At 41.7% G+C, this 129,229-nt stretch overlaps 5 protein-coding genes across 12 annotated transcripts in view; 2 read left to right on the top strand and 3 right to left on the bottom strand.

The window, feature by feature from the left end:
* Positions 1-25,582, top strand: part of mmp15 (matrix metallopeptidase 15) — a 27,788-nt gene extending 2,206 nt beyond the window's left edge. The window contains exons 2-10 of one of the 2 annotated variants that reach the window (XM_062961990.1): positions 7,203-7,351; positions 10,028-10,150; positions 10,697-10,986; positions 13,046-13,207; positions 15,305-15,513; positions 16,223-16,361; positions 19,375-19,525; positions 20,728-20,843; positions 22,526-25,581. In XM_062961990.1, the coding sequence (XP_062818060.1) occupies positions 7,203-7,351; positions 10,028-10,150; positions 10,697-10,986; positions 13,046-13,207; positions 15,305-15,513; positions 16,223-16,361; positions 19,375-19,525; positions 20,728-20,843; positions 22,526-23,031 (1,845 nt within the window). In that variant the 3' untranslated portion in view covers positions 23,032-25,581. Of the gene's footprint in view, positions 1-7,202; positions 7,352-7,375; positions 7,473-10,027; positions 10,151-10,696; positions 10,987-13,045; positions 13,208-15,304; positions 15,514-16,222; positions 16,362-19,374; positions 19,526-20,727; positions 20,844-22,525 lie in introns of those variants that run through there. The other variant, XM_062961991.1, reaches the window with a different exon arrangement.
* Positions 25,583-49,425: 23,843 nt separating this feature from the next.
* Positions 49,426-55,716, bottom strand: cfap20 (cilia and flagella associated protein 20). Its single transcript, XM_062961558.1, has 6 exons — positions 55,509-55,716; positions 53,724-53,803; positions 52,445-52,556; positions 52,000-52,188; positions 50,238-50,348; positions 49,426-49,843 (listed from the first exon to the last, which is right to left on the bottom strand). The coding sequence occupies exons 1-6, from the start codon at positions 55,590-55,592 to the stop codon at positions 49,838-49,840; spliced, it is 582 nt and encodes a 193-aa protein (XP_062817628.1). The 5' UTR covers positions 55,593-55,716; the 3' UTR covers positions 49,426-49,837.
* Positions 55,717-63,806: 8,090 nt separating this feature from the next.
* Positions 63,807-91,358, bottom strand: csnk2a2 (casein kinase 2 alpha 2). Of its 3 annotated transcripts, none has more exons than XM_062961556.1 (12): positions 90,905-91,358; positions 82,870-82,981; positions 78,524-78,625; positions 77,367-77,417; positions 75,460-75,519; positions 74,879-74,962; positions 73,767-73,877; positions 71,951-72,052; positions 70,016-70,116; positions 67,343-67,491; positions 66,939-67,060; positions 63,807-64,206 (listed from the first exon to the last, which is right to left on the bottom strand). In XM_062961556.1, the coding sequence occupies exons 1-11, from the start codon at positions 91,006-91,008 to the stop codon at positions 66,978-66,980; spliced, it is 1,059 nt and encodes a 352-aa protein (XP_062817626.1). In that variant the 5' UTR covers positions 91,009-91,358; the 3' UTR covers positions 63,807-64,206; positions 66,939-66,977. The 3 variants fall into 3 exon arrangements, with proteins under 3 accessions (XP_062817626.1, XP_062817627.1, XP_062817624.1); XM_062961557.1 differs by having other exon boundaries at positions 63,807-64,207; positions 66,943-67,060; XM_062961554.1 differs by lacking the exon at positions 63,807-64,206 and having other exon boundaries at positions 65,608-67,060.
* A 1,881-nt stretch (positions 91,359-93,239) lies between these two features.
* cfap263 (cilia and flagella associated protein 263) lies at positions 93,240-119,557 on the top strand. 2 transcript variants are annotated; one of them, XM_062961619.1, is made up of 9 exons: positions 93,240-93,583; positions 100,241-100,367; positions 101,777-101,938; positions 104,318-104,473; positions 106,298-106,378; positions 107,889-108,044; positions 112,392-112,499; positions 115,427-115,582; positions 118,077-119,557. In XM_062961619.1, exons 1-9 carry the CDS (start codon positions 93,408-93,410, stop codon positions 118,194-118,196), a joined length of 1,242 nt encoding a protein of 413 aa, XP_062817689.1. In that variant the 5' UTR covers positions 93,240-93,407; the 3' UTR covers positions 118,197-119,557. The 2 variants fall into 2 exon arrangements, with proteins under 2 accessions (XP_062817689.1, XP_062817688.1); XM_062961618.1 differs by having other exon boundaries at positions 101,771-101,938.
* A 1,140-nt stretch (positions 119,558-120,697) lies between these two features.
* On the bottom strand, positions 120,698-127,601 carry prss54 (serine protease 54). 4 transcript variants are annotated; one of them, XM_062961615.1, is made up of 6 exons: positions 127,371-127,593; positions 125,249-125,324; positions 122,843-123,020; positions 121,847-122,097; positions 121,645-121,760; positions 120,698-121,268 (listed from the first exon to the last, which is right to left on the bottom strand). In XM_062961615.1, the coding sequence occupies exons 1-6, from the start codon at positions 127,467-127,469 to the stop codon at positions 120,777-120,779; spliced, it is 1,212 nt and encodes a 403-aa protein (XP_062817685.1). In that variant the 5' UTR covers positions 127,470-127,593; the 3' UTR covers positions 120,698-120,776. The 4 variants fall into 4 exon arrangements, with proteins under 4 accessions (XP_062817685.1, XP_062817684.1, XP_062817683.1 ...); XM_062961614.1 differs by lacking the exon at positions 125,249-125,324 and having other exon boundaries at positions 127,371-127,601; XM_062961613.1 differs by lacking the exons at positions 125,249-125,324; positions 127,371-127,593 and having other exon boundaries at positions 122,843-123,360.
* Between the last annotated feature and the right edge of the window lie 1,628 nt (positions 127,602-129,229).

Here is a 129,229-nt window from a genome sequence, read left to right as displayed (position 1 = left end):
GGGGTCCCCAAACTTTTTAAACAGGGGGCCAGTTCACGATCCTTTGGACAGTTGGAGGGCCGGACTACAGTTGGCCACCGAGCAATAATAATTAATAATAATTAATAATAATAATAATGAGGATTGGAAGAGACCCCTTGAGCCATTGAGTCCAATCCCCTTCTGCCTTAGTGCACAAAAGGAACAAGCAAAGCACCCCTGACAGATGGCCTCGCAGCCTCAATGTTAATAAATAATAATAATAATAATAATAATAATAATAATAATAATAATAATAATAATAATAATAATAATAGACCCTTGGGCCATTGAGTCCAATCCCCTTCTGCCTTTGTGCACTGAAAAAACAAGCAAAGCACCCCTGACGGATGGCCTCCCAGCCTCAATGTCAATAATAATAATAATAATAATAATAACAACAACAACAACAACTGCAAAAGGCCACCCTACTGGGATCTGTGCGCATCATCCGAAAATACATCACACAGTCCTAGACACTTGGGAAGGGTTCGACTTGTGATTTTGTGAAACGAAATCCAACATATCTTATCTTGTTTGCTGTGTCATACAATAATAATAATAATAGACCCTTGGGCCATTGAGTCCAACCCCCTTCTGCCTTTGTGCACTGAAAAAACAAGCAAAGCACCCCTGACGGATGGTCTCCCAGCCTCAATGTTAATAATAATAATAATAATAATAATAATAATAATAATAATAATAATAATAACAACAACAACAACAACAATAACAATAGACCCTTGGGCCATTGAGTCCAATCCCCTTCTGCCTTTGTGCACCGAATGCACAAGCAAAGCACTCCTGACAGATGGCCTCCCAGCCTCAATATTAATATTAATATTAATAATAAGGGTTGTAAGAGAAGAAGAGACCCCTTGGGTCATTTAGCCCAACCCCCTTCTGCCCTTGTGCCGTGGGGGCCGGATAAATGGCTTCGATGGGCCGCACCCGGCCCCCGGGCCTTAGTTTGGGGACCCCTGATCTAGACGCTTGGGAAGTGTTTGACTTGTGATTCTGTGATACGAAATCCAGCATATCTATCTTGTTTGCTGTGTCATATAATAATAATAATAATAATAATAATAATAATAATAATAATAATAATGCATCACACAGTCCTAGACACTTGGGAAGTGTTCGACTTGTGGTTTTGTGATAAGAAATCCAGAATATCTATCTTGTTTGCTGTGTCATAATATAATAATAATAATAATAATAATAATAATAATAATAATAATAATAATACTAATATACATCACACAGTCCTAGACGCTTGGGAAGTATTCGACTTGTGATTCTGTGATACGAAATCCAGCAGATCTATCTTGTTTGCTGTGTCATAATATAATAATAATAATAATAATAATAATAATAATAATAATAATAATAATAATAATAATATACATCACACAATCCTAAACACTTGGAAAGTGTTCGACTTGTGATTCTGTGATACGAAATCCAGCATATCTATCTTGTTTGCTGTGTCATACAATGTCGTTCTGTCAATAATAATAATAATAATAATAATATACATCACACAGTTCTAAACACTTGGGAAGTATTCGACTTGTGATTCTATGATATGACATCTAGCATATCTATCTTGTTTGCTGTGTCATAATATAATAATAATAATAATAATAATAATAATAATAATAATAATAATAATATACATCACACAATCCTAAACGCTTGGAAAGTGTTTGACTTGTGATTCTGTGATACGAAATCCAGCATATCTATCTTGTTTGCTGTGTCATAATATAATAATAATAATAATAATAATAATAATAATAATAATAATAATAATAATATACATCACACAATCCTAAACACTTGGGAAGTGTTCGACTTGTGATTCTGTGATACGAAATCCAGCATATCTATCTTGTTTGCTGTGTCATAATATAATAATAATAATAATAATAATAATAATAATAATAATAATAATAATAATAATAATATACATCACACAGTCCTAGACGCTTGGGGAGTGTTCGACTTGTGATTCTGTGATACGAAATCCAGCATATCTATCTTGTTTGCTGTGTCATAATATAATAATAATAATAATAATAATAATAATAATAATAATAATAATATACATCACACAATCCTAAACACTTGGGGAGTGTTCGACTTGTGATTCTGTGATACGAAATCCAGCATATCTATCTTGTTTGCTGTGTCATAAAATAATAATAATAATAATAATAATAATAATAATAATAATAATAATAATATACATCACACAGTCCTAGACGCTTGGAATAATAATAATAATAATAATAATAATAATAATAATAATAATAATAATATACATCACACAATCCTAAACACTTGGGAAGTGTTCGACTTGTGATTTTGTGATACGAAATCAAGCATGTCTATCTTGTTTGCTGTGTCATAATAAAATAATAATAATAATAATAATAATAATAATAATAATAATAATAATAATACATCACAGTCCTAGACACTTGGGAAGTGTTTGACTTGTGGTTTTGTGATACGAAATCCAGCATATCTATCTTGTTTGCTGTGTCATACAATGTTGTTGTGTCAATAATAATAATAATAATAATAATAATAATAATAATAATAATTCTCCCATTCCACTGCTATGCTGACCCCGAAGGAGCCAGTTGCTCCCGTTTCTCATAGAGCAAGATTGCAATAAGAGTTCCTTCTGAGACTTAGGATTCCCATCAGACGAGAGCACAAAAGTAACTTCTGGCATTGAATGCGCACTTGTTCCTGAATGGGCGCTTGCTCTGAAAGGACTCCTCTGTTTGCGTTTATCTCCGTTTCCCTGGGAAATGACGCCCAAAAGAAGTCCAGCTGCTGTCCTTCCGCAGACAAGTGTCCATTCACTTGAATGGACACTGTTGGCTGCAGACTTCAGAACAGGGGTCCCCAAACTGAGGCCCGGGGGCCGGATGCGGCCCATCGAAGCTATTTATCCGTCCCCCACAGCACAAGGGCAGAAGGGGGTTGGGCTAAATGACCCAAGGGGTCTCTTCTTCTCTTACAACCATCATCATCATCATCATTATTATTATTTTATTATGACACAGCAAACAAGATAGATATGCTTCTCTTACAACCATTATTATTATTATTATTATTATTATTATTATTATTATTATTATTATTATTATTATTATTATTATTATTATTATCATTGAGACTGGGTGGCCATCTGTCAGGGGTGCTTTGCTTGTGCTTTTGTTGCACAAAGGCAAAAGGGAGGTTTGGTCTAAATGGCCCAAGGGGTCTCTTCCAACCCTCTTTGTTATTATTATTATTATTATTTTATTGTATGACACAGCAAACAAGATAGATATGCTGGATTTCGTTTCGCAAAACCACAAGTCGAACACTTCCCAAGTGTCTAGGACTGTGTGATGTATTTTCAGATGATGTGTGCAGATCCCAGCAGGGTGGCCTTTTGCAGTTGGCAGATCGTAATTTTGTCAATGTCTATTGTTTCCAAATGCCGGCTGAGATCTTTTGGCACGGCACCCAATGTGCCCATCACCACCGGGACCACCTGCACTGGTTTCTGCCAGAGTCTTTGAAGTTCAATCTTGAGGTCCTGAGAGCGGCTGAGTTTTTCCTGTTGTTTTTCGTCAATGCGACTGTCACCTGGGATGGCGACATCAATGATCCAAACCTTTTTCTTTTGCACAACTGTGATGTCTGGTGTGTTGTGTTCCAGAACTTTGTCAGTCTGGATTCGGAAGTCCCACAGTATCTTTGCGTGCTCATTTCCCAATACTTTTGCAGTTTGTGATCCCACCAGTTCTTTACTGCTGGGAGGTGGTACTTGAGGCATAGGTTCCAATGAATCATTTGGGCCACATAGTTGTGCCTCTGTTTGTAGTCTGTCTGTGCAATTTTCTTACAGCAGCTGAGGATATGATCAATGGTTTCATCTGTTTCCTTGCACAGTCTGCACTTTGGGTCATCAGCTGATTTTTCGATCTTGGCCTTGATTGCATTTGTTCTGATGGCTTGCTCCTGGGCTGCTAGGATCAGGATAATTATTATTATTATCATTGAGACTGGGTGGCCATCTGTCAGGGGTGCTTTGCTTGTGCTTTTGTTGCACAAAGGCAAAAGGGAGGTTTGGTCTAAATGGCCCAAGGGGTCTCTTCCAACCCTCTTTATTATTTTATTATGACACAGCAAACGAGATATATATGCTGGATTTCGTATTACAAAACCACAAGTCGAACACTTCCCAAGTGTCTAGGACTGTGTGATGTATTTTCTGATGATGTGTGCAGATCCCAGCAGGGTGGCCTTTTGCAGTTGGCAGATCGTGATTTTGTCAATGTCTATTGTTTCCAAATGCTGGCTGAGATCTTTTGGCACGGCACCCAGTGTGCCCATCACCACCGGGACCACCTGCACTGGTTTCTGCCGGAGTCTTTGAAGTTCAATCTTGAGGTCCTGATAGCGGCTGAGTTATAATAATAATAATAATAACATTTAGGCTGGATGGCCATCTGTCAGGGGTGCTTTGCTTGTGCTTTTGGTGCACAAAGGCAAAAGGGAGGTTTGGTCTAAATGGCCCAAGGGGTCTCTTCCAACCCTCTTTATTATTAAAAGATCTCAGCCGGCATTTGGAAACAATAGACATTGACAAAATCACGATCTGCCAGCTGCAAAAGGCCACCCTGCTGGGATCTGCACGCATCATCTGAAAATACATCACACAGTCCTAGACACTTGGGAAGTGTTCGACTTGGGATTTTGTGATATGAAATCCAGCATCTCTATCTTGTTTGCTGTGTCATAATAAAATAATAATAACATTGAGGCTGGATGGCCATCTGTCAGGGGTGCTTTGGTTGTGCTTTTGGTGCACAGAGGCAGAAGGGGGTTGGACTAAATGGCCCAAAGGGTCTCTTCCAACCCTCTTTGTTGTTGTTGTTATTATTATTATTATTATTATTATTATTATTATTATTATTGTTATTAACATTGAGGCTGGGTGGCCATCTGTCAGGGATGCTTTGCTTGTGCTTTGGGTTGGACTCAATGGCTCAAAGAGTCTCTTCCAACCCTCTTTATTTATTTATTACTAGCTTTGCCCGGCCACGCGTTGCTGTGGCTTATGGGAATCCTTTGTTGGCCAGGTGGAATAGAGGTGAATAGCCTTGCAGTCTCAAAGCCTGGCCGTTTTCTGGAGTAGCTGGAGCTTTTTGTTGTATGAACGTAGAGGCATGGATGAGGGGTTGTGCTGCCAAGTTTAGTGTTTCTGGGATGTGTAGTTTTGTTGTTTTGTCCTAGGCCGAAATGTCATTACCCTTTTATACATATAGATTATTGATTTACTAGCTGTGCCCAGCCACGCGTTGCTGTGGCATTGTCTGGTGGTGTTGGTGAGAAATTGTTGAGTTAGTGGTGGTATTGAATGTGTGTTGTATGGTTGTCTTTATGTTTAGTATGCACACTGAAGTGGATTATACGGCAGTGTGGAGTCAAGATAATCCAGTTCAAAGCAGATAATATAAGATTCTAAATAAGTTATATAGCTGTGTGGAAGAGCCTTGAGTCTACACTGCCATATAATCCAGTTAAAATCTGATAACCTGTGGAAGAGGCCTAAATGAGGCCTAACTGTGCCTGTCCCCTGGGCTGAGGAGGTTGCTAGGAGACCAAGTGGGCGGAACTTAGCCTTCTAACTGGCAGCAATTGGATAAAAACAATTATTCCTCTCCCTCTAATTAAGAATTTATTTTTCTTTTCTTTTTGTTGTATCAACCTAGAGGCATGGATGAGGGGTTGTGATGTCAATTTTCGAGGTTGTGGGGTGTTTACTTTTGTTGTTTTGTCCGCTGCCGTGATGCCATCACTCTTTTATATATATAGATTATTTGTTATTACTATTGTTATTACTTATTATTGCTCGCTGGCCAACTCTTGTCCGGCCCTCCAACGGTCTGAAGGATCGTGAACTGACCCCCTGTTTTAAAAGTTTGGGGACCCCTGCTTCAGAACATCCGCCCAAATGACCGCTCTGGCCTTCCTTCCTTTTATCTCTGTGTTCACGCGGCCTGCCCTTGCTTTATTGTTTTTTTGATTTCTTGATGTTCTGTTTATTATTATTTACTAGCTGTGCCCGGCCACGCGTTGCTGTGTCTGAGTCTGGTGGTGTTGGTCAGTCTACATTAGGTTGTATTGATGCTGTGACCTCCACCCTTCTTTATACTCACATTAGTAGTAGTATTTGAAGTCTGTTACCTTGTTCAATTTTTCAGTTTTGTGGGTCCGGATTGTGTTTTGTGGTGTGATTGTGTTGTTACAATCGGGAGGCAAGGCTTTTGCGTTGTTTTGCTAAGTTTCGTATTTCTGGGGCGTTTAATTGTGTTGTTATAGTCATGATGCATTGTTGTGAATTTTGTGGGTCTGGATTGTGGTTTTGTGGTGTGATTGTGTTGTTAAAACTGGGAGGCAAGGCTTTTGCGTTGTGTGGTCAAGTTTTGTATTTCTGGGGCATTTAGTTGTGTGCCAAGTTTCAAATTTCTGGGGCGTTTAGTTGTGTTGTTATAGTCACAATGCTTTGTTGTGAGTTTTGTGCATCCGGATTGTGGTTTTGTGGTGTGGTTGTGTTGTTACAACCAGGAGGCAAGGCTTTGCGTTGTGTTGTCAAGTTTTGTATTTCTGGGGCATTTAGTTGTGTTGTTATAGTCACGATGTATTGTTGTGAGTTTTATGGGTCCGGATTGTGGTTTTGTGGTGTGGTTGTGTTGTTACAACCGGGAGGCAAGGCTTTTGTGTTGTGTTGCCAAGTTTTGTATTTCTAGGGCGTTTAGTTGTGTTGTTATAGTCATGATGTGTTGTTGTGAGTTTTGTGGGTCCGGATTGTGGTTTTGTGGTGTGGTTGTGTTGTTGTAACCGGAAGGCAAGGCTTTTGCATTGTGTTGCTAAGTTTCGTATTTGTGGGATGTTTAGTTTTGTTGTTATAGTCACTGCGCCTTTTATATATATAGATTGTATTTTAAATGGTGCTATGATATGTTGTTTTTATATTTTATTATGTTGTATTGCTCTGGGCATGGCCCCATGTTAGCCGCCCCGAGTCCCCAGTGGGAAGATGGTGGCGGGGTATAAATAAAGTTTTATTATTATTATTATTATTATTATTATTCTTCCTCTCCCGGCAGGCCTGGCTGCGCTTCTACGGCTACCTCCCTCCGTCCAGCCCGCAGATGTCCACTCTGCGCTCGGCCCAGACCCTCTCGGCCGCCATCTCCGAAATGCAAGGCTTTTACGGCATCCCCGTGACCGGCCTCCTGGACCACGAGACCGCCGCGTAAGTGCTTTTCGCAAGAAGGTTCGCAGGACGAGTTCAGTTCAAAGCCAGCGGACCTGACGGGATCCCCGTTGACATTTTTCAAGACTTTGTGGCTGGAGGAGAAAGGCTTGTTTCACATGTGTGTGCTTGTTGACTTCAATCTGACTCCAGTCATCTATATATTGCATTATTTGAGGCATCAGTAGGTTAAATGTTTTTGAATATTGATATAAAACTGTAATTTAAGATAATAATAAAACTTTAATAAGATAAGACTGTCCAACTCTGAATACCTATATACTCAAGTACAGTAGAGTCTCGCTTATCCAGCACTCGCTTATCCAACGTTCTGGATTATCCAACGCATTTTCGTAGTCAATGTTTTATTTTATTATTTATTTATTACAATTTTTATATCCCGCCCTTCTCACCCAACAGGGGACTCAGGGCGGCTTACATAAAACACATATATTAAAATTGTATAAAAATAAATCAGTTAAAAATTATTATTAACTTACATCAGTATTCATAAAACACATTATAAAATACTAGCTTTGCCCGGCCACGCGTTGCTGTGGCTTATGGGAATCCTTTGTTGGCCAGGTGGAATAGCAGTGAATAGCCTTGCAGTGTCAAAGCCTGGCCGTTTTCTGGAGTAGCTGGAGCTGTTTGTTGTATGAACGTAGAGGCATGGATGAGGGGTTGTGCTGCCAAGTTTAGTGTTTCTGGGATGTGTAGTTTTGTTGTTTTGTCCTAGGCCGAAATTTCATTACCCTTTTATATATATAGACAGATAGGCGTGTTCAATACATCATGATATTTTGGTGCTAAATTCGTAAATACAGTAATTATTACATAGCATTACTGCGTATTGAACTACTTTTTCTGTCCAAATTTGTTGTATAACATGATGTTTTGGTGCTTAATTTGTAAAATCATAACCTAATTTGATGTTTAATAGGCTTTTCCTTAATCCCTCCTTATTATCCAACATATTTGCTTATCCACCATTCTGCCGGCCCATTTATGTTGGATAAGTGAGACTCTACTGTATATAAAAATTGTATAAAAATAAATCAGTTAAAAATTATTATTAACTTACATCAGTATTCATAAAACACATTATAAAATACAGATAGGCGTGTTCAATACATCGTGATATTTTTGTATTTTGGTAAATACAATAATTACTACATAGCATTATTGCATATTGAACTACTTTTTCTGTCCAAATTGTTGTCTAACATGTTGTTTTGGTGCTTAATTTGTAAAATCATAACCTAATTTGATGTTTAATAGGCTTTTCCTTAAACCCTCCTTATTATCCAACATTCTGCCGGTCCATTTATGTTGGATAAGTGAGACTCTACTGTATATAAAAATTGTATAAAAATAAATCAGTTAAAAATTATTATTAACTTACATCAGTATTCATAAAACACATTATAAAATACAGATAGGCGTGTTCAATACATCGTGATATTTTTGTATTTTGGTAAATACAATAATTACTACATAGCATTACTGCGCATTGAACTACTTTTTCTGTCCAAATTGTTGTCTAACATGTTGTTTTGGTGCTTAATTTGTAAAATCATAACCTAATTTGATGTTTAATAAGCTTCTCCTTAATCCCTCCTTATTATCCAACATTCTGCCGGCCCATTTATGTTGGATAAGTGAGACTCTACTGTATATAAAAATTGTATAAAAATAAATCAGTTAAAAATTATTATTAACTTACATCAGTATTCATAAAACACATTATAAAATACAGATAGGCGTGTTCAATACATCGTGATATTTTTGTATTTTGGTAAATACAATAATTACTACATAGCATTACTGCGCATTGAACTACTTTTTCTGTCCAAATTGTTGTCTAACATGTTGTTTTGGTGCTTAATTTGTAAAATCATAACCTAATTTGATGTTTAATAAGCTTCTCCTTAATCCCTCCTTATTATCCAACATTCTGCCGGCCCATTTATGTTGGATAAGTGAGACTCTACTGTATATAAAAATTTAATATTTGTTTTCCCATGAAGTAAACAACAAATCCACTGAACCAAATCACACCAAATTTGGCCACAAAAGACATAGTCATCCAAAATATGTATTTCAATTAAAAAAAAACCCTAGAAAAATAGTCCAAATTACAGAGGATGAGGAAGAGCCTTTCTCCCCCTAACTGCCAGTCAGAAAGGTAGGCTCTGCTGCCTTTAGGCCCCGCCCCCTTTGTATCCTAGCAACTCCCTCTGCCAAAATGGCACCCAGGGTATAGGCAGAGTGCACTTAGGCCTGATCCGCACTACCTAGAAAATACAGATTATCTGATTTGAACTGGATTATGTGGCAGTGTAGGCAGCTATATTACCTATTTATAATCTTACATTATCTGCTTTGAACTATAAAACCCATGTTTTAGAACAATCTAGTGTGGCACTTTGCTTTTTCCAATTGGACCCTCCCGATTGTATAATAATAATAATAATAATAATAATAATAATAATAATAATAATAATAATAATAATAATTATTATTATTATTATTATTATTATTATTATTTTATTCTTGTACCCCGCCTCTATCTCCCCGCAGGGACTCAGGGCGGCTTACAAATCCAAAACAAGTATACATACATAAACCATCAAAAAACATTATTCTGCATATTCTCTTGCGTTCCCTTCTCAGGTGGATGAAACGGCCCCGTTGTGGCGTCCCGGACAAGATCGGTGCCGGAGTCAAAGCCAACATGCGGCGGAAGCGGTATGCGCTGACCGGGCGGAGGTGGACACAGAGCCAGCTGACCTTCAGGTGTGTCCAACGTGCAGAGGATTTAGACCAGGCACGGGCCAACTTTCACCTTGGAGAGTGAAGAGAGCGCTGACTGGAAACAGTCGGGAAGGAAATGCTTGCCATAAGGCAAAAGGGGCATTGTAGTTGGGTGAAGCTCTCCTCCAACTGAGGCTTCCTAGGATCTCATTCTCCCTTTTTCGCACCCACTGACAAGCCTAGTTGTGTGTCTTCAAGTCATTTCAGACTCAAGGTGACCCTAAGTCTAAAGTTTAGGGTGGAGGCTGTGTAAAGGATGTTGGCGGGCCTCATCCGGACCACGGGCCATAGTTGGGGGACACTCTCTTCTTATTGAATCTTGTTATCCCAACCTGCCTTCAAGGTGTTTCAGACTCAGAATGACCCTAAGTCTAAAGTTTAGGGCCAGGGCTGCCTAAAGGGCCTTGGCGGGACATAGTCGGCCCGCGGGCCATAGTTGGGGGACACTCTCCTCCCATTGAGGCTTCCTAGGATCGCATTCTCCCAAGCTGCCTCTCCATAATTCCATCCCTTTCCCCCGTTGTCCAGCATCCAGAACCACACGGAGAAGCTGGGCCGCTCCGCGTCGCAGGAGGCCATCCGGCGGGCCTTCCGGGTGTGGGAGGAGGCCACCCCGCTGTCCTTCCGGGAGGTGTCCTTCTCGGGGACGGAGGCGGACCTGGTGGTGCTCTTCGCCTCCGGCTTCCACGGCGACAGCTCCCCCTTTGACGGGGCGGGGGGCTTCCTGGCCCACGCCTTCTTCCCGGGGCCCGGCATGGGTGGCGACGCCCACTTCGACCTGGACGAGCCCTGGACCCTCGAGAACGTCGATGGCGCCGGTAAGGGTCCGATGGCGGAGAACCACGTCTCTGTTTTACTCATGGACTTTACTCAGAGTTTTGCATTAAGCACCCTCTGCACATAGCAATTGATGTCTTGGTTTTAATAATTGTCATGTTATGTTGTTTTATAACTACCCGTATATATTTTATTTATTTATTTATTTACAGTATTTATATTCCGCCCTTCTTTCTCACCGCGAAGGGGACTCAGGGCGGATCACATTATACAGACATAGGGCAAACATTCAATGCCCATAAACACATCGAACCAAGACAGAGACAGACGCAGAGGCAATTTAACCTTCTCCTGAGGGGATGTTTGATTCTGGCCACAGGGGGGAGCATCTGCTTCATCATCCACTCTGATGGCACTTCCTCATTCCAATGTCGTAAATTAGTTAAATTTGCCTCCCCACTTTTATAAGTGGTACCTTATTTCCTACTTGATAGATGCAACTATCTTTCGGGTTGCTAGGTCAGCAATGAGCAGGGGCTATTTTTTATTTTTAATTGACGGGTGCTCACCCCGCCACGGGCTGGCCTCATGGTCAGAGTGATTTATTGCAGCAGCTGCTCACCAGCCTGCGCCACAGCCCTGCCCCGGGCTTATACTCGAGTATAAGCTGACCCGAATATAAGCCGAGGCACCTAATTTTACCACAAAAAAACTGGGAAAACATTGACTCAAGTATAAGCTGAGAGTTGTAAATTTCAGAAATAAAAATAGATACCAATAAAATTACATTAATTGAGGCATCAGTAGGTTAAATGTTTACATAAAGCTCAAATTTAAGATAAGCCTGTCCAACTCTGATTAAATCATTATTCTAACCATCGTCAATGTAAATGTGCTGACATATCCTTCCAATAATAATAAATAAAATTAAATATATATTAAATAAATGCAGTGATAATAATAATAGAGTAGAATAATAAATGTAATAGTAACTGTAATAAGAGAGTAAAATAATACATGTAATAATTTTAATATACAGTAGAGTCTCACTTATCCAACGTAAACAGGCAGGCAGAACATTGGATAAGCGAATATGTTGGATAATAAGGAGAGATTAAGGAGAAGCCTATTAAACACCAAACTAGGTTATGATTTTACAAATTAAGCACCAAAACATCATGTTATACAACAAATTTGACAGAGAAAGTAGTTCAATATGCAGTAAGGTTATGTTGTAATTACTGTATTTACAAATTTAGCACCAAAATATCATGATATATTGAAAACATTGACTACAAAAATGCGTTGGATAATCCAGAATGTTGGATAAGCGAGTGTTGGATAAGTGAGACTCTACTGTAGTAAAATAATAAATGTAATAATAACAATAATAAATACAGGAAAATAATACATGTACCCTGTTTCCCCTAAAATAAGACATCCCCAGAAAATAAGACCTAGTAGAGGTTTTGCTGAATTGCTAAATATAAGGCCTCCCCCGAAAGTAAGACCTAGAAAAGTTTTTGTTTGGAAGCATGCCTGCCGAACAAAACACCAGAGCATGCAGGATCGGTAAATGTACGTACCATAGATTGTTGTACACAGAAATAATATTAGTAGCAAGAAGTTCTTGATAGGATTCACAGTTTGTCTGGTTATGTTGGTTTGTGATGGCAACTACTGTACAGTATATAATAAATGTTCATTTTTTTGTTCAACAATAAATGTGAATTCTTCTTCATGGAAAAATAAGACATCCCCTGAAAATAAGACCTAGAGCATCTTTGGGAGCAAAAATTAATATAAGGCACTGTCTTATTTTCGGGGAAACACGGTAATAATAAATAGAGTAAAATAATAAATGTAATAATAATATCAAAGTGAAATAATAATTGTATTATTAATAATAAAAAATAGAGTAAAATAAATGTAATAATTCCAATAATAATAGAGAAAAATAATAAATATTCTCGAGTATAAGCTGACCCAAATATAAGCTGTAGCACGTTTTGCTAGAGCTTTCCAATCCACAACTCATCATCGAAAGGCACCATCCAAGCCCTCCCGAGAGATGGCCAGAGTGTTCCTCTTTGTCCGCAGGGAACAACCTCTTCCTGGTGGCGGTGCATGAGCTGGGCCATTCCCTGGGCCTGGAGCACTCCAGCCACCCCAGCGCCATCATGGCCCCCTTCTACCAGTGGATGGACACACAGGCCTTCCGCCTCCCGGACGACGACCTCCGCGGCATCCAGCAACTCTACGGTCAGTGGCAAAGTTAGGCCACCCTTCACTTCCCTTACACGGTGCCATTAGAGCCCTTGGGTGGCCCGTTGGCTGCCGGGACACTTTATACTTAGAGCTTTGTGAGATTTCTGTTTTTCTCCGTCTAGGTCACTCTGTCGGCAAAGCAAACTGTAAATCCCAGAAGAAGTGGGAGGCTCAAGGTTCAAGGGGCAGGTGGAGGACTTTACGTATAAGCCGGGGTTGGCAAATACATTGCATGAGGCCGCATTATTATTAGTACAGTAGAGTCTCACTTATCCAAGCTAAATGGGCCGGCAGAAGCTTGGATAAGTGAATATCTTGGATAACAAGGAGGGATTAAGGAAAAGCCTATTAAACATCAAATTAGGTTATGATTTTACAAATTAAGCACCAAAACTTCATGTTGTACAACAAATTTGACAGAAAAAGTAGTTCAATATGCAGTCATGTTATGCTGTAATTACTGTATTTACAAATTTAGCACCAAAATATCACGATATATTGAAAACATTGACTACAAAAATGGCTTGGATTATCCAGAGACTTGGATAAGCGAGGCTTGGATAAGTGAGACTCTACTGTATTATTAGTGACACAACAACATTGTATGACACAGTAAACAATAATAATAATAATAATAATAATAATAATAATAATAATAATAATAACTTTATTTTTATTTTATAAGTACCACCTCCCTGCAGTAAAGAACTGGTGGGATCACAAACCTGCAAAGGTTGTGGAAAATGAACATGCAAAGATACTGTGGGACTTCCGAATCCAGACTGACAAAGTTCTGGAACACAACACACCAGACATCACAGTTGTGGAAAAGAAAAAGGTTTGGATCATGGATGTTGCCATCCCAGGTGACAGTCGCATTGATGAAAAACAACAGGAAAAACTCAGCCGCTCTCAGGACCTCAAGGTTGAACTTCAAAGACTCTGGCAGAAACCAGTGCAGGTGGTCCCGGTGGTGATGGGCACATTGGGTGCCATGCCAAAAGATCTCAGCCGGCATTTGGAAACAATAGACATTGACAAAATCACCATCTGCCAACTGCAAAAGGCCACCCTACTGGGATCTGCACACATCATCAGAAAATACATCACACAGTCCTAGACACTTGGGAAGTGTTCGACTTGTGGTTTTGCGAAACGAAATCCAGCATATCTATCTTGTTTGCTGTGCCATACAACGTCGTTGTGTTGATAATAATAATAATAATAACAACAACTTTATTTTTATACCCCGCCCCATCTCCCCGAAGGGACTTGGGGCGGCTTACATGGGGCCTGGCCCGATAAAACAAACAAATAACAGTAACAAAGCAATAAAACAATTATTCCAGTAAAAAACATCAACATCAATAAAAACAATCATTAAAATCAACAAGCAGGATACAGTGTTAAAAACAGGAGACTAATTCGTAGATCCCAGGCAAAGTGCAGAGTGTTACGAAATGGGAAAAGGAAATTTCACAGTTGAATGGACAAACAAGATAGATATGCTGGATTTTGTATCACAAAATCACAAGTCGAACACTTCCCAACTGTCTAGGACTGTGTGATATTATTATTATTATTATTATTATTATTATTATTATTATTATTATTATTGTATGACACAGCAAACAAGATAGACATGCTGGATTTCGTATCACAAAATCACAAGTCGAACACTTCCCAAGTGTCTAGGACTGTCTGATGTATTTTCGGATGATGCGTGCAGATCCCAGTCGGGTGGCCTTTTGCAGTTGGCAGATCGTGATTTTATCAATGTCTATTGTTTCCAAATGCCGGCTGAGATCTTTTGGCACGGCACCCAGTGTGCCCATCACCACCGGGACCACCTGCACTGGTTTCTGCCAGAGACTTTGAAGTTCAATCTTGAGGTCCTGAGAGCGGCTGAGTTTTTCCTGTTGTTTTTCGTCAATGCGACTCTCACCTGGGATGGCAACATCCATGATCCAAACCTTTGACTCAATATATGTCACTTAGAACTTGGGGTGTATAAGCGGTGTCTAAGTCCTTGCAAATGAAGGGGTCCCCGCTGTTGTGTATTTTGCGACCGTTTCTTTCCCCCTCTCTTAGGGGTCCCGGGGGGGCAGCCCCACCCCACGAAGGCGCTGCCCACGGCGGGGGTCCCGGACAAGCCCGCCCCGCGCCCCCCCCCTCGCCCTCCCCCCGGCCGGCCTGACCGACCCCCCAGACCGGGCAGCCCCGACCAGACCGAACCCAACATCTGCGACGGGGACTTTGACACGGTGACCGTCCTGCGAGGAGAAATGTTCGTCTTCAAGGTATTACGACCTGCCTTCTCCCGCCTCCGTCCTCTCTGTTTCCTACCGGCTGTTAGGAATTGTGGGAGTTGAAGTCCAAAACACCCGGACGGCCCAAGTTTGCCCGTGCCTGGTATAAATGTAGTAAATAAAATCAATATTTTTTTCTAGAATAATATTTATTTATTTATTTATTGGAGCCCCCAGATGACGTAGTGGACTAAGTGACTTGAAGGTTGGGCTGCTGACCTGAAAGCTGCCAGGTTCGAATCCCACCTGGGGAGAGTGTGGATGAGCTCCCTCTATCAGCTCCAGCTCCATGCGGGGACATGAGAGAAGCCTCCCACAAGGATGGTAAAAACATCAAAACATCCGGGCGTCCCCTGGGCAACGTCCTTGGAGACGGCCAATTCTCTCACTCCAGAAGCAACTCCGGTTGCTCCTGACACGAAAAAAAAAATAAATTTATTTATTTACAGCATTTATATTCCGCCCTTCTTTCTCACCCCGAAGGGGACTCAGGGCGGATCACATTGCACATATTAGGCAAACATTCAATGCCTTTTAACACAGAACAAAGACAACAACATAGCTCCGAGCGGGCCTCGAACTTATGACCTCCTGGTCAGTGATTCATTACAGTTAATTGCACTGGCTTGCTCTCCCGTCTGCGCCACAGCCCCGGAATATAAAACTCTTTCCTCCCTCTCCCTTGGTTCCCTCCTTGCAGGGCCGGTGGTTCTGGCGCGTCCGCCACAACCGGGTCCTGGACAACTACCCGATGCCGGTGGGCTACTTCTGGAGGGGCCTCCCTGGGAACATTGACGCCGCTTACGAGAGGCAGGACGGCCGCTTCGCCTTCTTCAAAGGTGGGCCCTGTTGCACCCCAGCGAGGGTCCGCCTTGCTCTCCACACACACCACTGAGACAGACTTGATATAAACCGTTTATTGATAAAAAGGTAGCAAAAAGTAAGGCAAAAAAGCAATAAGGAAATGCAAAAATCCAAATAGAAATCAAGGTCCCAGAAACAGTAAGTACAATCCTTAAACGGCAAGGCTTAAATACATAAATAATTAATACAAATTTATTTTTATATCCCGCCCCATCTCCCCGAAGGGACTCGGGGCGGCTCACAACAGGGACAAGCCCGAACAACAACAACATATTTAACATAAACTTAAAACATTCCAACAATACACAAAATAAAATAATGGATAAATACATTAAAATCCAAGCAGATAAAATCAAGAGTAATTAAAAGCAATCCAGTGGGGACAGGTTTCATAAAGTGCTGTATCATGGGAATAAGTAGCAGTGATAAAGTGCCATACGCTTTTAAAACAGAAAGAAGCATTCTAATAACAGCTCTATTGGGCCTGTTCATTTAAACGCGCTCTGGAACAACCATGTTTTCAATTCAAGGCTTAGAACAGAAACATGAATGCGGGAATATTTTCCCCAAGACATCTAGACTAAACTTAAACAAAGACTCGAGGCTTGAAAACAGGAACGAAGCAGGAGATCTTGCTCTGAAAGCAAAGTTGCTCGATCTGAAATGTGTCTCCACATTTCCCCTTATTTACCCATTCTTACAAGACATGAAGGCATTCCTTTGACCTTGGGTTCCCAGCCTTTTGGCAACAATCCTTAGCGAACGTCTAGGGAGTCGGATTCTCAGAAGCAGCCTTGCTTCCCTGTCTAATTGGACTTCCTCATCATCACTTTCGGAACCACCTGGCTGTTGTTGTTTCCCTGCCCTCCTCCCGTTCTGAGAGCTGTGAAGAATCACGCTGATCTGAAACCTCTGTTATCTCATCTCGGCCTGCTAGCTCATCTTGGCTTCCTGCCTTTCCTGCAGCTCAGATAGTCTAACATTTTCAGCTTCAAACTGTGAAAACCCAAATCCCCCGTCATCATCAGACTGAACCCCGACAGGCACAGTTGTGAGGCTGCCTTGGGAAACGGCGGAACTCCCCGCCACAAGGTGCAAGTATTGCAGTGGCCGGAAGGGATGGCTTCCCAAAGAGAAGACGGGAAATAAATCCATAAGAAAAAATGGGCTCCCAATTTTTTTGAACTAACAAGTGTCCACTAATGGAATAATAACAATGTATTAAATATCATTAAACATTGTATTACAGTAGAGTCTCACTTATCCAATGTAAACAGGCCGGCAGAACGTTGGATAAGCGAATATGTTGGATAATAAGGAGAGATTAAGAAAAAGTCTATTGAACATCAAATTATGTTATTATTTTACAAATTAAGCACCAAAACATCATGTTATACAACAAATTTGACAGAAAAAGTAGTTCAATACGCAGTAATGCTATGTTGTAATTACTGTATTTACAAATTTAGCACCAAAATATCACGATATATTGAAAACATTGACTACAAAAATGTGTTGGATAATCCAGAACGTTGGATAAGTGAGACTCTACTGTATATGTAATAAATGAATCTAAATTTCAAATAAATGGTTACAAATGACAATCAAACTGTTACATTCACAGTATGATAAATAGCAGTTACATTCACAATGGAATAAACTCTATGTTCCCAATAGGTTCCATGGTATCTATGAAAGACTTTACTGTTCATTGAGTACATTCTTGAATTGTTTGAACTAAATAACAAAAGTAAGTACAGTAGAGCCTCACTTATCCAAGCCTCGCTTATCCAAGCTTCTGGATTATCCAAGCCATTTTTGTAGTCAATGTTTTCAATACATCGTGATATTTTGGTGCTAAATTCGTAAATACAGTAATTACTACATAACATTAATGTGTAATGAACTACTTTTTCTGTCCAATTTGTTGTCTAACATGATGTTTTGGTGCTTAATTTGTAAAATCATAACCTAATTTGATGTTTAATAAGCTTCTCCTTAATCCCTCCTTATTATCCAAGATATTCGCTTATCCAAGCTTCTGCCGGCCCGTTTGGCTTGGATAAGTGAGACTCTACTGTAGTATGTATTCATAGTTGTTAATTTTATGAAGCCAGAAAACACTTTGTACAATTGTATCAATGTTACCCAATACTTGCAGACCACCAGACGAAGACTATAGGTAGTCGAAACCGGTTGTGGATCAGGGGTCTGCTCTTCTTTGAGGAAGAAACAAGAAAATAAACGAGAAAGTTTCTTCCATTGTCAATGTAACTACAGTAGAGTCTCACTTATCCAACACTCGCTTATCCAACGTTCTGGATTATCCAATGCATTTTTGTAGTCAATGTTTTCAATATATCGTGATATTTGGGTGCTAAATTCATAAATACAGTAATTACTACACAGTATTACTGCATATTGAACTACTTTTTCTGCCAAATTTGTTGTCAAACATGATATTTTGGTGCTTAATTTGTAAAATCTTAATGTAATTTGATGTTTAATAGGCTTTTCCTTGATGCCTCCTTATTATCCAACATATTCACTTATCCAACATTCTGCTGGCCCGTTTATGTTGGATAAGTGAGACTCTACTGTACTATTCATCATACTGTGAATGCAACAGTTTGATTGTCATTTGTAACCATTTATTTGAAATTTATATTCATTTATTGTATATAATACAATGTTTAATGACGGGAAATAAATCTATCCAGGACGGTCCTAGATATTCATTTTTCAGGCCTAAAATATTTTTAAGGTCCTAAAAATCAGGCTGCGCATTAAATCACTGAAGAGCAAACCTGCAGAGCCTCCCTTGTTTGTAACTCGGGGACTGCCTGTATGTAAAACGAATATATATAAAGATGCATACATAGTAATATATATCATAGCTTTGGATAGCCATGGGAAGGGTATATATATGTGTGTGTGTGTGGGGCCTGTGTGCCTGACTCGTGTGGGTGTCTCTCTCCCGGGGGGCAGGGGACCAGTTCTGGCTCTTCCGCGAGGCCAACCTGGAGCCGGGCTTCCCGCAGCCGCTGTCCAGCTACGGATCGGGCCTCCCGTACGACAGGGTGGACGCGGCCGTCTGGTGGGAACCGACCGGACACACCTTCTTCTTCCGCGGAGACAGGTGAGAAAGGGAAGAAGTGAAGAAGGGAGGAAGGAAGGAAGGAAGCAAAATGAAAGAAGGGGGGAAGGAAGGAGGGAAAAAAGAAGGAAGGGAACAAGGGAGGATGGGAGAAGGAAAGAAGGAAGGAAGGAAGGAAGGAAAAGGGAAGAAGGAGGAAAGGAGGAAAAAGAAGGAAGGAAGGAAGGAAGGAAGGAAGGAAGGAAGGAAGGAAGGAAGGAAGGAAGGAAGGAAGGAAAGAAAGATGGAAAAAGGAAGAAGGAGGAAAAAGAAGGAAGGAAGGAAAGAAGGAAGGAAGGAAAAGGGAAGAAGGAGGAAAGGAGGAAAAAGAAGGAAGGAAGGAAGGAAGGGAAGATGGGAGAAAGGCAGAAGGAAGGAAGGAAGGAAAAGGGAAGAAGGAGGAAAGGAGGAAAAAGAAGGAAGGAAGGAAGGAAGGAAGGAAGGAAGGAAGGAAGGAAGGAAGGAAGGAAGGAAGGAAGGAAGGAAGGAAGGAAAGATGGAAAAAGGAAGAAGGAGGAAAAAGAAGGAAGGAAGGAAAGAAGGAAGGAAGGAAAAGGGAAGAAGGAGGAAAGGAGGAAAAAGAAGGAAGGAAGGAAGGAAGGAAGGAAGGAAGGAAGGAAGGAAGGAAGGAAAAGGGAAGAAGGAGGAAAAAGAAGGAAGGAAGGAAGGAAGGAAGGAAGGAACGAAGGAAGGAAGGAAGGAAAAGGGAAGAAGGAGGAAAAAGAAGGAAGGAAGGAAGGGAAGATGGGAGAAAGGCAGAAGGAAGGAAGGAGGCAAAAAGAAGGAAGGGAGGAAGAAAGGAAGGGAGGGAGGGAAGATGGGAGAAGGGAAGAAGGAAGAAAGGCAAAAAGAACGGAAGGAGGGAAAGAAAGGAAGAAGGAAGGGAAGGAAGGAAGGGAAGATGGAAAAGGGAAAAAGGAAGAAAGGAGGGGAAAAGAAGGAAGGATGGAAAAAGAAAGGGAAGAAGGAAGGAAAAGAGGAATGAGGGAAGGAAGAAGGAAGGAATGAAAAATGGAAAAGGAAAGAAGGAAGGAAGGAGGAAAAAGAAGGAAGGAAGGAAGGAAGGAAGAGAAGATGGCAGAAGGGAAGAAGGAAGAAAGGGAAGAAGTAAGGAAAGAAAGAAGGAAGAGAAGAAGGAATGAAGGAAGGGAAGAAGGAAAGAAGTGGAGTCCGATCAAGAGGTCTGTGCTGTTATCTTGGTGCAGGTACTGGCGCTTCAACGAGGAGAGCTATGCGACCGACCAGGGCTACCCGAGGAAGATTGGCGTGTGGGCAGGGGTCCCTCCCACCCCAAAGGGGGTCTTCCTGAGCCCAGATGCAGGTACGGCCCTGGAAAAATGTTCTGTTCCTGGTTTGAAAGTGTTATTTCTGTTTAATTATGCGGTCTTTGTAAATAGTTGCTCTACTCCAGAAACTTGGTTTTTGTGCCACAAACTCAGCTGAATTTGTTGAGATTCAATGATGAGATTATTCATTGGAAAACTAGAGTGAATTGTGCTATAGCAGGATGTCCCATAAAAACCTGACCTGTCACAGGACGAGAGATTTGATGGGTTTCAAAGTGAAGAGTCTGTCAGTTTTAGGAGAGAATTGCAGGCAGATGAGGCCGATGTTTTGGATTCCAAAGGGGAAAGTGAAAGATCCATGTCCCTTGGGAAACGGCCTTTGACTGATGAGAAGTTTTCATGAGAAGCTAGATTAGGCTCGAGAACAGAGGGAGTGAAAAATAGACTAATTAGACGCTCTGAGAGATTCCGTGAGAAGACCTGGAAGCCCAGGTGCATTCGACATGATCTCATGGCTACTTGGTCGGGCTTAAATTAAGGAGTGCTGGCTTCAGGCCTTTCAGAGGAGACAATGTTGACATAGGAGTGGCAGTTCATGATTCAAGTATTCTTAAGTTTCCTGGTCCATGTCTATATTTCCTTGAAATATTTTGTGTCTATATTTCATGTCTATATTACCTTGGAAAAGTCTTGCTTTATAGATTTCTGTTTGAAATACAGTAGAGTCTCACTTATCCAACATAAATGGGCCGGTAGAACGTTGGGTAAGTGAAAATGTTGGATAATAAGGAAGGATTAAGGAAGATCCTATTAAACATCAAATTACATTATGATTTTACAAATTAAGCACCAAAACATCATTTTTTACAACAAACTGACAGGAAAAGCAGTTCAATACAGAGTAACGTTACGTAGTAATTACTGTCTTTACAAATTTAGCACCAAAACATCGCAATGTATTGAAAACATGGACTAAAAAAAATTGGCTACTAACACATTAACTACAAATAAAGATAGAATTGCATAAGATGAACTTACAGGTACAACACTGTCAAAAATTAAATCCATAAAAAGTTTAATTCTTGCTGCCTAGAAAAACAGCTATGGACCCGGGCAGGAGGCAAACTGTGTTGGATAATCCAGAACGTTGGATAAGCGAATGTTGGATAAGCGAGACTGTACTGTACTGCTATGGATTTTGGTCTTCTTGATTTTATGTACTTTGGCATTTTTTGGATTACTGCTATTTTGTATTCCCTATTCCGCTGATCTCTTTTTGAATAGCTTTTCCCCCTTTTTCTCTGCTTTCTTCAATAAACATTTTTAGTTAGAACTACTCCTCTCCGGTGTGGTGCTGATTGAAAAGGTGTTCTCCGACGTAGCTAGTTAGTTCCCAATAATCAAAACATATTCTAAGTTAAAAACCACAAAGTTATAGACCTTTTCAGCCCGAGGCTGTGGCGCAGATGGGAGAGCAAACCAGCTGCAATTAACCGCAATGAATCACTCTGACTAGGAGGTCATGAGTTCGAGGCCCGCTCGGAGCCTGTGTTTGTCTTGTCTTTGTTCTATGATAAAAGGCATTGAATGTTTGCCTATATGTGTAATGTGATCGGCCCTGAGTCCCCTTCGGGGTGAGAAAGAAGGGCGGAATATAAATGCTGTGAATAAATAAATAAATAAATTTTCTGTGTTTTCCCTATTTGTTTTTGTCCAGCCTACACTTATTTCTACAAGGGCCGGATGTACTGGAAGTTCAACAACGAGCGGCTGAAGACGGAGCCCGGCTTCCCCAAGTCCATCCTGCGGGACTTCATGGGCTGCCGGACGGAGGAGGAGGAGGAGGAGGATGTCGACCCCGGACGGAGGCGGCCCGACTTCGCCCGGCCCCCTTTCAACCCAAACGGGCCGGATCTGGACAAGGAAGGAGACGAGGAGGAAGAGCGAGTGGATGCTCGCCCCGGGGTCAAGGAGGACAACGACGTCACAGCGGGGGATTACAACGATGGTGTGGACGGGGGGCGGCCGCGTGGCCCCAACGATGTGGACATTGTGTTGCACATCAACGACTATCCCTGGAGCCTGAGTGCCGTCATGGCCGCCGTGTTGTTGCTGCTGCTGCTCTGCGTCCTGGGCCTGGTTTACGTTATGCTGCGGATGCAGCGCAAGGGACCGCCGCGCATGTTCCTCTACTGCAAGCGCTCCCTGCAAGACTGGGTCTGAATGGACAACGTTTTTTTTGCGGCGAGTCGAACAAGGAGGAGGTCGTTGTACGACTCCGGCCGACACGTATTTCGGTGCCCCACGATGTTAGGACAAATGTGGATCCTCCGGGTGTTTTGTACTTCAACTCCCACAGTTGGAAGTTTGCTAGAACCTGTTCCTTTGACAACCGATTTGTCCAAAAATGGCACCGTTTTATCCTTATCGGCTCTACTTTTTGAGAAACAGAACTTATATGCCATATCCAACAGACACTAGAGCTGATTAGATCTCTCCAATGCAATTTTGATGAGAAGTTTTCCCGAGAAGCTAGATTAGGCTTGAGAACAGAGGGAGTGAAAAATAGACTAATTCACAAGAATCACAAGATTCAAAAGAATGACAAGAACTTGGCCTCAAAACCAAGACACAGCCTCATTTTACCTACTTCTCATCTTTCTCAATTGCCTTTCTAAGACCCCTGCTGTGCTCTGTTTTGTTTAATAGAGACTGGCAGAATGAGTTTTAGAACAGGCCTGGGCCAACTTCAGCCCTCCGGGTGTTTTGGACTTCAACTCCCACAGTTGGAAGTTTGCTAGAACCTGTTCCTTTGACAACCGATTTGTCCAAAAATTGCACCGTTTCATCCTTGTCGGCTCTACTTTTTTGAGAGACAGAACATATATGCCATGTCCAGCAGACACTAGAGCTGATTTGATCTCTCCAATACAATTTTGATGAGAAGTTTTTCCCGAGAAGCTAGATTAGGCTTGAGAACAGAGGGAGTGAAAAATAGACTAATTCACAAGAATCACAGGATTCAAAAGAATCACAAGAACTTGGCCTTTTACCTACTTCTCATCTTTCTCAATTGCCTGTCTAGGACCCCTGTTGTGCTCTGTTTTGTCTAATAGAGACTGGCAGAATGAGTTTTAGAACAGGCCTGGTCCAATTTCGGCCCTCCGGGTGTTTTGGACTTCAACTCCCACAATTCCTAACAGCCTACCGGCTGTTAGGAATTGTGGGAGTTGAAGTCCAAAACACCCGGAGGGCCGAAGTTGGACCAGGCCTGTGTTAGAGCCTGTTTCTGGGTCACTTGAACCACTGCAGATTCCAGAAACGGCACCGGTTTTCTCTTATCGGCTACCGTTTTTGAGATACACAACTTATATGCCAGATCCAGTCGCTCATAGAAAACCAGGAGAACCTTATCTTAAGACACGAGAGCTGATGTGATTTCTCCAATGCAAAGAATCACAAGAACTTGGCCTAAAACCAAGACACCACGGAAAATAATAATGGTTGAGCTGCATGATGTACTACACAAGCTTTCCAGCAATGCAGCATCACTCGCAACGGGTTCGTGGAAGTAAATATTGTGTAGTTACTACAGCTCGACAGCTGCATGATGTGCTGCGGAAGCTTTCCAGCAATGCAGAATCACTCGTAAAGGGTTCGTGGAAGTCAATCTGTATCGACTATTTACTACAGCTCAACTGAAATCTCTTCTCCTGCCTCTCCCGCTGCCTGTATCCCGATGCTGGGAGGATTGCGGAAGATGAGTTTGTGCCTCTCTTTTTCTGCCTTTGTGCCTCGGCCGAGTTGGCGTCCTCAAAGAAGGTCCGACATGTCACGGGATGCTGGTCGTGAATGATGTATAGTTTCCGAATCACGACCTCCTTGAACCACTGTGCTCTGTATGGCGAGTGTCCCAGAAGCAAGCAAAGTACATCAGAATCCTTTCACAGCAAAAACTTGCTTCAGCCCGTCTATCAGCAGAGTCCAACTGCAAGCCTCTGACCTTATCTCCACACTAGTAAACTCCTAGATTCAGGTTTTCATCCAAAATATCCAGAGACTTTAATCTTCAGCTTTGCAATATACAAGGGTTGAATGAAAAGTAATGCCTCCACCTTCATAAGTCCTCAAGAGATGGCAGTCCTGGTCTGTGGCAGACTCTCCTCTACAGTTAGTTCCATTTGGCAGGAAGCCTTAACATTGAACTATTGTGTTGTTGAAGTGCGAAGTATGGAACCCTGCACAGACAGGGAAGCCTTAGCATTGAACGGTTGTGTTGTTAAAGTGCGAAGTAGGGAACCCTGTGCAGACAGGGAAGCCTTAGCATTGAATGGTTGTGTTGTTAAAGTGCGAAGTAGGGAACCCTGTGCAGACAGGGAAGCCTTAGCATTGAATGGTTGTGTTGTTAAAGTGCGAAGTATGGAACCCTGCGCAGACAGGGAAGCCTTAGCATTGAATGGTTGTGTTGTTAAAGTGCGAAGTATGGAACCCTGCGCAGACAGGGAAGCCTTAGCATTGAATGGTTGTGTTGTTAAAGTGCGAAGTATGGAACCCTGCGCAGACAGGGAAGCCTTAGCATTGAATGGTTGTGTTGTTAAAGTGCGAAGTAGGGAACCCTGCGCAGACAGGGAAGCCTTAGCATTGAATGGTTGTGTTGTTAAAGTGCGAAGTAGGGAACCCTGCGCAGACAGGGAAGCCTTAGCATTGAACGGTTGTGTTGTTGAAGTGTGAAGTATGGAACCCTGCGCAGACAGGGAAGACTTAGCATTGAACGGTTGTGTTGTTGAAGTGTGAAGTATGGAACCCTGCGCAGACAGGGAAGCCTTAGCATTGAACGGTTGTGTTGTTAAAGTGTGAAGTATGGAACCCTGCGCAGACAGGGAAGCCTTAGCATCGAATGATTGTGTTGTTAAAGTGTGAAGTATGGAACCCTGCGCAGACAGGGAAGCCTTAGCATCGAATGATTGTGTTGTTAAAGTGCGAAGTATGGAACCCTGCGCAGACAGGGAAGCCTTAGCATCGAATGATTGTGTTGTTAAAGAGCGAAGTATGGAACCCTGCACAACATGCAACTTAAGCAACGTGCAGTCATTGAACTCTTGACAGCAGAAGATGTCACCTCAAAGGAGAAATGTGTCACCTTCATTCGTGTAACGTGAGAAGAGTTCCTGGCAAATTTCAAGTCTGTGTGCTTTCATTTCAGGCGTCAGCATCCTGGTACCCATCGTGCACAAATCTTCCAATAGCCAAGCAAAGCAACAATGTGACCCACACATACCTGTGAAATGCCGATTATGCTTGAAATTTCTCTCTGAGTGATACGATGATCGTCCTGAATCAATCTGTCAACCTTTGCTTGTGAAACTCAGTGGTTGCTGTCACGGGACGTCCAACTCTTTGTTTGTCACACAAGTCAGACGTTCGCACCTTAACATCTTGAAACTTACTCGCCCAATGACAGGACTCACATCAACACAATCCCCATAAAAATCTGGCATTCTCTGATGAATCTCCTTTGGGGGTCACACCTTCTGCGGTCAAGAATTCAATGGCTTCATGTTGCTTAAGTTTCATTGACCAACCGTCTGCGCAGGGTTCCATACTTTGCACTTTAACACAACCGTTCAATGCTAAGGCTTCCCCGTCTGTGCAGGGTTCCATACTTTGCACTTTAACAACACAACCGTTCAATGCTAAGGCTTCCCCGTCTGCGCAGGGTTCCATACTTTGCACTTTAACAACACAACCGTTCAATGCTAAGGCTTCCCCGTCTGTGCAGGGTTCCATACTTTGCACTTTAACAACACAACCGTTCAATGCTAAGGCTTCCCCGTCTGCGCAGGGTTCCATACTTTGCACTTTAACACAACTGTTCAATGCTAAGGCTTCCCCGTCTGTGCAGGGTTCCATACTTTGCACTTTAACAACACAACCATTCAATGCTAAGGCTTCCCGCCAAATGGAACTATAGAGGAGAGTCTACTGAACAAGCCGGGACCTGCCGCAGACCAGGACTGCCATCTGTTGCGGAGTTACGAAGGTGGAGGCATTACTTTTCATTCAACCCTCGTATACAAATGTACAATCAGGATACGCCGATCTACTTTTCAGCTTGTCATTGCAAACAGTCAGAGTAATCAAATAGTCACGTATATAACATAGGCAGATGCTCACACTGAGTCACACAGGAGAGAGGAAGATGGATTCGTTCGTCCTCCTTATATCAGGAGTAAGGGACACTGGCTGATGCGACCCCTTTGCAAGAATCCTCACGTGGTTATGACGATACCTTCTTAGGTATTGCATAAGGACATTCAAAGCCATTTCTATCAAACACGGCATCCCTCTTTAGCATTGACAATAGCAACCACGTGCCGCCTTGCCTTCAAACCACTCGCTTGTCCGCTTCCTCTTGTGCGATCCATGCCTTCCCTTCTCTTCCTCTTTTGCTACTGAGGTTCAACCCTGTGGATTTTCCCTTCGCCGAGGATCTAGTACCCACTTTGGGTGATCTAGAACCACGATAGTGAATTGCGGACCGGGAGGGATCCACCGAGCGTGTCCCTTCCAAACAAACAAGACTGAAAAAGTTACTCTTTTCTCACTGTTTAACGTTCTCCAAAGCAAGACCAGATGCCCATCAAAGACATAGCCGCAGTGTTCTGAGCTTGTTTCCAACCACTTTGTGCACTTATCCCAGCAAATTGCAACAGGGATGAGCCTGGCATCCCTAAAAAAAAACAAACCTCGACTACTGTTTTCGGAGGTCTTCCCTATCTCCATCCCTATAGCTTTGTTGTTTGCAAAGCCAAAGTCGTGCAACTGTTTTATTTTCTACTGTAATGACTCATTGTGTACTACTGTTAGAATCATGGAGGAGACGGAGAAAGAATGGGGCGCCTGGGCTTCTCTGCCCCGTTTTAGACCCTTTCCTTTTTCTCTCTGCATCCTGCCGCTCTTCCCAAAGCAGATTTCCATCCCGTAGCACCCTGGGTATTATGGGATGGGTCACTTGATATCCTTCGAAATATCTCAGCCATGGCTTCCCATTGTCCGGGATCGGAGATGTTACTGCAATGTGAGGGTTCTTCAAAATGTTTCTGCACTTTGTAAAAAGACTTCCATGTGTTAGGAATACATCATATTTCTACTTAGCCATTTATCCTTAGTGATGCATTGATACAAATCAGCTGTCATGGGGAAGCAGACCTCTCTCAGACTCAGCTAAGTGTCCCAGAATAACTATTGTTATTAATATTAATATTATTAACACCCATTGGCACACATCAGATGTCACAAGGAAGCAGACCTCTCTCAAACTCAGTTTAAGGTCCCAGAATAACTATTGTTATTAATATTAATATTATTCTTAACACCCATTGGGACACATCAGATGTCACAGGGAAGCAGACCTCTCTCAGACTCAGCTTAGGGCCCCAGAATACTATTGTTACTACTATTATTATTATTATTATTAACAACCATTGGCACACATCAGATGTCATGTGGAAGCAGATCTCTCTCAGGCTCAGCTTAGGGTCCCAGAGTAACTATTCTTATTAATATTATTATTAACACCCATTGGCACACATCAGATGTCATGCGGAAGCAGACCTCTCTCAAACTCAGTTTAAGGTCCCAGAATAACTATTGTTATTAATATTAATATTATTATTAACACCCATTGGTATACATCAGCTGTCATGGGGAAACAGACTCTCTCAGGTTCAGCTTAGGGCCCCAGAATACTATTGTTACTACTATTATTATTATTATTAACAACCATTGACATACATTAGATGTCATGGGGAAGCAGACCTCTCTCAGGCTCAGCTTAGGGTCCCGGAACAACTATTGTTATTAATATTAATATTAACACCTATTGGCACACATCAGCTGTCACGGGGAAGCAGACCTCTCTCAGACTCAGCTTAGGGTCCCAGAATAACTATTGTTATTAATATTATTAACACCCATTGGCATAGATCAGATGTCACGGGGAAGCAGACCTCTCTCAGGCTCAGCTTAGGGTCCCACAATAACCATTATTATTAATAATATTAACATCCAATGGTACATATCAGCTGTCATGGGTAAGCAGACCTCTCTCAGGCTCAGCTTAGGGTCCCAGAGTAACTGTTGTTGTTATTATTATTAATGTCCATTGGTACATATCAGCTGTGATGGGAAAGCAGCCCTCTGTCAGTAGCTGCTTATTGTTATGTGGCCAAAACGAAAGCAAACACAGTGACTGGGTGGCTTTCGTTTTCGTGTCGCCTCTCGTTTCCTACGAAAATTTCATCATTCGTTTAGTGTAGATGAACAGTCGACACAAAATGAATGCACGAAGGAAACATATACTGGACACTCTCAGACATGACCAATGCCTACTCCCACCCTCACTGGTTGCAATGTGCGGAAACATTTTGAACATCCCTTTGGAAAAGTTTTGCTCAAACGGCATCAGTTTGGACATCCATGCCTTGGATCTGGAGGGATGCCCTGCCTTTGCCTTCTTCTCCTGATGGGCTTCCAACCTGCTTTTGCTCCCCTAAATGAAGACCCGCAATGTTCTCAGCCTCTCAGATCCTTTGGAAGGAAAGGAAAAGCCAGGTTTCCCTTTCTGCAGATACTGCAAATAATAATAATAATAATGAAGACTAAATCCGCTCCTCGTAGTTAGGGATGTATCTTGCTCTCCGGCAGTGCCTTTCCTTTGCTGTTTCGGCCAACGCATCTGCTAATGAAAAGGCTGGAAGCCCATTCATCTTCCGACACTCGGAGCTGCTCAATACTGTAAATCAGTCCCAGGCTGCCAATAAAACACTGCGTTTTGTGCTGACTCCGAACCTTTCAAAGCCTGGACCTCATTTCCCCCTTCGGTGCATTAAAAAAAATTAAAACAATAATGATCAGAGAGCGTCTGCTTTTAAATTGTGTGCTTTTAGCAAATGAGAATTTCCTGTCTGCGAGGCTCTGGAGTTCCTGATATATACTTGCCAGTGCATTGAATGCCGAGCTGAATGTATTGTTTGGATGCATGCCTGGGATAGCATTGGGAATTAAAAGGGGGGGGGCACCCCAAAGGCCATCTAGTCCATCCCTCTGCAAATGCAGGAGTCTGCCACTAAAATAATAACCTCTAAATCAGTGACCCAAAAAGAGGGACCTGGCGAGCTTGCGAGAAGCAAAATAAAGATTTCCCTATCCCAAATAAAAGGCTCACCAAGTTTGAAGCAGAGGTCACTGAGGTTTATTCTGGTCCAGCTGGAGCAGGATGAATGCCTTTCGAGCTCTCAAACCAGACCTGGCTATTGATTCATTGATTGATACAAGTCTCTTGAATGAGATTCTGGCACATGCATGCCAGCCCATTGTGAAAAGAGCAGAAGCAGCGGAGATCTTGATGGGATTATGAATGATTCAAGGTCCAAGGATTATATGGCTTTGTCTGGTCGACTGTGGCTTATCCTTATCTCCTCGCAGAGGGAAATAAGCCCTTATGTTGAATGATTAAAATATCCAAATGTTTTCCCACTTCCTAGATAGCCGTCTTCATCCTCTGAGGTCTGGGAAGGAAGTCCATTGTTTCTTCTTCAGAGGGTGATCATGGCAATCCATATTAGTAAGACATAGCCTAAGGCATCCTGATGGTGCCTAGGTCAGGATGATGTGCTGGTCAAAAGTTCACATCAGGGTCACAGTGCCTCGTTTATAAGCAGTAAGATATCATAAGAAATAATAAGGTAAAGGTAAAGGTTTCCCCTGACATTAAGTCCAGTCATGACCAACTCTGAAGGTTGGTGCTCATCTCCATTTCTAAGCCGAAGAGCTGGCATTGTCCATAGACATCTCCAGGTCATGTGGCTGGCATGACTGCATGGAGCGCCGTCACCTTCCCCCCGGAGCAGTACCTATTGATCTACTCCCATTTGCATGTTTTCAAACTGCTAGGTTGGCAGGAGCTGGGGCTAACAGCGGGCACTCATTCCATTCCCAGGATTTGAACCTGGCACCTTTTGGTCTGCTTTAACACACTGTGGCACCAGTGACCCCTAAGAAATAATAAAAAATAATAAAAAAATAATAAAATTGATAGGAGACACATGTCGGGTCCGCTATGGGGGAAAAACACGAGATCCAGCATCCCCATGTGTTGGGAGACAGACGCAGTCAGTTCTATGAAGTGTTCAAAAGGGCTCCGATCTCCTTTTCTGTTTCTCATAGGGGGGAAAAGAGGGAATCCCAAAGGTTCCCCATCAGCCCAGGCAGGCAAGAAGGCTTGCTGGGGTTCCCCTTGAACTGGGAGGTAGCGCAAGGGATACATGGCGTTCATGCAGGGAAAGGGAAAAGGGATCCCTGATACCTAAAAGTTCATAGGAAGGGGAAATGGATGACAAGGGAAAGATTATAAAGCATAATATTTTTCTTGGCTAACCTTTAGCCTAGATATGTAAATGTTTCTCAGCTCAAAAGGGAGTCCCTTTTGTTTGTGAGTCATTGACTGAGATGGGAAACAATTAGAAGATACGTTAATTCTTTGGTCCAGGTGTGGCCCCGATGGAAAAAGTCAAATAACTTTTGTGACATGGTTTCCAGTAATAAATTTGTTACCTTCTGCTATAAATATGAAATATAGGACATAAAGCCTTGATTACACACTATCTAACATGGGATAGGTCCTTCTTGTTGTTGTTGCCTTTGCAAATTGACCAAGACTTAACCCTTAGTATCCAGACTGATGTCCTTGTCCTTAGCAAAACTATAAGTTACTATCTTTTATTTGGGGGGGGGTCACCCTCAACTACAATACCAACTCTATGAGTGTGGTTGAGTCTTCCACCCATCCTCTGAGTATTGTGTCTGGTCCCATAATAAATCTCCCAAGCCAATGGAATGAGTGGCCAGCGGCTTCTTTTCAATCTGTCTCTCTTTGCTGCATCCGGTAACTTGAAGTAAGAGGAAATGGACTTTCCAGCGGCAAGGCTTTCGGCTCCTGCTCCGGCTTCCTGCCCTGGGAACAGCAATGGGAAAGTGTCAGAAAGCGTGCAAACCTTTTGTGCAAAACCATGCGAGAACCGGAGCCCTGTTTGGTTTAGAAAATTAAATGTCGGCTTTGAGCGAAGGATACTGCCAAACACGTCCAGTTCTTTTGGAGACGTGAGGGATGGTTAGACTTGAGCGGCATCCAGATGAGTTTGGGGAAAGGATAAAGCTTGCTTCCTTCCTTCCTTCCTTCCTTCCTTCCTTCCTTCCTTCCTTCCTTCCTTCCTTCCTTCCTTCCTTCGGTGGCCTACTTAATCAAGACTATGATTCAGCTGGAATTAAATAAAAAAGCAGCCTTTCAAAGTAAGGACCACACAATTAAACAGGAATAACATTTTCAAACCAGGAACAGAACATTTTTTTCACATGTTGTTGCCTAGTGGAATAAAAACAACATGCTGCCTGGGCAGCCATCAGTTGGGGTTCCCTTTAAGGCTCTGACGGTCCTGTTCCTTGCAAACTCGGTCTCTTGTCTTTTATTTATTTATTTATTTACATCATTTATATTCCGCCCTTCTTTCTCACCCCGAAGGGGACTCAGGGCGGATCACATTACACATATTAGGCAAACATTCAATGCCTTTTTAACACAGGACAAAGACAAACAAACATAGCTCCGAGCGGGCCTCGAACTTATGACCTCCTGGTCAGTGACTCATTGCTCTCCCGTCTGCGCCACAGCCCCGGGTCTTTCCACAATGTGGGCTTTTGGAAGCCAATCCGCCCATGCAGCCGCATTCCTTGCAAGTCCTTCCCCATCGCAATGTGCTGAAAAGATAGAAAAACCAAGTGGGTTTGTCTCAATGGGTCGGAGGCAGCCTCCCCTCCTTCCTTCTGCATCCCGTTCTCTCTGTTTTGAGCTTTTCCTTCTTTTCCTCTTGGCCCTTGCTTGTTCTCAAGGGGGGAAATATTATCACAAGAAGAGCATTCTGCATTGCCGTCCGGGGCAAAGGATGTATTTGGGATGCAGATGTGAGGAAAAGAGAGCAAATGAAGGGCACGGTCCCTCCAAATGAGACGTATAGTATTGAGAGAATGAGGCACTGACAAGGTTCACTGACAAAGTTCCTGTACCGTTCACGGGTTCATTGACACGGTCCCTAGACTATTTGTGGGTTGATCGACAAGGGTCCTGTACCTTTCATGGGTTGATAGACAAGGTCCTTGGACCATTCATGGGTTCATCAACAAGGTCCCTGTACCTTTGATGGGTTCGTTGACAAGGTTCCTATACCTTTGATGGGTTTTTCAACAAAGTTCCTGTACCTTTCATGGGTTCTTCAACAAAGTTCCTGTCCCTTTGATGGGTTCATTGACAAGGTTCCTGTACCTTTCACAGGTTCATCAACAAGGTCCCTGTACTTTTCATGCTTTCCTAGAGAAAGTTCCTATACTTTTAATAGTTTCCTATAGAAGGTTCCTACACCTTTCATGGTTTCCTTGAGAAGATTCCTACACCTTTCATGGTTTCCTTGAGAAGATTCATACACCTTTCATGGGTTCCTTGAGAAGATTCCTACACCTTTCATGGTTTCCTTGAGAAGATTCCTACACCTTTCATGGATTCCTTGAGAAGATTCCTACACCTTTCATGGTTTCCTTGAGAAGATTCCTACACCTTTCATGGGTTCCTTGAGAAGATTCCTACACCTTTCATGGGTTCCTTGAGAAGACTCCTACACCTTTCATGGTTTCCTTGAGAAGGTTCCTACACCTTTCATGGGTTCCTTGAGAAGACTCCTACACCTTTCATGGCTGCATCGAAGCAGGAATGTCAGCAAATGCTGTTTGTCCTTCTGTCATACCTGTTGAAATCTTCTACAGAACAAATGCTCCATATTTTCCTATCTTTCCTTAGCCTCATGCGGCCTGGCTTTTGCAAAAAGCATCATCCTCTTGTCTCCCTAAGGAAGAGGTCACCAAGCATTGATCCTTTCAGATCCCAGGACAGTCATCAATGATGGCCAGGATGCTAACCAGGACTGTCAACCTCATCTACTTGCAGGATAATATAGAGCCATAACTAAGCTTCGAGTTGTTGCGGGCAACATCTGGTTGGTCATCAAACAAGGTTATTTTTTTCAGGGATCTTCTCGACTTTCCTCCAGCAAAACTTTGCCGGGTGCAAGAGATGCGTCAGATCTAAAATCCAGCTGTGGAATCAGCTCTGGATCCAGAGGTTGAAATGTAGAGCTTACAGGGGTTTTGCCCAAGGACATAACAATGAGAATTGCAATAAGGACAAGCACAGAGCGTTCTGACAATGACACACACTGTCTCCTTCCCCTCCAAACGGGACAGTTTTCCTCGTCCATCAGGACTGAAATATTATCTATAGACACTCCCCAAAATGAATGCTGATGACTTGTCTGCAGTCGTCTGGAACAGAGGGTTGTCAGTCTGGAAAATTCTCCAAATGTGAAGACAGTGGGATGGATGTATTTGCAAGAGAAAAACAAGTTACATGGTGAATGCTAGGAGCCTCAGAAGAAGGTCCTATATTAAATGTTTTAAATATTTGAAGATTTGTGTACAGCTCCTGTAAATGAAAAGCCCTTTAACCTTGATAAACAACAACAACATTATTATTTTTATACCCCACCGTCATCTCCCCAAAGGGACTCACGCCGGCTTACATATGGGACAGAAAATCCAACAGACATAGAAGCAAACAATCCATTAAAACAAAACCATCACTAAAATAAAATAAGAATATAGGTATATATTATCTGTTATTGCTATTGTGTTATTGTTATGCATTTTTTTTAATTTTGTGTGTTTGCACTATTGAATGCTTTTGTGATCCGCCCTGAGTCCCTTAGGGGAGATGGTGGCGGGGTATTAAGTTTATTATTATTATTATTATTATTATTATTATTATTATTATTATTATTATTATTATTATTTTATTATGACACAGAAAACAAGATAGACATGCTGGATTTCATATCACAAAATCACAAGTCGAGCACTTCCCAAGTGTCTAGGACTGTGTGATGTATTTTCGGATGATGCGCGCAGATCCCAGCAGAGTGGCCTTTTGCAGTTGGCAGATCGTAATTTTGTCAATGTCTATTGACAATTATTATTATTATTATTATTATTATTATTATTATTATTATTATTATTATCATTATTATTAACATTGAGGCTTGGTGGCCATCTGTCAGGGGTGCTTTGTCTTTGCTTTCGGTGCACAAAGACAGAAGGGGATTGGACTAAATGGCTCAAGGGGTCTCTTCCAACCCTCATAATAATAATAATAATAATAATAATAATAATAATAATAATAATAATAATAATAATAATAGTTGTTGTTGTTGTTGTTGTTGTTGTTGTTTTATTATTATTATTATATTGTATGACACAGCAAACAAGATAGCTATGCTGGATTTCGTATCACAAAATCACAAGTCAAACACTTCCCAACTGTCTAGGACTGTGTGATGTATTTTTGGATGATGCATGCAGATCCCAGTCGGGTGGCCTTTTGCAGTTGGCAGAACGTGATTTTGTCGATGTCTGTTGTTTCCAAATGCCGGCTGAGATCTCTTGGCACGGCACCCAGTGTGCCCATCACCACCGGGGCCACCTGTACTGGTTTCTGCCAGAGTCTTTGAAGTTCAATCTTGAGGTCCTGAGATCGGCTGAGTTTTTCCTGTTGTTTTTCGTCAATGCGACTGTCACCTGGGATGGCGACATCCATGATCGCCATCCCAGTGATCAATAATGATAATAATCTATCTTCGTTTTTCCATACCAAAGGTATGCATGCCAGCCAATTTGTAGATTGAACCCTTCCAGAGTTAGAATTTTTTCTCTTTTTAAAGTCATCCAATCTTTTGCCCATAGTAACGCACATGTTTCATAGAACGATTTTAGGTCCGGCATGCCCAGACCTCCTCTTCTTGTCTCATCAATTACATTTGTGTATTTGATTCTAACTTTTTTACCTTGCCAGATGAATTTGGTCAAGTCTCTTTCCCATTTTTTAAATATAGCCATGTTTCTAATCATTGGTAAGTTTTGGAACAGATACAGCATTTTTGGTAATATACTCATTTTAATTGCCGATATTCTGCCTAATAATGATACATTTAAATTCTTCCAATTTTCTAGTTGTCTTCTTATTTCTGACCATTTCGCCTCGTCGTTATTTTTGAGTAATTGGGCATTTTTAGAAGAGATAGTGATTCCTAAATAGTTGATTTTGCTTGAGATCTGCAGCCCAGAGATTACTTTAAGCCTCTCTTGGTCTTTCTTAGTTATATTTTTTTGTCAGCCTTTTCGATTTATTTTTATTTATTTTGAAACCTGCTACCGTACCGAATTCCTCTATGGTGTTAAGCCATTTTTTAGTATTTTCTATTGGATTTTCTATGATGCAGATCAAGTCGTTGCTTTGGATCCCTTTCTTAGAGAGATAAATATTTATTTTTTTTATAATTTTTATTAAGATTTTATTAACATAAAAAGAGTGAGAACAATAATAAATAAAGGAAAGATAGTGAAAAGGAAGGGGATCATGGGATTGTGAGAGAGGAAAAAAAAAGAAAAAAAAAAGAACACAGTACTTCCCGTCTTTTCTTTGGGGTAATGAAAAATTTCGTATTTGTTATCACTGTAAGTCCTCTCCGACATTATGATTTGAAAAAAAAGTTCTTCTTGTTCTATATAGATTGTTAGTGGTGACCAATTGATTTGCCATGATGGGTCTTCATATAGTATGTCAATGTGTCCATATTCTTTATGTCCATGATTTTTAATATCCATTCTTCTTTAGTTGGTATGTCTCTTGATTTCCATTTTTTTGCATAAACTATTCTGGCTGCGGTTACAAAGTAATTAAATAGAATCTCTTGATTTCTGTTGAGATTCGTATCAATCATTCCTAATAAAAAGTATTCTGGTCTTAGTTGGATATTGACTTTAATGATTTTTTGTATCACTTCATGTATTTTTTTCCAATAATCTTTTGCCAATTTGCATCCCCACCACATATGGAAGAATGTGCCTGTCTGTTTCTCACATTTCCAGCAGTGATCCTTTACATTTTTATAGCACTTTGCCAGTTTTTGAGGAGTCATATACCATGGGTACATCATTTTGTACCAATTTTCCTTGAGATCGTATGAATTGGTGTATTTCAATTTATGGTTCCACATTTTCTCCCATTCTTCCATGTTTATTGGATGTCTCACATAGGATGCCCATTTTATCATGCAGTCCTTGACTTGTTCTGTTTCTGTAGTCCATTGTAGCAATATTTTATAGCTTTTAGTTATTTCTTTTCTCTCATTAAGTCTGATTTTATCCCATAAGGTATCTTTTTCTGCAAACCCATTTTTTTTTTTATCTCTGTTGTAATACTCTTGGATCTGTCTATATTGAAACCACGAGACCTTTTGGAATCTATTTCTTCTTTCTTCTTGAGTTCTCAATATAAATTCCCCATTCTGTTTTTTCAAGACATCTTTATATGCTGGCCATTCTTCCCATCTTAATTCTGTTTTAGAGAGATAAATATTAAAGCAGGATAGAAAGAGTGAGTCAGTTGCTGGAGCTCTCTCTCTTTCTTGGTTTCAGCTGTGGCTTCCTTGAAACTGCTGCCCAAATTAGATTTGGCTGCCCAGCCTCCGGGAAGGCAGGCACAGATCTGCCTGCGCGGACCCCCATGAAGGGGGCACTGAAGGGCCACAGGGACCCCCTCTCTCAACCCTGGCACATGTGAGCGGGGAAAAGAGGCCAGTGTGAATGTTGTAATGGGAAGGCCATTTAATGCTAATCAAGGGAATTACAACATTCACACTGGCTTCCAACAGACAAGCGTTCTTTTCCCCACCCACAGATATATAAACCTTCCTTGCTTAGTTTCTCCATACCTCACAACTTCTGAGGATGCCTGCCATAGATGTGGGCAAAACGTCAGGAGAGAATACTTCAGGAACATGGACATATATATTCCTCACAACCTCTGAGGATGCCTGCCATAGATGTGGGCAAAACGTCAGGAGAGAATACTTCAGGAACATGGACATATATATTCCTCACAACCTCTGAGGATGCCTGCCATAGATGTGGGCGAAACGTCAGGAGAGAATGCTTCTGGAACATGGACATATATATTCCTCACAACCTCTGAGGATGCCTGCCATAGATGTGGGCAAAACGTCAGGAGAAAATACTTCAGGAACATGGACATATATATTCCTCACAACCTCTGAGGATGCCTGCCATAGATGTGGGCAAAACGTCAGGAGAGAATACTTCAGGAACATGGACATATATATTCCTCACAACCTCTGAGGATGCCTGCCATAGATGTGGGCGAAACGTCAGGAGAGAATGCTTCTGGAACATGGACATATATATTCCTCACAACCTCTGAGGATGCCTGCCATAGATGTGGGCGAAACGTCAGGAGAGAATACTTCAGGAACATGGACATATATATTCCTCACAACCTCTGAGGATGCCTGCCATAGATGTGGGCGAAACGTCAGGAGAGAATACTTCAGGAACATGGACATATATTCCTCACAACCTCTGAGGATGCCTGCCATAGATGTGGGCGAAACGTCAGGAGAGAATGCTTCTGGAACATGGACATATATATTCCTCACAACCTCTGAGGATGCCTGCCATAGATGTGGGCAAAACGTCAGGAGAGAATACTTCAGGAACATGGACATATATATTCCTCACAACCTCTGAGGATGCCTGCCATAGATGTGGGCAAAACGTCAGGAGAGAATACTTCAGGAACATGGACATATATTCCTCACAACCTCTGAGGATGCCTGCCATAGATGTGGGCGAAACGTCAGGAGAGAATGCTTCTGGAACATGGACATATATATTCCTCACAACCTCTGAGGATGCCTGCCATAGATGTGGGCAAAACGTCAGGAGAGAATGCTTCTGGAACATGGACATATATATTCCTCACAACCTCTGAGGATGCCTGCCATAGATGTGGGCGAAACGTCAGGAGAGAATACTTCAGGAACATGGACATATATATTCCTCACAACCTCTGAGGATGCCTGCCATAGATGTGGGCAAAACGTCAGGAGAGAATACTTCAGGAACATGGACATATATATTCCTCACAACCTCTGAGGATGCCTGCCATAGATGTGGGCGAAACGTCAGGAGAGAATGCTTCTGGAACATGGACATATATATTCCTCACAACCTCTGAGGATGCCTGCCATAGATGTGGGCAAAACGTCAGGAGAGAATACTTCAGGAACATGGACATATATATTCCTCACAACCTCTGAGGATGCCTGCCATAGATGTGGGCAAAACGTCAGGAGAGAATACTTCAGGAACATGGACATATATATTCCTCACAACCTCTGAGGATGCCTGCCATAGATGTGGGCAAAACGTCAGGAGAGAATACTTCAGGAACATGGACATATATTCCTCACAACCTCTGAGGATGCCTGCCATAGATGTGGGCAAAACGTCAGGAGAGAATACTTCAGGAACATGGACATATATATTCCTCACAACCTCTGAGGATGCCTGCCATAGATGTGGGCGAAACGTCAGGAGAGAATACTTCAGGAACATGGACATATATTCCTCACAACCTCTGAGGATGCCTGCCATAGATGTGGGCAAAACGTCAGGAGAGAATACTTCAGGAACATGGACATATATATTCCTCACAACCTCTGAGGATGCCTGCCATAGATGTGGGCAAAATGTCAGGAGAGAATACTTCAGGAACATGGACATATATTCCTCACAACCTCTGAGGATGCCTGCCATAGATGTGGGCAAAACGTCAGGAGAGAATACTTCAGGAACATGGACATATATATTCCTCACAACCTCTGAGGATGCCTGCCATAGATGTGGGCAAAACGTCAGGAGAGAATACTTCAGGAACATGGACATATATTCCTCACAACCTCTGAGGATGCCTGCCATAGATGTGGGCAAAACGTCAGGAGAGAATACTTCAGGAACATGGACATATATTCCTCACAACCTCTGAGGATGCCTGCCATAGATGTGGGCAAAACGTCAGGAGAGAATACTTCAGGAACATGGACATATATATTCCTCACAACCTCTGAGGATGCCTGCCATAGATGTGGGCAAAACGTCAGGAGAGAATACTTCAGGAACATGGACATATATATTCCTCACAACCTCTGAGGATGCCTGCCATAGATGTGGGCAAAACGTCAGGAGAGAATACTTCAGGAACATGGACATATATATTCCTCACAACCTCTGAGGATGCCTGCCATAGATGTGGGCAAAATGTCAGGAGAGAATACTTCAGGAACATGGACATATATTCCTCACAACCTCTGAGGATGCCTGCCATAGATGTGGGCAAAACGTCAGGAGAGAATACTTCAGGAACATGGACATATATATTCCTCACAACCTCTGAGGATGCCTGCCATAGATGTGGGCAAAACGTCAGGAGAGAATACTTCAGGAACATGGACATATATTCCTCACAACCTCTGAGGATGCCTGCCATAGATGTGGGCAAAACGTCAGGAGAGAATACTTCAGGAACATGGACATATATATTCCTCACAACCTCTGAGGATGCCTGCCATAGATGTGGGCAAAACGTCAGGAGAGAATACTTCAGGAACATGGACATATATATTCCTCACAACCTCTGAGGATGCCTGCCATAGATGTGGGCAAAACGTCAGGAGAGAATACTTCAGGAACATGGACATATATTCCTCACAACCTCTGAGGATGCCTGCCATAGATGTGGGCAAAACGTCAGGAGAGAATACTTCAGGAACATGGACATATATATTCCTCACAACCTCTGAGGATGCCTGCCATAGATGTGGGCAAAACGTCAGGAGAGAATACTTCAGGAACATGGACATATATTCCTCACAACCTCTGAGGATGCCTGCCATAGATGTGGGCAAAACGTCAGGAGAGAATGCTTCTGGAACATGGACATATATATTCCTCACAACCTCTGAGGATGCCTGCCATAGATGTGGGCGAAACGTCAGGAGAGAATACTTCAGGAACATGGACATATATTCCTCACAACCTCTGAGGATGCCTGCCATAGATGTGGGCAAAACGTCAGGAGAGAATACTTCAGGAACATGGACATATATATTCCTCACAACCTCTGAGGATGCCTGCCATAGATGTGGGCGAAACGTCAGGAGAGAATACTTCAGGAACATGGACATATATTCCTCACAACCTCTGAGGATGCCTGCCATAGATGTGGGCAAAACGTCAGGAGAGAATACTTCAGGAACATGGACATATATATTCCTCACAACCTCTGAGGATGCCTGCCATAGATGTGGGCGAAACGTCAGGAGAGAATACTTCAGGAACATGGACATATATTCCTCACAACCTCTGAGGATGCCTGCCATAGATGTGGGCAAAACGTCAGGAGAGAATACTTCAGGAACATGGACATATATATTCCTCACAACCTCTGAGGATGCCTGCCATAGATGTGGGCGAAACGTCAGGAGAGAATACTTCAGGAACATGGACATATATTCCTCACAACCTCTGAGGATGCCTGCCATAGATGTGGGCAAAACGTCAGGAGAGAATACTTCAGGAACATGGACATATATATTCCTCACAACCTCTGAGGATGCCTGCCATAGATGTGGGCAAAACGTCAGGAGAGAATACTTCAGGAACATGGACATATATATTCCTCACAACCTCTGAGGATGCCTGCCATAGATGTGGGCAAAACGTCAGGAGAGAGTGCTTCTGGAACATGGCCATACAGCCCGGAAAACATACAACCCTCGGATCCCAGCCATGAAATCCTTTGACAGGTGCCAGGAAAAACAGACATTTACCTACTATGCCCAACATTGAGAAAACCTCCAGAGTGCCTTCCGAGAGAGAGCAGCACGGGCCGCAGTTACAGCAAAAGCAGCATTGATTTCCAGGCCATCCATTTAGAGATGAAACCCCGAGGGGAATCAATTGCTTGCCATTTACCGCGATTACTTCCCGACTTCTCGGTATGTAAGTGTGCCTGGCCAAACAAGATCAGTGTTTGAAAAGAACACCCCCCACTGTGGTTGTATCTTAAACTGGAAGCTTATTGCAACAGTTTGCCATAACCATTTGTATCAGTCAGGCCACGTAGGAAAAGCCTCAGGTTTTAACTGGATATCCCCCCTCCAAAACTTTCTGTATATCTCTTGGCACGATTACATGTCCAACAAATGTGGTAGAACTTAAGTGTTCATGTGGCTTGCCCTGGTTTTTATTGCTTTTTCTGAATTTTGGATTTTAATGTATGTTATTATTTATTGTATTGTTAAATTGTGTTATGATATGTTGTTTTATATTTTGTCATATTGTATGGTTTTGGGCATGGCCCCATGTAAGCCGCCCCGAGTCCCCGTTGGGGAGATGGTGGCGGGGTATAAATAAAGTTTTATTATTGACACAACGACGTTGTATGACACAGCAAACAAGATAGATATGCTGGATTTCGTTTCACAAAATCACAAGTCGAACACTTCCCAAGTGTCTAGGAGTCTATATTATTATTATTATTATTATTATTATTATTATTATTATTATTATTATTATTATTATTATTGTATGACACAGCAAACAAAATAGATATGCTGGATTTCGTATCACAAAATCACAAGTCGAACACTTCCCAAGCATTTAGGACTGTGTGATGTATTTTCGGATGATGCTGCAGATCCCAGTCGGGTGGCCTTTTGCAGTTGGCAGATCGTAATTTTGTCAATGTCTATTGTTTCCAAATGCCGGCTGAGATCTTTTGGCACGGCACCCAGTGTGCCCATCACCACCGGGACCACCTGCACTGGTTTATGCCAGAGTCTTTGAAGTTCAATCTTGAGGTCTTGGTAGCGGCTGAGTTTTTCCTGTTTTTTTCATCAATGTGACTGTCACCTGGGATGGCAACATCAATGATCCAAACCTTGTTCTTTTCCACAACTGTGATGTCTGGTGTGTTGTGTTCCAGAACTTTGTCAGTCTGGATTCGGAAGTCCCACAGTATCTTTGCGTGCTCATTTTCCAAGACTTTTGCAGGTTTGTGATCCCACCAGTTCTTTGCTGCTGGCAGGTGGTACTTGAGGCATAGGTTCCAATGAATCATTTGGGCCACATAGTTGTGCCTCTGTTTGTAGTCTGTCTGTGCGATTTTCTTACAGCAGCTGAGGATATGATCAATGGTTTCGTCGGTTTCCTTGCACAGTCTGCATTTTGGGTCATCAGCTGATTTTTCAATCTTGGCCTGAATTGCCTTTGTTCTGATGTCTTGCTCCTGGGCTGCAAGGATCAGGCCTTCTGTCTCCTTCTTCAGGCTCCTATTTGTGAGCCAGAGCCAGGTCTTCTATTATTATTATCATTATTATTATCATTATTATTATTATTAATTCCCTTTGTCCTGATGGCTTGCTCCTGGGCTCAAGGATCAGGCCTTCTGTCTCCTTCTTCAGGGTCCCATTCGTGAGCCAGAGCCAGGTCTTTTATTATTATTATTATTATTATTATTATTATTATTATTATTATTATTAATAATTGCCTTTGTCCTGATGTCTTGCTCCTGGGCTGCAAGGATCAGGCCTTCTGTCTCCTTCTTCAGGGTCCCATTCGTGAGCCAGAGCCAGGTCTTCTATTATTATTATTATTATTATTATTATTATTATTATTATTATTATTATTAATTGCATTTGTCCTGATGTCTTGCTCCTGGGCTGCAAGGATCAGGCCTTCTGTCTCCTTCTTCAGGGTCCCATTCGTGAGCCAGAGCCAGGTCTTCTATTATTATTATTATTATTATTATTATTATTATTATTATTAATTGCATTTGTCCTGATGTCTTGCTCCTGGGCTGCAAGGATCAGGCCTTCTGTCTCCTTCTTCAGGGTCCCATTCGTGAGCCAGAGCCAGGTCTTCTATTATTATTATTATTATTATTATTATTATTATTATTATTATTATTATTATTAATTGCATTTGTCCTGATGTCTTGCTCCTGGGCTGCAAGGATCAGGCCTTCTGTCTCCTTCTTCAGGGTCCCATTCGTGAGCCAGAGCCAGGTCTTCTATTATTATTATTATTATTATTATTATTATTATTATTATTATTATTATTATCAATTGCCTTTGTCCTGATGGCTTGCTCCTGGGCTGCAAGGATCAGGCCTTCTGTCTCCTTCTTCAGGGTCCCATTCGTGAGCCAGAGCCAGGTCTTCTATTATTATTATTATTATTATTATTATTATTATTATTATTATTATTATTATTAATTGCATTTGTCCTGATGTCTTGCTCCTGGGCTGCAAGGATCAGGCCTTCTGTCTCCTTCTTCAGGGTCCCATTCGTGAGCCAGAGCCAGGTCTTCTATTATTATTATTATTATTATTATTATTATTATTATTATTATTATTAATTGCCTTTGTCCTGATGTCTTGCTCCTGGGCTGCAAGGATCAGGCCTTCTGTCTCCTTCTTCAGGGTCCCATTCGTGAGCCAGAGCCAGGTCTTCTATTATTATTATTATTATTATTATTATTATTATTATTATTATTATTAATTGCCTTTGTCCTGATGTCTTGCTCCTGGGCTGCAAGGATCAGGCCTTCTGTCTCCTTCTTCAGGGTCCCATTCGTGAGCCAGAGCCAGGTCTTCTATTATTATTATTATTATTATTATTATTATTATTATTATTATTATTATTAATTGCCTTTGTCCTGATGTCTTGCTCCTGGGCTGCAAGGATCAGGCCTTCTGTCTCCTTCTTCAGGGTCCCATTCGTGAGCCAGAGCCAGGTCTTCTATTATTATTATTATTATTATTATTATTAATTGCCTTTGTCCTGATGTCTTGCTCCTGGGCTGCAAGGATCAGGCCTTCTGTCTCCTTCTTCAGGGTCCCATTCGTGAGCCAGAGCCAGGTCTTTTATTATTATTATTATTATTATTATTATTAATTGCCTTTGTCCTGATGTCTTGCTCCTGGGCTGCAAGGATCAGGCCTTCTGTCTCCTTCTTCAGGGTCCCATTCGTGAGCCAGAGCCAGGTCTTCTATTATTATTATTATTATTATTATTATTAATTGCCTTTGTCCTGATGTCTTGCTCCTGGGCTGCAAGGATCAGGCCTTCTGTCTCCTTCTTCAGGGTCCCATTCGTGAGCCAGAGCCAGGTCTTCTATTATTATTATTATTATTATTATTATTATTATTATTATTATTATTATTAATTGCCTTTGTCCTGATGTCTTGCTCCTGGGCTGCAAGGATCAGGCCTTCTGTCTCCTTCTTCAGGGTCCCATTCGTGAGCCAGAGCCAGGTCTTCTATTATTATTATTATTATTATTATTATTAATTGCCTTTGTCCTGATGTCTTGCTCCTGGGCTGCAAGGATCAGGCCTTCTGTCTCCTTCTTCAGGGTCCCATTCGTGAGCCAGAGCCAGGTCTTCTCCTTCTCAGCTTTTCCTTCAATTTTGTCAAGGAACTTTCCATGCAATGTTTTGTGGCGCCAGCTGTCAGCTCTAGTTTGTAGTGCGGCTTTCTTGTACTGGTTTTTTGTCTGCTGTGCTTTATTTATTTATTTATTATTATTATTATTATTATTATTATTATTATTATTATTATTATTATTATTATTATTATTATTATTATAGAACCATGACCCCGCTCGCTGTTTATACTCTGGCCCAGTTCTCAAGCAGGCTCGTACAGGTTCTGTAAGACAATACTCAGGCTATGAGAGTCTCCATAACAAAATCCTGGCAACAGTGAACGGCATGGGTGAAATCGGCCTCTTGCCCTCCAACCCGGCCCTCTTTCCTTGCTTTCGCTGCCTTGGACACAGAGCGAAACCTGGCAGCTGCGGCGGTCAAGTCACCACACCAGAGGCTTTTCTGCCCTGGATTTAGAAGGGAAGAGGATCCCAGCCTGTCTGTCTTTCTTCCTCCCTCCTTCTCTGCAAGTGCATAATATCTCTCTCTGTGCAGCAGCAAAGAAAGGCGCCTTTGTGCCCCTTGCAAAAGAGCCCTGGGTCACCGGACTCTCCCTTGCTTTTTTGGGATGGAAAACGGAGCGCAGAGCTTGGCCAGCCATCTGGGGCGGGAAGGAGAAGGGAAAGGGTGCCGGGGTCCGAGGGGAGATGCGTGCGAGTCGCAGGGGACAATCGGGGTCTTGTCCCACCCGAAGGCACCTCCTTCATGGCCCTTACAAAGAGAATCATACTGGGTGTTTAAGTTACAAATTGAGCACCCCCGAGGTCTTAATGAACATAATTCATATAATTACTTCATATGAATCTGTACTTGGTATTTCTTACCACACTATAAATTCCAACCAAACTGGGAGAACCACCAGCGCCATCTAGTGTTGATCAACACATCTATATATATAAAAGGGTAATGAAATTTCGGCCTAGGACAAAACAACAAAACTACACATCCCAGAAACACTAAACTTGGCAGCACAACCCCTCATCCATGCCTCTACGTTCATACAACAAAAAGAAAAGAAAAATAAAGTCCTAATTAGAGGGAGAGGAATAATTGTTTTTATCCAATTGCTGCCAGTTAGAAGGCTAAGCTTCGCCCACTTGGTCTCCTAGCAACCCACTCACCCAGGGGACAGGCAGAGTTAGGCCTCACTTAGGCCTATTCCACACTGCCTATAAAATACAGATTATCTGATTTTAACTGGATTAGATGGCAGTGTACACTCAAGGCCCTTCCACACAGCTATATAACCCATTTATAATCTTATATTATCTGCTTTAACTGGATTATCTGGACGCCACACCTTTACCCTTTACCTTAACTACCACCAATTCCTCAATACTTTATTTCCATACCACCATACTTCGCCACAGCAACGCGTGGCCGGGCACAGCTAGTATATTAATATACTCAGTAACCCCATATTGCTTTAAATGAATAATGGCTACCTGAAATCATCCCACCTGATGACAAAACTTCCCATTGTATTGTGAGGTTACCAAATAACAGTTTATACTCGCTATAAGAATCAACCAAGAGCCAGCAGAGTATCAACACTGTGAGTATATAAATAAGATACTATCTTAATTGAAACTTAAAAATCTTAAATTATGTTATAGCCACTGTTTGTTCCTTTTATTTAGACCCACTCTAGAAAAAAGGAGAAGACATAAAAACACAACTAGAAAGAGGAGCATAAAGGGTATACATATGAATGTACTATTGTAAGTCTCTATGTCAAATTTATAATGACATTTATGTGGATATGTTATATGTTTTTGGTTAATTCATTATAATGTTCCCAGATTAATTCACTTGAAGAAGACCTATCGAAACTGGTCGTGATCTACTGTGACCTACTTGCTCTTCAGCACAATGAACTGATTGAATAAGTGAACAATTATATATAGAACATATATTGTTCAGCTACAGTCATTTTTGATGTATGGATTATGTTTATTACAATTGTGAATTCTGAACATATTGTATTTTATTCTATGTGAGTTTTTATGTTATACCTGTTGACTGAACATTGCTAAAGCAATTACTACATTTGTGGGTATCTATTACTTTTGTCCTAGACAAGCAGGACATTCAACGGCAGGCAGGCAGGCAGGCCCTGCCCATTCCCTGCTCAGAATATAATCTGCAGAATCTGTTCAACCAGCTGCCTCTGAGACAGACATTACACTACATAGCATATTTTTTTGTTCCTGGGTTATCAATATTTCCTAATTGGTTCTATCATAAAAACATGGGAAAATTTATTCTACTGCAAAAACTTTGTTCCTGCAGGAGACGCACCATCCTGCAGCTTAATGTGCTTAAGTTTTTTCAATGAATATCTCAAACAATCCAATGTAGTAGAATGTTCAGCTTCCAACGGATGTCCCCGTATCTTTTCTGGGTCCCTTCAATCCGCATTATCCAAACCTTTCTGGACGCTGTGAGACTATGTCCTGGGACTTGTGTCTCCATGTGAAAACTCTCCTTAAGATACCCGGTGGCGTAGTGGGTTCAAGCCTTGTGACTTGAAGGTTGGGTTGCTGCCCTGAAGGTTTGAATCCAACCCGGGGAGAGGTGGATGAGCTCCCTCTATCAGCTCCAGCTCCATGTGGAGACATGAGAGAAGCCTCCCACAAGGATGGTAAAAACACCAAAACATCCAGGCGTCCCCTGGGCAGCGTCCTTGCAGATAGCCAATCTCTCAAGTCGCTTCTGACATGAAAAAAAACCTCACTTTCGGACTCATAGGAGCCATTCCATCATTGGGGCTGAAAGCTGTGTATTTTCACCCCAGCCCTTTGCAGAAAGAGTGCTGGAAGAGCCCCACCTGGCGGCAGCTTCACCCACTGTGGCTCCCCTTAATTCCAGCTCATTCCCAAGCAGCCCTAGCCAATGCCTTCCCCGGGGGTACTTTGACTGTTCTTTTCCTGCATGGCATCACTGGGTTGGACTATACGGCCCATGTGGTCTCTTCCAACTCTATTATTCTATGAAAGAGAGGCCTCTACCAGTTGGGCTTCTCCTTGCTTTGGGCCGACAGCCACGTCACCCATCCCTTGATCTAGAGCAGGGGTCCTCAAACTTTTTAAGCCGAGGGCCGGTCCACAATCTTTCAGACTGTTGAGGGGCCGAATTATCATTTGAGAAAAATACAAACAAATTCCGATGCACATTGCATATGTCTTATTTGTAGTGCACCACCAACAACAACAACAAAAGAACAATACAATATTTAAAAATAAAAACAATTTTAACGAACATACATTTATCAGGATTTCAATGGGAAGTGTGGGCCTGCTTCTGGCCAATGAGATAGTCAAGTTAATTAGGGTTGTTGTTGTTGTGTGCCTTCAAGTCATTTCAGACTTTGGGTGAGCCCAAGTCTAAAATGTATGTATGTATGTATGTATTTATTTATTATTTACTGCATTTATTTACTACATTTGTATCACACCCTTCTCACCCCAAAGGGGACTCAGAGTGGCTTACAAATTATATGTACATACAATATATTATATTATTAGCATAGCACAACAATAGCATTATATATTACTATATTGAACTATACCACTATACTGTAATATTATTAGTAATATTATATGTAATATAGAATATATAATTAATATTATTATATGGTATTATTATTAGTGTTATATTGTATTACATTATAATATTATTATCAACATTATATGTATATACAATATATTATATTATAAAACTGAGGGCGGGGGCCAGGTAAATGACCTCGGAGGGCCGCATCCGGCCCCCGGGCCTTAGTTTGGGGGCCCCTGATCTAGAGTGAAGCTTTGGGCGGAACTGGTCCTCCCTGCACAAAGCTCCAGGTGGGAAAAGCATTAAGAAGTGCGATTCCGAATGGAAGTCAGTGCCAAACCTTAAAGGGACAAGAGTGTGGCTCTTGGATGCTGTACTACAATGCAGCAGCTCAACTTTTTTCATGGTCATCGTGGGAAAACTACACAAGGGCCCTTGCAGCACAGCTGGAAATACCATTCATGTGACAACATCAGGAGGAGCAATCAAGACCAGCCTTACAAAGAAAATCAAATATTTAATAGCAGCGTCCAGGAGGGAAGTAGTCCACATTTGTTGGAGCATACATCAAAACAGGGAGGGGGGGGGGGAGAAGGATGCGGAAGGAAACTTCTGGTGCCTGCAACTGCTCCAAACAATCATCCAAGCCAGAAAAGCCTCCCATTCCGTCTGGGGCGGTTCGGAAACCTTAACCTTGATCCCAGGTCTCTTGCCTAAACGTTGGCCTGCGTCCGGTCCCAGCAGTACAGATACCAATATTTTTATTATTATTATTATTAAATAAAAGTTACCCTATGGAAATCAGCATCTATATTGTGTTAATTCTCTGTTTTAAAAAAATACAACCCTCACACTCTTCCATCCATCTTCTCAATGCGTCTCTCGGGAGGCCTTCCTGGAGCGGTGGCATCATTGCTGTGTGGGGAGAGAGGCGGACAAAGACGTTCACTGCAAATGAGACCGCATTTCTAACCCTTATTTAAACCAACAGAAATATATACATTACAACATCTCTCTCAAGTAGACTGCGCAGATGGAAAAGGAGGCATGGGCCAACTTTGGCCCTCCAGGTGTTTTGAAATTCAACTACAGTAGAGTCTCACTTATCCAAGCTTCACTTATCCAATGTTGTGTATTATCCAAGACAGTCTGCTTTTTAGTAGTCAATGTCAAGAGAGAATGCTTCTGGACTGTGGCCAGACAGCCCAGAAAACTCACAGCAACCCATTTCTGATATGGGTGGGACAAGATCACATAGCCCTCCCTTCGAGGCAAATGAAGCTCCCAGATTGCCAACCCTTGGACTCACCTTGGCCTTGTTCTGGACTGGAATGTACAGCTTGAACTCCGCCGGCAGCTCATCCTCAGAGTAGAGCCTGTCAGAGAAGTAAATTCTGCGGATGCGACAGTTCGCATGGATCTGGGATGGGTAAAAAAAAGGAAGCGTGTTGGACGAGCCCCTGTGAATCCTGTTTCGAAATGCTCCAGCAACTCCCGACCCACAACAGTTAAATTCTAGCAGGCGGTTCACTGAGAAGCAGACTCAGCCAGGCAAAAGAGTTGCTTGGGTGATCTATCAGGCATGGCTTCCCAAGCAAGCTCCTTCTCCATGATGGACAGGAACACCAACATTCAGGCAAGAACCGTGTCCCAACTGATCAGGAGCACAAGCAGGGCTTTTATGCAGTCACAAAACTCCCGTTCTTGCGGAAGTGGCTCTGTTAGTTCCAGTTGAGAAACCAGGTATGCAAAAGCACCGTTGTTGATGTGGTCTTCTACTCAAACAACAAAACATGCAGAGACTTTGGTTCTTTCCCATATACGCATGAAGGCTTTTTTTTCTGTTGTTGCAACAGTATACAAAGTATACACGAAATATATACTTTGCTTCTTCTTCCTCACTACTCACAGCAGCAATTCTCCAACACACTCTCCAACCACCATGCAACCCTCATCAAACTTACTCAGTATAACGCCAACCTATCTACTATTCCCATTGCATTACCCATGGCACCCTAAGGACTGTGGCTTAACCCTTTGACAGGTAGTTAAGCCAGAGGTATCAACTCTGCTATCAGAAAATGCCAGATAATTTCCAAATCCTGACAGGACAGACCGACCAGGAACATGTCCTAGTAACCCCACTGTTTTAAATTATTGATTGTATGTACTTATGTAAGTCACCCCAAGTTTCTCCAGGGAGATAGAGGCGGAGTACAAAAATAAAGTTGTTGTTGTTGTTGTTGTTATTATTATTATTATTATTATTATTCTGCCTCTTATTCACTTTGTGTGCTTCACTGCCACAATTTTGTGCTTCTACCATTTGGAAATTGATCTTTCTTTTTCAATTGTTTATACATCACCATTTATTACTTATAAAGCACGTTTTCCTATTTAGAAATATGTAACAAAAAAATGGGAGGAGCATTCGGGGGGGGGGCCGGAACAGACTGATAGCATTTCAATGGGAGAAGAGTGTTTTAAGAGTTCAATCATGGAACAAATTAAACTCTTAAGTCAAGGCACCCCTGTAGTTTAATCTGGAGAAAAACACTATGGGGTGGGTACAATTGCAAAAGCAGAGCGCCACACCAGACTAATCTGCAACATAGGATTTATAGTTGACCTCCACACATGCAATCCAAACTTCTCCCTCCTTCCCGTGTGAATGTTCACTTCGTCAACTCTATCCTTCAATTTAGAGTCTCTGTTTCTCTCTGTTCGAAACCATCCTGTTTCTTTCAAAACGATCTTTCAGCGCTTCCTCCTTCCCGTCTCTTTCAGATCATTCTGATCTTTTTTTCACCTCTTCCACACAATGCTATCTCTTCCCAAATTCCTTCAGTCCTTTGCACTCCCTCCTCCCCTCTCTTTAACCCAAACTCAACACTTTCTTCTTCTAAAATTCACTTTTAAAATCTCAACTTCCTTCAGCAGCAAGCAAGAATCACGTGCACATCAGCATCCCGCCCCACCCATTCGGCTCTTTAATCCCTCCCGGCCTGCAGAGCTCCCTTGAAAAGTCTTCTTAGGGTTTTTTGTCCCCACAGCCGCCCTCTCCTCCTCACCTGTACCCGCAGTGTCTCAATGTAGTTGGTCCCGTAGGCCCGGCGTGTGAAGTCCGACAGGTTGAACTGAATCTGGTTCCAGCCGTCGTCCAGGCGCATGGGCATGGTGCAGATGAAGGGCTTGACGCGTGTGGTGCTTTGGTAGTTGCTGGCGCGGAAGCGCCGCCGGACATTTTTGTCATCTAGCACCTGGAGTTGAAATGTGCCATCAAGAGGACAAAAATGATAGTCATAGCGACACATAACAAACTTTGTTCATGCATTATTAACAGACTATTTTGATTTTTAAGATTCTTTAGGTAATAATTAGAATTAGATAAATATTGAAAAGAAAGAATCTGACAAGAATAACTGACAAGCAGGCCCTTCAAGCATGAAAGTTAAGACACAATGGCAACCAATTCTCCACACAACCTTGTATAACAGTCCCACTCTAGGTACGTACCTGTACTTCAAAGGTAAAGTATTTCTTTAAGTTCTTGATTATCATCACCAGAAAGGGCAGCTTAATTCCCAATGTCTTCTTCGGGTCAGCAGGACACGTAATGTATGTGGTACTGGGGGAGGAAAGAAACATATGCAATACAGGCAGTCTCCAAGTAACAAAAAAGAAAGGTTCTTAAATTGAATTCATACGTAAGTCAAAATAGGGGCATTTTGTAAGTGTCACTCCAGCCAAATATATACACATATTTCCTCTAGTCTAATGTGCCACTGAATGTAATGCGCACCTCCATTTTCAAAACCCTGTAACCCAAAAAAGTATTTGCTGCTGAATGTAATGTGCAGCAGGAAAACATGCACTCTTTGTAATATGGCCATTACAGTTGCTGCCTGCTTAGAATTCCTTTTTTAAAAAACAAGTGTTAGAGCGCAAAAGTTTCCAGAAATGGAAAAGAAACCTTGAGTGAATCTATGCACTGATCTATGGCAATTAAATTGCAGATAATATCCTTTACATAGGAGCTCCAGGTGCTCCTGAAGCAGCTTCCTCTATTGCTTTGGTTCAGCACTAAGATTTCCAAATTATGCAAATCTAATCTGCACCCAAATAATGGCAAGGTGATTTAGTCAAACAAGGTGGGTGCTAGATTCTAGTAAATACACTACATTCTTAATAATAATAATAATAATAATAATAATAATAACAACAACAACAACAACAACAACTTTATTTATATTCCGCCACCATCTTCCAGAGGGACTCGGGACGGCTCACAGAACATTCAAGGTGTGACATACAAAATAGGTACTGCTTAAGCAGGGAGATATTTTAATGGCACCGTAAGAAAATAACAGAAAAATGTCAGTGATTAAAAAAGGAGGAAGTCTGTGAACAGGGCTCTTCGACATGGAGGATGGAGTGACAGTACCCCCTGCGGTTGGAATTGAGCACAACCTCCAGGATGCTAAACATGGGAAAGGCTATCTGTACTGTTGTCTGTCCTGTCTGTGTATAAAGGCATTGAATGTTTGCCATATATGTGTTCTGAGTCCCCTTCGTGGTGAGAAGGGTAGGATATAAATACTGTAAATAAAATAAATAAATTTCTCCCCCGGCGGTCAGATTTCTCTCACTTCCTGTTGTCTCAGCCCTGTTCTTAACAAGGAGTCGTATGTAAGTCAGGTGTTTGTAACTCAGGCACAGCCTGTACTACATTCAGGCCAAGAAGTGCAATTCTCAAAGGGCCTTTTCGGAAGTCCCACCAGTGGTCTTTGCGTACCTGACATTGGTTCCTTCAATCTCCAGCACCAGTGACTGAATGTCGTTATCTGTGATTCTCTTGATGTGTCCATTCCGCACCTGGAAAAGTACAGGACAGAGAAAAAGAAAAATACATCCCATCATTCCTAATACTCCTGCCCAAAGAATGATGGGTTGGTTGCCCTTTTTCTCCCTGCTTTGGAAGAACTTTATCATTCCCATTGCTTCAAGAAAGCTCAGAATATTCTTAATAATAATAATAATAATAATAATAATAATAACAACATGATAGTAATAATAATATGAAAGATAGTAATAATGAGAACTATAATAACAGTAATCATAACATTGAATGATAACAATGTAAAAATATGATAATATGAATGATTACTGTTACTGTTTTACTGAATGTGTTTTGGGGCAATGGAATTTTGCCAACTGTTGTAAGCCGCCCTGAGTCCCTGCGGGTGAGAAGAGTGGGGTAAAAATGATGTAAATAAATCAATAGGCCATTTGTTTGCCTCCTCCATCTACTTTTCCTGCCTTGAAACCACACAGAAGCTGTGGTGTTCTAGGAGGGTCTGGGCAGTTTTTATAAAATCAGGGTAATATAGTAGACTATAATAATAATAATAATTGTAATTATCATAATAATAGTAACAATAATTAATAATAATATAAGATAGTAATGATATGAATGACAGTAATAATGAAAATGAATGATAATAATAATACAATAGTAATAATATGAACATAATGATAGTAATGACAAGAATGGTAGAGTATAATAATATAATGATAATTGTAATGATGATAATAAGTGTAATAATTAATAATAATACAAAATAATGATATAAATGATAGTAATAATGAAAATGAATTATAATAATATGATAATAATAATAATATGAACATAATGATAGTAATGGCAAGAATGGTAGACTATAATAATATAATGATAATTGTAATGATGATAATAATTGTAATAATTAATAATGATAATAATACAAAATAATGATATAAATGATAGTAATAATGAAAACGAATTATAATAATATGATAGTAATAATGATGATATGAACATAATGATAGTAATGGCAAGAATGGTAGACTATAATAATATAATGATAATTGTAATGATGATAATAATGCTAATAATAATAATGATAATAATATAAAATATTTGAGTTGAGTCCCCTTCGGGGTGAGAAGGGTGGCATATAAATGTAGCTAATAAATAAATAAATAAAATAATGATATGAATGATAATGAAAATAAATGATATAATAATAATGTACAAAATTACAAATCCATATCCCTCTGAAATACCGATTACAGAATTTCCACAACTATCCTAGCAAATAGATTTAAACACTTTAAATTTTATAATTCTTGGTTTAATAGAGTCTAATTAGAGTTTTAATTGATGTGGTACTGTTTTATTGTTTATTAATATGTCTTTTCTTTTATTGAATGTATTTTGGGCAATGTAATTTGCCAACTGTTGTAAGCCGCCCTGAGTCCCGCCGGGTGAGAAGGGCGGGATAAAAATGACGTAAATAATAATAAATGATGTAAATAATAATGATATGAACATAATGATAATGACAAGGATGATAGTAATAATGATAACTATAATATAATGATGATAATGATAATAACACTCGTATTTAATCGCCCCTACTTTACCTTTAAGACATAGGCCTTCTGTCAGTCAATGAATGGTAACCCTAGCAACAGCAGCCTCCTCCCTCCCGCCCGCCCCCTGTGAGGCCTAGCGAGGCCTGCGCCTTCCTTTCCTGACCTTCTTGTCCCAGATTTGCAGCGGCTTGCTCCCGATGGAGTAGAGGACGGAGAGGAAGCCGCTCTGGAAGGTGTTCTTGAACATCCCTCCCGCCGGGCGCGGGGCGAGCAGCTCCGCCGGGCGAGAGAGGCTCTACTGCACTGAGCGCCCGCTCCACTCTGCGCCGCCTCAGCCCTCCCAGCGCGGAAGGACACCTCTCAGTCGCGAGCGGCGCTTTGACTGCGCTAGGCGATGAGATCACTCCGCCAGGCGCCCGCGGACAGGCTAGCCACGCCCCCCTTCCGTCGCCATGGAGAGGACTACTTTTCCTTACGGCGGGACTCGTTTTTTTCCGCCTCGGCTGCCTCTTGCGGTGTGTTGTAGCAGGCCCATGCGCGTTGCCCTAGCGACGGGAGGGCGGGGCGTGAGAAGAGGCCTCGTGTTTGGCAGGCGGAGCGGCCAATAGAGGGCTACGCAGGCGCCTGAGGGTGGGACTCATTTGTCCCTTTGGATACACAGCCCAGTCTTATTGGGAAAACCTCAATTAATCCAAGACTGGGTTCATAGGTGAGAATTTGGGATTTCTAGTTTTTTGAGATTTTGATATACTGTCTATCTATCTATACACACACACATCTATATATACACACACCCCTACATCATATATATATATATATATATATATATATATATATATATATACACACACACACACACCTATATATATATATACACACACCCCTACATCATATATATATACACACCTCTATATACACACACACCCCCTACATCTCATATATATATATATACGCACACCTATATATATATATACACACACCCCTACATCATATATATATACACACCTCTATATACACACACACACCCCTACATCTCATATATATATATATATATATATATATATGCACACCTATATATATATACACACACCCCTACATCATATATATATACACACCTCTATATATACACACACACCCCTACATCTCATATATATATATATATATATATATGCACACCTATATATATATACACACACCCCTACATCATATATATATACACACCTCTATATACACACACACCCCCTACATCTCATATATATATATATACGCACACCTATATATATATACACACACACCCCTACATCATATATATATACACACCTCTATATACACACACACACCCCTACATCTCATATATATATATATATATATATATATATATGCACACCTATATATATATACACACACCCCTACATCATATATATATACACACCTCTATATATACACACACACCCCTACATCTCATATATATATATATATATATATATATATATATATATATGCACACCTATATATATATACACACACCCCTACATCATATATATATATATATATATATACACACACCCCTACATCATATATATATATACACACCTCTATATACACACACACACCCCTACATCTCATATATATATATATATATATATGCACACCTATATATATATACACACACCCCTACATCATATATACACACCTCTATATATACACACACACCCCTACATCTCATATATATATATATATGCACACCTATATATATATACACACACCCCTACATCATATATATATACACACCTCTATATATACACACACACCCCTACATCTCATATATATATATATATATATATATATATATATATATATATGCACACCTATATATATATACACACACCCCTACATCATATATATATATATACACACCTCTATATATACACACATACCCCTACATCTCATATATATATATATATATATATATATATATGCACACCTATATATATATACACACACACCCCTACATCATATATATATATACACACCTATATATACACACACACACCCCTACATCATATATACACACACCTATATATATATATATATATATATATATATATATATATATATACACACACTCCTACTATATCTATATATATATATTCGCACACACACAGCTACATCATATATACAGCTACACAATATGTATATATATATATGTATATACATATACATGCATACACACCATATATATACACTATATATACACACCTATATCATATACATGTAACAGACATACCTACATAGTGTATACATATATACACACACATCTACATCATGTATATATATATACACATCTACTATATATATACACCTACACAACCTACATCATATAAATATATACTGCTATATCATATATATACACACACACCTACAAAGTATACACATACACACACACTTATGATATATATATACACTAGCTGTGCCCGGCCATGCGTTGCTGTGGCAAAGTGGTGGTGGTATTGGTTAAAATTTGTTGTGTAATTTTTATTTGACTTTATTTGCATTTTTAATTAATTTTATTGTAAGTTATATTTTTATTTATTATATTTTATTATTTTCTTGTATTATTTTTAGTTATTTTCTGTTATTATAGTATTTTATTGTATTAATTTTTAGTGTTTTTTTATTATTTTTTATTGGGTTGCTAGGAGACCAAGTTGGAGGAGCTTAGCCTTCTAACTGGCAGCAATTGGATAAAAGCAATTATTCCTCTCTCTCTAATTAGGACATTATTTTTCTTTTCTTTTTGTTGTATCAACCTAGAGGCGTGGATGATGGGTTGTGTTGTCAAATTTCGAGGTTGGGGGGCCTGTAGTTTTGTTGTTTTGTGGGTCGCCGTGATGCCATCACTCTTTTATATATATAGATATACATATATATGTGTGTGTGTGTGCATGCCTACGTCATGCAATATCTTGGAAACGAGATCCAAGTCTACACACAAAACCCATTTAGGTTTCATTGGACACTTTATACACAATATTTCCCATAATGTTCTCCATGAAACCCAATTTGTCTCCATTGAACCATCAGAAAGCAAAGAGGCCTCTGTCCGAGTTCCCCATTCGAATCTCAGAAGAAGGTTGGCTCAACCTGTAGATATGCAATAAAATGGTAAATATATATTAACATGGCAAAGGAAAGGTATTGCTTTTTGGGGATTTTTTAAGGAGAGATTTCATGGTGAACTGTATTATGTTTTTAAAAGCTGCCAGTCGTTTTGAAGGCAGAATAGTGGCCTTGAATGTAAAGAGACCGTTTATAACAATGTGTTTTGTTTAAATCAGGGGTCCCCAAACTAAGGCCCGGGGGCCGGATGCGGCCCTCCAAGGTCATTTACCTGGCCCCTGCCCTCATTTATAATGTAATATTTTTATATCAGTTTTAATAATATAATATATTGTATATACATATGATATTGATAATAACATTATCATTTTATACAATATAATATTAATAATAATACCATATAATAATATTAATTATATTAATAATAATAAAGCACTGAGCTGGAGACCGAAAGGTCGCAGGTTCAAACCCCAGGAGCTCCTGCCAACATAGCAGTTCGAAAACATGCCAATGTGAGTAGATCAATAGGTACTGCTCTGGGGGAAGGTAACGGTGCTCCATGCAGTCATGCCAGTGGCCATATGACCTTGGAGGTGTCTACGGACAACGCCGGCTCTTCGTTTAGAAATGGAGATGAGCCCCAACCCCCAGAGTCAGACATGACTGGACTTAACGTCAGGGGAAACCTTTACCTTTTTAATATTAATTATATGTTATATATTACATATGATATTACAGTATAGTGGTATAGTTCAATATAGTAATAAATAATGCTAATATTGTGCTATGCTAATAATATAATATATTGTATGTACATACAGCTGCTCTGAGTTCCCTTAAGGGTGAGATATAAATGTAGTAAATAAATGTAGTAAATGAATAAATGAATAATTTTGGACTTAGGCTCGTCCAAAGTCTGACATGACTTGAAGACACACAACAACAACAACAATCCTAATTAACCTGACTATCTCATTAGCCAGAAGCAGGCCCACACTTCCTATTGAAATCCTGATAGGTTTATGTTGGTTAAAATTATTTTCATTTTTAAATATTGTATTGGTCTTTCATTGTTATTGTTGTTGTTTTGCACTACAAATAAGATATGTGCAGTGTGCATAGGAATTTTTTTGTTTGTTTTTTTCAAATGATAATTTGGCCCCTCCACATTCTGAAGGATGGTAGACCGGCCCTCTGCTTTAAAAGTTTGAGGACCCCTGGTTTAAATGGATGGCCCATGAGAAAGCTGAAAATCATTTTGTCCAGTGCCAATGCCGACATATCTCTATGTAAAAGAAATATTTGGGCGTATTTCATCGCATGATAGTGGCCACCGCATAATAGTCGCACCCACAGTTTTTATGAGTGTAAAAAAGGATATTTCTTGTTTTCATCGCATAATAGTCGCACCTTTATTTGAGGCTGATTCTCCTTTCCTTCTTCCTCTGAAGGCCATTCTACAAAGTGGAGGTCTCTGAAGCTCCACTCTTCTCTCCTCCTTCTTCCAAGACCTTAAGGTGGTTCACAAAACCGAGGGTGGAGCTCCCTGGAACTCGGACCGTCCCTCCAAAGAACTCCCTTTCAAGTTTTGTAAACTGCTTTGAGGCCTCAGAAGAACGGAGGAGGAGAGAAGAGCAGATTTTATAGTTTTTAAACTGCATTCGGGCCTTTGGAGAAAGAAGGAGGGAAGAGAGAAGAGTAGAGCTCCAGAGATTTCCATTTTATAGTTTTTAAGCTGCCTTGCCTTCAGAGAAAGAAAGGGAGAATCAAAAATGGCTCTATTTTTAAAAACAATGATGGTCAAAATTCGCCAAAAAACCTAGCATGACTTGGGTGGTGTGTCACTTCGAGAAAAGAACCATAATTTCACAATATGTATAGTTTAAATAACAAAAATGTATAATCTATATATATAAAAGAGTGATGGCATCACGGCAGCGGACAAAACAACAAAAGTAAACACCCCACAACCTCGAAAATTGACAGCACAACCCCTCATCCATGCCTCTAGGTTGATACAACAAAAAGAAAAGAGAAATACATTCCTAATTAGAGGGAGAGGAATAATAGTTTTTATCCAATTGCTGCCAGTTAGAAGGCTAAGCTCCGCCCACTTGGTCTCCTAGCAACCCACTCAGCCCAGTGTTAATAAAATAATGATAAAAAAATAAATACAAATAAGACAATAAAAAATTATAAAAACACTAAAATAATTAATACAATAAAATACTATAACAAAATGACTAAAAATAATACAACAAAATAATAAAATATAATAAATAAAAAAGATAAGTGACAGTAAAATTAATTTAAAAAAATACAAATAACGTCAAATAAAAATTCCACAACAAGTTTTAACCGATACCACCACCACTTTGCCACAGCAACGTGTGGCCGGGCACAGCTAGTTGTAATATATAACTGTATGTAATCAAAAAACTATTTACAGTAGAGTCTCACTTATCCAAGCCTCGCTTATCCAAGCTTCTGGATAATCCAAGCCATTTTTGTAGTCAACGTTTTCAATATACAGTAGAGTCTCACTTATCCAACATTCGCTTATCCAACGCATTTTTGTAGTCAAACTTTTCAATACATCGTGATGTTTTCGTGCTAAATTTGTAAATACAGTAATTACTACATAGTATTAATGTGTAATGAACTACTTTTTCCATCAAATTTGTTGTATAACATGGTGTTTTGGTGCTTAATTTGTAAAACCATAACCTATTTTGATGTTTAATAGGCGTTTTCTTAATCTCTCCTTATTATCCAACATATTCGCTTATCCTACGTTCTGCCGGCCCGTTTATGTTGGATAAGTGAGACTCTACTGTATCGTGATATTTTGGTGCTAAATTCGTAAACACAGTAATCACAACATAACATTACTGTGTATTGAACTACTTTTTCTGTCAAATTTGTTGTATAACATGATGTTTTGGTGCTTAATTTATAAAATCATAACCTAATTTGATGTTTAATAGGCTTTTCCTTAATCCCTCCTTATTATCCAAGATATTCGTTTATCCAAGCTTCTGCCGGCCCGTTTAGCTTGGATAAGTGAGACTCTACTGTACTACCATTATTTCCATGTACAACAATCTATGGTACCTCTCTTGCAGTTTCCACGCTGATTTCTCTCTATTGTAGTTTCAATGTAGTCATGAATAATGAATAATATAATAATAATATAATAGTAATAATATAATATACAGTAGAGTCTCACTTATCCAACATAAACGGGCCGGCAGAACGTTGGATAAGCGAATATGTTGGATCATGAGGAATTAAGGATAACCCTATTAAACATCAAATTAAGTTATGATTTTACAAATTAAGCACCAAAACATCATGTTAGACAACAAATTTGGCAGAAAAAGTAGTTCAGTACACAGTAATGCTATATAGTAATTACTGTATTTATGAATTTAGCACCAAAATATCACGATATATTGAAAGCATTGACTACAAAAATGCGTTGGAGAATCCAGAACGTTGGATAAGCGAGTGTTGGATAAGTGAGACTCTACTGTACTACAATAATAATAGAATGATATAATAATAATAATCTATATCTATATATATAAAAATGTAATGAGCATAATTTGTTTTTTCGGTTGCTGTGTATATATTATCATTGGTTTTGTTCTCTGATGTTTCATATTTTATTTTGTATTGTTTTGTATCCGATTTTGCTGTAAGCCGCCCCGAGTCCCCTTCGGGGGAGATGGAGGCGGGATGTAAATAAACTTATTATTATTATTATTATTGTTGTTGTTGTTGTTATTATTATTATTATTATTATTATTCCCATGGAGTAAACAACAAAACCACTGGACCAAATCACACCAAATTTGGCCACAAAAGACACAGTCATCCAATCAATCTGCATGCGGCAGCGTGTCAGCAAAAATGGCTAGGCGTGTCAGTGCTGACACGCGTGTCATAGGTTGGCCATCACTGGTTTAAAACAAACAAACAAGCAGAAATGGAACTGTTTGAGGCAAGATCATCTCTCCTCCTTCTCCTCCGCTTCCGGAAGGAAGGCATTCTATTAAAAAAACAACCGAATGTGTCTTCCTTGCGTAATAGTCGCACCCCTCTTTTTGATGGGAAAATGTGCGACTATTATGCAGTGAAATATGGAAACTACCAAAACGCCCCAGAGACAGGTTTAAGTGGCCCCTTGGCAAACGCAATAGTGCCCACCTCCCAAATTTCTTAAACAGTAACAAATCCATCACAATCCTGTGTTGTCGAAGGCTTTCATGGCCGGGATCACAGGGTTGTTGTATGTCTTTCGGGCTGTGTGGCCATGTTCCAGAAGCATTCTCTCCTGACGTTTCGCCCACATCTATGGCAGGCATCAGCCCGAAAGACGTACAACAATCCCATCACAATCCTATTAGGAAGGGAAAATATTTGGAAGACAGGAGATTAAATTTGGTTTCTCTTAAGCAAAATCGAGGGTCCTCGCTTCACTTCAACATGCATTCCTTCATGCACTCCCTTCAACATGCACTCACTTCATGCACTCACTTCATGCACTCACTTCAACATGCACTCACTGCATGCACTCCCTTCAACATGCACTGACTTCATGCACTCACTTCATGCACTCCCTTCAACATGCACTCACTTCATGCACTCCCTTCAACATGCACTCCCTTCATGCACTCCCTTCAACATGCACTCACTTCATGCACTCACTTCAACATGCACTCACTTCATGCACTCACTTCAACATGCACTCACTTCATGCACTCCCTTCAACATGCACTCCCTTCAACATGCACTCCCTTCAACATGCACTCACTTCATGCACTCCCTTCAACATGCACTCACTTCATGCACTCCCTTCATGCACTCCCTTCAACATGCACTCCCTTCAACATGCACTCCCTTCAACATGCACTCACTTCATGCACTCCCTTCAACATGCACTCCCTTCAACATGCACTCCCTTCATGCACTCCCTTCAACATGCACTCCCTTCATGCACTCCCTTCAACATGCACTCACTTCATGCACTCACTTCAACATGCATTTCTTTGCATTGCAGTCACTTCCTTTGCATTTCCTCCCTTTTCCTTCCCTTCGCTGAATGGAGTTTCCCCACATTCCCCAAAGGCCACCCTGACAGAGAGGATTTCTAGGGAAACGGGAGCTTAAATGCTTTTGATTAAGACACATGAAGGAATCCAATAGTAAACCTGGCTGCTCTTCTGGTGAAATCCACTCATTTCTTGAACCCGTCCCCAAAGTGTTTCAGGAACAGACTCCCCAAAGGGTCCCTTTGCCCCACGATGAGGCCCGTCCTTAAGACTCTCCATCTGTGTACATTTAAAACCTTTATTCAATAATATATATAATACTTTTGAATATAGAACTGTCCATCGCGGCACGGAGCCTCAACCACACCAGTTTGCCCAGTAACAGGGCCAATCTGGCCGAAGAGGAGATACTGGTCTGGGCACCGGGAGATGATGAGAACGGGTATTTGTCTTGGCCATGCTTTCTTGGTCCAGAAGAGTCAACCGGAAGAGGAAGGTCGGGGTGTTTGGGGGCTTCTTGGGCGCCGTGGAGGTTCTGGCCGCCGTTCCGCTCCTCCAAGAGGCCACCACGTTGCTGACCCCTCGAAGATGCGCATCTCCTCTGTACAGAAGCAGGCGAAGACGTCTTGGGTTTGGTTTCTTGCTCTGCTTATGGGAAATGGGGAGGAACAGCGTCAGACAGACCTAGGGAAGAGACGGGAAGCAAGCGTCAAAGGCAAAGCCGGGTCCGGAAGAAGGCTCTCTCGGACAGCATGGCCCCGCATTCACAGAAGTGTTCCAATAACTGTTATGGATCAGCAAAAGGATCGCAAAAACGAATGCTTTCAACCCACGGAAGGATGCGGAAAAGGCTGCAGATTGTGCAACAGCCTCCCGCTCCTGCTCCTGCTTGTTACTACCCTATTTCCCTGAAAATAAGACATCCCCAGAAAATAAGACCTAGTTGAGGTTTTGCTGAATTGCTAAATATAAGGCCTCCCCCGAAAGTAAGACCTAGCCAAGGTTTTGTTTGGAAACATGCCCGCCGAACAGAACACCAGAGCATGCAGGATCGGTAAATGTACCTACCATAGAATGTTGTACATGGAAATAATGGTAGTAGCAAGAAATTCTTGATAGGATTCACAGTTTGTCTGGTTATGCTGGTTTGTGATGACAACCATTGTACAGTATATAATAAATGTTCAATTTTTTTGTTCAACGATAAATGTGAATTCTTCTTCATGGAAAAATAAGACACCCCCTGAAAATAAGACCTAGCGCATCTTTGCGAGCAAAAATTAATATAAGACACTGTCTTATTTTCGGGGAAACACGGTATAAGATTAATGGGTATATATATATTATTCTTCCAGACTTGCAAGGACTTCTTTCCTTTTTCAAAACATTCCCTTGGTTAAGAGCAAGGGAGGCTTTGGAAAAGAAAACACTGATAAGGGAGGGTAAGATGAGAGTTAAATATATCATATATTGCAAGCAACAGCCTCCAGGCTCCGCTGGATGAGGCTTTTTCAGCTCATGAAAAGGGCTGAAAAACTCAGCTTATCTGAGTATATATGGTAACAAAATTATACTATGTAACAAAATCTGAAAGTTTTTATGTTCCTGGTTTGAAAGTGTTGTTTTCTGTTTAATTGTGTGGTCCTTACTTTGAAAGTAGTCGTTATCCTTCAGAAACTTTGTTTTTGTGGCTGTCACAAACTAGGTTGCATTGGATGAGACTCAATGATGAGAGATGCATTGTAAAACTATGGCAACGTGTGCTATAAGCAGGATGTTCCACAAAAACAAAGTTTGTGCAGTTTAATAAACTTTCCCCACGTTTTTAAGATAGAATCAATTAGGAAATGATATTTATAATCCAGGAACAAAAACTGTGCTCTATAAAATATTTCATTCACCAGAAATATAACATTCCAGGCATGACCTTGCCGCAGCTTCACATAAAAGAGTTCCAATTCCAATTACTTTTTCTAATTTGTCCAACATGGAATTTGTCATATGCAAGGGAACCTCCTCCCTGGGTTTCCAAATCCCGAACCCGCAAACGCCTCCCCAAGACCAGAAGTAGGAGGAGGACACGCATTTGTACATAGAGAGATTTATTGGTTCCAGTGAATTGTACAAATGGATCTGACCTGATATCAATGCTAACATGTTGTTATTTATTGGGATGTGGAATGTAAACAGATGCTTCGAAAATAGAAACAGTCTAAACCTCCATTTCTTAAAATTAAATACTCGACAATGTAATAATAAGGAGAAAGAAAGATAGGGAAAAAAAACACCCCGCCTTCAGGCATGGTGACCCAAAAACAAAAAAATAAAACGGTGTATTTTCAGGTTTATGACGTCAACAAGATCACAAAATATGTTTCCCCCTCCAAAAAAAAAAAAAAAAGGTGGGGTTGAACTATGGGGGGCTTGGAAGAGACCCAACAGAAGAAGAGGAAGGAAACCACGGGAAGGGGCAGCATCCCACACAAAGGAGCGGATCCTGCTCCGAATCCAAGGGCCGGAAATCCAAGGATGTGTGGAAAACGCTCCGGAGAACGGGTCTGGATCGCCGCTCCCTGTACTTCCAGCTGGTGTCTTTGCTTCCTTCCAAAAAAGAATAGGCTTCCTCTTTGCTGCTTCTTCTTTCTTCTTCCACGCCTGTGGCAAAAGCGACGCCTCAAAGGTGCCCCCGGGTGGGCTTTTCCTATCGATCGGAACGGAAGCACGCTTTCCCACCTCGAAGGATCCACCGACCGACCGACTGACCGACCTTCCTCCCCTCGTGGCAAAAGGCAGGCACTTCCCATAAGGAGAAAAGGAAGAGGGGGGCTGGGAAAACGAAGAGAGGGGGGGGGGGGGCGGTTTCCAAAGCGTAGCTCCCCCGACGTCAGCTGCCTCTCAAATGCGTTTCGGCGCCAATGATTGACTCAAAACTTTAGGCCCAAAACCAGAGAGAGGAATGGCCGCGATGCGTTCCCGTAAAGAGGCTCGGCATCACCGGCTCACGTTTCACCCGTTTTGGGCGCAAGGAAGAAACCAGGAGCCGGCCCAGCGGGAGAAAAAAATACAAAGGTAGAAGAGGAGGGAGAGGCGACGGCGGGAGCTGGTTTCGGAGTCCCTCGCCCTCGGATCCGCATCGCACACAACCGTTTGGATCAGGACTTTGGTGTAACACACACAGAGAGAGAGTTTAAGAAGGGGGAGCCGTTAAGTGCTGGGCTGAGAAAGAGAGAGAAAGAAAGAAAGAAAGAAAGAGAGAGAGAGAGAGAGAGAGAGCGGAAGGGAGGAAGCGGGAGGGCCGCCCTGCCCTTCCGAGGCCAGGCTGTGGATACGGGGGTCTGTTCGCTCCCTGCCTTTCCTTCCCCAGGTGGCCGGAGGGGGGTCTCGTGCGCCTGGCATTTGTAAACCGCTGGAATTACCCGTCGTCGTCGTCGTCTGTGTCGCCGTTCCCCCAAACTTCATCGGGCGGCGGTCAGGCTGCTGGAGAGGACAGGGCTGTCCAAACTGGGCTGCTGCTGGACCTGCTCCTTCACCACCGGGTCTACAGGAAGGAGATTATTATTATTATTATTATTATTATTATTATTATTATTAGCAGAAGCTGGCTGGCCACCTGTCGGGGGGGCTTGGTGGAGCTTTTCCTGCCTGGCAGAAAGGGACTGGATGGCTCTTGGGTTTCTTCTCTTCCAACTCTAGGATTCTATTATCCCATTATTATTATTATTGACACAAAGACATAGTATGACACAGCAAACAGGATCTATATGCTGGATTTCGTATCACAAAATCTTATAAGCAAGTGCCTAACCAAAACAACACTCACAGAAATAAGGGTGCTCCATAGCTTCTTTGGCAGTCAACCTCTGTTGATGGTCGTATCGCAGGAGTTTGTCCAGAAGGTCCAAGACTTCAGGGCTGACAAGGTGTCTGTTTTCATTGTGAATGAAGTTCTCCCAGCGCTTCCGAGAATGCCTGCGCAAAAGAGGCATTTAGTTTGTTATAAAAGAGGTACACGCTGCTCCCGTCGGGGCTTTCGCTCTCAGATGTGCTAAGTACAGTAGAGTCTCACTTATCCAACACTCGCTTATCCAACGTTCTGGATTATCCAACGCATTTTTGTAGTCAATGTTTTCAATATATCGTGATATTTTGGTGCTAAATTCATGAATACAGTAATTACTACATACCCTGTTTCCCCTAAAATAAGACATCGCCAGAAAATAAGACCTAGTAGAGGTTTTGCTGAATTGCTAAATATAAGGCCTCCCCCAAAAGTAAGACCTAGCAAAGTTTTTGTTTGGAAGCAGGCCCGCCAAACAGAACACCAGAGCATGCAGGATCGGCGAATGTACGTACCATAAGGTGTTGTACATGGAAATATTGGTAGTAACAAGAAATTCTTGATAGGATTCACAGTTTGTCTGGTTATGCTGGTTTGTGATGACAACTACTGTACAGTATAAAATAAATGTTCATTTTTTTTTGTTCAACAATAAATGTGGATTCTTCTTCATGGAAAAATAAGACATCTCCTGAAAATAAGACCTAGAGCATCTTTGGGAGCAAAAATTAATATGACACTGTCTTATTTTCGGGGAAACACGGTAGCATTACTGCGTATTGAACTACTTTTTCTGCAAAATTTGTTGTCTAACATGATGTTTTGGTGCTTCATTTGTAAAATCATAACCTAATTTGATGTTTAACAGGCTTTTCCTTAATGCCTCCTTATTATCCAACATATTCGCTTATCCAACATTCTGCCAGCCCGTTTATGTTGGATAAGTGAGACTCTACTGTACATGCAGGATGCCCTATCGTTTTAAAAGATACAAAGCCAGGGGTTGTTTGGATGCCATCGACAGGCCACAACTAAATACCTTCAGGGACACTCGAGGTCCACACGCTAGATTATCGGCAGTCATTTACAGGACTGAGAAATCTGAAGCCGACTGATCTCAGAAGGCGGAGAGGCCAAGAGCAGGTGGGTGCCTCTAATGGCATGGCATGACAAGGGGGGCGCAAAGGGCTGCCGACAGCTGCCCGGCTCCCTCACCGCCATCACACCAAGGATTCCCTTCCTCCCCTCGGTCTTCCTTTCCGTTCCCTTTCCTTCTCCTTTCCTCTTTCTCCCCTTATCTCCTTCCTTATCTCTTTTGCCTGAACCCTCTCCCTCCCTCCTTTCCTCCTTTCTTTCCTTCCTCTCATCCCTCATACATACATTCCCTAACCTTGCCTTTTCTTCCCTCCCTCCTTTCTCTTCCTTTCTTCTTTTCTCTTGTCTTTCCTCATACCTTTCTTCCTTCCCTCCCTTTTCCTTTCAACCCCTTCCCTTGTTGTTCGGGCTATTCCCTGTTGTGAGCCACCCCGAGTCCCTTCGGGGAGATGAGGCGGGATATAAAAATAAAGTTTATTATTTATTATTATTGTTGTTTCCTTTCTTTCCATTCTTTTTCTCTCTCCTTCCTTCCTTCCTTCCTTCCTTCCTTCCTTCCTTCCTTCCATCCATCCATCCATCCATCCATCCATCCATCCATCCATTCCTCAAACACACATTCCCGTTCCTTGCTTTTTTCTTCCTCCTTTCTTTCTTCCTTTCCTTTTTCTTCTCTTCTTCTTTTCCTTTCCCTCACACCTTTCCCCCTTTCCTTCCCTTTTTCCTTGCTCCCCTCCCTTCTTGTTTCCTTTCTTTCTCCTTCCTTCCTTCCATTTTATTTATTTATTTATTTATTTATTTATTTACAGCATTTATATTCCGCCCTTCTTTCTCACCCCGAAGGGGACTCAGGGCAGATCACATTACACATATAGGCAAGCATTCAATGCCTTTTAACATAGAACAAAGACAAACAAACATAGGCTCCAAGCGGGCCTCGAACTCATGACCTCCTGGTCAGAGTGAATCATTGCAGCTGGCTTGCTCTCCAGCCTGCACCACAGCCCGGGCCTTCCATTCCTCATACAAACATTCCCTTCCCTTGCTTTTTCGTTCCCCTTTCTTCCCTCATTCCTTGTTCCTTCCTTCCCTTTCTCTTCCCTTCTTTTCCCATCTGTCTCTTTATTTATTTATTTATTTCAGATATTTCTATCTCGCCCTTCTCACCCGGAGGGACTCAGGGCGGCCGGTGTACAATTGGCAACAATTCGATGCCGATACATCATTCAAAACAACAACATATAAAAATATATTACAACCAATTAAATACAGTATAAAATATAAAACATAAAACATATGCTTAAAATCCGTTCGTCCAATATCATCTCTTTCCTTCCTTCCCTCCTTCCTTTTTCCTTTCCTTCCTTCCCCTCCCTTTTTTCTCTTTCCTTTCTTTCTCTTTTCCCTTTTACACATCACCAAGTGGCAGTCAATCCACTTTGTTCCCTTTCCTTCCCAATCACATGGCAGAGGGCCACTTCACCTAGCAACAGCCAACTCACTTTTTTCCCTTTCCCCCCCATGGCCCATGCAAGGCAACAAAACTCAATGGGAACTTACTGCCCCAGGATATCATTGAAGTGTGGGTCCAGTTCTATGTGGTACTTCTTCAGATAACCATATAACTCGTCCGTACCCAGGACCTTTGCGATGCGGACCAACTGCAATAAATAATAGATGTGCATCAATGGAAAGGTGGGAAAACAACACAGAGATGGCGGTGGCTCTGTTGCAGCAAAGACAGCCCAGAAGCCAGTAATGCAAGAGGAGGAATATTTATTTATTTATTTATTTATTTACAGTATTTATATTCCGCCCTTCTTTCTCACCCCGAAGGGGACTCAAGGCGGATTACAATGAACACATATATGGCAAACATTCAATGCCAACAGACAAACAACATTCAGTTTTTAGACAGACACAGAGGCATTTTTTTAACATCTTTTCCAGCTTCACGATTCCGGCCATAGGGGGAGCTGTTGCTTCACCGTCCATCGGTGGCTGTTCTTCCTCTTCTTTTCCTCGTGAGCAGTTTTTTTTATGGTGTTGTAGATTAGTTAAATTAGCCTCCCGCATAAAGCGTCCCTAAATTTTCCCTACTTGACAGATGCAACTGTCTTTCGGGGCTGCTAGGTCAACAGCAAGCCGGGACTATTTTTTTTTTTTAATGGTCGGAGGCTTAACCCGACCCGGGCTTCGAACTCATGACCTCTCGGTCAGTAGTGATTTATAGCAGCTGGTTACTAGCCAGCTGCGCCACAGCCCGGCCCCATAGGAGTAGGAGCCAAGAAGAGGCAGGTTATTATAACACTATGTAACTCAATTTGAGAAATGTTCTTTCCTGTTTAATTGTGCAGTCCTGACTTTGAAAGTTGCTGTTCTACTCCAGAAACTTTGTTTTTGTGCCCACAAACTATGTTGAATTGGTAGAGGCTCAATGAGATATTAATTCAAAAACTAGAGCCAAATGTGCTGCAGGGTGTCCCGCCTGCACAAACCAAGTTTTTGCAGTTTAAGTTAAGTTAAGGAACTAAGAAGCAACGGCTCTTTATGTCAAGGGAGAAAAACAGCCACTGTTCATGGAGCTTCACCAAGTCTTAGATGAATGACAAGTTGTTTAAACAATCAAAGAACACCAGCAACACGTTCTACATAAGGAGACCCTTTTCTCTTCGAAAAGTGTGCCAGATCTGCAAGGAAAGCAGAGTCTGAACACCCGCCTCCTTCCAAGATGGACTGAATGAAGGAGGATGGTGAGTATGAATTTGAGTGAACGCATGCGAGTGAATGCTGTGTAAATGTGATGCTTCCCCTTTGTTTGTGTCATCATTATAGCTAGCTACTATAAAGCCAGTACTGGGTCTATTTGTCTATTAGGGATGTGTGTGGTATTTGTTTCCTTCGTGCATTCCTTCCGTACCGACCATTCATCTACAGCTTCTGAGCTTGATGTGTCAAAATTCACCAAAAAACTGAGCATAGCTCAGGTGGTGTGTCACTTCGATAAAAAAAAATGCACGATATTTATAATTAAAAAACAAAAATGTATAATTGTAATATATAACTGCATTTAAGGAGCCCCGGTGGCAAAGTGCGTTAAAGTGCTGAGCTGCTGAACTTGTAGACCGGAAGGTCCCAGGTTCAAACCCCGGGAGCTGCAGGAGCGGCTCATCTCCATTTCTAAGCCGAAGAGCCGACATTGCCCGTAGACACCTCCAAGGTCATGTGGCCGGCATGACTGCATGGAGCGCCGTTACCTTCCCGCCGGAGTGGTACCTAATGATCTACTCACATTGGCATGTTTTCGAACTGTTAGGTTAGCAGGAACTGGAGCTAACAGCGGGCGCTCAAGCCGCTCCCGGATTAGCAGTATTACATAAACTGACACTTTTTTAGCCACCCAAGATTTTCAAGACCCTGATCTGTGATAGTACAACGAAAGGGGAGGCATGCATGATCACAGCCTCTTTGCAAAGCTCTTTTGGGCTTCCTCACCTGGTCATAGTTGTCTTGACCGTGGAAAAAGGGCTCTTTCCGGAAGATCATGCTGGCCAGCATACAGCCTAAGCTCCACATGTCTAGGCTATAGTCGTACATCTGCAGGAACAACAGGAAGAGGCATCAACAAAAAAGCATTCCCTTTCCATCGACCGCCTGAAAAGGCAACTGTGGGAGGAGATCCCATAGCAGCTAAATGAGATGTCGGGTATTTAAAACACAACGGAAGACCCATCTTTCATGTCAAGCTTTTCCTTCCAATTCCAGCGCCGGGCTGTGGCACAGCTGGCTAGTAACCAGCTGCTATAAATCACTACTGACCGAGAGGTCATGAGTTTGAAGCCCGGGTCGGGTTAAGCCTCCGACCATAAAAAAAAAAAAAATGCCCCGGCTTGCTGTTGACCTAGCAGCCCCGAAATACAGTTGCATCTGTCAAATAGGGAAAATTTAGGTACGCTTTATGCGGGAGGCTAATTTAACTAATCTACAACACCATAAAACTGCTCACGAGGAAAAGAATGAGGAAGAACAGCCACCAATGGACGGTGAAGCAACAGCTCCTCCTGTGGCCGGAATTGTGAAACTGGAAAGATGTTAAAATGCCTCTGTGTCTGTCTAAAACTGAATGTTGTTTGTCTGTTGGCATTGAATGTTTGCCATGTATGTGTTCATTGTAATCCGCCCTGAGTCCCCTTCGGGGTGAGAAGGACGGAATATAAATACTGTAAATAAATAATAAATAAATAATTAATGTCCTTAAGGGTGCCTTTATAACTTCCTCACTAAAAGTGGTGCCTATTTATCTACTCGCATTTCTGCTTTCGACTTACTAGGTGAATAAGTGAGCTGGGGCTAACGAGCCCAGTCTCAAACTGCCGACCTTATGATTGGCAGGATTTTTCTGCAGGACAGCAGTTTAGCCTGTATGTAGCTGTTGTATGTAGCTGTTCCGACTTACAAACAAATTGAACGTAAAACCAAGTCTACAAGAATAAATCTTGTTTGTAACTTGGGGACTGCCTACATTTATGTATTATTATGTTTATTTATACCCCTTTTTTCTCTCCAACAAGAAGGCTCAAAGTGGCTTTAAAAATTTTTCAGTAGAGTTTAAAATCTACAAATATACATACATTAAAACAGTGTATAACTTCTATGTATGTACTGGCAGAGCATAAGTTCGAAAGTGATGTTTCTGCACTAACAAGGCTCCAGGGATCTCTTACTTGTTATATTGCTTTTGGAGTGGGACTCTGCCATGCCCTTCTTAACCTCCATCCAAACAATAATTAATTTTATTTTTCAATGTTTAAATTAAATTATTTACGCTTAATTCTGGTGCGAATACACATAAACAATTTGCATCCAGATTTCTAAGCTGTATTATTGGTGTTATCTATACAATACATACATTTCTTTTGTTTATATCTCTTAGACATCCTTTTTTAAAATTAACATTTTACTAATATTTCATACTAAAAAGCCAGCGTGTTGCCCACCCATCACCCATCCCCTCCGACTACATATTTTATCTACTGTTATATTTTACCATTTTTTAATTTCGGTGTGATGATGACTGTATAATAACTAATGACAGGTAGCGGGGTCTCTCTTGAGACGCCTGAAGTTTTTACTGGCTACACCAGGCATGGGCCAACTTCAGCCCTCCCTCCAGGTGTTTTGGACTTCAACTCCCACCATTCCTAACAGCTATTGGTGGGAGTTGAAGCCCAAAACACCTGGAGAGAGGGCCGAAGTTGGCCCATGTCTGGGCTACACACTCATTGCTTGCAAGCAGGAGGAGGAGCCTTACTTGGTAATCCACGAGGAGCTCCGGGCCTTTGAAGTACCTCGAGGCGACGCGGACATTGTATTCCTGAGCAGGATGGTAGAACTCAGCCAAGCCCCAGTCTATGAGGCGCAGCTATGGAGACAGGAGAAAAGAGTGAGCCCAGCCCATGCATTTTAATATACTGTATATACTCGAGTATAAGCCGACCCGAATATAAGCCGAGGCACTTAATATTACCACAAAAAAACTGGGAAAACATAGACTCCAGTATAGACCGAGGGTGGTAAATTTCAGAAATAAAAATAGATACAAATAAAATTACATTAATTGAGGCATCAGTAGGTTAAATGTTTTTGAATATTTATATAAAGCTCAAATTTAAGATAAGACTGTCCAACTCTGATCAAATCATTATTCTCATCTTTTTCAGTGTAAATGTGCTTATGTATCTATCCTTTTAATAATAATAGAGTAAAATAATACATGTATTAATAATAATAATAATAAATACAGGAAAATTATTTATTGCTATATAATTCTATTGTTTTACTTTGCTTAATAATGTGTTATTATTTTGCTATGTGATGTATGTGTTGTTTTTATGATTGGAAACCGCCCTGAGTCCCATCCGGGAGATAGGGCGGTATATAAATAAATAAATTATTATTATTATTATTATTATACATGTAATAATAAATAGAGTAAAATAAATATAGAGTAAAATAGAGTTTAAATAGAGTAAAATAATAAATGCAATAATAAGATTATTATTATTATTATTAATAATAATAATATAGAGTAAAATAAATGTAATAGTAGCAACAATAATTGAGAAAAATAATAAATGTACATATATTCATGACTATAAGCTGACCCAAATATAAGCCAGCTGATCTGCTGATACGGAACAAAAATGTAACTTGCAAACAACTCCAAGTTACCAATGGGGCTGAGACAGCAGGAAGTGAGAGGAATCTCCCCCTTGGAAGGAAGGGAAATCCACTCCTGGAAGAGTAGTCATCATGGGGGAAAGGGGTCTCCACTGAAGCTTAAGCACCAATCCTTGATTTCTGATAATGCCTCCTCAATGGGCCACACTGTTATCAAAGAACCCAGACTGGCCATTTCTGTACCTTTTTCTGTTGGTGGTCTATCATGACGTTATGAGGTTTGACATCTCTATGCATGATGCCCATGCTGTGACAGTAATCCAAGGCCTGCAAGAAAGAGACAGACGGATGTTAGCGCCTGGCATAAGGAAAGCCTCAGCCACATTGGAAAAAGAGGGAGAAACATGATATATTGGACTTTTTTGGCCAAAGAACAAAGAGTGCACTTTTTGCAGTGATGCATTACATTCACCAGCATGTTTATGCAATAAAAATTATATGAAATTTATATGTATGTGTATATAAATTTCGCTAGTAAAATATATATATATATATATATGGTTTTCAGGGTTTTGAAAATTGAGGTGCGCATTAGATTCAATGGCACATTAGACTCAAGTCAATATTGGTAATAGTTGGTTAGGGAAGGTGCTGATGACCAAACGGTGCTTGGGAGGTATTGCATTGGCGCTGCCAGGACAGAGGCAGCAGCATATTCAGGCCCAATGCAAAGCTGCAACCCATCAGCTGCTCGAAGCCCCACCTGGCAAACTTCGAGAATCCCAAACACCAAGAGTGACCTTTCCTACATTTCAAACACTCACCTTGAGCAATTCGTACATATAAAACCGAATATCAAAGTCTGTCAGGATCTGGTACAGTTGCTGAAGTTGGGTTTGACGAGAGGAAGCAAAAAAAGAAAGAAAAGGAAATCAGCATTACTAACCTTTTTGCAAAGCTTCCTTCTTGCTTTCCCAATAAACAGCCATCAAAAATCTCCAGAGAAGGAAAGGACCCCCAAAGGGCATCCAGTCCAACCCCTATTTGGCCAGGAAGGAATGCACAATCAAAGCATCCCCAAAAGATGGCCATCCAGCTTTAAAAACCTCTAGAGAGGTTTAATCACTACAGAAGTGAGGTGGTGGTGCTGTTCCAAGTGTAGGGACTACTCTAACTTTTATAATTTGCACAATTTGTTTATGGAGTTGCAGTAACTAACACTAAAATGAATACATTCTTAATTAAAAAAATAAAATATGGTGACGATGCTTGGGTTGAACCCCAGAGAGCAGCTATAGGGGAAACTACACAAAAATGAACTGTAGGACATAAGAAATATATTTAAAATAAACACATTTTAATATGTGTATTTGTGGTATGTTTACAATGTTTATGTGTTCTAATTATTCTGTAACCCGCCGAGAGCCACAAGGAGAGGCGGGTAAGAAATATTATTATTATTAATAATAATAATAATTATTGACACAATGACATTGTATGACACACCAAACAAGATAGATATGCTGGATTATTATTATTATTATTATTACTACTACTACTACTACTACTACTACTTGATACACAACAAGATTAGTACACAGCAAAAAGATCCCTATTCTGGCTGTTGTATTGGATCACACGTCGGACACTTCCCAAGTGTCTAGGACTATGTGATGTATCAGCCAATAATATGTGCAGATCCAAGTCGGGTGTCCTTTTGCAGCTGACAGGTGGTAATTTTGTCAGCGCCAATCGTTTTCAAGTGCTGGCCAAGGTCTTTAGGCCTTGCACCCAGTGTGCCAATCACCACTGGGACTACCTTTACTGGCTTGTGTCTTTGCAGTTCAATCTTTAAATCCCCATATCGCGTCAGTTTTTCCAGTTGCTTCGCACTGATTCTGCTGTCACCTGGGATTGCAACATCAACGATCCATACTTTGTTTTTTATAACGATTGTGAGGTCAGGGATATTATTATTATCATTATTACTATTATTACTAGAAGTGCAAAGGACAAAATCCCAAACCATGTTTATGCAATAAAAATTATATGAAATTTATATGTATGTGTATATAAATTTCGCTAGTAAAATTGAATGTCGCAAAAGGATGCATGTCTACAAAGTGTGTCACCAACACAAAAAGTTTGGAAAGCTCTGCTCTTAGCTCACTGGAAAGTTCTACCTTCCCTCTACTTTTAGTATCTAGCACACTTTTATCTTTGCACCTCATTTGTGTGTATTAAACATTTCTGATGGCCTGTCATGCAAAGCTGCTTATGATCTCTGTGGCGCTAAACTCCACAGAACCTGTCACCGCCATCAAGCTTCATCTCCCTTTCCCCCAAAGCTTAACTTTGGGGTCTGCATGCTTCCCAAATCTGCTCTCCGCATGCACAGCACATAAATATATAAAAATAAACAGTCGGGTGCTACCATCCCCATCAACACCGCTGCTGTAAACAGAGTATCATAGCAAGAAGATTAGCACGGCATTAAATGCTGCAAGGCAACGGTTGCTATATTGAGACAGAGTTGCTAAGAAATGCAATCAACTTCCATTGCGGCACTCTTTCCAAATCTGGGCCACAAAAGCCACAAGGAAAGGCAGCTTGGGCCGCTGATTTCTCATGAACAAGCCGACGGGCTGCACAATGCATTCTTCCACATGAAGGAATCTTTCTTTTTTGCCATTTTTGGCAAATCTTCTATGATACAAATGCAGAGACTCACCTTGAAATCTGTGTTATTGATGTATTCAAACACCAGAGCGGGGGTCTTTGACTGGAAGAGAGAAAGTTCTGCCATTTAACCATACTTTCCCTGCAACCGATTATCCCAAGATCCCTCTGAAATCATGCATTTTCTAAACTTCAAACTACAGAGAAGCAAAGCGAGCTCCGTGTTCATTGTTACAGAAAACATTAAACGCAGAAACTTCTCCATACATTCTAAAGGTTCAAAGTGAGGCGTTAAGGCTTACTTTTTATAAAGAGAAATGCACACAATAGTCTTAATTCCGAAACAAATAACACTAGGTAACAAAATTTGAAAAAAAGTCCTGTTCCAGATTTGAAAATGTTATTTCCTGTTTAATTGTGCGGTCCTTACTTTGAAAGTTATTGTCCTACTCCAGAAACTTTGTTTTTGTGGCTGCCACAAACTACAGTAGAGTCTCACTTATCCAACATTTGCTTATCCAACGTTCTGGACTATCCAACGCAGTCTGCCTTTAAGTAGTCAATGTTTTTGTAGTGAATTTTTTCAATACATTGTGATGTTTTGGTGCTAAATTTGTAAATACAGTAATTACTATATAACATTGCTGTGCATTGACCTGCTTTTTCTGTTGATTTGTTGTAAAACATGATGTTTTGGTGCTTAATTTGTAAAATCATAATGTAATTTGATGTTTCTGCAAGCGGCAGAATTTAGTGGGGAAGGAGTTACAAAGCTCATTCATCGCTATGGTAAGTGCCTAGATTTGAACGGCGACTACGTGAGATGTGGTATTTAGGTGTTGCTTTCAACTGCAATATGGTAAATGTTTTCTCCTATACTTTGTTCATTTTTAATTCCAAAACATAATCTACTTTGTGGCTAGCCCTCGTATTATTAAAATTATTATGATTTCACTTTCATCTCTTTATTGAAATGCAAAGATTCTCAGATGAGCCTCCCTCCAGAAATGAAAACCATTAGTTTTTGCAGTTTCCCATGTTTTTATGATAGAACCAATATTCATAACCCAGGAACAAAAATCGTGTGACATAGTGCAATACAAAAACCCCAGCTCAACAACTTTTCTACCTGCATTATAAATCTAAACACTGCAACCCAGTTCATCATGGACTTTAAAGCCAATTCCCCGAAGGCAAAAAAGGACCTACCACTGGATCCCGGACGGTGTCAACCAGCTTGATGATGTTGGTTCCGCCGCGCAGGTTTTCCAAAATCTTCACCTCCCGTTTTATCTTCTTTTTCTTCACTGGCTTAAATACACAAAGGTGATTTTACAAACGTGAGATTGCTATCAAGGTTTCTTTGTACATTGGCAAGTGGGCCGGGGCAAGTGGAGACTCAACAGGCCTCCAGAAGAATGGCCGTCTCCAGATGAGGAGAAACACACAAAAGGGGCACTGAACCGCCAGATTGCCATTTCTCAACAACACATTAGTCTATTGGTGGGTGTATGTGTGTGTGTGTGTCCTTCTGGTGAAAGACTCTCGTCTCACCAAATTGAGCGGGTGTCATGTACTGAAACGGCTGCGGATATTTTTACACCAAGATTCTTAATCAAGGGCATTTTTCTATCCCTCATCTTGAGTGCAGAAACCCTTTGGTCCAACCCCTGACCAATGTGGGGACTGGGATTCAAGCAGGACCCCAAATAAACAAACCAAATCTAAAGTCGACCAAAAACTGATTTGTAACCCTTTTGATACTAATGTTGGAATGTGGTTAAAGCGGTCCCTGGTCAAAAAAAGGCTGGGAACCACTGACTACGTTTTCTGCAGCAGTTATAAAAACAAGGAAGTGGTTTGTGGATGATTTGAACAGATCAAGTTTGAATTTACTTATTTTATTATCCATACCCACTGGTTTTATAAGCATCATACGAAGCCGTGTAGCCATAGTACGGACTTTCTGATTTCAATGTTATCAATTTCTGGTCTTAATGTTAGCACTTTCTTTTTAAAAAACCCTCTGTTTTTAATGTTTTACACACTTGGTCTGTGACCATAATAACATTCAATTCAATATTGAATGTTATTATTACGGTGACAGACCAAGAGTGTAAATAATGACCGTAATAGTAACATTCAGTTCAATATTTACTGGAGTCCCGGTGGCACAATGGCTTAAATCCTTGTGCCGGCAGGACTGTTGACCAATAAGTCAGCGGTTCAAATCTGGGGAGAGAAGGTGAGCTCCCTCTGTCAGCTCCAGTTCCCCATGCGGGGACATGAGAGAAGTCTCCCACAGGGTGATAAAGCATCAAAACATCCAGGCGTCCCCTGGGCAACGTCCTTGAAGACGGCCAACTCTCTCACACCAGAAGTGACTTGCAATTTCTCAAGTTGCTCCTGACATGACAAAAAAATAATTTAACATTAGGGAAACTGAGGGAGAAAAGAAAGAGCCACAAAGGGAGTGCAGACCCAGGCAACTCCAGGTATATACGCTAGTATCTCTTGAAGGCAGGCAGAAACTGCCTCCAATTCAATCATCAGTTACTTGATAAATGAGGTTGCTCTGTTGGAAGGAGAAAACAGCCCAACATTTCTTCTTTTGTAAAAGTTCCTTCTTCAGACTTAGAAGCAAAATGTGAGGTATGTTGCCTCATTCCTTCAGGATAACGCACAGCAGACGAAGAATGCAAACAGCAAAAGAAGAGGCGAGCAGGAGGAGGAAATGCATGTCTCGTTTGTCATCAGGAATGTGATGTTATCTGTTTCGGACCAGTTAACATACATTATTTAAAAGAAGTGATGGCTCCACTGCTTCTTTGGAAGACAGATCAAAACAAAGCCATTGGGTTCCTGTGCATTTTCTGGGCTGTATGGCCATGTTCCAAAAGCATTCTCTCTGGATGTTTCGCCCACATCTATGGCAGGCATCCTCAGAGGTTGTGAGGTAAAAAAAACAACACTCTGAAAACAGGGGAATTCTAGACAGGAAACAATCAGGGCCAGCTAACACTTCCCAACAAAGGATTCCCCCAGGCTTTGAAGCTGCAAGGCTATTCAATGCTAATCAAGGTGGCCAATTGCAACATTCACACTTGCCTCAATCAGACAAGAGTTCTTTCTACCAACCTGGACTTTTCCACAGATATATAAACCTCACTGGTCTAGTTTTCAATATACCTCACAACCTTTGAGGGTACATGCTATAGATGTGGGCGAAACGTCAGGAGATAATGCTTCTGGAACATGGCCATACAGCCTGGAAAACTCACAGCAACCCAGTGATTCCGGCCATGAAAGCCTTTGACAAAACAAAGCCATTGCCGTTCAAAACTGACAGCTTTAGGGAAAGTATGACAGAAAGCCTTGGAATTTTATGCAAAGTTAAGATGCACGGTTATTAATTTTTAACAAATGCAAATGCGTATCCTTTCTCTCAACAAGGCAGCGATATCAGACAGCCGCCGTAATCTGAAATCCTCCTATTGAGATGCTAAAGCATTTGCCTGTGTTGGAACATATTCCTCACTGCTTTGGATCCCAGGTATTGCAAGAAGCTGAGATTGGCTGTTGTTCTTGAAAAGGAGGTCAAACTGCAGGGTTTTACTTAGTGAAGACCTATCTTCTCATTATCCTCCTGTCTCTGACAAAACAGATCCTCCCACAGAAAACATTTTCTGTGCAAAGAGATCCAACAGGCAAGTATTAGCTCCCACACAGTTCCTCTACAGCCAAAGCGTGGTACGTTCTGCAAAATTGGGAAAGCCAGAAAAACAAAGTCAACGCAAACTGAAGTTTGCATGAGAATTCATTCACTACAAAGGACAAAAATTATGGAATTGAACAAAGTTACCCCGGTCATTTAAAATTCACGCTGCTGACCAGGTTCTGGGTATGCCCATGGTCTTCTTTAACTTCAAATGGGGCACCAAAATGCAGGAATAACATGGAAGGAATAAAACCTGCAGCCACTTGTTTTTTCTCTTGAAAGTAAAACACAGACCGAGGCACGGATTTGGTTTGCTGTCACTACTACCTCAATGTCCCAAGAAAAGCCATCTCCTTACACCATTTCATGTATTTTTGCTTAGTACGAGAGTTGAATGAAAAGTAATGCCTCCACCTTTGTAACTTCTCAACAGACGGCAGTCCTGGTCTGCGGCAGGGACTGGCTTGTTCAGTAGACTCTCCTCTACAGTTAGTTCCATTTGGCAGGAAGCCTTAGCATTGAACGGTTGTGTTGTTAACGTGCGAAGTATGGAACCCTGCGCAGACGAGGAAGCCTTAGCATTGAACGGTTGTGTTGTTGAAGGGCGAAGTATGGAACCCTGCGCAGACGAGGAAGCCTTAGCATTGAACGGTTGTGTTGTTGAAGGGCGAAGTATGGAACCCTGCGCAGACGGTCGGTCAATGCGACTTAAGCAACGTGCAGTCACTGAATTCTTGACAGCAGAAGGTGTCACCCCAAAGGAGATTCATCAGAGAATGCAAGCTGTTTATGTGGATTGTGTTGATGTGAGTATTGTGAGTCATTGGGCGAGTGAGTCTCGTAGGATGACGAGAGGAATGTACAGATTTAAAAAAAAAACGTAGAGACTGGCAAAAGCCTCTAGGCAGGTTATTAAAAAGTCTTTCACCACACAGCTACTAATCAACCAACAGGTGCCCCCAAATTCAAGCAAAACGAAGACGCCATTAATAACATAGACAGAGCACTTTCCCCAAGGGCTCGAAGTCACAACGGCTGCAAGATCAGAATAGCTCTCAGCTTTATGACAGAAAAAGGTGGAGATTGAGAACGAGAGGCACCAGTTTGACTTGAAGAGATTTCAATCAGGGACTTCCTTGCTGAAAGCTCACTTTCTTAATTCACAATAAGACAGGCCTTGCTTTTGCCTCCACGGCCAGGCAATAGCTAGCTTCGGTTCCTGTAGCATACTATTCTTTGCGGCAGACAAGGAAACAAGGCAGGACTAGTGAACGCGAGATGGCATGCTCCCTCACTGAAAGGCATTCCCCTCCGTAGACCTCACGGAGTGCTACCAAGCGCATGAGGAACAACGAACCTAGATAGAGCTCATGGACAGAACAGGTATGATCTGCTACACCAGAAAAGGAAGCACCTTTTGGGACATGTGCAGGCAAAAGGATGACCCACAGAACCTTTCAGGGCCACCTGAAACAGGTACGCAAGCACATGGTCACACAAGTGCTGCTGAATGCTTGATGGATATCCCTGCAGGCACCAGGATTGAACATCAACAACAAACAGAGAGAGGCAATACCAAGGGGAAGTGGTGTTCCTTTGCCAATGGCATCAATTGCAAATTTACCTTGCTGAAACAGATGGAGAGAAACAGCCAGGGAACTTCCACCCTCAGATAGTGTTAAACCTCAGCACCTCCATTTCCATTCAGATACAAAAACTCAGTTGAGGATGCAGAAAGTAAACGTACAAGGCGGGCCCATTGCAGGGCTTCAGGGAACACTGTTGCCACAGCTCCGTTACCCAGAAAGCTTTTTATCGGCACCCAACAAAAACTCACCTTAAGGATTTTTACCACCACTCGCTCGTTGTTGGTGATGTTTATAGCCTCAAAGACTTCGCTATATTTCCCCCGGCCAAGCTTCCGAACGAGCTGATAATCGTCTTGATTCCTGCAGACAGTGAAGAGGAAACAGCTGAGAAAGTGATCAGCCTGACGTTCTTTTCCAAAAACTTTTGAAACTGAAGAATGAGGATCAGAATATCTGCTAACACACTTTAAGCATGAGGAAATAAACTGATTGCCCTTTTGTGCATTCCCATTCTCTATGGACTGCAAAAGCTGGAGAAAGGAAACTTCATGGCCATCTGAGCAATGAGGTCAAAAGGAAGTAGGAAAAGTTCCTCCAAGCCTCTATGGAACCTATCCTCGACACTCGCTATTCATCTACAAGCAACAAAGAAAACAACCCACCAAACACTACAAGAGTCTTGATTTAATAAGATGTTCACTCAAGATTTTTCTCACTACAGAAGAGATGGGATTGTTCAGGACGTGTATACAGCAGCAGGATACGCGACTAGTCTGATTTTTATTAACAACTCTCAATCTCATCGGTTCAAAGCAATATATGGCCCTCCCATTGTTGCTCCTCTGCTCACGATGCAAGAAACACCAATCCGTTCACAGGTCTAGGTCTGCAAGTATTCAGTTTTAAATAAGGATTTCTCAGTTTTGCTTTTTAATGCCTACTGAATTATTATTATTATTATTATTATTATTATTATTATTATTATTATTATTATTATTATTTCTATCCCTCTTTTCTCCCGTGGGTGGGATTCAAAGCGAAGGAGAACATATAAAATTCATACAAATACATTCGACCATAATACATAATTAGATTAAAACATCATATCCTAATATAAAAACCAAATTGACATATCAAATAAAACAATTTTAAAAACTTGCAGCAAGCACCATTTACAGATATCATATAGGAGCATTGATGCTGAAGACACCTATTCAGGATCTTATTTACCAACCCACACATATCCAATTCGGTGCTGATAACTTGACCCTAATTAGCCACAAAATACACCTCCTAAACTTTGAACTAGGTAACCATTTGAATTACTGTCCTGGACTGGAATGCCAAGTGAGTGGGATGAACAAAGCCATCCTTAAGCAAACCTGTGAGCAGACCCAAGAGGTGTTAGAAGTCAAATGGACACCTCCAGATTGCATTGGTCATACTGGTTAATTGACTACAGATTTTACTGACCCTCTGTATATCTTTAGCTATTTTTGTTACAAAAGACAGAAATAAGAACTACTCACTTTTGGTGGACAAAATCAAGTGTAGCAGCAAAACCACACATTCCCTCCACCCGCAATCTACTAAAGCCAGTTCTTGCAAGCAATACGCCATAAACAGCAGTCAATGAAAAAGGCCATAACCCAGCGGGAGTGTTGAACCAAGACTAGCGACACAATAAAAGCTAATAAAAGCTGGTTCTGTAGGCAGTATAGAGTATCCAAACTGTTCTCAGAAAATTGCTACCACTTTTGCTTATATTACTTTCCCTAAAAGGACAGCCCCAGTAGCATCTCACTAAAACATACAGAGAACCACAGCCTTCAATCATGGATAGCTTTACTCTGAGCAATGATCACACTACTGAGAATTCTAACATCACATGGAAGTGCATAATAAATGTGGAAAACTGCCACTTTACAGCAACAGCAAAACTCAATTTACTCATTAATGTGTGCTTTGGCCTGAACGTCCAGATTCCAGAAGCAACGGTGGAACCATTTGAAAACCTTTTTACAGGGATTTGGAAAACTGGATGTTTCAGCTAGCATTTGAGAATGATCAGTTCCTAGATATAAATGCCCACTCCTTAGGTCACCAGATAGTACTCGGGTCTGTGCACCTTGTCCATTTCCCTGGCCCTATCATACATTGGTTTGCACTATCCCTTGCCCAACCCGTTTATAACCTGGTCACGCCCATTTTTAATAATTATGGTCATTGGTTCTTGTTGTATAGGGTCTGATAAAGCCTCAATGCTGCTGTTCTTCTCTTATGTGTAATTGTGTTTTTTTATTTTATGATGTTTTTACTTTTTTGGTGATTTTAATGGACCGTTGCTTGTATGTATGATGGATTTCCTGTCCCATATGTAAACTGCCCCGGGTCCCTATGGGGAGAAGGTGGCTGGATATAAAAATAAAGTTATTATTATTATTACTACTAGCTGTGCCCGGCCACGCGTTGCTGTGTCTGAGTCTGGTGGTGCTGGTCAGTCTACATTAGGTTGTATTTATGCTGTGACCTCCACCCTTCTTTATACTCACATTAGTAGTAGTATTTGAAGTCTGTTACCTTCTTCAATTTTTGTGTTGATTGATAATTGCTTGAGATCCCTGTTGTCTTTGGTTTGTTGCTAGTTGTAATGTCTGATTCTGCTGAGTGCGGTTTATATTTTTATTGTGGTACAATAGTCTTTTTTTGTTTTGCTTGTGTAGGTGTTTATTATTATTGTTGTTGTAGTGGTCATGGAGGTTGGATAAGTTAGAGGCTACTGTATTGTTTTTTGGAGGCCCAGTGTAGCACTGACTGGCCTCTCAGCCTCAGTGCCTGGCTGTTTCTTGCCTGTGATGGTGTTGATTCTTATTGTTGTTGTTGTTGTCATTGTTATTATTGTAATTGTTTTTTTGGAGGCCAAGTGTGAATGTAGGGATTGGGGAGGTGGATGAGTTGTGTTGTCAAATTTTGTATTTGTTATAGTCACAATGCGTTGTTGTGAGTTTTGTGGGTCCAGTGTGGTTTTGTGGTGTGGTTGTGTTGTTACAACTGGGAGGCAAGGCTTTTGCATTGTTTTGCCAAGTTTTGTATTTCTGGGGTGTTTAGTTGTGTTGTTATAGTCATGATGCGTTGTTGTGAGTTTTGTGGGTCCGGATTGTGGTTTTGTGTTGTGGTTGTGTACTTACAACTGGGAGGCAAGGCTTTTGCGTTGTTTTGTCAAATTTTGTATTTCTGGGGCGTTTAGTTGTGTTATAGTCACGAAGCGTTGTTGCGAGTTTTGTGGGTCCGGATTGTGGTTTTGTGGTGTAGTTGTGTTGTTACAACCGGGAGAAAAGGCTTTTGTGTTGTGTTGTCAAGTTTTGTATTTCTGGGGCGTTTAGTTGTGTGCCAAGTTTCGTATTTCTGGGGCGTTTAGTTGTGTTGTTATAGTCACGATGCATTGTTGTGAGTTTTGTGGGTCCAGATTGTGGTTTTGTGGTGTGGTTGTGTTGTTACAACCGGGAGGCAAGGCTTTTGTGTTGTGTTGTTAAGTTTTATATTTCTGGGGCGTTTAGTTGTGTGCCAAGTTTTGTATTTCTGGGGCATTTAGTTGTGTTGTTATAGTCACGATGCGTTGTTGTGAGTTTTATGGGTCCGGATTGTGGTTTTGTGGTGTGGTTGTGTTGTTACAACCTGGAGGGAAGGCTTTTGCATCGTGTTGCCAAGTTTCGTATTTCTGGGGCGTTTAGTTGTGTTGTTATAGTCACGATGCGTTGTTGTGAGTTTTGTGGGTCCTGTGTGGTTTTGTGGTGTGGTTGTGTTGTTACAACTGGGAGGCAAGGCTTTTGCATTGTGTTGCCAAGTTTTGTATTTCTGGGGCGTTTCGTTGTGTTGTTATCGCATGATGCGTTGTTGTGAGTTTTGTGGGTCTGGATTGTGGTTTTGTGGTGTGGTTGTGTTGTTGTAACCTGGAGGCAAGCCTTTTGCATTGTGTTGCCAAATTTCGTATTTCTGGGATGTTTAGTTTTGTTGTTATAGTCACTGCGCAAACAACTTTATCATTTTATATATATAGATTATTATTAGATATTATATCCAATAGATTTTAGCTTGAAAGGCAACCAGAGACTGAGGATAGCAAACCTATGTGTTAAGCTGTCTCTCACTCACTTCCCTATCTGCCATTGATAACAATAAAAGAAAGGACAAATCCACAATGCACCAAAGAGATATGCACTCACATGTTCCCCAATGCTCCACTGCTCACTAAAAACCATGCATTTCACTCAGGAATTACATAAAGACATGTGCAATCCCGCCACAGGTGTGGTCAGGCAACATGATGTTATCCCAGTTCCTTCACCTGTTGTTTTTCAAGAAAATAGATCAGCGCATCTCTAGCAAGCCCTCGATTTCTTTAATTCAATCATTTAAAGCAGGTATGGGCTAACTTTGGCCCTCTAGGTATTTTGGACTTCAACATCACAATTCCTAACAGCCTCAGGCCTTTTCTTTTTCCCTGTCAGCCACTTAAGCGGAAAAGGAAAGGGAAAAGGAAGGGGCCTGAGATTGTTAGGAATTGTAGGAGTTGAAGTCCAAAACACCTAGGGAGTCAAATATCCTTGCTTTAAAGGAAGAGCTTGGTTGCTGTAAAGCAGCTTCTTCCTTGCTGCCTCTCTTCCTGCAAAAATGCCACCATGGAGTTCCAACCCTGGCCTGGTTTTGGGTCATTTGCCTGAAAGGAATGAAGGGATGGGGAAGACTGGCAAGGAGAGTGTAGCGGACGGAAAACACATTCCGGGAGCATGAGATGGAGGCGCAGGGCAGAGGCTACTCATTAGACAGATACGGGCCCCAGATTAAACAGATAAGGAGGCGATGGCGATGCCAAACAAGTATTTCCTGATCAAAAGACCTGCCTTTTGGGTGAAGTGACTTACAGAGAGGAGCACTGAGTGCAATATGGGTCTTCACTTTCTTGTATTACTATTTCTTATCATTTGTATATATACAGGCAGTCCCCGAGTTATAGATATAATTACATACACATATATGTATATATCACATTACGGAAGACCTAATCTGGGCATCGCTGGGTACCTAAACTAGTATATAGATATATAGAGATATATAGCTAGATTTTTAGTCATAGCTATATGGGTATATATATATATAGATGTATAGAGATATATAGCTAGATATATAGTCACAGCTATATGGATACAGACATACACCCAAATGTATATATAGCATTACGAAAGACCTAACTGGGGCATTGCCAGGTACCTAAGCTAGTAGATAGGTATATAGACATAGATATATAAATATATATTTATATAAATAAAGACATACACACATAGGTATATATCGCATTACAAAAGACCTAACGCAGGCATCACTGGATACCCAAGCTAGTATATATATAGAGATATAGCCATATACATACAGACATGCACAGATATGTATATATATATTGCATTAAAAAAAGACCTAACCCGAGCATTGCTAAGCTAGTACATAGATATAGAAATATAGAAAGATATAGATCAGGCATGGGCCAACTGTGGCCCTTCCTCCAGGTGTTTTGGACTTCAATTCCCACAACTCCTATACAGATATATAGATACAGACATACACACATATATATATAATGCATTACAAAAGGCCTAACTTGGGCATCACCAGCTCTCTAATCTAGGATGTAGATAGATATACAGTAGAGTCTCGCTTATCCAACATAAACGGGCTGGCAGAACGTTGGATAAGCGAAAATGTTGGATAATAAGGAGGGATTAAGGAAAAGCCTATTAAAGGACAAATTACATTATGATTTTACAAATTAAGCACCAAAACATCACATTTTACAACAAATGGACAGCAAAAGCAGTTCAATACACGGTAACGTTATGAAGTAATTACTGCATTTACAAATTTAGTACCAAAACATCGCAATGTATTGACAACATTGACTACAGGGGCAGTTAAAAAGTATATATACATACAATATATTATATTATACGACTATATTGCAATATTATTAGTAATATTGCATGTAATATAAATATACAATTATAATAGTGAATTACAATTATTATTACATTGTATTACATCATAATATTATTATTAATATTATTAATACTATTAAATCTCATGTAAACTGTTTTTGTTTGGTTTTTTGATGTGTATGTTTATATTGTAAGCCGCCCTGAGTCCCCTGATGGGTGAGAAGGGCGGGGTAAAAGTGATGTAATAATAAAATAATATATAAATAAATATATACTGATACCATTTGTTTACTGTCCAGTTTGATTTATCTTTCCATCCCAATACTATCACCGCTCGTGTGCACTCAATTATTGCTTCCTTTATTTCCCTGTAATTTCCCATTCCCTCTCTTTGATGTACATAGAAATATATAAATAGAGATATACAGATAGAGATATACCCATATACATACAGACATACAGATATGTACATATCTGTATATATCTGTGTATTCGGCAGGCCTTTGGAGATACAGGCAATAATTAATCAGCCCCAGAGGGTTTTTGATAATCTATCCTATATTTATTACGGTTTTACCAGTTATGTGTTTTAAATGCAATTTTTTATCCTGTATTTTTGTTTTAATTGATATATTGTATTACTGTTTTATCTTTTTATAGTGTGATTTGTATTATGTTGCCTATATTTTGTCCTATGTTGTTTGGGACTCTGCCCCATGTGAGCCGTCCCGAGTCCCCGCGGGGAGATGGTGGCGGGGTATGAATAAAGTTTTATTTTTTTAGTATTATACAGAGATATAGATTCAGATATAGCTACAGTAGAGTCTCACTTATCCAAGCCTCTGGATAATCCAAGCCATTTTTCTAGTCAATGTTTTCAATATATCATGATATTTTGGTGCTAAATTCATAAATACAGTAATTACAACATAACATGACTGCGTATTGAACTACTTTTTCTGTCAAATTTGTTGTCTAACATGACGTTTTGGTGCTTAATTTGTAAAATCATAACCTAATTTGATGATTAATAGGCTTTTCCTTAATCCCTTATCCAAGCTTCTGCTGGCCCGTTTAGCTTGGATAAGTGGGACTCTACTGTATATACCCTGTTTCCCCGAAAATAAGACATCCCTGAAAAATAAGACCTAGTAGAAGTTTTGCTGAATTGCTAAATATAAGGCCTCCCCCGAAAGTAAGACCTAGCAAAGTTTTTGTTTGGAAGCATGCCCACCGAACACAACACCAGAGCATGCAGGATCGGTAAATGTACGTGCTATAGATTGTTATACATGGAAATAATGGTAGTACAGTAGAGTCTCACTTATCCAACATAAACGGGACGGCAGAATGTTGGATAAGCGAATATGTTGGATAATAAGGAGAAATTAAGGAAAAGCCTATTAAACATCAAATTAGGTTATGATTTTACAAATTAAGCACCAAAACATCATGTTATACAACAAATTTGACAGAAAAAGTAGTTCATTATGCAGTAATGCTATGTAGAAATTACTGTATTTATGAATCTAGCACCAAAATATAATGATGTACTGAAAACATTGACTACAAAAATGCGTTGGATAATCCAGAACGTTGGATAAGCGAGTGTTGGATAAGTGAGACTCTACTGTAACAAGAAATTCTTGATAGGATTCATAGTTTGTCTGGTTATGCTGGTTTGTGATGACAACTACTGTACAGTATATAATAAATGTTCATTTTTTGGTTCAACAATAGATGTGAATTCTTCTTCATGGAAAAATAAGACATCCCCTGAAAATAAGACCTAGCACATCTTTGTGAGCAAAAATTAATATAAGACACTGTCTTATTTTCAGGGAAACACGGTAGATACAGATATAGATAGATATATACCAGGAATTGTGGGAGTTGAAGTCCAAAACACCTGGAGGGAATACCCAAGTTGGCCCAGGCCTGGTATATAATCCTTCTGGGGAGATAGAGCGGTATATAAAGTTTTATTATTAAAATTATTATTATTATTATTATTATTATTATAGCTAGGTAGAGATAGAGAGGCCTAGGCCAACTTGGGACCTCCCCCCTTCCAGGCGTTTTGGACTCCAACTCCCAGCGTTCCTAACCGCCTCAGGCCCCTTCCTTTTCCCCCTCAGCCGCTTAAGCGGCTGAGGGGGAAAAGGAAGGGGCCTGAGGCGGTTAGGAACGCTGGGAGTTGGAGTCCAAAACATCTGGAAGGAAGGCCTAAGTTGGCCCAGGCCTGAGAGAGAGACAGAGCTGGAGATCTAGGCGTGAGGCCTAGTGCCGCGCTTACCCCCAGGCGGGGAGGTGCGCCTCGTAGTCCCAGTACTCCCGGCTGCGGAGGCTGTTGACCTCGGCGTAGACGCGGGCGCGGCTCCCTGCGGCGGGGCCCGGCATGGCGGCGGCGGAGCGGAGGAGGAGGCGGGCGGGCGAGGGAGGCGAGGGCGGCGGCGTGGTGGAGGCGTGCGGGCCGGGCGCCCACCGTCGGGCTCGGCGCGGAAGGAGCAGAAGCAGAGGGAGCGAGAGCGGACCGGCCGCGGGGAAGAGCGGCGCCAGGGCCGGCCGGCGCGGAAGGAGAGCTGAGGGGAAAGAAGGGAAGGAAGGGGCGGATAGCGAGGCCTGAGGCCTAGTGGCGGCGGCGTGGCGCCCACCGGCCCCGAGAAAGTCCGCCGGCAGAGGCCGGGGTGGAGGGCTTCCGGCGCGCAGGCGCAGAAGAGGCGGAGCCCGGGGGGAAGTCTCGTCAGGCACGGAGGGGGCGGGGCCGGAAGTCAGGGAAAGCGGCCGCTCTACCAGCTAGCCATAGAGAAAGTCACGTGAGCGGGCGGGGCTTGAAGTGACTCCCAATCAGGACTAGCGGGAGTCACGTTAGGGAGGGGGCGGGGCCGGAAGTGACGAGAGCGACGGCTACTCCCAATCACCTCAGAAAAGGGGAGGGGGCCGAAAGTGAAGGAAAGCGGCGTCTACTCCTAGCCAGAGCTAGGGGCGGGGCCTATGTAGAGTCACGTGAGAGAGGGGTGGGGCCACAAAGCAAAGGAAAGCGGCGTCTACTCCTAGCCAGAGCTAGGGGCGGGGCCTATGTAGAGTCACGTGAGAGAGGGGCGGGGCCACAAAGCAAAGGAAAGCGGCGTCTACTCCTAGCCAGAGCTAGGGGCGGGGCCTATGTAGAGTCACGTGAGAGAGGGGTGGGGCCACAAAGCAAATGAAAGCGGCGTCTACTCCTAGCCAGAGCTAGGGGCGGGGCCTATGTAGAGTCACGTGAGAGAGGGGTGGGGCCACAAAGCAAAGGAAAGCGGCGCCTACTCCTAGCCAGAGCTAGGGGCGGGGCCTATGTAGAGTCACGTGAGAGAGGGGTGGGGCCACAAAGCAAAGGAAAGCGGCGTCTACTCCTAGCCAGAGCTAGGGGCGGGGCCTATGTAGAGTCACGTGAGAGAGGGGTGGGGCCACAAAGCAAAGGAAAGCGGCGCCTACTCCTAGCCAGAGCTAGGGGCGGGGCCTATGTAGAGTCACGTGAGAGAGGGGTGGGGCCACAAAGCAAAGGAAAGCGGCGTCTACTCCTAGCCAGAGCTAGGGGCGGGGCCTATGTAGAGTCACGTGAGAGAGGGGTGGGGCCACAAAGCAAAGGAAAGCGGCGTCTACTCCTAGCCAGAGCTAGGGGCGGGGCCTATGTAGAGTCACGTGAGAGAGGGGTGGGGCCACAAAGCAAAGGAAAGCGGCGTCTACTCCTAGCCACGGCTAGGGGCGGGGCCTTCGGAGAGTCACGTGAGAGAGGGGTGGGGCCACAAAGCAAAGGAAAGCGGCGTCTACTCCTAGCCAGAGCTAGGGGCGGGGCCTATGTAGAGTCACGTGAGAGAGGGGCGGGGCCACAAAGCAAAGGAAAGCGGCGTCTACTCCTAGCCAGAGCTAGGGGCGGGGCCTATGTAGAGTCACGTGAGAGAGGGGTGGGGCCACAAAGCAAAGGAAAGCGGCATCTGCTCCTAGCCAGAGCTGGGGGCGGGGCCTTCGGAGAGTCACGTGAGAGAGGGGTGGGGCCACAAAGCAAAGGAAAGCGGCGTCTATTCCTAGCCAGGGCTAGGGGGCGGGGCCTTCGGAGAGTCACGTGAGAGAGGGGTGGGGCCACAAAGCAAAGGAAAGCGGCGTCTACTCCTAGCCAGAGCTAGGGGCGGGGCCTATGTAGAGTCACGTGAGAGAGGGGTGGGGCCACAAAGCGAAGGAAAGCAGCGTCTACTCCCAGCCAGGGTTAAGGGGCGGGGCCAGAGGTGATGACAGACGATGCCTACTACCAATCAGGCCCAGGGAGAGTCACGTGAGAGGGGCGGGGCCACAAATCGAGGGATAGAGGCGTTACTCTTAGCCAGGGTTAGGGGGCGAGGCCATAAGCGATGACAGACGGTGCTTACTACCAATCAGGCCTAGAGAAAGTCCCGTGAGGGAAAGCGGCTGCTATTTCCAACCAGGGCTAGTGAGAAAGGGGGCGGGACCGGAAGTAAAAAGAGGCCGCTCTACTCCCAGTCAGGGTTAGGGAGAGTGACGTGAGGGCGCTGGGCCGGAAATGACGGAAACGGCGGCTACTCCCAATGAGGACTAGGGAAGGTCACGTGCGGGAGGGGCTCTGGCTAGGAGTTAAGGGAAGCGTCCGCTCCTCCGGGCCAGGCTCGGGGAGAGTCACGTGAGGGGCCCCAAAAAGGAGGCGGAGCAGCGGCTCTGTGGACGAGTCTGGCGAGGGAGGAGGAGGGCCCAGGGCCGGAAGTGAGGGAAGGCAGGCGCCGTCCTCCCACGCAGGAACGCGTCGCGTCGCCATGGAGACCTCGTCTTCGCCGGCCTCCCTGCGCGGCCTGCTGGCCATGGCGGACGAGGACTCGGAGCGCGAGAGCAGCGTGCTAGCGGGGGAGTCGCGGGAGCTGGGCGAGGAGCTCCGGCGGGAGCTCAGCCAGCTCTCCCTGATCAGCCTCGCCGCCGCCAACCAGCAGGCCAGGTTCGCCCGGGGAAGAGGAGCCAACCATTTTCCAGAAGCATTCTCTCCTGACGTTGCGCCTGCATCTGTGGCAGGTACCCTCAGAGGTTGTAGGTTCTGTTGGAAACGAGGCAAGTGTGAATGCTGCCATTGGCCAGCCTATTTAACATTGAATTGTTTTGCAGCTTCAAAGCCTGGCTGCTTCCTGCCTTGGGGGGAATCCTTTGTTGGGAGGTGTTAGCTGGCCCAGATTATTTCTCTCTAAACACCACCATGTCAGACTACACAGAGAAGCCATTGAACTCCACAAGCAGCATGTGGACAATTCCAACAGAAAGGAGGAAACCATGAAAAGGAACACAGTTCTGGCTACCAGTATTTTTTTTTTAAAAAAACTCTTAAATCAGGACAGTAAATAAAGAACAACACTAAGAAAGGGGGAATTCCATGCAGTAAACAATCAGAACCAGCTAACACCTCCCAACAAAGGATTCCCCTATGCAGGAAGCAGCCTGGCTTTGAAGCTGCAAGGCCATTCAATACTAATCAAGGCGGCCAAGGGCAACATTCACACTTGCCTCAAACAGACAGGAGTTCTTTCTCCCATCATTCCACAGATATATCAACCCCACTTGCCTAGTTTCCAACGGACCTCCCAACCTCTGAGGATGCCTGCCATAGATGTGGGTGAAACGTCAGGAGAGAATGCTTATTTATTTATTTATTTACAGTATTTATATTCCGCCGTTCTTTCTCACCCCGAAGGGGACTCAGGGCGGATTACAATGAACACATATATGGCAAACATTCAGTGCCAACAGACAAACAACATTCAGTTTTAGACAGACACAGAGGCATTTTTAACATCTTTCCAGCTTCACGATTCTGGCCACAGGGGGAGCTGTTGCTTCACCGCCCATTGGTGGCTGTTCTTCCTCATTCTTTTCCTCGTGAGCAGTTTTATGGTGTTGTAGATTAGTTAAATTAGCCTCCCGCATAAAGCGTACCTAAATTTTCCCTACTTGACAGATGCAACTGGAAAACTCGCAGCACCCCAATAATAAGAATGGCTCCAGGCAGCAAACAATTCAAAGGGAACAAAGGCCTGTCAACTTCCTGGCAGATGTCCACATTATTGACTATGCAATCTTCTCATTTGCTTACCTGCTAATGCCGTGGTTCTTAACCTGTGGGTCCCCAGGGGTTCTGGCCTACAACTCCCAGAAATTCCTGCTATGTTACTAGCTATCTGGGAGTTGAAGGCCAAAACATCTGAGAACCACTGTGCTAATGAATAGATCCCTCTCAACACTTGCTAATTGCACCCTTCACACTTGGTTAACAGGCGCTGGTTCTTTCCTCCCACCCTGGACATCAATCCACAGACTCCACTTGCTTTACCACCATCAGATCTTCTGCAAATGCAGAAAAAGGAGAAAATGGTGCTAGAACACGTTGGCCATACAGCCTAGAACAGGGGTCCCCAAACTTTTTAAACAGGGGGCCAGTTCATGATCCTTCGAACCATTGGAGGGCCGGACTATAGTGTCCACTGAGCAATAATAATAATAATAATAAAGAGGGTTGGAAGAGATCCCTTGGGCCATTGAGTCCAATCCCCTTATGCCTTTGTGCACCAAATGCACAAACAAAGCACCCCTGACAGATGGCCACCCAGCCTCAATGTTAATAATAATAATAATAGCAATAGATCGGCCAACTGTAAAAGGCCACCTTACTGAGATCTGCACGTATCATCCGAAAATACATCACACAGTCCTAGACACTTGGGAAGTGTTCGACTTGTGATTTTGTGATACGAAATCCAGCATGTCTATCTTGTTTGCTGTGTCATACAATAATAATAATAATAATAATAATATCACACAGTCCTAGACACTTGGGAAGTGTTCGACTTGTGATTTTGTGATATGAAATCCAGCATGTCTATCTTGTTTGCTGTGTCATACAATATAATAATAATAATAATACACATCATCCGAAAATACATCACACAGTCCTAGATACTTGGGAAGTGTTCGACTTGTGATTTTGTGATACGAAATCCAGCATGTCTATCTTGTTTGCTGTGTCATACAATATAATAATAATAATAATACACATCATCCGAAAATACATCACACAGTCCTAGACACTTGGGAAGTGTTCGACTTGTGATTTTGTGATACGAAATCCAGCATATCTATCCTGTTTGCTGTGTCTTACAATCGATATATATAAAAGAGTGATGGCATCACGGCAGCGGACAAAACAACAAAAGTAAACACTCCACAACCTCGAAAATTGACAGCACAACCCCTTATCCATGCCTCTAGGTTGATACAACAAAAAGAAAAGAAAAATAAAGTCCTAATTAGAGGGAGAGGAATAATTGTTTTTATCCAATTGCTGCCAGTTAGAAGGCTAAGCTCTGTTCACTTGGTCTCCTAGCAACCCACTCAGCCCAGGGGACCCTTTACCTTAACTACCACCAATTCCTCAATACTTTATTTCCCATACCACCATACTTCGCCACAGCAACACGTGGCCGGGCAGAGCTAGTATTATAATAATAATAATAATAATACGCATCATCCGAAAATACATCACACAGTCCTAGACACTTGGGAAGTGTTCGACTTGTGATTTTGTGATACGAAATCCAGCATGTCTATCTTGTTTGCTGTGTCATACAATGTCGTTGTGTCAATAATAATAATAATAATAATAATAATAATAATACATCACACAGTCCTAAACACTTGGGAAGTGTTCGACTTGTGATTTTGTGATACGAAATCCAGCATGTCTATCTTGTTTGCTGTGTCATACAATAAAATAAATAAGGGTTGGAAGAGAAGAAGAGACCCCTTGGATCATTTAGCCCAGCCCCCGGGCCTTAGTTTGGGGACCCTTGGCCTAGAAACTACACAACACCCCAGTGATTTCAGCCATGAAAGGCTTCAACAATACAGTTTCCATATGTTATCTATCTAGCAGCGATCCCAAGCTTCCATCCTCACAGTGGTGTCCAGCCTGTGGCTCTTCCTCCAAGTGTTTGGGATTCCAGTTCCCACAATTCCTGCCCAATTGCAGGGGCTTCTGGAAGTTGCAAGACCCACCAAGGCAAAGGTTGTCTCAAAGGCAGAATCTGCCCACTAAATAGCAAGATTTTTGTTCCTGGGTTACAAATGTCATTTCCTCATTGGTTCTATCATATAAACACGAGAAAAGTTTTATCAAACTGCCCAAACTTAGTCTTTCAAGGAGGAACAATCTACAGCAGAACATTTTGCTCTTAATTTTCCAATGGATATCTCATCTTCAAGTCTCAACCAATTCAGCCTAGTTTGTAGAAGCCACAAAAACAAAGTTTCTGGGGCAGAACAACTACAGTAGAGTCTCAGTTATCCAACATTCGCTTATCCAATGTTTTGGATTATCCAACGTGGTCTGTCTCCAGCCCAGATCCATAGCTATTTCTCTAGGCAGCAAGGACTGAAATTTTTACAGATTTAACTTCCAGCAGTGTTACTGTAAATTCATTTTATGCAATTCTATCGTTATTTGTTATCAATTTCTTAGTAGCCAATGTCTTTGGTTGTCAATGTTTTCAATACATTGCGATGTTTTGATTCTAAATTCATAGATACAGTAATTACTACATAATGTTACTGTGTATTGAACAGTAACATTTGTTCTAAAACATGATGTTTTGGTGCTTAATTTGTAAAATCATAACCTAATTTGATATTTAATAGGCTTTTCCTTAATCCTTCCTTATTATCCAAGATATTCGCTTATCCAAGCTTCTGCCAGCCTGTTTAGCTTGGATAAGTGAGACTCTACTGTACTTTCAAAATAAGGACGGCACAATTAAACAGGAAATAACATTTTCAGACCAAGAACAGATTTTTTTAAATGATATATAGTGATCCAGTTTCTGAATCCAGATGGTCTGCTTTGACCTGGGTTATATGAGTCTGCACCGCCCTCTAATCCAGTTAATAATAATAATAATAATAATAATAACTTTATTTTTATACCCCGCCCCATCTCCCCGAAGGGACATGGGGCCAGGCGCGATACAACAATCAATATCAGTAACACGACTATAAAACAATTATACCAGTAAAACATCAATAGCAATAAAACAATCGTTAAAATCGGCAAGAAGCATACGAAAAACATACAATATTAAAACAGGAGACTAATTCATAAAATCAAAAGTTCAAAGCAAATCCTCTAGATTCAGAAACTGGATTATAGGGTAGTGCAGATACGGCCAAAAAGCAAACTGGGATGACAACTCTTAGTATCCAGGATGGATGCTGGGAACTATAATCCTCTCTATATAGACAGTCCCCAAGTTATGAACAAGAGCGGTTCTGTAGGATTGTTCTTAAACTGAATTTGCATGTAAGTCGGAACAGGGACAAATGCAACTATTTAGCTGTGGATTGCATAGGGAAGAGTGAACACTTCTGTGGTGTTTCCTTTGCTGTGTGTGCTCCTGTTCAAGAGTTTTCATTTTCTGTCCCTTTGAGATAATATATAATAATGCTAATTATTATTATATTTGGAAACAAGAATTGGGGCTATAGCTTCATTGGAGCCCCCTTTTCCCCATGATAATAACAACTCTTCCAGGAGTGGATTTCCCTTCCTTCCGAGTGTAAGATTCCTCTCACTTTCTGTTGTCTCAGCCCCGTTCTTAATTCAGAGTCGTTTGTAAGTCAGAAGCTTGTAACTTGGGGATTGCGTGTATATATAAGAAAGATGAGAAATCACAGTACAAGAAAGTGTAATTCAGGGACGGCTTGTATAGAGGCAACTTCCTCAAGTTCTAAAGCAAACACAGCTCCCAAACTCCAGACAGGATCCTGGCAACAAACCCCACTGTAAAATGCTGTAAATGCAATCTGTAGTGTGCCAATATTTATTTATTTATTATTTATTTATTAGAGACAGTTATGTCCCGCCCTTCAGGTTTTTGAGTAATTATATTGGACTACCGCCGATTTTTGAGCCTGAATATATTGCACAAGATTTCCCTAGCCTAAAATGATACATTTTAATATATTGGGTTTATGGTTCCCGTCCCCTTGATCTGGTCATGTAAGTGTGATTTATTGTTATAATTGTATTATTTTACTTTGTTTAATAATGTGTATTATGTTGTTATGTAATGTTTGTGTTGCTTTTATGACTGAGTCCCATCCGGGAGATAGGGCGCTATATAAATAAAGTTTTATTATTATTATTATTATTATTATTATTATTATTCTCACCCTGAAGGGGACTCAGGGCGGCTCACAAGTCACATGTACATACAATATATGATATTATTCGTACAGCACAATATAAGCATTATATATTACTATATTGTACTATAACACTATCTTGTAATATTATTAGTAATATAAATATACCATTATAATAGTGTATTATAATTATCATATGGTATACATTATAATATTAATATTATATGCATATACAATACTAGCTGTGCCCGGCCATGCGTTGCTGTGGCAAAGTGGCGGTGGTATTGGTTAAAAATTGTTGTGTAATTTTTATTTGACGTTATTTGTATTTTTAAAATAAATTTTATTGTAAGTTATCTTTTTATTTATTATAGTTTATTATTTTATTGTATTAATTTCTAGTGTTTTAAATTATTTTTTAGTGTTTTTTATTATTTTTTATTGGTTTGCTAGGAGACCAAGTTGGAGGAGCTTAGCCTTCTAACTGGCAGCAATTGGATAAAAACAATTATTCCTCTCTCTCTAATTAGGACTTTATTTTTCTTTTCTTTTTGTTGTATCAACCTAGAGCCGTGGATGATGGGTTGTGTTGTCAAATTTCGAGGTTGGGGGGCCTGTAATTTTGTTGTTTTATGGGTCGCCGTGATGCCATCACTCTTTTATATATATAGATATTGTACTATCTAACACTATCTTGTAATATTATTAGTAATATAAATATACCATTATAATAGTGTATTATAATTATCATATGGTATACATTATAATATTAATATTATATGCATATACAATATATTCCTGCTTCTTAGCAGGGGGTTGGACTAGATGGCCCATGTGGTCTCTTCCAACTCTACTATTCTATGATTCTAGAGCTACTGCAAGCTATTTGAAGGATTTGCCCAGAGATTCCCACCGTAGAGATGGATCAAATATTACACAATATAACAAAAAAAATTAAAAAAAATCCATTGCTGGTTTTAAAGTGTTGTTTAATTATACAGTCCTTATTTTGAAAGAAGTTGTTCTACTCCAGAAACTTCATTTTGTGGCCCAAACGATGTTGAATTGGTTGAGATTTGAGATATTAACTGAAAAATTAGAGCAAAATGTGCTGTAGGATGTCCCTCCCACAAAAAATTTTTTTGCAGGTTCATATACTTTTTCCATGTTTCTGTGATAGAACCAATTAGGAAATGGCATTTATAACCCAGAAACAAGAATCGTGTTACATGGTGTTCTTGCTCAAAAGCTTAAGCTTTGTTTCCAGTCCAACTCGATGGCATTTTGGACATCTTGCATTTTGTGCCCATTAATCCATTCAGGTTTCCTTCTAGTTCAGGGGGTCCAGATCATTCCTGTAATCTTAGAGATGAGCAACTGACTTGGTTCCCTTGATCTTTTCCTCTTTACTTAGCCATGAGAACGCTTTGCTGAAGCTCGAGACCGACATGTTTGAGAAATTCTTCAATCGGATGGAGCCGCGGGAAAGGTCTCTAGACAAGCGCGGCTCTTCGGTGGACATGACGGGACAAATGATGTATGTAAGTGGCGGGGTCGCTTTAAAGGGCCCGGTTGGATGATTCGCTATGTAACAAAATTTGAAAAACTTTCTGTTCCTGGTTTGAAAGTGTTATTTCCTGTTTAATCATGTGGCACTTACTTTGAAACTTCATTGTTTTTGTGGCTGCCACAAACTAGGTTGAACTGGTTGAGTCTCAGTGAAAAACTCATTGAAAAACTAGAGCAAAATATGCTGCTGTGAAATGTCGCTCCCGCAAAAACAAGGTTTTGGCAGTCTTAATAAACTTTTCCCATGTTTTTATAATAGAACCAATGAGAAAATGACATTTAGAATCCAAGCACTAAAATCGCGTGACATAGTGTAATATTGTAGAACTGTAATAATAATATAATAATATGTTATATAATATAATAATAAATAGTAATAAAATAAAATAATATCATGTGCTGTAGGATGTCTTTCCCACAGAGAAAAAGTTTGTGCAATTTAATAAATTTTCCCCATGTTTTTATGATAGAACAATGAAAAAATGACATTTATCATCCGGAACAAAAATCGTGTGACATAGTATAATATAGTTTTATTCTAATAATATAATATTACTACTACTACTACTACTACTACTAATAATAATAATAATAATAATATGAGAATATAATGTGCTGCAGGATATCCCTCCCACAGAAATAAAGTTTTGCAATTTAGTAAACTTTCCCCATGTTTTTATGATAAAACTCATGAGGAAATGACATTTATCATCCGGAACAAAAATTGTGTGAAATAGTATAATATAGTTTAATTCTAATAAGATAATATATAATAATAATAATAATAACAACAACAACAACAACAACTTGGGAATAATAATAACACTTGGGAAGTGTTCGACTTGTGATTTTGTGATATGAAATCCAGCATATCTATCTTTTTTGCTGTGTCATAATAAAATAATTTATTATTATCATTATTATTATTATTATTATTATTATTATTATTAAGAATATCAGAATATAATGTCCTACAGGATGTCCCTTCCACAGAAACAAAGTTTTTGCAATTTAATAAACTTTCCCCATGTTTTTATGATAGAACCCATGAGGAAATGACATTGATAAACCCAGGAACAAAAATTGTGTGACATATTATTTACTCTCTCTGCCTCCCATATTACTGCAGGCCTGACTCATGGGATGCATCTGCACCGTAGAATGAATGCAGTTGGCTCCCTTCTACACCGCCATATTATCCAGATTATCAAAGAATATAATGCACATTATCAGCTCTGAATTGGAATATATGAGGCCCCTTTTACATTGCCATATAATCCCATTCAAAGCAGATAATCTGGATTTTTATAATCTGGATATTATGCTCTGGCTCCTTCCCTAGACTGTTGTGTAACGGTGCCTTTTCCCTTTGGAGCTCCAGGCAAGGGCCAGGCGCAAATCCCGGTCACGGATCCCCTCGGAGCGCCTCATCTGCCTGACGGTGGAGCAGAAGTGTGACCTGGCCCAGCGGGAGTTGGATGAAACCAAGGAGGACATCCAGCGCATGAAGGAGATCTCTGAGAAGGCCATACAGAACTACCTGGTAGGGTTGCCGATGTATATCGGAGCAGGTCCTTTAGATTGCATGTCTGCTGTGAACGGTGTCTTCCAGAGCAGATCCCGCAAGGACAGCGTGAAGGGGCATTTTGTGCCCACTCAGCATTGCTTCAAGTTAAGTTCGATCCATGCAGCTTCAAGGGAGGTTCATTTAATTCGGGCTGTCAATCAAGGAGCCTTCTCTCTTCTATCACAGAAGCAGGAAACGTTAACAGAGAGCGGGGCAACGTGACAATTGTCTTCCCCATAGATGTGTCTTGGATTTAGTCCTGATCTTGTCACAATACAGATGCTTTGCAAGGAGGGTTCAAAAGACTATTTATTTATTCATTCATTTATTTACATCACTTTTACCCCGCCTTTCTCTCCGAGGAGACTCAAAGCGGCTTACAGTAAAAAGGCAAAAATTCAATGCCTAAAAACAATGTAAAAACAACAATTCATATAAAACATCTACAAACCAACAGTTCATATAAAACAGATACCATTACAAAATAAAATCACATTATATAAAATTTTAAGAATGTCCAAGATTAAAATCCATAAAATCCAAGATTAAAATCCATAAAATCCACAAACTTTCCTGTTTGTGCAAGCTTTTAATGACGACCCTTACCTGTAATGACAGGAAGGCTCACTCTTACTGAGTCGTGCTAATGTTTACCATCCGTCTTGTTGAGTAGCCAGCAATAACTGTATTAGATATGTGTTTTTAAATACGTTTATTTATTTATTGTTGTAAAATTGTTTTTATAGGTTATTGTTTTACATATGTATATTGTTATGTATTGTCTTCTATGTAATATAAGCCACTTTGGGTCCCATTTAGGACTTAATAATAATACAGTAGAGTCTCGCTTATCCAAAGTAAATGGGCCGGCAGAGCGTTGGATAAGTGAATATGTTGGATAACAAGGAGAGATTAAGGAAAAGCCGATTAAACATCAAATTTAGGTTATGATTTTACAAATTAAGCACCAAAACATCATGTTATACAACAGAAAAAGTAGTTCAGTATGCAGTAATGCTATTTACGAATTTAGCACCAAAATATCATGATGTATTGAAAACATTGACTACAAAAATGTGTTGGATAATCCAGAATGTTGGATAAGCAAGTGTTGGATAAGTGAGACTCTACTGTAGTAGTAATAATAATAATAATAATAATAATAATAATAATAATGTATTATTATTATTATTACTATTATTATTATTATGTTCTATGGTTGTGGACAGGGCTGCCCCATACAGTTCTTTTGGAGAGATTTTGGGTGGTGGTTGTTCTCCTTTTTCCTTTTTTTTCTCCTCCTCCTCTTCCTTCTTTTTCTTATCTCCTTCTTCTTTTTCCTTCTTCTCCTCCTGCTTCTTTTTCTTCTTTATACCCTGCTTTTTCTCTCCAAAAAAAGACTCAAAGCAGCTTGTAGTAAAACACATGACGCTACCATTTAAAATCTGAAATGGAGCTCTTTGGAGAAAGGAGAGAGGCAAGACCAGAGTTTCAGGTTTTTTTAAACTGCCTTAAAGGCCTCTGAGAAAGGAGAGAAGAGTGGAGCTTCAGAGACCTCCATTTTGTAGTTTCTAAACTGCCTTAACAGATATCCAGAGAGCTCAGTTTCATAATTTTTAAACTGCCTTGCCTTCGGAGAAAGAAGCGTGGAAGGGGGAATCGGCCCCAAACAGCTCTGCGAATATTACCCTGTTTCCCCGAAAATAAGACAGTGTCTTATATTAATTTTTTCTCCCAAAGATGCACTAGGTCTTATTTTCAGGGGATGTCTTATTTTTCCACAAAGAAGAATTCACATTTGAATTTTTAAAAAATGAAAATTTATTATCTACTGTACAGTAGTTGTCATCACAAACCAGCATAACCAAACTGAATCCTTTCAAGAATTTCCATAGTATATTTTATTGCTAGACTGTTTTTAAATTACTGTTTTAAATTTCTGTTCGTATGTAAATTTATGTTGTTGTTGGGCTTGTCCCTGTGTAAGCTGCCCTGAGTCCCTTCTGGGAGATGGAGGGGGGATACAAGAATAAAGTTATTATTATTATTTCTTGTTACTACCTTTATTTCCATGTACAACAATCTATGATATGTACATTTACCGATCCTGTATGCTTCCAAACAAAAACTTTACTAGGTCTTACTATTGGGGGTAGGCCTTATTTTAGCAATTCAACAAAACCTCTACTAGGTCTTATTTTCTGGGGATGTCTTATTTTCGGGGAAACAGGGTATGTGATGAAATCAGGTATCTTTGTTTTGTCTCTGGGCAATCGGACAGGTTCGGGCCGTTTCATAGAGAACAAACACAATGTCGCACACCTCCACTTCCGGTGTGGTTTCCCCCCCTTGCAGGCAGTCCTAGAGGAAGCCGACATCCGCAGGAAGGACGTGAAGAAAGCCACGGTGGACTTTGACCGAGAGATCATCAGGACCATCACCAAGAAGAAAGGGAGCATCATTGCCTCCAACAAGGTTCTGCGGTACATGGAAGACCGGATACGCTCCAGGGTGAGTGCAGATCCATTGCTGTTTTATCTTTTCTTCTAATCCTACTCCCACAAACTGCATGCCGTGTTAGCCATTGAACAGGACTTCATCAGCTCAGCCTCCTTGCACGATTCCTGGTCTTCGGTTCTGCTGAATTTGCCCGGAACCGAGTGCAGAGCCCAGGAAATAGCAAAACATACCCAAATGTCTTTAAATGTCTTCCCATCTATATATATAAAAGGGTAATGAAATTTCGGCCTAGCACAAAACAACAAAACCGCACATCCCAGAAACACTAAACTTGGCAGCACAACCCCTCATCCATGCCTCTACGTTCATACAACAAAATGAAAAGAAAAATAAAGTCATAATTAGAGGGAGAGGAATAATTGTTTTTATCCAATTGCTGCCAGTTGAAAGGCTAAGCTCTGCCCACTTGGTCTCCTAGCAACCCACTCAGCCCAGGGGACAGGCAGAGTTAGGCTTCACTTAGGCCTATTCCCCCCTGCCTATAAAATACAGATTATCAGATTTGAACTGGATTATATGGCAGGTAAACTCAAGGCCCTTCCACACAGCTATATAACCCATTTATAATCTTATATTATCTGCTTTGAACTGGATTATCTTGACTCCACACTGCCATATAATCCACTTCAGTGTGCAGTCGGACACAACTGGACTGAATGTCAGGAGAAAACCTTGACCCTTGACCTTAACTACCACCAATTCCTCAATACTTTATTTCCCATACCACCAGACTTCGCCACAGCAACGCGTGGCCGGGCACAGCTAATCTATATATATAAAAGGGTAATGAAATTTTGGCCTAGCACAAAACAACAAAACTACACATTCCAGAAACACTAAACTTGGCAGCACAACCCCTCATCCATTCCTCTACATTCATACAACAAAAATAAAATAAAAATAAAGACCTAATTAGAGGGAGAGGAATAATTGTTTTTATCCAGTTGCTGCCAGTTAGAAGGCTAAGCTCCGCCCACTTGGTCTCCTAGCAACCCACTCAGCCCAGGGGACAGGCAGGGTTAGGCCTCACTTAGGCCTCTTCCACACTGCCTATAAAATACAGATTATCTGATTTTAACTGGATTATATGGCAGTGTAGACTCAAGGCCCTTCCACACAGCTATATAACCCATTTATAATGGACTTAATGTCAGGGGAAAACCTTTACCCTTTACCTTAACTACCACCAATTCCTCAAGACTTTATTTCCCATTCCACCAGACTTCGCCACAGCAATGCGTGGCCGGGCACAGCTAGTCTTGGTCTATAAAATGTACTGTACAAATAAATATGGTCACTGTTGTCTGCACATGCAAACATCAGGCAGGTGGAGCCTTTCCTTATTTGTTTTTATCTCCATTCAGAGAAATGCTTCATGGCCTTTCTGTGTATACAGTAGAGTCTCACTTATCCAACATAAATGGGCCGGCAGAACGTTGGATAAGCGAATATGTTGGATAATAAGGAGGAATTAAGGGAAACCCTATTAGACATCAAATTAGATGATTTTACAAATTAAGCACCAAAACATCATGTTTTACAACAAATTTGACAGAAAAAGTAGTTCAATACGCAGTAATACTATGTAGTAATCACTGTATTTACAAATTTAGCACCCAAACATCACAATGTATTGAAAGTCAGAAAGCAGCCACATACCCAGATAAATACATACCAACATACATACATAGAAACACTGACTTTTATTATATAGATAGATAGATAGATAGATAGATAGATAGATAGATAGATAGGTAAAAGCCAGACCTCAGAAGTGGTGCTGAGAAATAAACCGGGCGGCTTTTGCTGTTACAGGATATCCTGAAAGAGAAAATCCGCTTGAAAAACGATGCCCTCAAAGTCCAGAAGAAGAAGATGCAGCTGCAGCTGAAACAGGTACCTTTTCTGGAGGAAGCAGGTCTGTCCCAAGGCAAGAAAAAAGCATTAGGGCTCCTAGTTCTATGGTGGTGGAGGGCGGGTCTCTCCCAGGTGACAGGAAGTGAGCCACACCCTGCCTTCTCCACCAGGTATTTCCGCATCACACTTCCTGGACATAAAATGTATTCATTTATATATTTATTTGCCATACTTTTACCCTGAACTTAACCCCAAGGTGGGCTCAGAGCGGCCCCACATATTGGCAAGAATTCAATGCCTTAAAAACGTACATAGCTGGCCCTGATAATAATAATAATAATAATAATAATAATGATGATGATGAACTTTATTTGTATACTGCTCTATCTCCCCGAAGGGACTCAGGGTGGTTTCCAACATAGGTAAAATATTTACTTACCAGAACCATAGTAAAACATCAATATAATTACTATTTAACACAACATACTTATTTAAAAGGAAACCCGTTTCAGTGCTAATCCATAATAATAATAATAATAATAATAATAATAAATTTATTCTTATATCCCACCCCATCTCCCCGAGGGGACTCGGGGCGGCTCAATTCAGCTATCAATGGACAAGGTTTCTTGCTTGTTTCTTGTCTGGAACTCCCCTGTTTTCAGAGTGTTGGTCTTTGTTTACTATCCTGATTTTAGAGTTTTTAAAATATTGACAGCCATATTTTGTTCATTTTGATGGTTTTGATGGTTGTCCACATGCTTGTGGATTTCAATGGCTTGTGGGCAATTTCAACAGAAAGGAGGAAACCATGGAAATGAACAAAATCTGGCTCCCGGTATTAAAAATCAGGACAGTGAATAAAGACCAACGCTCAGAAAATAGGGGAATTCCAGAAAAAGAAACAATCAAGGCCAGGTGACACCTCGCAACAAATAACTCCCCCAGGCAGGAAGCAGCCAGGCTTTGAAGCTGCAAGGCCATTCAATACTAATCAAGCTGGCCCATGGCAACATTCACACTTGCCTCCAACAGACAAAGAGTTCTTTCTCCCACCCTGAACATTGTTCCATAGGTATATCAACCCCACTTGCCTAGCTTCCAACAGACCTCACAACCTCTGAGGATCCCTGCCATAGAGGTGGGTGAAACATCAGGAGAGAATGCTTCTGGAACATGGAACAGCCTTGAAAACTAACAGCAACCCAGTGATTCTGACCATTAAAGTCATTGACAACATATCTCTGGGGTTATTTTGTAGATATTTTCTCTAATGGATCCAGCTATTGCAAATTTCAGCCCTCTTTTCCTCAATGCATATGAACCCCAGAGCAGAATGTTGGCCTCTGGGCCTGTTGCCGGCTGCCTAGGAGAGCTGTGCCTGTCTATGTTTGCATGCTTCACATTCATGTTTGGTGGTTGCAGAGCAGGCCAGAGCCCACACACACTGCACCCATGGACTGTTGAAACCTCCCTAGGCTCCAGTGAGAGGCTTCTGTCCTGCTTAGCTTTCTGGTCAGTGACTATTGCTGTTCTTGGTCACCTGCAGAAAGAGGAGCTGGGGGAGGCCCTTCACGAGGTGGATTTCCAGCAGCTGAAGATCGAGAACGCCCAGTTCCTGGAGAAGATTGACGAGAGAAACCAGGAGCTGCTGCAGCTGAAGATGATGGTGGCCAGCACCTTGCAGGTCCTCAACTTCCACAGGGTAAGGGCTAAGTCCATCTTCCCATCTCTGGCCTGGACACCCCACTGCTTTTGCTGAATGCATCTCAGAATGCTGTCTTCAGTCTTTGCCAGACCCCAGTTGTGCAATTTCATTCAATCCACTCATCACATCTTGGGGTGATGGGACCATAAGCCAGAAAATAGTAGACGTTTGCATATATAGCTTTGCCTCTGCATATATCATATTAGCTTTTATAAGGTAATGCTCAAGATCCTGCAAGGCAGACTCCAGCAATACATGGAGCGAGAGCTGCCAGATGTCCAAGCTGGGTTCAGAAAAGGCAGAGGAACCAGAGACCAAAGTGCCAATATCCGCTGGATAATAAAGGCAGCCAGGGAGTTCCAGAAAAACATCTACTTCTGCTTTATTGGCTATTCTAAAGCCTTCGACTGTGTGGATCATAATAAACTGTGGCATGTTCTTGGTGGTCTGGGGATACCAAGTCCCCTTGTCTGTCTCCTGAGAAATCTGTATAAAGACCAAGTAGCCACAGTAAGAATAGATCACGGAACAACAGACTGGTTCCAGATTGGGAAAGGAGTGCGGCAGGGCTGTATACTATTGCCCTTCCTATTCAACTTGTATGCAGAATACATCATGCAACATGCAGGGCTTGAGGAATCCAAATTTCTGGAAGAAACATTAACAATCTTAGGTATGCAGATGATACCACTCTGATGGCCGAAAGTGAGGAGGAGCTGAGGAGCCTTATCACCAGGGTGAAAGAAGAAAGTGAAGTGAAGTGAAGTGAAATATCAAGAAAACCAAGATCATGGCAACGACACCTATTGACAACTGGCAAATAGGAGAAAACATGGAGGCAGTGACAGACTTTATATTTCTAGGCACGAAGATCACTGCAGCTAGGAAATCAGAAGACATCTACTTCTTGGGAGGAGAGCAATGGCCAACCTTGATAAAATAGTGAAGAGCAGAGACATCACACTGGCAACAAAGGTCCGCATAGTCAAAGCCATGGTATTCCCCATAGTAATCTATGGATGCGAGAGCTGGACCATAAGGAAGGCTGAGCGAAGGAAGAGAGACGCTTTTGAACTCTGGTGCTGGAGGAAAATCCTGAGCGTGCCTTGGACCTTGGCAAGAAGGTCCAACCAGTCCATCCTCCAGGAAATAATGCCCAATGGCTGCTCACTGGAGGGAAGGATATTAGAGGCAAAGCTGAAGTATTTTGGCCACATCATGAGAAGACAGAAAAGCTTGGAAAAGATCGCGATGCTGGGGAAAATGGAAGGAAAAAGGAAGAGAGGCCGACCAAGGGTGAGTTGGATGGACGGTATCCTTGAAGTGACTGGCATGAACTTGAAGGAACTAGGGGCGGTGATGAATGACAGACTGGTCCATGAGGTCACGAAGAGTCGGAATCGACTGACCGAAAGAAGAAGAAGAAGAAGAAGAAGAAGAAGAAGAAGAAGAAGAAGAAGAAGAAGAAGAAGAAGAAGAAAGACAATGTAAGCTCTTTGTATGAGTCAGGGTAGTGTGTGTAACAAAGGACCTGTGCCCCTCCCTTTCTCTTTGAGCTGGTACCTTTCTCTAGAAAGTTTCAAGGACAGAAGCTAGTTTAGAATCATAGAATAGTAGAGTTGGAAGAGACCTCATGGGCCATCCAGTCCAACCCCCCACCAAGAAGTAGGAAATCGCATTCAAAGCACCCCCGACAGATGGCCATCCAGCCTCTGCTTAAAAGCCTCCAAAGAAGGAGCCTCCACCACGGCCCGGGGGAGAGAGTTCCTCTGCCGAACAGCCCTTCTCACAGTGAGGAAGTTCTTCCTGATGTTCAAGTGGAATCTCCTTTCCTGTAGTTTGAAGCCATTGTTCCGTGTCCTAGTCTGCAGGGCAGCAGAAAACAAGCTCCCTCCCTCCTCCCTATGACTTCCCCTCACATATTTGTACATGGCTATCATGTCTCCTCTCAGCCTTCTCTTCTGCAGGCTAAACATGCCCAGCTCTTTAAGCCGCTCCTCATAGGGCTTGTTCTCCAGACCCTTCATCATTTTAGTCGCCCTCCTCTGGACGCTTTCCAGCTTGTCAACATCTCCCTTCAACTGTGGTGCCCAAAATTGGACCCAGTGTGATTCCAGGTGTGGTCTGACCAGGGCAGAATAGAATAAGGGGGAGAAGGACTTCCCTCGATCTAGACGCTATTCCCCTATTGATGCAGGACAGAATCCTGTTGGCTTTTTTGGCTGCTGCATCACATTGTTGGCTCATGTTTAACTTGTTGTCCACGAGGACTCCAAGGTCTTTTTCGCACACACTGCTGTCAAGCCAGGCATCGTCCCCCATTCTGTATCTTTGATTTCCATTTTTTCTGCCGAAGTGAAGTATCTTGCATTTGTACCTGTTGAACTTCATTTTGTTAGTTTTGGCCAATCATCTCTCTAGTCTGTCAAGATTAGTTTGGAGTAAACAAGTGAGATCACAGACACCACTTTGTGCCAAAGAGGTGTGGAGATGAAGAGACCCTCAGTAATTGGTCAAGCTTAGATAAGCCAAGATATATATTCTTTGTTTGCTGCGCCACGCTTTGCAGCAGCCATTTGCAAGTACAGACCTTTGGTGTGTCTGCGGCTGTTTTGCCTTTCTCATTTGTTGAAAATAAACTTTGCTTTTGTACTCTCACGAGACTAGATTTCTGTCTGATTGCCTCCTGTGCCAGAACTCCCCTTACAGGCGAGGCTTTGCGTCTAAAGATGGGTCAAGAATACTGGTAATGAATGAATGAATGCCTATGCCCTGAAGGTCCGTTTACAGAGGAAATCTGGTCAGAATGCAGTGGATGCAAGCGAAGAGTGATGGGATCAGAGCAGCTGGCGGGAAGGATGTCGTGGGAAGTAAACACTACCGTCTGTGCAGAGTCGCACAGCAAAGGGACCTTCCCACACACCTGGCTCACCATCTGGAGGGATGGCAACTGTCACTGAATGTGGGAGATATGGGGAATGGATGTTATGGAAGGAAAGGAAAAGCACTCCCTGAAGATTGCAGATACCCAGATTTGGGCGGATGGGATATGTTCCTGCTCCTCAATGTCAGCTGAATGCAAGAATGCCTTTCTCTACTACTGCTACTACTACTACTACTACTAATAATAATAAGGAGAAGACCTGGCTAATAATAAACAAGAAAACTCATGACCATTCATCACTCACTGCACCCTCACAGTGATGTTGACCGGCTATATCTGCCTAGAAGATCAGGGGGCAGAGGACTCTTACAAGTCAAACAAGCAGTCAAAGAAGAAGAACATGCCCTGGCAGAATATGTCAAGCAAAGTGAAGAACCTGCTTTGATTGAAGTCAAAAATCAGAAACTCCTCACAGCACAGCAGACAAAAAACCAGTACAAGAAAGCCGCACTACAAACTAGAGCTGACAGCTGGCACAACAAAGCATTGCATGGAAAGTTCCTTGACAAAATTGAAGGAAAAGCTGATAAGGAGAAGACCTGGCTCTGGCTCACGAATGGGACCCTGAAAAAGGAGACAGAAGGCCTGATCCTTGCAGCCCAGGAGCAAGACATCAGGACAAAGGCAATTCAGGCCAAGATCGAAAAATCAGCTGGTGACCCAAAATGCAGACTGTGCAAGGAAACCGACGAAACCATTGATCATATCCTCAGCTGCTGTAAGAAAATCGCACAGACAGACTACAAACAGAGGCACAACTATGTGGCCCAAATGATTCATTGGAATTTATGCCTCAAGTACCACCTCCCAGCAGCAAAGAACTGGTGGGATCACAAACCTGCAAAAGTCTTGGAAAACGAGCACGCAAAGATACGGTGGGACTTCTGAATCCAGACTGACAAAGTTCTGGAACACAACACACCAGACATCACAGTTGTGGAAAAGAAAAAGGTTTGGATCATTGATGTTGCCATCCCAGGTGACAGTCGCATTGACGAAAAACAACAGGAAAAACTCAGCCGCTCTCAGGACCTCAAGATTGAACTGCAAAGACTCTGGCAGAAACCAGTGCAGGTGGTCCCGGTGGTGATGGGCACACTGGGTGCCGTGCCAAAAGATCTCAGCCGGCATTTGGAAACAATAGACATTGACAAAATTACGATCTGCCAGTTGCAAAAGGCCACCCGACTGGGTTCTGCAGCATCATCTGAAAATACATCACACAGTCCTAGATGCTTGGGAAGTGTTCGACTTGTGAGTTTGTGAAACGAAATCCAGCATATCTATCATGTTTGCTGTGTCATACAATAAAATAATAATAATGATAATGATAATAATAATAATAGACCCCGTCTTTGGTGAGCATTGGCCATCATGTGGTGCCTGTTGTTGTCTTTCAGAAGAAGCTCCAAGCGGCCACCGCCTTGGCCGCCCACGTGGTGAAGGACATGGCCCAGAGGAAGGACATCCTGGACAGAATCGACCACGAAGCCATCCTCGCTGAGCACGTAAGGAGGAAGCGGGCTCCGAGGCCTTTGTGATCGCATCACCAAGTGGATGTTGGAGCCCGTGTCCATTAGAGATGAACTCACACCCAGTTTTGGGGCGAAATTTTAAAGGGCCGAGCCCCTCTTCCAAAACAGGCATGGATTCTTAGATTTGGAAAGGGCCCCCAAAGGCTATCCAGTCCAGCCGCCTTCTGCCAGGAAGGAGAACCATCAAAACAACTCTGATAGATGGCTATCCAGCCTCTGCTTAATAATAATAATAATAATAATAATAATAATAATAATAATAATAATAATAGAATCATCCAGTCCAGCTCCCTCCTGCCAGGAGGGAAAAGCACAATCAAAATATCCCCGACAGATGGCCATCCAGCCTCTGCTTAATAATAATAATAATAATAATAATAATAATAGAATCATCCAGTCCAGCTCCCTCCTGCCAGGAGAGAAAAGCACAATCAAAATATCCCCGACAGATGGCCGTCCAGCCTCTGCTTAATAATAATAATAATAATAATAATAATAATAATAATAATAGAATCATCCAGTCCAGCTCCCTCCTGCCAGGAGAGAAAAGCACAATCAAAATATCCCCGACAGATGGCCATCCAGCCTCTGCTTAATAATAATAATAATAATAATAATAATAATAATAATAATAATAGAATCATCTAGTTCAGCCCCCTTCTGCCTGGAGGGAAAAGCACAACCAAAGCACCCTTAACAGATGGCCATCCAAGTTCTGCTTAATAATAATAATATCCAGCATATCTATCCTGTTTGCTGTGTCATACAATAAAATAATAATAATAATAATAAAAGAATCATCTAGTTCAGCCCCCTTCTGCCAGGAGGGAAAAGCACAACCAAAGCACCCCCGACAGATGGCCATCCAGCCTCTGCTTAATAATAATAATAATAATAATAATAATAATAATAATAATAATAATAGAATCATCCAGTCCAGCTCCCTCCTGCCAGGAGGGAAAAGCACAATCAAAATATCCCCGACAGATGGCCATCCAGCCTCTGCTTAATAATAATAATAATAATAATACAGTAGAGTCTCACTTATCCAACATTCGCTTATCCAACGTTCTGGATTATCCAACGCATTTTTGTAGTCAATGTTTTCAATACATCGTGATATTTTGGTGCTAAATTCGTAAATATAGTAATTACTACATAGCATTACTGCATACTGAACTACTTTTTCTGTCAAATTTGTGGTATAACATGATGTTTTGGTGCTTAATTTGTAAAAACATAACCTAATTTGATGTTTAATAGGCTTTTCCTTAATCCCTCCTTATTATCCAACATATTCACTTATCCAACATTCTGCCGGCCCGTTTATGTTGGATAAGCGAGACTCTACTGTAATAATAATAATAATAATAGAATCATCCAGTCCAGCTCCCTCCTGCCAGGAGGGAAAAGCACAATCAAAATATCCCCGACAGATGGCCATCCAGCCTCTGCTTAATAATAATAATAATAATAATAATAATAATAATAATAATAATAATAATAATAATAGAATCATCTAGTTCAGCCCCCTTCTGCCTGGAGGGAAAAGCACAACCAAAGCACCCCCGACAGATGGCCGTCCAGCCTCTGCTTAATAATAATAATAATAATAATAATAATAATAATAATAATAATAGAATCATCCAGTCCAGCTCCCTCCTGCCAGGAGGGAAAAGCACAATCAAAATATCCCCGACAGATGGCCATCCAGCCTCTGCTTAATAATAATAATAATAATAATAATAATAATAATAATAATAATAATAGAATCATCCAGTCCAGCTCCCTCCTGCCAGGAAGGAAAAGCACAATCAAAATATCCCCGACAGATGGCCATCCAGCCTCTGCTTAATAATAATAATAATAATAATAATAATAATAATAATAGAATCATCCAGTCCAGCCCCCTCCTGCCAGGAAGGAAAAGCACAACCAAAGCACCCCCCGACAGATGGCCATCCAGCCTCTGCTTAATAATAATAATAATAATAATAATAATAATAATAATAATAATAATAATAATAATATCCAGCATATCTATCCTGTTTGCTGTGTCATACAATAAAATAATAATAATAATAATAATAATAATAATAATAATAATAATAAAAGAATAATTTAGTCCAGCCCTCTCCTGCCAGGAGGGAAAAGCACAACCAAAGCACCCCCCACAGATGGCCATCCAGATTCTGATTGAAAGTCTCCAAGGAAGGAGCCTCCACCAGACTCTGAGGCGGAGAGTTCCCCTGCTGAACAGCTCTTCTTACGGAAAGGAAGTACTTCCTAATGTTCAGGTGGGATCTCCTTTCCTGTCATTTGAATCCATGGCTCCATTAAGTCCTAGTCTCCAGAGCAGCGCTCTTTTGTGTCTCGAAAAAAAAAAGTTCCGCCTTTAAGTCAACTCCACGGTCTGGTGACCCTGTCCCAAGGTTTCCTTGGCCAGACCTCTTCAGGGGAGGTTTCCCCTGGCCTTCCTCTGAGGCTGAGAGAGCGTGACGTGCCCAAGATCTCCCAATGGCAGAGAAGAACGGGTCTCTTAATTTCAAACGCTGCCTTGTGTTGTGCTCTATTTCTCCTTTTAAAGATGGAACAGAAGGAAGGTGGGCCTCAGAATCCTATCAGGGCAACGGCACCAAGGAAGGAAGTGTTTTTAATGCGTTGTCGAAGGCTTTCGTGGCCGGGATCACAGGGTTGTTGTATGTCTTTCGGGCTGTGTGGCCATGTTCCAGAAGCATTCTCTCCTGACATTTCGCCCACATCTATGGCAGGCATAGATGCCTGCCATAGATGTGGGCGAAACGTCAGGAGAGAATGCTTCTGGAACATGGCCACACAGCCCGAAAGACATACAACAATCCTGTTTTTAATGCCTTTGCTCTCCTGTGTTTCTTCCCCAGGAGCGAGAAGTGGCCGAGGCCCTGAACCGGAGGCTCCGCCGGCAAATGGCAGAGTACACAGTGCCGCCGGTGCTCAACTACGTCCGCCAGAAGATGGCACTCCAGGAGCTCGGAGGCAACTTCCGCATCTGGGAGAGGAAGGTGGAGATCGCAGAGGTAAGCCCTGCACCTTCGTTCTTCCTTTGCGTTCTGCAACCCCTAACACCCTAACGCTCCTCCCATTGACTATTCTGGACAAGAGCTGATGGGTGTTGCAGTCACACACACACACAAAGTCTGCCTACTAGTAAAGAGACTGCCTTTCATCCTGGAGACCCAGGCATGGGCCAACTTTGGCCCTCCCAGGTGTTTTGGACTTAGTTAAGAATTGTGGGAGTTGAAATCCAAAACACTTGGAGGGAGGACCAAAGTTGGCCCACGCCTAATCTATCTGGATGCTCCCATGAAGTGTTGTTACACCAGCTCACTCGAGCATTCAGGCCAGAGCAATATTAGAATCATAGAATCATAGAATAGTAGAGTTGGAAGAGACCTCATGGGCCATCCAGTCCAACCCCCTGCTAAGAAGCAGGAAATCGCATTCAAAGCACCCCCGACAGATGGCCATCCAGCCTCTGCTTAAAAGCCTCCAAGGAAGGAGCCTCCACCACGGCCCCGGGGAGAGAGTTCCACTGTCGAACAGCCCTTCTCACATTGAGGAAGTTCTTCCTGATGTTCAGGTGGAATCTCCTTCCTTTCCTGTAGTTTGAAGCCATTGTTCCCTTGCGTCCTAGTCTGCAGGGCAGCAGAAAACAAGCGTGCTCCCTCCTCCCTAGGACTTCCCTTCACGTATTTGTACATGGCTATCATGTCTCCTCTCAGCCTTCTCTTCTGCAGGCTAAACATGCCCAGCTCTTTAAGCCGCTCCTCATAGGGCTTGTTCTCCAGACCCTTCATCATTTTAGTCGCCCTCCTCTGGACGCTTTCCAGCTTGTCAACATCTCCCTTCATCTGCGGTGCCCAAAATTGGACGCAGTGTGATTCCAGGTGTGGTCTGACCAAGGCAGAATAGAGCATGGGAAGCAGGACTTCCCTGGATCTAGACGCTATTCCCCTCTTGATGAGGCCAGAATCCCGTTGGCTTTTTTAGCAGCCGCATCACATTGTTGGCTCATGTTTAACTTGTTGTCCACAAGGCCTCCAAGGTCTTTTTCGCACACACTGCTGTCAAGCCAGGCGTCCCCCATTCTGTATCTTTGATTTCCATTTTTTCTGCCGAAGTGAAGTATCTTGCATTTGTCCCTGTTGAACTTCATTTTGTTAGTTTTGGCCCATCTCTCTAGTCTGTCAAGATCGTTTTGAATTATTACAAGGGTTGAATGAAAAGTAATGCCTCCACCTTCGTAACTCCTCCACAGGTGGCAGTCCTGGTCTGCAGCAGGTCCTGTGATTCAGTGATTGCACTTACTTCTTCTTCTTGGGGCCGGGCTGTGGCGCAGCTGGCTAGTAACCAGCTGCTATAAATCACTACTGACCGAGAGGTCATGAGTTTGAAGCCCGGGTCGGGTTAAGCCTCCGACCATTAAAATAAATAAATAAATAAATAGCCCCAGCTTGCTGTTGACCTAGCAGCCCCGAAAGACAGTTGCATCTGTCAAGTAGGGAAAATTTAGATACGCTTTATGCGGGAGGCTAATTTAACTAATCTACAACACCATAAAACTGCTCACGAGGAAAAGAAGAGGAAGAACAGCCACCAATGGACGGTGAAGCAACAGCTCCCCCTGTGGCTGGAATCGTGAAGCTGGAAAGATGTTAAAAAATGCCTCTGTGTCAGTCTAAAACTGAATGTTGTTTGTCTGTTGGCATTGAATGTTTGCCATATATGTGTTCATTGTAATCCGCCCTGAGTCCCCTTTGGGGTGAGATAGAAGGGCGGAATATAAATACTGTAAATAAATAAATAAATAAATTGTCATTACTGTGTATCTTGAAGTCGCTTGAGACTTACAGCACTCCTCGGGAAAAGCTCTCATAAGATTTCAAGATACACAGTAATGACAAGAAGAAGAAATAAGTAGTAGAAAAATACATTTCAAGCGACATACTTGTGCAATTAAGGGGGGAAATAACATTAACGCTGGCTTCCAGCTGACAAAGGGCTCTGGTCACACCCTGGACTCTCCACAGATAGATATTTTTACTTTCCTTGCCTAGTTTCTCCATGCCTCACAACCTCTGAGGATGCCTGGATTCGGTACAAATTGTCGGGTTCTCTCCTCCCAGTTGTGCTGTGGGTCTGTCTTCCAAAGAAAGCACCAAGACACACGTGGGTAGATTCCAACGAGTTTTTATTGTACCGAATGCCAGAACCTTCTTTTGTGCCACATATATAGGGACTCTCACATACCAGAGGGTAATTGATGTTTTATGGCCGGCCTGCTTTACGGCTGGCATCTGTTCTTTGTCAGCTGAGCAGAGATGTCGAGGATTGGAGATCCTGACATCCTGCCATAGATGTGGGAGAAACGTCAGGAGAGAATACTTCTGGAACATGGCCACACGGCCTGAAAGACATACAACAACCCAGCCTACCGGATCTTTGTCTTTCCTCCTTGTCCTTGGTCTTGCACCCATACTGAGTGTGTGCCTTCTTTCCATCTCTTTCCAGATGACCCTGCAGAGCTACCGCAGCACTTGGCACAAGGCGAAGATGGCCAGCCAGGAGCTGCACACCCTCCTCCCGGAGAAACAAGCCAGCAGCCAGATGCAGGTCCAAGGGGGGCCCTGAAACACTGGGGTCCCAAGGGCCTGGCCTCCAAGGAGAGCACGCATGTGGCCTTCCTCCTTGGGAATGCCTGGAGTGGGATTATAGACTTCGGAGTCTTCATGCATCGCCTCAAGACCCCCAAGTTATTCCCTTTCAGTTTAAATTGATTTTATCTCATCTTATATGGCTGCATCTCAACAATTTCTATATACATATAGTAGTCTTTACGATCTCCGTCTCAATATTTATATTTCACCAATCCACCCCCTTACCTTGCATTTTTGTTTTGATTCTGCCAAAAATTCTCCATTCATTCATCCCAATCCATTCTCAATATTCTTCTTGTACACCAGGCCAGTGCACAAATAGGAAATTATTTAAGTTGAGCATTTTTCCCCATATAAATGGACCCCTATGATGCATTTTGTGTGGGTTTTTTTCTTTCTATATGAGCAAGAATAGCAAACAGCATTTTTCCTTGTTTTGGGTAGGGTGTAGCACTTTTTGTTTTTCCTCAGTCTGGATATAAGTTTATATTAAATTCCCTGGTCCAGTCACATCCACAATTGATAAAACATTTGCTTTTCAAGCTGTTCGTGTGTTGGAGGGGGAGGAAGTGTTTATTATTTCACTCTTGCTTAGTTTTTTTCTTTTATTATTGTTCCTTAATACATTTTCATCACATTTTATACAAACATTTGTACAGTAAATCCCATTATTATTATTATTATTATTATTATTATTATTATTATTATTATTAATAATAATAATAATAATAATAATAATAATAATAATAATAATAATAATAATAACTTTATTTTTATATCCCGCCTCCATCTCCCCGAAGGAACTCGAAGCGGCTTACATCTGGATAAGCCCAATCCAACAAAGATTAAAATCAAACATAGATTAAAACATATCTCAATAAAATCAGTACAAATGTACACTTCTTTTTGCTTGGTGTAAGTACATCTAGGACATTTTGTATCCAGCATTCCTAGACATTATCCATTTTATTTGTTTATATCTGAATCTTTTACATATTATCGTTTTTAAGGAAACAATAATAAAAAATAAAGAAAAATAAAATAAAGCTATGTTATCCCCCATCACCCACCTCCCTGACCACATTTTCTACTATATTGTTATTTTTAGCCATGTGCACAGTTCTCTTACTTTCTTTATAATGTGTGTATTGGTTATTATTATCATTATTAATTTCTATCTTGCTTTTTCCCTGTGGGTGGGATTCAAAGAGGCGTACAAAGGACCCATTCTGTATATGTCATCCATTTGTTTTTTCTTTCCTCTATTTCTCCCCTTGTGCATCCTTCTTTGTTACACTTGTCATAATTTGGAATTAAACCTGTTCATATAGGGAATTGTTCCAGTTCTCCGACATCCACTTTTTTCCATCTTTCCACCCCATGCAACTACTGCTTGTCCAGCTCCAATAATAATTTTAATCCATTCAAGTTCTTCAATTCAAGTTAATTCTCTAATACAGTAGAGTCTCACTTATCCAAGCTAAATGGGCCAGCAGAAGCTTGGATAAACGGTAAATATTCAAAATCATTTAACCTACTGATGCCTCGATTAATGAAATTTTATTGGTACAGTAGAGTCTCACTTATCCAAGTTAAACGGGCCGGCAAAAGCTTGGATAAACGGTAAATATTCAAAAACATTTAACCTACTGATGCCTCGATTAATGAAATTTTATTGGTATAGTAGAGTCTCACTTATCCAAGTTAAACGGGCCGGCAAAAGCTTGGATAAACGGTAAATATTCAAAATCATTTAACCTACTGATGCCTCGATTAATGAAATTTTCTTGGTACAGTAGAGTCTCACTTATCCAAGCTAAACGGGCCGGCAGAAGCTTGGATAAACGGTAAATATTCAAAATCATTTAACCTACTGATGCCTCGATTAATGAAATTTTATTGGTACAGTAGAGTCTCACTTATCCAAGCTAAACGGGCCGGCAAAAGCTTGGATAAACGGTAAATATTCAAAATCATTTAACCTACTGATGCCTCGATTAATGAAATTTTCTTGGTACAGTAGTCTCACTTATCCAAGCTAAACGGGCCGGCAGAAGCTTGGATAAGTGAATATCTTGGATAATAAGGAGGGATTAAGGAAAAGCCTATTAAACATCAAATTAGGTTATGATTTTACAAATTAACCACCAAGACATTATGTTTTACAACAAATTTGACAGAAAAAGTAGTTCAATACACAGTAATGTTATGTTGTAATTACTGTATTTAGGAATTTAGCACCAAAATATCATGATATATTGAAAACATTAACTACAGAAATGGCTTGGATTATCCAGAAGCTTGGATAAGTGAGACTCTACTGTATCTGTTTTTATTTTGAAATTTACCCGTAGCTGCTGCATTTCCCACCCTCGGCTTATACTCAAGTCAATAAGTTATCCCAGTTTTTTTGTGGTAAAATTAGGTGCCTCGGCTTATATTCGGGTCGGCTTATACTCGAGTATATACGGTACATACATACAAACACTGACTTTTATTTTATAGCTTGTTCTCATCATATAGTCATTGTCCTTCACCATCTGTTTGTATATTGCTAGTTTGCCATTTGTCCTGCTGTCCACCAAGTCAGGAGTCCGGCCGAGAAGAGTCCCCAAAGCGGCCGACCTGATGCCCCCGCCGCGCCAATGGGGATGACGTCCCCTCCGTAGTAGTCGTAGTACAAGGGACCGGAGTTGGCGCGCGACTCGGCGGGCCCCTGGCGGCTGCTTGCGTTGAGCCACTCCGTCTCGTTGTAGTCGTAATCGTCGGGATGGTCTTGGAAGGAGCGCAGGTCTGTCTCGTCGACCGGGAGCTCAAACAGCCCTTCCGGGAACTCCTCTGGGGCTTCAAAGTGTCTCTGGAAAGGGATGGCGTGAACCGGGGGCCCCCACTCGGTCGTGGTGGCCATGATCCAGTCGCTGTAGTAAGCCACCCTGGTGTAAAGGAAGGGCCCGTAGCACCGCGCGCCTCCCTCGGTCAGTATCCCCTTCAGCATCCACTGCCCGCTCTCCTTGACTTGGCAGACCACAGGGTTGCCAGGGTAGCCCTTTGGAAAGACAAGGCAGCAAAGCATGAGTTAGGCCTTGATAGATTTAAGTATATAAACAACATTTGGAAAATGTCCTGTTCCTGGTTTGAAAGTGTTATCTCTGTTTAATTGTGTGGTCCTTACAGTAAAAGTTGGGGCCCCTGGTGGCACAGTGTGTTAAAGCGCTGAGCTGCTGAACTTGCGGACCAAAAGGTCCCAGGTTCAAATCCCGGGAGCAGAATGAGCACCCGCTGTTAGCTCCAGCTTCTGCCAACCTAGCAGTTCAAAAACATGCAAATGTGAGTAGATCAATAGGTACTGCTCCAGCGGGTTCATTATATCCGAGTGCCGCCCTTGCAGCCAGAAATGGCTTTTTTGGGCATGGCTTCCTCACCAGGCATCCCGGCACGCTGTCGCCTTCCCGGTGGCTGCAGCATTCTGTGCTGACCATCCGGTGGAGAGGGCAGGGGTCCACGTCCACCACCGAGAGCTTCCACAGAGAGCTGCTCCCTGTCTGGATCAAGAGGACGTGACATCAAATGGGACACAATCCACACTTTTCTTCGGAAGACTCTGCCGCCCCGAAACGGGCTCACCTGCCTCTGGGTGTGGCCAGCCCACCACCCAGCAGTCCTCCATGGCCGAAGATGGGAAGCGCTGGAAAGGGACGCAAATGGGCTGCACGGCCTCGTTGAACTCAATCGGAACGGGGGTCTGGAGGAGGGCCAAGTCGTGGTCCAGCGTCAGCTCGTCAAAGGCCTCGTGCGGGATGATGGTGCTGATGGGCAGCGGGAAGCTCTGCAGCTTGGACGGGTCTGCAGCACCCAGCAGGGCCATCACCTGCGTTCTGGCAGCAAACAAAACAACATGTGAACGAGAGGGAGAGAACTTCATAGAATCATAGATTCATAGAATCATAGAATAGTAGAGTTGGAAGAGACCTCCAGTCCAACCCCCTACCAAGTAGCAGGAAATCGCGTTCAAAGCACCCCCGACAGATGGCCATCCAGCCTCTGCTTAAAAGCCTCCAAAGAAGGAGCCTCCACCACAGTCCGGGGCAGAGAGTTCCAAATCTTAGATGAAGCCAGGGAGCAAAAATGTTCTCTTGCTGCCTCTACTTCTGCGAAAACCAACTGCCCCCCTGAGTTCAGCCTCTGGCAAATATAGCTTTCCCAGTCACTCAATTAACAGCGGACAATGCCTGCAGTCAATAAACTTAAGTACCTGGCTCTCTTTCAATACAACAGTCACACAACAGTTAGACTTTGACCACAGGAGCCAAGCCTAAACTCAGTTTCAAATCTTAGCCAAATCTTAGCAACACTTAAGACAGGCATGGGCCAACTTCAACCCTCCCTCCAGGTGTTTTGGACTTCCAACTCCCATAATTCCTAACAGCCTACCGGCTGTTAGGAATTATGGGAGTTGGAAGTCCAAAACACCTGGAGGGAGGGTTGAAGTTGGCCCATGCCTGTCTTAAAGGGACCAGATCCAGGAGAAAGCCAAGAGCAAAGGGTGCCTCTCCAGAAAGTGTCCATGCCTTTCCGTGCTTTGGTGAGGATGATCCCATCGACCAGCCATGCGTCCCTTACATGTTATGGAAGGCCGAGGCGGTGCTGAGGAGCCAGTCCTGGCTCAGGATGCTCCCAAAGGCCAGATGCGTGCCATGCATGTCCTGCAAGGAGACCAGCCACGGGAATTCCCCCGTGGCAGCAGGGCCCTGATCCGAATCAACGGGAGAGGAGAGGATCTCCATGCCACAGACTGAGCCTGCAAAAGAGCGGAGCAAGGAACACACATACAATAACTTTATTGGCATTGTACACCCTCCAATGAAATCAAATGCCATCCCCAATGCACATCGTGTATGTAGAAGTACAGAAACAAGGCAGTCATCCTTCCACATATGATGATGATGATAAGCCATCAGAACAAATGCAATTAAGGCCGAAAAATCAGCTGATGACCCAAAATGCAGACTGTGCAAAGAAGTTGACAAAACCATTGATCATATCCTCAGCTGCTGTAAGAAAATTGCACAGACAGACTACAAACAGAGGCACAACTATGTGGCCCAAATGATTCAATGGAACTTATGCCTCAAGTACCACCTCCCAGCAGCAAAGAACTGGTGGGATCACAAACCTGCAAAAGTCTTGGAAAATGAGCACGCAAAGATACTGTGGGACTTCCGAATCCAGATTGACAAAGTTCTGGAACACAACACACCAGACATCACAGTTGTGGAAAAGAAAAAGGTTTGGATCATTGATGTCGCCATCCCAGGTGACAGTCGCATTGACGAAAAACAACAGGAAAAACTCAGAACTTCAAAGACTCTGGCAGAAACCAGTGCAGGTGGTCCCGGTGGTGATGGGCACACTGGGTGCCGTGCCAAAAGATCTCAGCCGGCATTTGGAAACAATAGACATTGACAAAATTACGATCTGCCAACTGCAAAAGGCCACCCTGCTGGGATCTGAACGCATCATCCAAAAATACATCACACAGTCCTAGACACTTGGGAAGTGTTCGACTTGTGATTTTGTGATACGAAATCCAGCATATCTATTTTGTTTGCTGTGTCATACAATAACAACAACAACAACAACAACAACTTTATACCCCGCTCCATCTTCCTAAGGACTCGAGGTGACGTACCCTGGGACAAGCCCAAAACAGTATTACATCAATAAAAACAGTAACACAATAAAATCGCAGTATAATAACACATCTTACAAAAGTTAAAATACCGTATATACTCGAGTATGAGCCGACCCGAATATAAGCCGAGGCACCTAATTTTACCACAAAAAAACCTGGGAAAACATTGACTCAAGTACAGTAGAGTCTCACTTATCCAACGTTCTGGATTATCCAACGCATTTTTGTAGTCAATGTTTTCAATGCATTGTGATATTTTGGTGCTAAATTCGTAAATACAGTAATTACTACATAGCATTAATGTGTAATGAACTACCTTTTCTGTCAAATTTGTTGTATAACATGACTAGCTGTGCCCGGCCACGCGTTGCTGTGGCAAAGTGGTGGTGGTATTGGTTAAAAATTGTTGTGTAATTTTTATTTGACGTTATTTGTTTTTTTAATTAAATTTTATTGTATTTTATTGTATTTGTTGTTTTGTGGGTCGCCGTGATGCCATCACTCTTTTATATATATAGATGTTTTGGTGCTTAATTTGTAAAATCATAACCTATTTTGATGTTTAATAGGCTTTTTCTTAATCTCTCCTTATTATACAATATATTCGCTTATTCAACGTTCTGCTGGCCCGTTTATGTTGGATAAGTGAAACTCTACTGTATGTAGAATTTCAAAACAAAGCACCCATCCTTTGAATCAAATTCTAATCACTCTCGCACAGCTCCTCATGCCGATGTATTTTATTATTTATTTTATTTATTTATTTACAGTATTTATATTCCGCCCTTCTTTCTCACCCCGAAGGGGACTCAGGGCAGATTACAATGAACACATATATGGCAAACATTCAATGCCAACAGACAAACAACATTCAGTTTTAGACAGACTCAGAGGCATTTTTAACATTTTTCCAGCTTCACGATTCCGGCCACAGGGGGAGCTGTTGCTTCACCGTCCAGTAGTGGCTGTACTTCCTCATTCCTTTCCTCGTGTTTTGCTGGCAGTTTTATGGTGTTGTAAATTAGCCTCCCGCATAAAGCGTCCCTAAATTTCCCTAATTGACAGATGCAACTGTCTTTCGGGGCTGCATAGGTCAACAGCAAGCCGGGGCTATTAATGGTCGGAGGCTTAACCCGACCCGGGCTTCAAACTCATGACCTCTCGGTCAGTAGTGATTTATAGCAGCTGATTACTAGCCAGCTGCGCCACAGCCCGGCCCCGATGTATTGGTGAATAGGTGGATAATTTTGGCCAGGTTGTTTAGTCTAAAAAGGCAAAACATTAGATTCGAGTTGATAGGGTATCTCCCAGTGGCACCCCAAATCGGAACTCACCGGCTAAAGCGGGTGGCACAAAGAAGGTCCCGGTCAGTAGGAAGAGGGTCAGGCGGCAAACTGACCAACCGCATCCCTGTCCAAAGAAGAGAGGGCACAAGGTCAGGTGATGATAACACTTTATAACACGATCTTGATAATTGAAAACACTTGCAAAATGTGCCCTCTCACAGGAAGAAAGTTTTTTAATACTGGGAGCCAGATTTTGTTCATTTTCATGGTTTCCTCCTTTCTGTTGAAGTTGTCCACATGCTTGTGGATTTCAATGGCTTCTCTGTAGTCAGACTATACAGAGAAGCCATTGAAATCCACAAGCATGTGGATTTCAAAAACTCAAAAATCAGAACACGCCTACCTGTATTTTATAATGTGTTTTATGAATACTGATGTAAGTCAATAATAATTTTTTAACTGATTTATATTGCACTGTATAAATTTTATATATGCATTTTATTGTAAGCCGCCCTGAGTCCCCTGTTGGGTGAGAAGGACGGGATATAAATCTATATATCTATATATATGAAAGAGTGATGGCATCACGGCGACCCACAAAACAACAAAACTACAGGTCCCCCAACCTCGAAATTTGACAACACAACCCATCATCCACGCCTCTAGGTTGATACAACAAAAAGAAAAGAAAAATAAAGTCCTAATTAGAGAGAGAGGAATAATTGCTTTTATCCAATTGCTGCTAGTTAGAAGGCTAAGCTCCTCCAACTTGGTCTCCTAGCAACCCAATTAAAAATAATAAAAAACACTAAAAATAATTTAAGACACTAAAAATTAATACAAGAAAATAATATAATAAATAAAAAGATAACTTACAATAAAATTAATTAAAAAAATACAAATAATGTCAAATAAAAATTACACAACAATTTTTAACCAATACCACCACCACTTTGCCACAGCAACGCGTGGCTGGGCACAGCTAGTATTTCATAATGTGTTTTATGAATACTGATGTAAGTCAATAATAATTTTTAACTGATTTATATTGCACTGTATTATTGTTATATATGCGTTTTATTATAAGCCGCCCTGAGTCCCCTGTTGGGTGAGAAGGGCGGGATATAAACATTGTAATAAATAAATAAACAGTAGATGGGAAGCAACACTCTGAGGGCAGAGGAGCCCCAGGGACGGCTAATGACTCTGAACAAAGGATGACCCCCAGGCAAGAGACAAACCTTTCCAATGCTAATTAGGGTGATTAATTAGGGTTAATAAAAAATAGCCCAGGCTTGCTGTTGACCTAGCAGCCCCGAAAGACAGTTGCATCTGTCAAGTAGGGAAATTTAGGTACGCTTTATGCGGGAGGCTAATTTAACGAATCTACAACACCATAAAACTGCTCACGAAGAAAAGAATGAGGAAGAACAGCCACCAATGGACGGTGAAAGCAACAGCTCCCCCTGTGGCCAGAATCGTGAAGCTGGAAAGATGTTAAAAAAATGCCTCTGTGTCTGTCTAAAACTGAATGTTGTTTGTTGGCATTGAATGTTTGCCATATATGTGTTCATTGTAATCCGCCCTGAGTCTCCTTCGGGGTGAGAAAGAAGGGAGGAATATAAATACTGTAAATAAATAAATAAATTTATTGTAAGCCGCCCTGAGTCCCCTGTTGGGTGAGAAGGGTGGGATATAAATATTGTAATTAATAAACAAACAGTAGATGGGAAGCAACACTCTGAGGGCAGAGAAGCCCCAGGGACGGCTAATGACTCTGAACAAAGGATGCCCCCCAGGCAAGAGACAAACCTTTCCAATGCTAATTAGGGTGATTAATTGCAACATTAACGCTGGCTTCCAACTGACAAAGGACTCTTGTCACACCCTGGACTCTCCACAGATATATATGTACCTTCCTTGCCTAGTTTTATCCATGCCTCACAATCTCTGAGGATGCCTGCCATAGATGTGGGCGAAACGTCAGGAGAGAATGCTTCTGGAACATGGCCACACAGCCCGAAAGACATCCCGGCCATGAAAGCCTTCGACAACACTCGGAACTAGTTGTTTGCAAATCAGATGCTTGTAACTTATGGACTGCCTGTATTGTGTTTATTTCTTTCCTAGCTGAATGGAGAGAAGAATGCAGCCACCATTCCTTACTTACCTGTGGTCCAGCCAAGGCATGCTTGGGAGGCCGTCCTCGTCCGGACATGGCTGGACACAGCCAGGGAGTGGTCACCTTCCAGGATCCATCCCTGGACATTCTGCTCCTGTTGGGTCATCGTGGTCGCCACGGTGGTGCCTTCTGTACACACAACAACATTCTGTAAAAAATTTTGTTCCTGGGTGATAAATGTCATTTCCTAATTAGTTCTATCATAAAAAAATGCAAAACGTTAATTAACCTGCACAAACGTTGTTTATATGTGAGGGACATCCTGCACTACATCTATATATATAAAAGAGTGATGGCATCAGGGCAGCGGACAAAACAACAAAACTACAGGACCCCGAACCTTGAAATTTGACAACACAACCCATCATCCATGCCTCTAGGTTGATACAACAAAAAGAAAAGAAAAATAAAGTCCTAATTAGAGGGAGAGGAATAATAGTTTTATCCAATTGCTGCCAGTTAGAAGGCTAAGCTCCACCCACTTGGTCTCCTAGCAACCTACTCAGCCCAGGGGACAGGCAGAGTTAGGCCTCACTTAGGCCTCTTCCACAGATTAACAGATTTTAACTGGATTATATGGCAGTGTAGACTCAAGGCCCTTCCACACAGCTATATAACCCATTTAGAATCTTATATTATCTGCTTTGCACTGGATTATCTTGACTCCACACTGCCATATAATCCACTTCAGTGTGCATGCTAAACATAAAGACTACCATACAACAGACATTCAATACCACCACTACCTCAACAATTTCTCACCAACACCACAACGCCACAGCAACGCGTGGCCGGGCACAGCTAGTTGTATTATATTATAACAAAAATATATATATTTATTTTATTTACTACATTTATATCCCGCTCTTCTCACCCCGAAGGGGGCTCAGAGCGGCTTACAAATCAAATGAACATAAAAAATATTATTAGCATAGCACAGTATAAGCATTACATTACTATATTGTACTATATCATTATTTATTTATGTATTTATTTACAACATTTATACCCCGCCCTTCTCACCCGAGGGGACTCAGGGCAGCTTACAAAAACTGGCAAAATTTAATGCCCAAAATGCAATCATAAAAACAAAATAATATAAACAGATCTATTAATAACATTGTTAAAACACATTATAAAAACCTTAAAAACGTATATATAATTAATTCCATTCATCCAAGATCCTCATTATATGGTAATATTAGTAGTAATATTACACTTAATATATAATATATAATTAATGTTATCATATTGTATTATTAGTAGTATAATACTGTATTCCATTATAATATTATCAATATTATATGTATATACAATATATTATATATTATATACACACAGACATATATATATATACAGTAGAATCACTTATCCAACACTCGCTTATCCAACGTTCTGGATTATTCAACGCATTTTTGTAGTCAATGTTTTCAATACATTGTGATATTTTGGTGCTAAATTCGTAAATACAGCAATTACTACATAGCATTACTGCGTATTGAACTACTTTTTCTGTCAAATTTGTTGTATAACATGATGTTTTGGTGCTTAATTTGTAAAATCATAATGCAATTTTATGTTTAATAGGCTTTTCTTTAATCTCTCCTTATTATCCAACATATTCGCTTATCCAACATTCTGGATAAGCGAGACTCTATATGTTATTTCCTAAAGCTTGTAAATATACAATATTTCTGGTGGTTTCTTTTTTTTTTGTCTGTTGGAGGGAAGTATGAATGCTGCAATTAGCCAGAATGATTAGTACGTAATGGCCTTTCAGCTTCAAAACCTGGATGATTCCTGCCTGGGGGAATCCTTTGTTGGGAGGTGTTAGCTGGACCTGATTG

The sequence above is a fragment of the Anolis carolinensis genome, unplaced genomic scaffold, assembly GCF_035594765.1.
Source record: "Anolis carolinensis isolate JA03-04 unplaced genomic scaffold, rAnoCar3.1.pri scaffold_9, whole genome shotgun sequence".
NCBI lineage: Eukaryota > Metazoa > Chordata > Lepidosauria > Squamata > Dactyloidae > Anolis > Anolis carolinensis.
Note: the sequence above shows the minus strand (reverse complement) of the source record. Positions and strands in the feature narration are given on the sequence as shown.

What these genes read in the sequence shown, in the direction of transcription:
- cfap20 (XM_062961558.1), bottom strand. Translation starts at nt 55,592, where the DNA reads ATGTTCAAGAACACCTTCCAGAGCGGCTTCCTCTCCGTCCTCTACTCC. An exon ending in ATTGAAGGAACCAATGTCAG is followed by an intron (nt 52,557 to 53,723) that starts GTACGCAAAGAC and finishes TTCCTCCCCCAG; the next exon opens with TACCACATACATTACGTGTC. An exon ending in TTGAGACACTGCGGGTACAG is followed by an intron (nt 50,349 to 51,999) that starts GTGAGGAGGAGA and finishes TACCCATCCCAG; the next exon opens with ATCCATGCGAACTGTCGCAT.
- csnk2a2 (XM_062961556.1), bottom strand. Translation starts at nt 91,008, where the DNA reads ATGCCGGGCCCCGCCGCAGGGAGCCGCGCCCGCGTCTACGCCGAGGTC. An exon ending in ATATGTACGAATTGCTCAAG is followed by an intron (nt 74,963 to 75,459) that starts GTGAGTGTTTGA and finishes TCTTTCTTGCAG; the next exon opens with GCCTTGGATTACTGTCACAG. An exon ending in TAGACCACCAACAGAAAAAG is followed by an intron (nt 73,878 to 74,878) that starts GTACAGAAATGG and finishes CTGTCTCCATAG; the next exon opens with CTGCGCCTCATAGACTGGGG.
- cfap263 (XM_062961618.1), top strand. Translation starts at nt 93,408, where the DNA reads ATGGAGACCTCGTCTTCGCCGGCCTCCCTGCGCGGCCTGCTGGCCATG. An exon ending in GCCGCCAACCAGCAGGCCAG is followed by an intron (nt 93,584 to 100,240) that starts GTTCGCCCGGGG and finishes CTCTTTACTTAG; the next exon opens with CCATGAGAACGCTTTGCTGA. An exon ending in AAGCCATCCTCGCTGAGCAC is followed by an intron (nt 112,500 to 115,426) that starts GTAAGGAGGAAG and finishes TTTCTTCCCCAG; the next exon opens with GAGCGAGAAGTGGCCGAGGC.
- prss54 (XM_062961613.1), bottom strand. Translation starts at nt 123,255, where the DNA reads ATGGTTTTGTCAACTTCTTTGCACAGTCTGCATTTTGGGTCATCAGCT. An exon ending in GCCTCGGCCTTCCATAACAT is followed by an intron (nt 122,098 to 122,842) that starts GTAAGGGACGCA and finishes GTTTGCTGCCAG; the next exon opens with AACGCAGGTGATGGCCCTGC. An exon ending in CTGGCCACACCCAGAGGCAG is followed by an intron (nt 121,761 to 121,846) that starts GTGAGCCCGTTT and finishes TGATCCAGACAG; the next exon opens with GGAGCAGCTCTCTGTGGAAG.